Raw genomic sequence first — 144,179 nt, forward strand, 5'->3', positions numbered from 1 at the left:
TTTGTCCTTTGCAATATTAAGGGTCCTCCCAAACATAGCCTTTTCTGCAGACTCATGTGACAATCTAGAATTATCTTTTTTCTTCTCAGGCACTCCTTCCCATGGAAAGCAAGACTCCTGCATATCAGAGTGGGGTCCTCAACACATTTGGTTGCCCCAGAGGCTATAATTCTTCTATATTCTATATGAGTGTTCCCCTGTTGAAGTATAATTACATTCCCCTTTTCTGTTTCCTGAGAAGGAAGAGTGTGTTAACAGTCAGAAGCAGGGACTTGGAACTGCTCCTGTTTTATTTTAATCACCAAATCACTCAAAGGAAAATTCGCCAGTAATCAAAAATAAAACAAAGGGAAAATGAATATTGATCATTCTGACCTGCAAGTAACAACAATAAAGAGGCTGGATGTAGTGGCTCACGCCTGTGATCTGAGCAATTTGGGAGGCCAAGGCAGGAGGATTCCTTGAGCTCCGGAGTTGGAGGCCAGCCCGGGCAACATAGTGAGACCTCATCTCTACCAAAAAACAAAACCAAAAAAATTTTAAAAATTAGTGGACATGGTGGCATGTGCCTGTGGTCCCAGCTACTCAGGAGGCTGAGGTCAGGGGATTGCTTGAGCCTGGGAGATGGAGGCTAAAGTGAGTCAGGATCACACCACTGCCCTCCAGAGTGGGTGATAGGGCAAGACCCTATCTCTAAAAAAAGAAAAGAAAAACAATACAGAGAAACTGGTGCTGCCCTTATTCCACTATAAAACTCTCTCTAGGCATTGATTTGCCTTTACGCATTTTCCAACCATTATTTGGGCCTTCGGGAAAAAGATCAAAGTTTTGAGGTTTCCCCCAGAAGGGATGATGAATGTTCATTGACTCATCCACAGTGTCTCTTGTTCCCTGTCTGAACCCAAAAGGAGGCATATAGGAGACCACTTCTTGGAAAGAGGTTAGAGTCTGTGGTGGTAGAATTACAAGATAAAAGGTCCACGGAGGGGTCAAACCACCAAAGTTGACCTCAGCTCTATGTTTTAACCAACTGTGCCAAATTCTGACCAGCTCCCTGGTCAGTGGAGGGGCTGACCTCCACTCCCCACACATCCTAACACATGTTTCCTCAGAGTGCCCTGAACTGACCAAACAGAACTTCCAAACTTAGAAACGGCCAGTAGCCTGTAGGCAGCAGACTCAGAATTTCTTCAACTTTGACCACAACTGTGAGTCAGTGGATAAAACTGAGTCTTTGTCAAGTATCCCTGAAATACTAACTCAGGAATTCAGCAAGGTCTCTAAAACGGATGGCACAGAATATTAGGTTCAGGTTTCCAAAAAACCCATTACTACCTGATTGCTTTTGTTTAGCATGGGAACATATATACATATACCTGTGTGAATATGTATTGTTGACCTGGAAATTGTAATTAGAAGATTTCGAATCTCGCTTTCTTGTCATACTAACCTCTGGTGAAGAGTCTTCAGCTTTGCCCATGCAACTGATCAAAGCTGGAACACCTTAACACACATCTCAAAAGAATTCAGTTCTTCTTTTTAAGTACTGCTAACTTGGGCTCATGTCTAACTTGGATGAAATGAGTAGGATGCTATTGACAGTATTTCCTTAAATTATATTTCTCATTATTCCTGTTAATTATGATATTAACAATATACTCATTAGTTGACAAGATGCGATGGTCCCTATGTACTTTTACTTAGAGAATTACAGAATTTTATGTGAAGAAATTCTCTAGCCTTCATGCTCCTGTTTTCTTGGCAACATTCTCCACTACTGTCTTTCACCCTTGAATGCTGCTCTTCCAGAGGCCATCTGTAGCAGGTATTGCTAGTGCCCCAGCACATCACCTCAGCGCACCTTGTATTTCAATCACAGCCGAGACCAGACTCACTTTGAGCTGATAGTGTCTCACATTAGCTGCTGGGTGCCCCAACTGTGTCTACATCTGCCTAAGACCGTCTCCCAAACTGCTTACTATGCAAGTGTAGCCCAGAAGTAAACCGTCCGTCTGTGGGCTTCGAGGCAGTGTGGCAGTCTACCTCCCCTCAGGGGGTTGATTCCGGGAGGCTTCCTGCAAGATTCTCAGAGGTCTCTGGATAATGCATGCTAACAGTGGCTTCTCTTTTTTTCCTGCCTTATTCCCCCTGTCCCCTCTTTTTCATTACTTGAGGTCACCTCCCAAATAAGTGGCGTTTGCATTCAAGCCCTTATCTCAGGCTCTAACTTTGAGGGAACCCAAACTAAAATACATTCTATTCAATTGTGGTCAGTAAGCATGTGGACTTTGGACATATACTTCCTGACACTAGCTCTGTGACCTTGGGCAAGTTTCTTAAATCTCTCTGTGTCTTGGTTTTTTTCATCTATAAAATGGGGATAATAATAGTATCTACATTAATATAGCAGCCATTGTTTCAGAACTTTTCCTTATGGTGAGGTGAAATCTGTCATCCTGTAAATTTCATCCTTTGGACAGAAATGGCCAACAGCTTCAGGTCACAGCAGCTCAGCTGCTTGAGATGAGGAAATGAGTTACCATTTACTGGGGTTTCCTAAATCACTTGGTAAGTCATTTCCTCTGGGCCTGGCTTTGGCTTGGTACTAAGACCATCGGAAACAAGAAATTCTTCTCTTAGAGCTTTGGTGCAAAGAATGGTGATGGGGCAAATAGATTATTTTAATAACACCTCTACATGAATGGCAGTTAACTGTTTTAAAAATACTAATAAATATGCTATTTAATGCAATAATTTTCACCTTTTCAATTCTTTTCTTTTTAGATGCAGCATTATACCTATCATCAGAATATAATATCTAACCTCCTGACAACCTGAGTTTATTACGGTAAATGTTCTACTGAGAACACCTGCTTCCCTTTGATACGGAGCCTAACACTATGTTTAGATTTAATTTGCAAGTATAGAAAGTAAGTTTCAAGGAAGTGATGAAAATCAGAGACTGAAAGACCACAATGGGTGTTTGTTTGGGTCACTGAGTGGCAGATGATGTGCGTGAGAAGGAATACAGGGAAAATATAGGAAATTGAAATTTTAGGCTCCTGTGAGCCCTTCCCATACTTACCCAACCCTCACTTTGTCAAACCTCTTTACTGCAAGTATGGTCCATGGGCCAGCAGTATCAACAACACCATGGAGCTCAATTACCATTTACACTTTTAATATTTATCCATAGCAAGAAATAGGGCTCTAGCACATTTTTTATCTCATTTTTATTATGGTATAAGATACATACCATGTATCATTTTAATCGTTTTAAGTGTACATTTCAGTGGCATTATAGGCATTCACATTATGTAACCATCACCGCTCAAAGTAGAACTTTGAGAACTTTTCAATTCCCCTAAACAGAAACTCTGTATCCACTAAAAAGTAACTCCCTATTATTCCATTTTTCTAGCCCCTGGTAACCTCTATTTTACTTTCCGTCTTAGCTTATTCGTTCTTAATTGCTATACTGCATGTCTTCAATAAATACTACACATATTATCTATTCCTCTATTGGGCTAAGATACTGTATTTGTTTTCTATTACTGCCAGATCAAATTATCACAACCTTAGTGGCTTAAACAGCACAAATTTATTATCTTGCAGCTCTGTAGTTCCAAAGTCCAACACAGGTCTCACTAGGCTAAAATCAAGGGATTGGCATGGCTACATTTCTTTCTGGAGGTGCTAGGAAAAAATCCTTTTTATTTTTGTCTTTTCCAACTTCTAGAGATTATTCTCATTCCTCGGCCTGTGCTCCCCTTCCTCCATCTTCAAAGGCAACAGCATGACAGCTCCCTGACTCTACTTCCATCATCAGATCTTTTTCTCTGACCCTCCCCTTTTGCTTTCTTTGTTCACTTTTAAGTTGGATAATTGTGGTTACATTGGGCTGACTCAGATAATCTTCCTATTTTAAGGTCAGCTGATTTGGTAAGCTTCATTCCCCCAGCAGCGGTATCTCCTCTTTGTCATGTAACATAACACATTCACAGGTTCTGGGGATAAAAATATGGACTTCTTTGGGGAAAGCCATTATTTTGCCTATCACACTTACTAAAACAATATTGCAGTTGATATCCATATATATACATCTTTCTATTGGTGCTCTCATGTGAGAGCTCTCTGGGCAATACATCTACAGTAGAATTTTATTTTCCTCCTTTACTCTTTGAGGTCTTTTTGGAGTCAGATTTGTCTTTATTTTGGATACAACCCTTGCTGAGACTGACCCTAAGGGAGCCCAGCTTTGTTCAGGTTGCATACGAATGGAGGAGTTGGCCTCTGCCTGCAAGGCCTGGCCCTTGTATATACTCCCTCACAAGTTCATAGTTTGAAAGCTTTAAGATCTATAGTGATGACTAAGAGAAAGGCGAGAAAGCACTGCAAAAGTCCAGGGAGGAGTTAGAAGCAGTGATGTCTACGCTATGTGCTAAAAGAAGAGCTGTCTCTGGGATAAGGGAAATTAGAACCATCACTACAGGGAGGAGAGTTGGCTGGAGGGCAAGGAGGTGGCCCTGATGGCTGGCTCAAAATAAGCCTGGAGGTGTTCAAGCCCAGGACGTGTGTCATGTGTGTGTGTGTGTGTGTGTGTGTGTGTGTGTGTGTGTGTATAAGTCATGTACAATAGACCAGGTGCAGCCAGAATGCCTTCCCTTTGGAGTTGATGTATAACAAAGATGCTGCTTTTGATGAAAATATTTCTGAAATTATATTAAAACCAAAAGCACATTCTTTCGACTATCATCAGAGCAGGGAAATCACCTTTTGAGAAAAGGTTTATTTTGAAGATAACCAAAGGTAATTACAAGTCAAGTCTCATAAAAGAAACTACCAACTGAATCACAACATTTCTGGTCAAAAAAGGAAGAAAACTGATTTTCTTACATGACTGTAGAGCAAAGTGTCCACCTATCCTTGCCACCCAGTCTGGGTTTTTTATGATTATCCCAATGTAATTTAATAATAACACACACTGTTTTTCTCAAAATGCCCCAATGTGCGTGATACATTATTGTACACTATCCTGATGGCAATTTTGCAAAAGAGGCAACAAATTTACAAGCAATGATAGGATTTTGGCATTAGTGCTCAAGTTGCTAATGTGACTGCTTTTAAGAACACATTGATATAAATGTACAAGTTCTGATATGTTTGCTTTCAAAAATACTCAAATAAACCACCCTCTATACTTTCCTTGGCTTTATTATAAATTCAGGAACACATAGCAGGCAATAGAGTTGTGATATGACCATGACTGGCAGCAAATCACTCTCCTTCCCTTTTAGACACTGTCAGAATGAGTTTTTATGACTTTCCTCCTGCAGATTGTCCTTGATATTATTTACTGTAACTAGGATTTATCTCAATAATAATGCGAGGAGAAAATGAAGGAGCTTGTGTAGTATAACATATTCTGGGTCCTATAGTCCCACAGGAATGGCCTTGACTAGGGGCGTGGTTTTCTTTTGGAGGCCAGTATAAATCAGAAGTTGTGGGTTGAACCATGACACTGTCATGAGAAAGTTGTGAGGAGAAAGCGTGAGAACTATTGCTCTAATGTGGGCAGATTATTCTTGCACAATGCCAATCACTTAATTCCGTACACACTCTATCTTCCTTCTTATATTGAGGAAAGATATGCTGGCATCATTTATAAATATGATCTTAGTCATTATCATAATATGCTTTCCCAAAAGCCAGAGAGGGCAAAAATACTTTGTGGGGACTTGTGAATATTGATATAACATCATAAAATTGTATTAGAAACATGAAGACATAATAATGACACTTCAGACTATATTAAGCTAAAGAATGTAAATAGACAATGTTTCAAATAGAAACCCTTCTGATATCAAAAATAATAACTTTGCAATAGGCTGTATATCTGAGGGTTCTGTCAATAAAGAATATCAGAATAGAATCACCAACCATAGTGATAAAACACAGAATCAAAATTAAACAGTTTCAACTGTTTTTATTGAACTCTTTCCTCCCAAGGAGGTCAACATAATAAAGATGTTTGATTATCTTCCCAAGCTGGGCTGTCTTTGAGAAGGTAGCATAGGCAAGACTGGGTCAAAAGAGAGGTGGGGAAATCAACAACTGATAAACAAGCATTTCCTTTTTTAATTTAACTTTTATTTTTAGTTCAGGGGTACATGTGCAGGTTTGTTATATAGGTAAACTCATGACATGGGGGTTTGCTGTACAGATTATTTCATCATCCAGGTGTTAAGCCTAGTACCCATTAGTTATTTTTCCTAATCCCCTCCCTCCTCCCACCCTCCACCCTCTGAAAGGTCCCAATGTGTGTTGTTCCTCTCTGTGTATCCACGTGTTCTCGTCATTTAGCTCCCACTCATAAGTGAGAACATGTGGTATTTGGTTTTCTGTTCTCACATTAGTTTGCTAAGAATAATGGCCTCCAGCTCCACCCATATTCCTACAAAAGACATGATCTCATTCATTTTTGATGGCTGCAGAGTATTCCATGATGCATATGTACCATATTTTCTTTATCAAATCTGCCATTGATGGACATTTAGGTTGATTCCATGTGTTTGCCATTGTGGATAGTGCTGCAATGAACATACACGCGCAATGTCTTTATGATAAAATTATTTATATTCCTTTGGGTATATACCTAATAATGGGATTACTGGGTCAAATGGTAATTCTGTTTTTAGGTCTTTGAGGAATCCTCATGTTGTTTTCCACGAAGGTTGAACTAATTTACATTCCCACCAACAGTGTGGAAGCAGTTGAACAAATATTTCTTGCATGACTACCATGTGCAGGGCACAGCAAAGTGGTTGAACATATGGGCATTATATCTCCCAGCTCCACCACTTACTACACTCAAACGACCGAATTACCTTGCTCTGTCCTAGCCTCCCAACTTAACGTGGGACTAATGACAAGACCTTCTTCATAGGTTTGTTGTGAGAATTAATCCATATAAAGCATTTACAAAGCAAGTGGCATAGAGCAAGCACCCAAATACTATAGATAGGAGGAAACGATATATTTGCAGATAAGAACACAACTGTCCAAGTCAGGTAGCATATCATAAATATGAATGGTAACTGGCAAATTACAGGAGGAAAGATCACAGTGAATTAAAGGCAGTGGGGTTTGTCCAGAGTCTTAACATAGAGGGAGGAGGAGAGGTGCTTGTTAAGAGCATTTCAGGAAGGCCAGGATGCAAGTGTCTCATGTTCATATGAGAAGGGGATGCAATAAACGAGCCCTTCTGGCTGAAGCATTGGGTTCATGCAGGAGAGAAGTGGGAGAGAGGTGGTAGAGGTGGTTTGGGGTTAGTTCGTGATAAGCTTAGATTTTAGCCTCTTCTGGTTTTTAGGACAAGCTCGTGGATTGGTGTAAGTTGTGCCATTGGAAGCAGACTGGGCAGGGACCCGCCAGCCTAGAGGAAAGATGACCTAGACCATGAGGATCAACTGTACTGAGGCTTTTGCACTGCAACAGAGGTCAAGTATGGGGGTCTGGACTAGTGGGAGGCAGCCAGAAGAGAAAGTCTCCTGGGGATTCAGCCTGATATGAGAGGACTCTGCTCAACTTGTGCTAACTGATCCCAAGGGACCTTCTGGTGTGCAGGGAAGGACAGAGACCGAGGTCCAGCTTGGGTTACTAGAAAGGAGAGGTCTTAAAATGACTAGTGCTTGCACTTACTTTTTTCTATTGAACAAGAATATTCTCAGAGTGACACTACTTATTCATCACAAAACAATATCTGGTACCTACTTGTGCTGGAGACATTCAGAAGAAATTAAAAAAAAAAACAAAAAACAAAAAACATTATCTAAGGTCCCTAAGGATCTCAAAATCAAGATGAGGGGAAGGGAGAGGCAGTGTTTGGGAAGAGGCATTTGTTCAGAAGGCCAAGTATGTGGCCTCCCGTTGTTAAGTAAGTTTCCAGTGAATAATGTGGATAAAGTATGCTACTGGAAGGCCAAAAGAGATTCCTATAGGCTGCAGTGGTTATAGGAGCCTGATTTGGTTATTTGTTTTATTATAAATTAAGATGTTTTTATTTTTAGAGAGAAAAACTCCTGTAGTTGGTTAAAGTGGAGACCAAATAACAAAAATAAAATTTAAAAATGTTATTTATATTTTTGGCTCGTATGCACATTAGACTTGAATGTGCAAAGAGATTTAAGAATAATTAACATTCCTTGAACACTTATTTAGTGTCCGGTACTATGGTACGCTATTTACATATCAGCTTATTTAATCCTTACAAGCTGTTAATTAGGTACACTATATTATCTTCATTTTACAAATGGGGAAAGAGAGGCTTGGAAAGAGGCTGTTTTATTTCTCAAAACATTGGCTTTGCTGGAAGCATTATTACTGTCCCATGACCAGACTCTGACCCGTCATTTCTTTTGTTTTTGTTGCCATTTCCACCACCCTTTTGAGACTGATAGCCTTGTGTTTAGATAGCTTCAACTGCTGGGATCCTTACACTCCCACTGAAAGGGAGCTCAGAGGCACTCAGTGCAGATTCAGTAATGGGTGTCTCACACCATCATAATTGTCCCAGATTTGATCTACGTGTATTGTTTCAGCATTTCTATCAGCCACTGCTGCTAGGACATCCTGCATTGCCCCCAGTCCTGGCCACCTGTTTTGCCAGGGAACACCTGTGTGGTGGTCAGGAAGCCGACTGCCTGTAGAAGTTGATGAGGCATTTCTGCCTGGATCTGGTGCCTTCCTCCACTCCTTGATCATTGTCAAAAGGTCTTGCAGCTCTTTATAACTCAATCACTTCCAGCTCTTCATCTTACTAGCTGTGTGATCTGGCTAAGTTGTTTAACCCTCTAACCATCAATTTCCTTACTTATAAAATCAGAATAATAATAGTACCTACCTTGTAGGGCTGTGAAATTAAGTGAGTCATGTTAAAGCACTTAGAATAATGCCTGGCATATAGTAAGTGCTCAATCAATGTTTATTTATTATTGTTTCCAGAACTTCTCAAGTGTTCATTGGAAATATTGGGCACTAGAGTCAAGCCACAGATTAAAAATAATAATTATATATAAGAACAAATTGTAACATGGTTATAGAACAAGACTGACAAGGGATTTTTTTTTTTTTTTTTTTTTTTTGAGACAGAGTCTTGCTCTGTCTCCCAGGCTGGAGTGCAGTGGTACGTTCTCAGCTCACTGCAGCCTCTGCCTCCGGAGTTCAAGTAATTCTCGTGCCTCAGCCTCCCAATTAGCTGGGATTACAGGCGTGTACCACCACGCCTGGCTAATTTTTGTATTTGTAGTAGAGATGGGGTTTCACCATGTTAGCCAGGCTGGTCTCAAACTCCTGACCTCAAGTCATCCTCCTGCCTCAGCCTCCCAAAGTGCTGGGATTACAGGCATAAGCTACCACACCTGGTAAGTGACTATTTTACAAGTAAACTACCATGTTATCATTAAGCAATAACTTTAGTTTTTTGTTTTTTTTATCACATAGGAAGTAAAGCAAAAGGGAGGACTGACAGGGTTTTAGAGAGAAAGCACATCACTCCATTATTTGCATGTGAGTAAAATTGTCAGAAGTGTTGATCAAAGTGAAGTCTGAGGACCACTTGCTTGGGCACTTTAAAAAATGTAAATGCCTGAATCCTACTGATTCAGAAGCCCTGGGAATTGATTTCTTCTTTTTCTTCTTCTTTCTTCTTTGTCCTTTCTCCTTCTCCTTCTTCTTCTTCTTCCTATTCCTCTTCCTCCTCCTCTTGCTCCTCTTCTTCCTCTTCCTCCTCTTCCTCTTTCTTCTTCTGCTCTTCCTCCTCCTCTTCCTCCTTCTCCTCTTCCTCCTCCTCCTCTTCTTCTTCCTCTTCTGTCATCCATTTCTGCTTCTTCTGCTGCTGCTGCTTCCACTTCCTCTTCCTCTTTCTCTCCTCCTTCTTCTTCCTCTTCCTCTTCCATCCTTCCTTCCTTCCTTGGCTTCTTCTTGAATAAGTACGCTAAGTGATTGTTAGGCACATGAAAGTTTGATTTGCATCCATCCAAGGATTGAAAAAGAGCATCCCACTAGGGTCAAAGTGGACTTGCAGCTAGACAAAAGCAGGCCTGCATGTTGAGATTTGATAAGACAATCCCAACTCCTAGGCCTTCAGGACGTCAATTGACCAGAGAGATAATAATGAGCTGGCTTTGTACGACATTTAAATTGAGTAAAGAACATTTGCCAGGCCGGGCGCGGTGGCTCACGCTTGTAATCCCAGCACTTTGGGAGGCCGAGGCGGGCGGATCACGAGGTCAGGAGATCGAGACCACGGTGAAACCCCGTCTCTACTAAAAATACAAAAAAATTAGCCGGGCGTGGTGGCGGGCGCCTGTAGTCCCAGCTACTCGGAGAGGCTGAGGCAGGAGAATGGCGTGAACCCGAGAGGCGGAGCTTGCAGTGAGCCGAGAGTGCGCCACTGCACTCCAGCCTGGGTGACAGAGCGAGACTCCGTCTCAAAAAAAAAAAAAAAAGAACATTTGTCATTTTAGGATCAACCTTGCCTGATATCAACTCTGTAGAGCACCTGGTGATCAAAGGGCATAGGGTTGACCAGCAGCAGAGTAAAAATGGCAAAGCCCACTTTCATCTCAAAACTCCCTCCCTTAATAACAAGGATTACAAAAATCAGCATCACTTTCTTTCTCATGACACTAGAAGCCAAATAAAACCCTGAAACATGAGATATGGAGACAAAAAGCAAACGGAAGATTGCTGAATGACTTAGCTAAACAGTACAAGAAAAAAACTAGGAATCTGTAGAGGAAGAACTGAATTAAATAAACTCATCTGTGGGACGCTAGAAAGGCATCAAAATTGGTAACATCACGTATTGTAAAATATAGGAGGAGACTGGAGGCAGGGGATACTGGAAAAAAAATGGGATAGGGTGTGGTTAAAAGCTACATAAAAACTACTTAAACACCTGAGTTCCACCCCCATCCTGCAGTTAGAAAAATATACTTCTGGAGAAACAAATTACCTTCCCATCTCTTTTGTCAGGAAACTCTTGGATGATGCACTGACCAAAACAGGGAATAACCTAACAGAGAGGAAGACAGGGATTTTAGGAAACAAGATCACACAGGAAGGAGGTGAAGGGAAATCCCAGGATGATGGCAAAGGGAAGTCCCCAAACAACAGCTGTGCAGCAAGAATAAAGAACAGTCAGAGGACCTATTGAGCCCAGAGGTCAAGGCTGCAGTGAGCCAAGGTCATGCCACTACACTGCAGCCTGGGCAACAGAGTAAGACCCTGTCTCAAAACAGAAAAGGACCTATCAGCCCCAAGTGGAGCAGAACAGAGGGTTCTTGGAGGAATGTCCTTAGAAAAAGATATTAAAACACAGTTATCTGATGAGTTTGAAGATGTAAAAAGTTCTACTGAAAGCCATTGTACACAGAGATAGGAAGACATGCTATAGATTAAAAAAAATAACCTAAGCAAATCAAAATTAGGTAACAAAAGTCTAGGAAAAACAAAAGCTTATAGATGGGAAATGTAGACAGTATACATCACCTAACTTAGAAATGAGACATCATCGAAAATAATAAAAACACTGATTATGAATTTAACAAAAATTCGTGGTGATAATTATAGTGAAGGATATGAGATCTAAAATGCTCATTTACCATAATAAGAATTAAATAGATTATGCCAAGATTATAAGCCAAGATATATTAGTATATGAATATTGTTTAGGACTAGAGTGGTACATACCAAAGATACACCTCAGAAAACTGAAAGTAGCTGCCTCTGAAGAGTGGGACAGTGAAGGGTGTGTGCGTGTGTGTATGTGTGTGTGCACTTGGAATCTATAGTTTTATTATAAACTTTCTTGAAGGAGAATATCATAATACCATGTCTTTTTTTTTCTTTTTTTTTTTTTTTTGGTAGAGACTTGTTCGCACTTTTTTGTCCAGGCTAGAGTGCAGTGGCTATTCGCAGATGTGATCTTAGTGTACTACAACCTAGAACTCCTGGGCTCAAATGATCCTTCCACCTCAGCCTCTCGAGTAGCTAGAACCACAGGTGTGTGCTGCCACACCCAAGAAAAACTGCTAGGGTTGAAATTCTAATGCCACTGCTTACTAACTTAGTAACTTGGTGACCTTAAGAAAGTTACTGATGCTCTCTGTGTGCCTCAGTCAGTTTTAACATCAATATAGTGGGGATGATGCAGATAGTACTCAACTCATGGGGTGTGCTGAGAATTAACTGAGACTATCCTTGTAAAACATTTAGTTCGGTGTCTGGCACATAGGAAGCATTTGATGCATCTTATCCATTATCATTTCACTTTTTAAATTATGTTCATGTATTACTTTGACAAGAAAAAAATGTAATTTACAAAAAAGCAGGGCTAGGAACAGTGGCTTATGCCTGTAATCCCAGCACTTTAGGAGGCCAAGGCAGGAGGATCACTTGAACCTAGGAGTTTGAGACCAGCCTAGGCAACATAGGAAGACCCCATCTCTACAAAAAAGTAAAAAATTCGTCAAGCATGGTGGTATATGCCTGCAATCCCAGCTACTTGGGAGGCTGAGGCAGGAGGATCACTTGAGCCAGGAGGTCAATCAAGACTTCAGTAAGCCATGATCACACCACTGCACTCCAGCCTGGGCAACAGAGCAAGACTCTGTCTCAAAAAAAGAAAGAAAGGGAAGGAAGGGAAGGGAGGGGAGGAAAGAAAAGAAAGAGACAGGGAGGAAGGAAGGAAGGAAAGAAGGAAGGAAGGAAGGGAGGAAGGGAGGAAGGAGGGAGAGCAAGCAAGCAGGTAGGGCAAAGAGAGATCTCTGACAAGGGAGCTTTCGGGAGGCTAATTACACCAACCCCAAAGCTGCATTCCAGTTCACCATGCCTAGAAAAGACACTAAATGAGTTGTGGTTCCCGTGAAGTAAGAGGGAGGGAACAAGGGTGTGTGTGTGTGTGTGTGTGTGTGTGTGTGTGTGTGAGAGAGAGAGAGAGAGAGAGAGAGAATGAAGCTTCCAGATTAATGTTGCTATTAAAAAAAGGTTTGTTTCAATAATATTGTCATTAGCTTTCCTGTGTTCAGATATGCAGAAATAGTCCCCCTTCTAGTCCTGTTTCTTTGAAGGTGGGCAAGAGGACAGCCTGTGGATTTCTCCTGATGAATTGTTCAGCTCTTGGCATGGTCCTCTTAGTGTCTTTGTGGTGAGAGTGTGTGGATTTACAGGCCTGAGGATGATGAGGCTTCCTGCAGCCCTGTCATCTCTCTATTTATCTAGATAAGGAAAACGACAAGTTGGGATTGGAGATACACGGAGCTCACTCAGTTGTTTTCCTGAGTGTTGTCAAATCAAAATAGCTAATTGGTACCTTTTCCAGCTCACTCTAGGTGCAGTTGGCTGAAAAACAGTCATAATATCTGATACAGCTGGAACTTGATTGTGTTTCTCCTGGAGAAGGCTGTCTGTAGGGCTCCTATTAGCAGCACATAACATCTGCTGACTTGTTCTGCTCTGAAGCTTTTCAGGCCAGCACCTCTCTACTCTAGGCTGTCCTCCTGGGGACCCACTGAATTCGAGGTGTCTGGCATAGAGCTTCTCTTACTTACTGCCCCCTCAGAAGGTGTTCGTTGATGTCCCTGAAATGCCACTCCCTCCACAAAACTGTACCCAGCACCGACCACTGGAGATTAGTTCCTTACTTCTTCTTATCTGGACTTGGGACTTTGAGGTCCTCCTCCCTCCTTCTCCACCCCAGCTATTCACTTAGCCTGGCTCCCTGCCCTTTGTGCACTTATCCATGACCTAAATGGGTGAATTCTTTCCTGTCTATTCACGATTGGATGTTTATTTTAGGCTCAGTGACCTATCTTGTCCATGTTTTAAATTGTGAACGCCCAAGGGTTAAGGGTTGCATTTCTTCGCAATTCTCTTGTTGCAGTGTTTAGATACAGCAATACCATGTTTTGAATGTTTATATATTTCCAAAATTCACGTTGAAACCTAATCCCCACTGTGGTAGTATTAAGAGGTGCAGCTTTTAGGAGGTGATTAGGTCATAGGGTCTACACTTGTGAATGGGATTAGTGATCTTATAAGAGAGGCTTGAGGAAGCCTGTTTTCCCCTTCTGTCAAGTGAGGACACGTAGAAGGAGGGATAGATCACCGGACACTGACTCTGCTGGTGCCTCATTCTTGGACGTCCCAGTTTCCAGAATTGTGAGTAATAAATGTATCGTGTTTATAAGTTATCTGATCTAGGTGTTTTGTTATAGCAGCCCTAAGAAACTAAGACAAACATGTAGGCGTTTCTGCAGCTGCTTTCATAAGCGAGGAAGAAGTGAAGGATTCTAAAGCCCCAATAGTGTTTGGAAAAGTAGGAGAAATATCTGGATTTGGACCTGGGAATGAGAAGGTCAAGTTCAGGGACCAAGCAGCATTTTGCAGTGCATTCCTTCAAAGACTGGAGTCTGTGTGGAGAGTCACTCGTTAAATAAGGAGTCCAGGGCTGCTGAACTCCTTGGGAGGATGAGCGAGGTTCACTTGCTGACCTTTGGTGAGTCACTTATACTGTGGTCTTTTGATTTCCTTATTTTAAAATGACAAGAATAATAGTTTTACAGGGGTGAGAGAAGACTGAGGAATGCTTCAGAGAGCCTCCAAGAATTGAGAGTTTAAACCTCAATACTATAGTGTCACTTTGGTAAGCGTGACTGAGAGGGGGAAAGAAGAGGTGATTAACTTTAAGGTCATCAGAGGTGGGCTGGCATTTATTGGTTCAGTCTGGAACCTGGAACACCAAGCCACAGGGAAAGTCAGAGAGCAGATAAGTCAAAGCTTCCGTCAGCCATTGAAAGCCAGAGGCAGGAGCACAGCTTGAGGCATCGTTCCATGTCAAAGAAAATGGCAAACATGCCCATGCACACTCACCACCTTCGGGGGCATGGAAAGCAGCTTTCTGATTACTCTTATAGTTTTCTATTTCTGCTGCAACCAATTAGAACCATACAAGTGTATCACCTTAACGTCTGAAGGGCAGAAGTCCAAGATGGTTCTTATGAGCTAAACGCAAGGTGTTAGTAGAGCAGCATTCTGCTGGGAGGCTCACAGGGAGAATGTGTCCTTGTTTTCTCAAGCTCCTTAAGGCCTCCTGTACCCCTTGGCTTGTGGCCCTACCGCTCATCACTCTACCCTCTGCTTTTGTCCTCATATCTCCTGACTATTGTCCTCCTATTTCTTACATGGTCTCTTGTGATTACATTCCCCCCAGCCACCAAATATCCAGGATATTCTTTCCATGTAAAGATCCTTAATCACATCCAAAAAGCTCTTACCAAAAAAAAGGATGATATTCAGAGGTTCTAGGGATTATGACTGTGGACATCTTTTTGGGGGGGGTCATTATGCAGCCTGCTACGACTACCCAGTGAACTTCATGCTGTTTGTTAAGGGCTTTGTTTTAGTGCTAAAGCCACGACCTGCATATAAATACAAAATAAACATATCACAGATTTAGTTTAACTCATTAAGGAACAGTTAAAATGATACAGCTGTTTCAAAGGAAAATTGAAAATTCCCACAGATCTAAAGACTTTCAGGAATGCTGAAAGAATTTGCAGACGGATGTACATTGGTCAATGTGGGACACTAATTGAGTACATCACACAATTCGCATTTTTATGAACAAAATAGTTGGCATTACTATCATCAGTACTCTACAATTTACAGAGCTGTGGTTTCATTGAAAAACAGATAACCCAGCCTGCGATCCCAGACTCCAGTCATCGTTTTTGCCCCTTTCAGTCTTTTGAAATGTTTCCTGATACCTTCTACAACAAATAACTTCCCTTTGATCCTCAGAGCCCCTCCTTTGTAGCCTTCCACCTCAGAACAGTTTCCACCCTTAACCACCTGCCTTCTCTCCACCCCCACATCACTAGGTAGCTACTTCATTGATATTCATTTACAATGATCAGGTAACAACTTAAAATGCATATACTCCTGGGTGGCTGTAAAAGCAGGAATCAAAGCTTTGTAAACTGAGTGCGATAAAGCTGAATGTGTAGGCGGCAGTTTTTACTCCCCTTAGAATCACCTGGGAACTTTTTGGAACCTGCCAATGCCGGAATGCAATTCTAGATCACTTCTGAAGGTCTCCCCAGATAAGTCTCACGTGAATTCCTATGCGAATCACTGCTGTGGACCTTGCTCCTGAGAGCGAGGTCAAGAGACTGGAGCATGCACAACACCTGGAGCTTGATAGAGCTATCAGGTCCCAGGACCCACCTAGACTTTCTCAATTGAATCTTGAAGATTAACAAGATCTGAGGTGCCTTGTATACATGTGAAAGTTTGAGGAGCACTGGGCCTTTCAGGTGGTCTTTCAGGAAGGCACTAGGCTTTCAGGTGGAACAGTGCTTCTCAAACTTTGGCTAAGCATCAGAATCACCTGGATGGCTTGGTAGAATTTCAGATTCGGTAGGTCTCAGTACACTCCAAGAATTTGACTTTCTTACGAGTTCCCAGGAAACCACACTTTGAGAACCACTGGTGAAGAACATTAGAGAGTGAGAATTTTGAGAAAGAGTCAGTTCTTTCAGGGCCAACTACACCATACTGCTGGCTTATCCATTCCACTGAGCTGGTTGGTCCTCTAAGAAAACAACTGGACTGACACACCCAAAACTCTTCAGCACCATCCTAAAAATAGTTGCTTTTAGCCAGACAGGGAGATTGTCTTGAGAGCAAGAATGTGCAGATGCATCTGAGGGCAGAATCAAGTTGGCTGTCCCTCTAAAATCCCTCAGGATCCCTCACTCTTTGGAAGGCTTTCCTGGGAGCAAAAAGGGTTGGGCCAGACCCCTATTAACTTCATTAGGGATGGCACCAGGTGCAAGAGGCTGAAGAAGAGAGTTGGACCCAGTGAGTAAGACATAGGGTTTATGCAGGGGAACTTACAGAGCAATCCAGTGGTGGTGGGCTGGATAGGAGAACCACCGCCACCTGCAGAAAGCATGCAGTTGAGGCTGGGCACATTGGCTTATGCCTGTAACCCCAGCGTTTTAGGAGGTCAAGGCAGGAAGATTGATTGAGGCCAGGAGTATGAGACCACCCTGGGCAACCTAGCAAAACCTCGTATCTAAAAAATAAAAATCAAAAATTAGCCAGGTGTGATGGCACACACCTGTAGTTTCAGCTACTCAAAGGCTGAGGCAAGAGGATTGCTTGAGCCCAGGCGTTTGAGGCTACAGTTAGCTATGATCATGGCACTACACTCCAGCCTGGGTGACAGAGAAAGACTAACTCTAAGATAAATAATTTTAAAAAAGAAAGCATTCAGTTTATATGGCGTTTTCACTTAGCACCATCCCCTAACAACTTTCACCTGACAATCTTCATTTAACCCAAAACACAGGGCCTCGATTCTCTGTGAGGCCCACGTTCCATGGGACAAGACAGCTCAGATGTTCTTCAAAGATAAGGAATGACTTTTTGAGTTGGCCACTCCTGTATTCCTTAGCTTGGAACTCCAAACACATTCAGATGCGTCTGCTGTGCAGGGTCATTCTCAGGGTATGCTTAAGTGACTCCTGTCAAGCGTGTCTGCCATACAGCGAGCCAAAGCCTTATTTTTGAGGCTGGAGAGAGTGGGAATGATGTCCACTTATAGGTGGAGTTACTTAGCTTTTTAAAAAATTATTTCTTTCTCCTCCTTCTCTCTTTTTTTTCCCTCCCCTCTCCCTCTCTTTCACTTCTCTTGGAGAGTCCAAGATGAAATCACTCATGGCTGGCATTTAACTCACACCTGTTATCCTGAGGCAACTTCTTTGAACAGTTCACTGATCCATACTCCCTCCCTGGGATAACAGCAGGGGAGGGTTTTATTCACATCACGTTATGGATGTGGCATCTGAGGCTAGCCTACCTGCCAAAGTTACTTAGCCAGTTGGTGCTAAGACGTGGTCACTACCCACAAACACCCCTGGGGCTTTTCAACAAAAAGTCATGGGTTCAGGCTGGCTTGCTTCAGCTGTCCTCCTGGGAGAAAATGCTACTGAGGTAAGTCGAAGTGGGCAAGCCTAGGGTGGGGCTTGCAGTCGGGGATGCTGGAATAATGGAGGTTCCAGCATCCTTTCTTCCAGGCAGGTGCCCACAGCCGCACCCGGAGGCAGTAGAGTAGGCCTGTAGAAGGGGGTGTGGCTAAGGTTGAAAGACAGCAATGGGGAAATCCCAAGGCCTAAGGGCCTGCCCCAGCCCTTTGCCTGCTTTGAAGGGAGTGCTGGTGATAGGTGGGTAGCCCGAAGAGCTCACTGACCCTGCAGTCTCTGTTTCCTTCATGTTTGCCTTGTTGTCAAAGAGCTGACCTAGGACTGCTTTCTCTGAGGGCTTGGGAAGGTAAAGGCTTTCTTCCAGCTGTGCAGGAGAATTCAATGTAACACGTTGGTCTAGCTCTCCTTTTCCTTTTTTCATCTCGCTCATTCTGTCCGCCCACCTTCTCCTACTTGTTGGCTGCTTTCTCCTATCCTCCCCTAAAAATGGCTTGACTCTTCTCCCTTTGGCCTGATCCAGCCATCTGGTAATATCACATGGCCAGCTCAACTTTTGATGAGGGCTTCATTTTTTAGTGACAGAAGCCCTTGTAAGGCAGTATGGTGTGGTTTGCTCTGAAAGAACTGATACGTCTTCAAAACTTTCTCATGGGCTGGGCGCGGTGGCTCACACTTGTAACCCGAGCACTTTGGGAGGCCGAGGCAGGAGGATCACTTGAGGTCAGGGGTTCAAGACCAGCCTGGCCAACACAGTGAAACCCTTTCTCTACTAAAAATACAAAAATTAGCTGGGTGTGGTGGTAGGTGCCTGTAATCCCAGCTACTCGGGAGGCTGAGGCAGGAGAATAGCTTGAACCCAGGAGGTGGAGGTTGCAGTGAACTGAGATTTCGCCATTGTATTTGAGCCTGGGCAAAAAGAGTGAAATTTTGTCTCAAAACAAACAAAAAAAAACACCTCTCTCCTGTTTCCTCATGTTCTACACCAGAGGTTCTCAGCATGTAGTTTCCTGGGAACTTATTAGAAAGTCAGATTCTTGGACTCTGAGATCTACCAAACCTTAAACTCTGAGGGTGGGACTCATCAATCTATAGCAAGCCATCTGGGTGACTCTGATGCTTGGCCAAAGTTTGAGAACGGCTGTTCCCCCTGAAAGACTAATGCCCTCCTAAAAGACCACCTTCCCTTATGGTAAATATTTGCTACTCTCTAGGAAGTTTTCTTTGTGACTGTTCTTATGGATGGCTAACATTTACTGGGAGTTTTCTGGCGTCAGGCTCTTTACATATTTTTTTCTCATTTAATCCTTCTAACACCTCAACACACTATTGTACCCATTTTATAGATGAAGAAACTGAGTCACAGAGGGGTTATGTAAAAATGTGTAGTATGTGTTACTCCAGAATACTGTAGCTAATCTTCGTGCCAGACCCCTATTGACTTCAGTAGGGATGGCATCATGTTCAAGAGGCTGAAGAAGAGACCTGGAGCCAGTGAACAAGATATAAGATTGTGGGACTTATGTACAGAGTGGTGCAGTGGCAGTGGGCTGGACAGGAGAACCACTACCCTTTGTAAAAAGCATGCAGTTTATATAGCATTTTCACTTAGCACCCTCACCCTAGCAAACTCCACCTGATAACCTTCACTGGACCTAAAACAAAGAGCCTCAATCCCCTGTATGGCCTGCATTCCATGGGATGGGCTGGAGGTTCAGATGTTCTTCCTAGACAAGGAATGAATCTCTGGGTTGGCCACTCCTAGATTCCTTAGGCTTAGAACTCCAAACACACATTCTTCTTGACTATAGGGCCATTCTTGAGGTAGGCTTACATTAAGTTATTGGTCAGATGCATCTGCCATACACTGATTTCCATTAAGGAGAGACCAAGGGCAGGTTACTCCAAACCCCTGATGCAGTCAGTCTTCAAACTGAGCTTTAGGTAGAGGGACAGCAGAAGGGGAAGTGTTCTGAGTTGTGTGTTAGCAAGGTGAGTAGGTTACAGGTGAGGCCATGTGATGTGTGGAAGCTATAATCCTGCTTTGTCATCAACCATAGGTGCTTCTTTTGACCCTTTAGTCCTGGGTTTCTTAATCTGTAAAATGCAATGGTTGAGCTATATCACTAAGAACTTTTCCAACTGTGACAGCTTGTAATTATCCAAAGGCAATGTGCATTAGATAAGTGGAAGCCCCATTTGACCCTAGGTATTTGCTCCACTCCTGTGTGTGAATATGAAACGAAACCTGCCTATTGGAAAAGTGGACCAGTTGGGGATTTGACTTGGTATTGGCCAGCAGGCTTTGGCTGGACATTCCCCACCATAATGGCAGATCTCAACTGCAGAAAGGTGGCCAGAAGTTTGCTATCACCTATATGCCCAACTTATTTCCTGTTTTATTTTCCTGAAGAAAGGGGTTGCTTAAAGCACTTATGTCTATGGTCCTTTCCCTGATATGGTCTGTGCTGAGTAAACATGGTCAAAATGTAAAGCCTGGAGAGCTGCCCTCTAAGCAGAGAATTTAAAGTGTGAACATAATTTAGTGGCCACATAATATTTCTTATCTCCTGAAACCAGAGATCTTCTGGAAGTGGAGGGTAGTGTTCAAAGAAAGCTATGATGGGGAAAGGATAGGAGGAGAAGTTATGGAAAGTGTGGGAGTTTCTTTTCTATCCAAAACTCCAAATGCCTGGGAAGGTCTTGAACCATGTGAGAGTGACACACCACAAATGTAACCATGGGCTGAGGCCAAGCATCTAGAGTAGTCATCTTCCCCTAGTTATTTCAAAACCTCCTTTGGAGAGAAACAAAGACGATCAGAAGAAGACTATATCTTTGATCCCAGTGAGGGGCTAGAGATCCAAGCTGGTGTCAACTTGAATAAAACTCAGTCTATTAAGCTAGTGATCTGTTCTCTGGGGCAGGGAATTAAATGAGGACTCTGTCATTTTCCTTATGCCCCACTGGTACAGCAGAGGGCCACAGTAGAAAGCATTCCAAACTAGAAATCGGGTAACTAGGGCACTTGGCCAGACCCCAACATGTATTAGCAATACGATCTTGACCATGTTGTTTTGTCTCTCTGATCCAGTGTGCTCTCATCAGTGCAGTGTAGATTGTTACACTGATTCTTTCTACTTCATATTAGGCAGTGATGAGGATCAACTGACGTAATGAATACTGAGCATATTAGTGGCTTAAAATAACAAATGTGTCATCTCACATAGGTTCATTAGGTCAGAAATTTGAGGGCAGTTTAGCTGAGTGCTTTAGTTTGAGAACTCTCATGAGGTTGCAGTCAAGATGATTTCCAGGGCTGTCATCTGAAGGCTTGACTGGGGCTGGAAGATCCACTTATAAGATGGTGCACTCATGTGGCAGGTAGATGCTAGCTTTTGGCAAAAGGTCTCAGTCCTTTACCATGTGGACCTCTCCATAGAGCTGCTTTAGTGTTCTCACGACTTATAGTAGGCTTCCCTCAGCAGGCCTTCCCTTGGCCATGTAAGTCGGTCCCTTACAGTACATAGGAACATGAATACCAGAAATCGGAATATTAGGAGCCATCTTAGAGGCCATTTGATAAGCTGCTACTGCAGGTGTCATTAGATTTATTGTTCTGAGAATGTTGCTGTAAGTTGGAACTACTGTCTTAGGAAAAGACTTTGGCTAACATTCAGGCTGTTTGTCAGCCCAGTATCTCTTTCTGTTCTCTGAATATGGGACTCCACAATGCCTTTTTCCAAAGGCCATTTGGAAGAGCAGGATGAGCGCAGGTAATAGGCGTGAGGAGGCAAGGAAATGCTGTGAATACTTAGTGAGTTAAGATTTAGCAAAGAAGCTCAGAAAAGCTTCAAGTGCACTAAGGCAGCAGCTTCATGGCCAGCCCTCAGTGTGCTTGTTATAAGACAGAAGTAGTTAAAGTCAATAGTTTAAAATTTCCACCTCAGCAGAACTGTAATCAGTCTTGCCAATGAAAAGCAAATATAAGCCTGATTTCTTGTGCCTTTTCCACTCAGCCTCTGTAAGGGGGTCAGCCATCATAGAAACTGATATAAAAGGTGGCCAAAACAAAAGGTGTTGGGCCCAGCAACCTCCTTTCTACACATTCATTGTATTTTTTTTCTGCAGTGGGGAAATACAATGAAGTCACGATGCAATCTCTCACAGGTTTTCTCAATATATTTTCACAACTCAAAGGTTGTGTCTCAGTCAAAACTTTATCAAATAAAGTGTCAAAAGAATGTTCCTTATATTTCTAGGATATGTATTTTGTACTTAATTAAATTTTGCAGATATTTATACAATACCAACAATGTGCCCCAGAACTCTGAGGTAATGGTGAGAATCAGAGGGGTACAATGAAGAGTCTATTGGGGTGATAAAGCATTAAAGAAAAAGAACTGAAAAATACGATGGCAGATACTATTGACAGTCTGGCCCAGAGGCATTCAGTACCTTCCCCCTGTCCACTTCCCAGTATAGATGCAGAAGAAGTGAGCTATTTGCTTTCCTGGCCTCACTGGAAGCTAGAGGTGACTACATAACCCAGTCCGGGTCAGTGAGGTGTAGAGTCAGCTGGAGGCAGTTCAGAAAGTTTCCTTTCCCTTATAAAAGAGAAAGGTGTGAAAGGAGAGCTCACTGGCGCTGTTCCTTTTCCCTCCTGCCTGAATACAGATGTGATGGCTGGAGTGGGGCAGTCACCTTGTGGTCATGAAACAATAAACATTTTGCTGAAAATCCCATACACAGAGCAAAACCTAAAAGAAACCACAGTCTTGCATGGCGTTGCTGTACTACCAAACCAATTCCAGCAACTGTCTACCTCCAGACTTTTAGTAATAGTCATTTAAGCCACTTTTAGGTGGCTTTTTTCATATTTGCCGATTATTCCTGTTGAAGACTAAGGCCAAATGAGAGTGTTAGAGAGTAAATGCCCTGAAAGATCAGTGAGGTCAATTCAGTAAGAGCTGGGGAGGTGTGGAAAGGCTTGGTTGGTAGAATTGAGGTCAATGGGGAGTGCTTGAATAGATGGAAATGTAGCAGATGGGATGAAGAATAGCATTCCAGAGTGGGCGCACCAAGAATTTATCACTGAATCCATAACTCTAACGACAAGGTTGTCGCAGGTCCCTGATCCCTAAGATGTGACACATGGCTAGGCCATTTTGTATAATTTGGGGCAGCACAACATGATGTGTCACAGCAAGGGCTCTTGCACTAGGTAGACACTAGGCACAAACCAGCTGCATAACTTTGAGCTTGCTGCATAACCTACTTAAGCTTCAGCTTCCTCATCTTTAAGTTGAGGGCAATAAAAATTAAACAAGGTGACATATGCAAAGTGCTTAGTATATAGTAAGCATTTACTAGCCTGAGAGGTAATTATTACTATCATTATTGTGATCAGATATTATTATATCCATCTTTATATGCCACCATAGGGATGCCTGCTTAACTCTAGAATCCAATTGTTACATCTATCAGAAGGGAATGTCATCTCTCAAAGCTGTATTACCTGTTAAGGAGGATCCTTGAGAAAGTTTCTTTGAAACCGGTTTGCCTGGCGTGTGTAAATAACTTACAGCATTTTGTTATTTTTAAGCCCTTTAAGTAGATTTTTGAGCTAAAAATCACTATGATCTCCTTATCCCCCCACCCCCAGCAGAAGATACAAGAATTATGTAAGGCAAGAAGATAAAAACTTTAAACAATGACCTTTAGATTCAGTGAAGGGTTCAGGGTTGCCATTGTCTGGAGTAAACTGGCTTGGACTTTGGCAAGTTCTAAAGAAGTTTGGACTTCAAGGACACTACGGAAAACTCAAGGGCAGGAAACTGTCCTTTTTGGTAAGACCATTTTGTCTTGTGCTGCCTCTATCATCAGCAAACGATGGGGGCTAGAAGGGAAGGTTGAGGTAGGACAAAGATAGAGTGTCAAGAAGAAACCTGGAAGGTACCATCTGAATGTGCTCTTGAACACTTAAATTTCCCCACAGTAACCCAGTTACTGGTTCTTCAGGTAACTGATTGGATCTCTGAGGCTGCACATGTGTGTGCACAAACACACACACACACACCTCCACACCTTTCTTCCTGCTGCAGTCTGGTTGCCTTTCAAAATCTTTTCCCTCACTTATTTATGGTATCTCATCAAAGACTTTCTGACACTCCCAATTAAAGTTGTCCTGTGCTTTCTTAGACATTTGCTTTTAACTTTTCAAATTCTGTGATTGTTCCATGATCGCTGAGGAAAAACATACATTCAAAAAAATTAACCATGTAATTTTATTAACTAAACCCAATAGACTTCCAGAATTGTCATAAATATACTCTATAAGATATAGATGTATACACACGTTGAACAAAATGGGAAAATTTTTCATTGTTTAAAAATATATTTTGAATATATACATACAGGTTTATTTACATGCCAATTAATAGGATATGAATGTGTAACTTTTTAATTGCTGATGGTTTCCTTCTGACTTACACTATAGCATTATTTATTCAATAAGTGATTTAGATTAATTTCAGTATTAAATGTACCAATAAGCATCATTGCTTCTAAATATTTACACACTTGCCTAATTATTCATTCTCTCTCCCAGCCCTCAGGATTATTGGAACAATTTGAACTTTTAAATCCATCCTAGTTTTTTAAATCTTAATTTTTCTTTACATATATTCTCATTCAATAATTTGTCTTTCATTATTTTTCATAAATATGTTAACTGTTATTTGGATATTGGTTCTGTTACTGCTATTATTGTTCTCTACCATTTTTAAAAGACAACTTCCTTATACTTGAGTTCGTTTTATTTGCTTTTCATTTGGCTGGAGGATTTTTAGTTTTTTTTTTTTCTCTGAAAAGACAAAAGTGGTCACTCTTTGGCACTATGTCTTAAATTTTTGTTGCCTGCAAACATAAACAATTATTTGGCTTATATAGCTGTTGTCACAATCTTTTTTCGGTCATTAAGTGCTATGAAGGAAAGTCATTATTAACCTTTTTTTTAAGTTTTAAATAAGAGATGGAGTCTTGCTCTGTTGCCCAGGCTAGACTTGAAATCCTGGGCTCAAGTGATCCACCCACCTGGGCCTCCCAAGTAGCTGGGACTATAGGCATGTGCCACACTGCACTTGGCTTAAAACAATTTTTTGTAGTAGTAGCCTGTTTTTGTTTGGTTAATTATAAATTTTTCTTCTTGAACCCTAAGAAAAGTTACCAAGCAATTTGAGTCTTACTATTTTAGGCTACTCAGTGGGTCCTTGATATGTGTAGGCTCAATCCTTATTTAACTCAAGAAAATTTTCTTCTATCAGTTATTTGATTAGTACTTCTCAACCTGCCCTGTTGTCTCCTGAATTCCTATTGTGCATGTATTAGATCTTTTCCATCTATTCTCTAGGTCAACTCTTTACTTATCATGGTCATCTCTTTTTTCTTGCTGTCTGTATTTTGAGAGGATATCTTGAATTGTAAATTCTATTTTACTAATTTGTCTCTGTAGCATCCAATTTGTTTTTTACTGATAACCCTCCATTTTTAAGTTTGCTAATAGTATTTCATGTGATAACAGTTAGACCTGAGCTCAAAACATTTTTCCTATTAACAAATATAAGTTTCTCAAGTTTCAGAGACATTGATTTGATTTTTCCCCTCTTTTTCCTAGAGTCAATTTGTTTTGTATGGGAGACATTTGCTCCAACCCTTCTTCTTAATTACTAAAACATTTCATATGCCCTGTGATTGTCTGTAAAGCTTCTGCAGCAGGAAGGAGGTTACTGTGTGACTAAGTAATGAGAATCCATATGAATTTTGCCTGAGATTATACAGGTCTCTGTTCAAATCCTTTAATCCCAGATAGTGGAGAGGGGTGAGGAGTTACATGTATGTTTTTAATAAATTAAAGTTTTTAATTTTAAAATATTTAAACTCTAAAAGGTTTGATTTTTCTAGACTAGATAGGAAACGATTTTTCTGTGAAGGTGATAAGGGAGAAATTGCACCAAATTTTTTTGTGTGTTTACTGTGATAGACCTAAATGCCAGGACATAGTCTGCTTCTCCTAACTGATTTTGTTAGGAACCTGGTATGGGGCTACTTCTGCTTTTCTTGGCAACCATCTTTCCAAGCAGAAGCCGGATGTGAGGTCACAGCCAATTGGTGTACATTGGCATCCAATGCATCTCCCAAAGCATCCTTAAACTTAAGATTTTGCCTCTTCCAACTGCCAGGGTGTGCTGGAGCCAACTCATACCAAACCCTGAGAGCCGATGGCTACATTTTTCGGGCATTTTGTGAGCTGGCTGTTATACACAGCTGTTATTAAACATTAAATGATACAAGCTTAATATCACATAAATTATAATCACATTAAATCATTAAGTCATTAAAAATTATTAAAAATCATAAACTTACAATCAAATACTAAAAACTCATCACTTCCTAACTGTTTTACTTTCTTATCAATACTCTTGAGATTACTTTTCATTGATTGCATCTGGACGATGGCAATACTACATACTGGTGTGCTACTATGCAACTCCTCCCAACTCTGTGTTCAGTGACATGCAGAAGAGCTAATGATTGAAGGTTTTCCGGCGTACCCTTGCTGGCTCACCTTTAGTCCTAGCCTCAATTTCTCTAAACTAGGGAGATGTGGGAGAATACACTGTGCAGTTCTGCTAAGGATTTACAGCCACTTGCCAGAGACACTTTCCCTTATATATTATAGGCTGGTTAAAATTTCTTTTTTTTTTTTTTTTTTTTTTTTTTTTTTTTTTTTTTTTTTGAGACGGAGTCTTGCTCTGTCTCCCAGGCGGGAGTGCAATGGCGTGATCTCGGCTCACTGCAAGCTCCGCCTCCCGGGTTCACGCCATTCTCCTGCCTCAGCCTCCCGAGTAGCTGGGAATACAGGCGCCTGCCAACACGTCCGGCTAATTTTTTGTATTTTTAGTAGAGATGGGGTTTCACTGTGTTAGCCAGGATGGTCTCGATCTCCTGACCTCGTGATCCGCCCGCCTCGGCCTCCCAAAGTGCTGGGATTACAGGCTTGAGCCACCGCGCCCGGCCAAAATTTCTTTCATTCTACTGTGATTACGGACTTTTGCAGAAATTCCTCAAAAGTTCCATATATTGATGACAACCCTTCTCCTTGAGAAAAAGCCAGAAAACTTGAACTTCCAGTTTTATGAGGTGTTACTAAAATGTATCATTGGAATGTATCTTTGAGAGATAAAATTTTAAAAGTAGTAAAATGAACTAGAACTAGGATCTTCTATGGGGAAAATGATGAATGAAACATAGTGCCGCATGAAGTTGGGCTCTAGATCAGATGAAGCTGATGTCTGGATAAGAGAGTGAAGTGTCCAGTCCCCCACAGCTTTGAGACTTGGCACTGCCTGAGGTGTCACAAGGACTTCCCGAAGAGAGATTCACCACTGAGCTGCTGCTGGCCTGGAACAGTCTAGCAAATAAGCAGCGGCCCTGATTTTGTTGGCCTTTCCTTCTGTAGAACTTGCAGGGCAGCTTTCTCCGGCATGCTGAAGTGGGTGCAGCCCAAACAGTGCTAGGAAACAGGCAGGATGCACCTCGAGCAAAGTTCTGGAGCCAATGTCACAGAACCTCCTGTCTAGAACAATATTCTGCTTCTGCCACAGACTGAATAAGAAAGCACCATATGGAGAATACATCTGAAGGACCATTTCTAATCGAACATTGTGTAAGAGGCACTACCACTTACAGAGATCCCTTTGACAGATTCCTCTCAAGTGTCAGGGCAAGAGGATCGTTCAGTTCACACTGAACTGTCAAGTTCCTTCTCCCAGAGCACTGGAACTATGAAAGCATTGTGCGCACCCCCCCTTTTTTTTTTTTTTTTTTTTTCGCCTGGCTAATAGGAAGCTTTGTTTTCCTTCAATTATTGAAACTTTCCTTAGAGACTATTTGTTTTTATTTTCAATAACATCTCCCTTCCTTTCTTCCTTCACTACTTGTTTTGTGTCTATTTCACGGCTTTACTTTTTTGTCATACTTGTATTTAATGTTATACAACGTATATTAATATATACAATGTATTTAATGTTATAAATACATTGAATGTATTTAATGTTATAAATACATTGAATGTATTTAATGCTATAAATACATTGAATGTATTTAATGTTATAAATACATTGAATGTATTTAATGTTATAAATACATTGAATGTATTTAATGTTATAAATACATTCAATGTATTTAATGTTATAAATACATTGAATGTATTTGTTACATGGTATTTCAGAATAATAGAACAGCCAGCCACACATAAATCAGTGATTTTTAGTCCATTGGATGATGAGTAAATCAATGCTGTGTGCCTAAGAGCCAGTAAAACGTAAATACTTCCTGGAAGTAGGTACAGATATGAATAAATATAAATATCTTATCTAAAATATCTTAAAAGTTATAGATTTTGGGTGATTTACCATGTGTCCAGCCAGCCCTATCCTAAAAACGGCAGGAAATCAAAAGCGATAGTTTTGGGGAATCTAATCTTGATAGGCAAGACTTACAACCATATTTATTGCCTTCCATTTATTAAATGCCCGCCATGTTGCGGGTGCATTCTGTACATCTTATTCAATGCTCACCCCTAGAGACTCCAATAAGTCAGGTTTTCTATTAGTGGATACCCAGGTGATCCTAGTGTTCAGCTAGGGTTGAGAATTTCTCATCTAAAATAAAAGGAAAAGGTACAGTTGCATGCAGATCACGTCTGATGTGCCAAGGCTAAGAGCCAAGTGAGCCCTGGCATCTGTCCCTGGACAGGGAGAAAAGCGGCTTGCCTGAAGCTGAGGTGTGTGATGTCGGCTGTCTGAACCACCTGCAGCATGGGAACTGCAGATGGGAACATTCAACTCTAGAGAACTTATAATGGAGATAATGCCTTTGACAGTATTGAAAAACCAAACATGTCACCTGAAAAGTGATTATATTAAAGAAGTACAATGGTCTAGCCTCAATAGAACCCGCTTCCATGAAGGCTGGTGGGAGGAGCAACCACCAGGAGTACATGGGTCTGTTTTACTAGAGTAGGAAACATTTGAAATGTCAACTCCTCTCTGAAGCTTGGCCTAGCTGCTCACGCAGGCCTGCTTGAGACTTAGTGTTCATTACTCTCTGTATCTCATGAAAGAGGGCAGTTGTTTGAGTTTGCTTTCACCAGCAGACTGTAATCTTTGATTTCACCTGTCTTATCACTGGACCTTCAGAGGGAAATACAGTGTCCAGCAAATAGTAGGTGCTCAATAAAGCTTTGAATGAATCAGTACATTAGACATCTCATTGGATGTCTTATCCTTGCAGTTCCAAAGAAACAGATCATCACCACTGTCAACAAAACTATTTTAAATAGTTTTAAACATGGCATTGGGCCTCTGTTAGAGGACAGTAAATATGACATAAAGTGACTAGCACATCGTCTCCATTGTGATGAAGTTATCTATATTTTTTGATTTTTGAGGGCTTGGACTATAAATCACTGAGCTCTGAAATGAGAGCTCCATAAATAAATTGGTTCCAGTGAGTTAGTCTTACAACGTATGGTATATTTCACAGTCAAAACTATAATTCTAATGAGCGGTCTTGGTGATGAATAGAACTCCCTGGTAACTTTCTTCCTAATGTGATCAGTGGTGGTAGTTAGAGGTTGACTGTCCTGTTCTCATATTATAGGCCAAACCTTTACACCTGTCAAGACAGGTATAGATTTAGAATATTTTATTTAACAAGTTAAGCCTGAGGTTATGCTTCAGACTGTTATGATTGAGTGCTACAGAGAGAAGGGAATTTCTCATTTCCTTCTGGAAAGCAAAATGCAGATTAGCATGTTGGTGATTACTCATTTATCCTCCACACCCTCCCTCCCCCAAAGCATCTCAGCGGTTTTCTGTTGAGTTGATTTATGACAGCAATACCAAACTGGAGGTTACAAAGTGCTATCTTTTGAGAAGATAATCTGAAGTTTGGATAGTGAATAATCAATTCTGTCTATTTAAGATATTGCAACTGATTTTTATTTTTAAATAGACCTTTTAAGGGACAAGTTCGGGGGGAAAAAAGGTTTTTGAAATTGACTGACACTCTATCAGGTCTTAACAGACTCTACTTCCCTGTCTCCCACCATGCCCCAGAGGGTTTGGTAGGCCACAGTCTCTTAGCACTTCATGCTTTAGGTAGATGGGCAGAGTGTCATTTCCAAATACACCCTCTCCACACTGTCAAGAACTTGGCTGCCAATTTAGATTCACCTCAAGTGTCACGTTGAAGATGCCAGCAAGCAAAGTATACCCCAATGCTAGGCATGCCTTCACTTGTCCATAGTGACTGGCAACGTAAAGAACCACTAGTTGTGGGTTAAAATTGGTGGTCAAGTTGTAAACGGAGAATTGGGGGACTGGGAACCTTCATTTGGCTCACTTAATCACAGCATATGCTCTAGAAGGAGTCCCAGAGGCCCATACCTTTATCTCACAGATAAGGAGTTGGAGGCCTGGAAGGTGCCTTGAATTGGCCCACTTCCCACAGCTGGTTAAAGACAGATAAAAAGACCAGGCTGGGTCTCCTAAACTGCAAATCAATCTATTTTCTTTTTTCTATGGCCTATACTATGAACATAAATTATAAAGTAACATATCACTCATTAATGGTAATGGTTTTTAGTTAAAATGCTAGAAGTACTATTTCAGTAAGCAGGTGATCTAAAGTCATGATCTTCAAACTTTAGTGTACATTAAAATCACTCAGAGAGCTTATTGAAACAGATTGCTGGGCTCCAGTGTCAGAGTTAGTAGGTCAGGGGTAGGGCCTGTGAATTTGTACTTCTAACAGGCTTCCAAGTGATGCTGATGTGAATGCTGTTAGTCTGGGAACCACACTTTGGGAACCACTGGTTTAAAGCAAGCCCAGGCTATTTCCTGTGATTCATCATTGACCACCTGTGCACTGTCTACTAATTGAAAGCCACATGGTTACCTCCCCAGCAAAAAGTTACCAGTGGGCTTTTTTTTTTTTTTTTCATTCTCTTGTGCATTTTCCATTGAAAGGCTATTACATTACAGCATAGGGGCAAAGAGCTCCGGCTTGAGAAACCTATGCGTTCAACTCTGTTCTCAGACGCTGCATGATCTTGAGCAAGTCATTTCACATCTGTGCTTGTTTTCTCATCTAAAGAATGGGAATATAATCATCTTACCCAGATAATTGTGGAAAGAGTAAAACAAAGAGTTTAACAGATAGTAATCACTTGATATGTCAGAGACCAGTGTGTGTATGTGGGGGGGAATTACCCTAGCTCTTAATGGAATAATTGAATGATAATCACTTGGGTGAGGGAAGGGTTCAGAAACCAAATGGGGGTGGTGAGGGAAACCAGATGTTTGGCAACAGCATAAAGCTGCAACCACTTCTTGGGCTAGAGTAAAAATAGGAGTAGGTAATGTTTCCAGAGCCTTCTCCTGAGAGCTAGGGCAGAGGGGGTTTGCTCAGACCTGAAAATGAGGGTCTATCTGGCAGGAGCTGGAGCCAGGGAAGAGACACCTAGAAGCCCCAGGACAAGAGATCCAGCGAATATAGTTCTCTGTGATACCAAACAGAGCAGGGGGAAAGCAGAACATCAGTCTTGGAGCTACTGCCATACTCAAAAAATATTAGTCATTGTTGCCCTGAGTAATTATTCGTACGTCCCTCTCTACTACTAGACTATGTCTTCAGGTCTAGACCCTCACTGTACCTACATGTAAACACCATATACATGCAAAGTGGTATGGCCTTAAGTCCACTTTGCAATAAAAACAAATGGGAAAGTTATCTACAGTAAGACTTGTGTAACTTGACTAGGTGATACAATGTAAAATCTGCATTGAGGTGTAACTTAGCCCCATGTCATCCCTGCGCTGTGAGTGTTCAAAATATGCAGACTGCACAACAGCGACAAAACTGGACACTTGGTTCTTAGAGGATGATTCTCAAGGTTTGGGGATGAATGCGGAGGAGGCGAGAATTGAGGGATGATGGGCATTCTAGTTTTCCTATAGTGAGAACATGCCTTGAAAGGACATCACCTAGAGGTATTTCCTCATTTAAGATGGTGAAATTGGCCGGGCGCGGTGGCTCATGCCTGTAATCCCAGCACTTTGAGAGGCCGAGGCGAGCGGATCACGAGGTCAGGAGATCGAGACCATCCTGGCTAACACGGTGAAACCCCGTCTCTACTAAAAATACAAAAAATTAGCTGGACATGGTGGCGGGCACCTGTAGACCCAGCTACTCGGGAGGCTGAGGCAGGAGAATGGCGTGAACCCAGGAGGCGGAGCTTGCAGTGAGCCGAGATAGTGCCACTGCACTCCAGCCTGGGTGACAGAGCGGGACTCCGAGTCCATCTCAAAAAAAGTGAAATTATGAACGACAGCTCATATGTATTACGTGTGACCACTCAATGTCCTTCTCAACTTTACAAAAATGAGATACTGTGATAACAATCAAAAGGGGGTGGGTGGGAGACAATAGAAACAGCAGCAACATTTATAAGCCAAAAGGCAGCTGTTTTAGAAAGATTTCTCAGGTGATAAGTGAAATTTCAGCCCAAAACTTAAGTTTCAAAACAACCTTTATTCTGTTTGAAGATCTAATACAATGCATTAAAGCAACTTAAAACAAGACATAGCTCCACTGAATCTATAACTTGAACGAAATGTCAAGGAGGCACACTACCCCCACCCCCCACCCCAGTTGCCTTGTGAAGGCAAAATTACAACTGACCGTGACATCCTCCCTCTCGTCAAAAGACCAACTGTATTTTAACAATGTCATATAAACAGATTTGTAAAAACATTGAACAGATTGTAGCTTTAAAAAATACACAGGTATAAATGAATTTTTTTTGTTTTTTTTTTTATATATATATATATATAGCAGCATCCTGGGCAGCTAATGCTATCTCATGGTGACAAGTTTCATGTTAAGTCAGATAGTCTTTCCAATTGACTCAATTCTATTTCCTCCCCACCCATAATACCAGTATTTTATAGAACTAGCTTTTTAAAAAATAAGAATTTGGCATTTTGGAACTTTGTCCCACGTGAGACATTGTGCTTTAAACTGCCCCTCTCGAAAAATGACCCTAAACTCAAACAGATCTCAGGGTCTGCATTTCAACTAACTTGGACACCATGCATAGCAAAAGCACAGTTGTTAAAACCAGCAGAATTTTTCTTCCAAAGGAACATCAGTAGGACTTCCCAAACATGTTACTAGTTCATAACCAGCTATATGACAAAGCAATTGGTTCCCCACAGTGACAGCTCACATAAACACATTTTGACTCGACACACTGAAAACAAAGATTTCCAAGCTGAGCAAGTCATCAGACCAGCTCCCTAAAAGAAGTAACTTTTAAAAACACAAAAAAGCCAAAGAAATATGAACTTCTCACTTCACTCACAAACAATTTTCACCTTTGTAAGACAAAACAAAGCAACCTCAAAGGGAAAAAATCCCATACACATAAATAAGAATTGTACTAGACGTTCGCTTGTTATGTACTTTAACTCACCTACTGTGGATCTGTTTTGGCTGAAAGGTGTACTGGAAACACAGTCCATGCACATATACATATATACATATATCAAAGGCCATGAAGTTATCAGATGTTGCAAACACATGCTTTTTGCCTTTTCGCGTGGTTATGATCTCTCGTGTGTGTAATGTGAGGTCCCAATGCTCCCACTTCTATGCCCAATCACAGCCTCACTGCAGCGTAGCTTCTGGCTTTATCTTTAGGATGCTACACTGGGTGGGAAAAACTGATGCATGGATAAAATCACATATCAGGAGTGCCTCTGCTGTATCTATTCATATTCAGCCGTTCAGACAATATTGTTAGGAGGACTGTCTGATGAAATCCAAAGTGACCGGCTAGCAAAATATCTAAAAAGACAAATGTGGTGGGCAAGCTACACTACAATCAAAAAGGCATTGGGCAGAATAGGCCTGGTGTAACTCAGTCATATGGAATGATGAATCCTACTTTGCTGTTCAATGAAAAGGTCTATTGCACTTATGTTTGTGAGATGCAAAAAATAAGGCAACTGCCTAAATACCGTATCATCTTGCAAAGAATGTTGAAGCACAAAAATTCACAAAACTGTAGCTTTTAATGAAAATATTCAATCTCAGATCTTATATTTTAGAAATAAAAATTTGTATGTAATAATAGCATACATGTGCTACCAAAAAAAATACCCACAAACCTAGTTTAAAAACTATTAACTAATTAACTGTTAGACTTGTGTGTGATCTAGAAGGATATCACAATAACTTTAAAGCAGAGACAGACTAAAACCAGGGAAATCGTCAGTTGTCTGGCGATGAGAGGGAGATGGTCAGATCAGTAAAGTCAAGTTTGAGGGCTAACAGTCTTGCTGTAAGACTGACTTTTGCTTAAATGTGAGTAGCTTCATGTAAAGAGGAAAAATAATACATTCTACAGATGATTCACTCAGCTGCAAGACTGATTCTTTCAAAAGGAACAACATTAAAAAACAAAGTAACAGAAAACCCTCACCCTAGTACTTAAACAGAAATATAGCTGTGGGTAAATCTAATATGGAGAAAAAGCAATTTGAAATTGTAAGATTTCATTTAGTCTTTTAGGGTAGTGACCATATTATGGTTGCTAATGAGTCTTTATTCCTCCCAACACATGTACAGTTCCTACTGAACATACCAGCTTTTGCGTATCTAAATCAGGAAGAGAGAGAGACCTCTCACTCCTGCCCTAAACGGGCAACATGATGCTAACGCTTCCTTTTCCCCCCGTAGTGAAGCACATACAATGATTAGAATGAATGAGAAGGACTGCCACTTGGATTCCTGCAATGGCCATGACTTCAGCGAGCTCCACACAGTCCAGAGCAGTGAGTACGATTGTGTCTATTTGCTTTATGTTCTAAACCGAATGGAAAGCTAGGAGTAACCAACATCCCACCAAAAGTGTTTTTCAGATCATACTTTTTTTTCCTAAAATGAGTGAGTATTTGCTGGTCATGATGGATAGTCTAATGTGACACAGATTATCCCTTTAAACCAGTGTTCTAAACAAAGGTGAGCACTGTTCCAGGAACCCAAAAACAAACTTGGCACTTCCTTCCTAAGAACTGAAATACCTGACCAGTCACACTGTATTAGAGTTACAGTAGGTTTGTAATTGTCATTAATTGATAACAACTAGCAAATCAAAGTGAGAGAAGACTGAAGTAGAAGAAGCAACTTCACTTTGCAGTTATTCACTTCTCTGTAAATCATGAGAAAGTGCATATAACCTTGCCTCCCCCTCCCACCACCCCACCTGATACATCCCTTCACTACGTTCCCCCTCCCTAGATTCAAGAAGTTCACAATTCTTTATGAAATAAACATTGCCAGGTACCGTATTTTAAGAGTCTTATAACAACATTGTTGGACTCAGCAATACTTTGTCATATTCATATATCTTCTTTTTCATTTCTTTTTTTTATTGAATAAAGCAGCTTTGAAGCTTATCAGGCACTGCCCAACAAAACAGTCCAAAAAAAATCTGTTATGAACTTTTTAACCTTGGGCTAACAGCCAAGTACTCTGTACAAGAAAAACTGTAAAATATTTCATAGTTTTAATTCTGAAGCCATTTTTTTTTACTGGCATCCTGTACATTTACTTTTAAAAAAGGATAACAAAAATGAATATTAACAAAAATCCAGGACAACAATATTTTCAAGCAACAAAAACTGGGGTGGGGAGGCTTATTCTGAAGGTACATTTAAAACTGAAATAACAACTTAATGAAAATTAAGAATTGCATAGCGCTGTGAATTTAGCCTTCAGCAAAACAAAACAGAAGCTATTTGGTATTGACACAAATCCATCTATTTGATAGTTAGTCATCCAATATTATGTACATAGTTTATATACTGAATGTCATTTAAGTCCTGTTTTCCAAACTCCATTTTTCTGTTGCTGGGTTTTTGTTTTTTGACAAGTTAAACACTTTCTGGCACTTTCTATGACAGAATTTCTTCTGAACATACATGAACTGACATTCTCCCAAAGCGTCCCTTGTGAGCGGACATGCCTTTCTGCTGCATATCGTTCGTTCATTTGTTAGAAAATGAAATAATCCACAGTGCGATGTGTCTGGGTCCACCGTGCACAGCAACATCCAGGCTAAACCAGACTGGACCGAACCTTCTCAGGCCAGGGTTCTTCTGCCCCTCTCTCCTCCGCTCTCCAGAGTCCCAACTTTCAGCTGGTAAAGCTTCAGAAAGCATTAACAAGCACCATGGTTAAAGGCCTCTTTGTCCCTGCACGCAGAGATTTTTGCATTTCTTTTTCTCTTTGTGTTGTATGTGGTTGTGGCTTTAAATTAAACCAAAGAAAAAAAGAAAAAGAAGGGATAAGCACTCCAGCTTAGAAACGTGTGGTCATCATACAGCCCTAGGCTGCATGTCTTCCCCTACTTCTTTTTGGTGAAAGAAAGCTCTAGTCCCATCCGAAGACAGATGGCTTCGTTTCTGCAGCTCAATTCACAGATCAGACTGGAGAGGAGCCCTTTGCTTTCCAGAGGCCTCAGGGTGGCTGAACTTCAGGAGAAGGATCAGAGAGGAAGCGCTTCATCGCCTCTGCTGTGCATATACTGGGTAGGCTAGTGTGACATTGAGGGAGTCGTTGTGCTGCACGAGGGAGGTGTGTTGGTAATGTAGCACCAGTTCTTTCAGAGAGCTGTACAAGTTATAGGGCTCGGCAAAGCCATAGCCAGTCGCTGTTTTGTTTATGACACAATGCTTTACTTCGCCGTCCACCCTAGAGAGGAGAGAAGAAAAACTGTCTTTTGAGCTTGTCCAAGACAATTCACAACTCTACAGGGCATCTTTAATAAAAAGCATTATTGTGCAGTCTCAACTTGGGAAAAGGGTCCTAAGTCACAGTAGACACTTCGCCGAGTGCCTTGGGTAGGTAACCCAGCTTCACTGACTGACTTTATTTTCATCTTTAAAATTGGTTTAAAGGGAAGACAATAGTAAAATGTATGTAATACAGTTACTTTGAGAAATGAAATGAGATCATGCACGCAATAAGCTAGATAGAATGCCTGACATGCAGTAAGCATGCAACAAATGGTAGCTTCCACTCATGATGAGGACAACTATCTGCAGTGCTCCATGACTAGCAGTGTTACTATTACTCCCATTACGATTATTCATAGGATTCCTTCTTTCTGGCTGTCCTTGAGGTGTCTGCACAACTCTCCATCTCTGCCTTCTTTGCCGTAGGAATATTTCTCTCATTAAATGAAAGGTGATCATGGAGTGTAACATACTTTTAGAACCATTCCCTACTAGAGGACATTAATTTCTCGGAAATGGTGATGTCAGTGATCCAGTGTGGGTGTACCTATCTCAAGGATAATGATCAGAATCCTTTCTCTTTTTTCACCTGTTCCTGATGAGTATTTTTCCTACGGGTGATGTTCTCACATAAATTACCTCAGATTCTAACTACAGGAGCCTTGAGAAGCAAAAAAGGCAGGCACTGCCACTTCCATTTTAAAGATGAGAAAAAAAAGACTTAGCGACTTCTCATGATTAATTAGCACTGAATGGGAATCCAAACCTAGCCTTCCAACTAAACAGTAGGTATCTATTAGACTGCATTAACATACACTTCTGGCTAGACTTTAAAATGGTATTACACCTGCTTTGGTTTCTCTTCTACATTATTTATTCAAGACTAAAACTATTTCAAATCTTTGCCCCTAAAACTCAATGAATGAATGAATGAAACATCTCTTCATGAGATGTTGTAAAGTAAAGTTTGCTGGAGATACATACACTACAGAGCAGGCGTAGCAGCCCTGTTTACTGCTCTCCCGGACAAGAAAAGTGCCATCTCGCTTCCCTCGCAACAGGTTTTCAGCTTTGTTTCGGTTGCTGCTTCCAACATTCCACGTCTTCTCATCATGATGGGGCAAATCTTCATCATCTTCCACAAGTGAATATTGGCTAGGCAGGCAGGACAGAAAGCTTCTACATGAAGAGTGCAGGAGCCATCAGCCTGCCTTGCTGTCTTCCCTAGGCATAGCCCCCTCACTTCCCTCCTGGCCCCTACTAAGCCAGTCAGACTGGCCATCCCATGCCTGCCTCTGCCTGACCTGAGTTTTCCTCTCCTGGTATTCAGCCTCCAGTGCAACCTCCCAGGACAAAGAGTTAGCAATCAACTGTACTATTTCTGTTTTCTATTTCTGTTTTCAAGCAACCACACTCAGGTACCTGGGCAGAGTGGAAGGTATTAAAACAATCTTGTTTATCCAGTTTAGATCAGGAAATTGACTAGGCAGATTGCCAGTTTTTGAGTAATTCAAACAAAGTAGATACTTAGGCTTTAAAATATATTAAGCATAATTATTTTTTCTCTGACTGTTCCAAAAATATTTTGGGATTTTTCAGATGTTCAGGGACATCATTATGGACACAGAGTTGTTTCACAGCATTATGAGTAAAAATAAATCCTAGTCCTCCTTAGCTAAGCTTTCTTTTTTTAAAATTCTGGATAATGGCACTGAGTTTATACAAGATGTTCCAAACTCAGTAAAATTCCTCACTTGTTCTAAAAACAAAGCAAGTCATGCATTTTCCTAAAATGAGAAAAATCTTCTGCTATCACCATCTTTAGTAACTACTTACTCTTCAGTGTTTTCATTGCCCAACCACTCGTTCAACTTCTTTTGCCGAACACCTTTTTGAGTCAACCACCTGAAAAACAGTTTTGAAAAGAGAACGCATTAACTGATCCTGAATTGTAGCAATCACCAATTATCATGTATAGGATTCCATTTCAAATACTTACATCAAGTATTGGTCTCTCGTCTTTCTCAGCTGGATAAGGTCTGGTTTAATGCTGTTCATACGTTTGTCAATTTCTCGATACTCAGCTGCCTGCTTCTTCAAGTCTTCTTCCAATCTTCTTCTACTGTCAATAATTTCACTGATTCGAGACTTCAGCTTATCATAATTATGCATAATCCTGCAGGCAAAAGAAATGTATTTGTTATTATCTGGGTACATCAGGAACGGTCTCCAAAGTTTATGAAAAGTTTCACTATGGTTTCCCAGCAGTTTTCCTTAGGTAAAGCGTGGCTTCTCTTCCTGTCATTTTTAAATCATTCAAAGCACAGAAAGCGAGATCATCTTTCTTTAAACGGTTTTAGAGGATTTGGGTTATCTCTAGCATAAGAACAAGGGAAACACCAACCTTTGTATTTCTTTCTCATTGCCTTCACGTTTAAACTTTTCTATGTATTCTTTGCTGTACCGCTCTTGGGTCTGGCACTGTTCTTCAAATATTTTTATGGTCTCATTAAATGCTTCAATAGCTGTCCTTTTCATTTGGATTTCCTGCAACATAATTTTAAAAAGATAATGTCATAGAACATTTCATAGAACAATTTCTTACTGTAAGACACTACCAGAACATTTGATCTGTATTATTAGCAGAGTGGGACTCAAATTCATAAAACCCATTAAAATAGTGTCCCAGAAACAAGTATTTCCTCTGGAGAATTTTCTCAATCTATGAAAAATGATTGCTTGGCAATTTCCTATATTTTTTATCTTCTTAAAAGCTATTGTAGTTTATAGCATCCCTGTTGTTTTCTATTCCCTCTGGCATTCCCAGATGCATGAGTGACCAGTGAAGAATAAGGGTCTAGAAAAACACAGCAGTATATAGCCCTTCCTTTTCATGGCAGGATATATATTAATGTCTAAATCTCCATGTCAGGGATTAGACAAGTCTGTGAAACTCCCAGTTATTACTAACTTCCAATCTAAACAGGATCCTTCTATCACAAATTAAATCAACTTGAAACTCAGTGACTGCTTCCGTTATCATGTGAACTTAATTTATTATTCTGATACTTAAAATTTTTGGTTTAAAGGTTTAGAGATATTATGCTAGAATAATCAACAATGATTCACAAATAAATGATCTCACCCTCACTTCATTCATAAAAACTCAACCTTTTAGATTCTTTTTTCCATGTTAGTCTTTAATAGTTTAGAACTTAGTTTTTAAATCTGATTTTCATAGAAAACTCACCTGGGATGTACGGGTATATTCCTCATATAATCTATCATATTCTCGACTTTTTTCTTGAAACTGAGTGTTATATTCATGTAATTTTTTCCCTACAGCTTCAATATTATCTTCTTTGACAACTTGATCCTAGAAAGATTAAAATAAATTCAATGAATAAGGTATTTAATCAAATAACAATTGTTTAACAAAATAGCTGACATGGAAACTCTTTAAAATTGCAATTATGTAATTACAAGTGTCAAGTTTTTTAGACTTGATTACATGTAATTCATCTGCTCCAAATGTTTTCTAAGTATTAAAAGTATCTTGTCTAAACATCGTAACTGGATAATTCATTCAGTTTTTATTACCTGTTGGTATTTGGATACTGGATAAAGTAATTTCACATCCAATTTGGGATTATACTGAGCTAGAGATTCATTCCGGTAGTGGTTTATTAACTCAACCACAGAATTGAAGGTTAATGGGTCAGAGAAGCCATATTTCCCATCTCGATGAAATATTTTGATTAATTTGTTATTTCCCCCTTTCCTGTAAAAACAATATAAAAATAAAGGTATTAACATTTTGGAATAAGGAAATATGTTTTAATATCAGCCCAAAACTCTAATTTCAGCCATATTCCCCGGCTTACCTTAGTGTAAGAGTATAATCACCATGCATTTTAGTAGACGCGTCTCGTACCAAAAAGGTCCCATCTGCTGTATCTCGAAGTTTTTCATTCACTTCTTCCCTGAAATGAAAACACAAAACAATGCTCACCTTAAGGTTTAGTGACCACAGATTTATATTTTTTAAAATAGGCTATTTTTTAGAGCAGTTTTAGGTTCACAGCAAAATCAAGTGGAAAGTACGGTGAGTGCCCATATTCCTCCTGCCCACACAGATTTAAATTAATGAATTGCATTTTCAGAGCTTACTAATAAGAGCTAATAATTTGTTTAAATAGAAACGTTAGCAATTACAGTCTCATCACAAACAGGTGCATATCACTTTCACTATTGGTGTATCTGTGGTACTAAGTTTTTATTTTTTCAACCAAACAAACATCACAATCTCTCTGACAAATGAGCACAGAAACTCGTGATCTCAAAAAGGTTTCTCCAACCTTACTCCCCCTTCCCAAAGCTAACATAAAATGGCATTGTTTTCTTATTGTCTTTAAGGCAAGAATTCTTAGAGTTGTGCTTAATAGATAGAGTGCCTTCACACTCTGTTCTTAGGCAGTGCCACTGCACTCTGGCGCTTCACTGACATCTCTGTCAATAATGAAACTTCCCGGGTATTTAATTTCCTGTGGCATCCAGCACCCACAGTTCTCCAGCGCTCAGTGACTTTTTCTGGTCGTCTTTGGAGGAGAACCAACTATGCTTCATGCTTATGTTGGATGATATCCTAAAAATGGAACTTAGCAAGCTGGTGCTTTTCTTTCTTTTAATCTAAAACTCTCCGTATCTAGTGAAAACGAAGTTTCTGTATCCTTACCTCGAGATATCTCCCCAGTACCATTCAGCATCTTGTAAGGACATATTGTTATTCATACCGTTGTTGGCTACAGTAGTGGGTTTTGGTGGCTTAGGAGGCAGTGCTGCAGATGAAAAAGAAAAAGTTGTTCGCAATCCCAACTACATTAGAACTAAATTTCTTTAGATGAATACTTTTACTCTAAAAAAAATAAAAAATTAGAGTAACTGAAATATACAGCATTAGTTCATAATTCCATGCAATATGGAAGACAATTTTCTTAAAAAAAAAAAAAATCTTTCAGAGCATGGCTCAAAAAGAAATGAAACTGAAAAGGAGAAAAGAGAGAGAGCCTTAGAAACTAACAAATAAATTGGGCTGGCCATGTGAATAAATTTCAAAGTAAATCCAGAGCCATGACGTTCTGTACTTCTAGATTCTAGTTATATTAAAGTTTCATGCCTGGTCAAATCCATCTAAAGAAAGAAACTACGAACATATGAGTAGCAGGAATAACATGAGTTGGCTTTAATTTCCTCTTATTTAATTATGAAACACAAATTTGGTCCCCGTCCTCCACAAACACTGTTGCAGTAATAAAAAGGCTCATCTGCAGCAGTATGTTTTAAGAGGAACAACTGGCTTTCTCTAATCTTAGTATTCCAAGCACTGTTCTGCCAAAAGCCACTTTAAGAAACTCTCATCTGTGCCCTAAATCTCTTTAATATTTATGTAAATATTCTGTTGGATAAATGGTACTCTATATACCAGGTCTGATTAAAAATGATATCCCCCTTCCTCAATGTCAAATCAGTATTCATATATACCAATTGGTGACAGATAAAAGACTGCAATATTCCTGAATATCTTAAATGGGGGCAGGGGGAGAGCTAACATTGGAATAAAACAACTTAGGAAACAAAATAAATCTAGGATTTTTAGGTAAATTCTGTCATAAGTTTTAAAGCACTGTTACTATTTTAACTTACGCAAAAAATGATTTCAGGTATCTGCCAAGAATATTAAAGCACTGTTACTATTTTAACTTACACAAAAAATGATTTCAGGTATCTACCAAGAATATTTTACCAAGACTAACAATAATGGAAAGTCAACTTCTTTTTTCATTATAATACCTTCATATAAGAGAGAGCAAGCAAAGTCTCAACATCTAGAGAACTGAGTTGTAATCACTGCTACATTTTACATGCTTTCTAAAGTACCAAGTGTTATCACTGCAAAGTGCCACACTGTTCTCATCCACTGGCAACAGAGAAAAGCAGCACAAAGGGTGCATCATTTTAATTACAGGGACAATATCCCACAACATAACTCACCCAGGGAAGGAACTCGATTAACAAAAGACACCAGTGAAAAACTGGAGTTCAATTCATATCCATTCAAGTAAGAATAAGCATTTACCACACACAGCCTGAGCTGCTTGCTTCCACAGACAGTCAAACAATCTGTTTAATTTTTAAGCCATGAGCAAACTAATTTTTATCAATGTAATAAAAACAGAAATCTAAAAAGGATCTTTTACAGTAGCTTTCAAAAAATTAAAAAGCCACAAAATTAACTAACTCTCTACAATAATACCGCAGTATTACCTGGTGGGTCCATTTCTATATAAAACATCAAGTCTGTGCCACAATTTATATCTGTCTTGGCATATTCTAAATCCAGGTCTTCCATATTCCAAACAGTATTGTACATTTGTGCAAGAGTTTCCTTGGCTGAGCTCAGTTATAAGAAAAGAGTCCGGCTTTCTTTGTAATGGTGTCTTGGAATTCATTTTAAAACCTATAAGGGGCTGCACTGAAACCTATTACATCACACGCCCCAGCCAATCAAGTCAGAAAAATGTCACCAGACCACTCCTGCTTCATCAGTTCTCTTCCATACCAGCCTTAACATAATGCCAACCTCACTGAGAAGCTACATTTAATAGAACTGCAATATATACACGTTCATCCTTTCAAAAAGGTGTTTAATTTGACTGTTCTCCAGCAGCGAGTTTTCCAATTCCTTGTTTATTACTCCTTGCAGCATGGTACGCTCTGCTGTTGGCAGGTTGACAAAAGCTGATATGCTGCAGCTCCGAGCTTTTCTCCCCACTTAGTGCATCTGGGTTTATAGATAGCCCAGTCATTCCTTGGTTTAAAAATCTTACAAAGGCATTAAAAGGGTATACTTAAGCTATATTTTATAGTCCTTAGATATCTCTCATGAATAAGAGAAGCAGTATAGACTACTCCTGGTATTTTAGTCCTCCATAATTCACTGAAAGCCCAGAATTCAAACACTGTCACCAATGTACCACATTAGAAAGGACAGTTGAAAGAAAATGTATAGATAAAATGTCCTCCTCTACCAAACATTCCAAAGTTAAAACTAGACTTTATAGACTAACAATGAAAATTCTGAATACGAATGCAGACGCCTATTAGCAGAAATAATAAACGTAATTGTCAACATTATTAATGAGAATTTTAATGTGACTGCCTAAAAAAACTGGGCAAAGAAAATGCTTTTTCCAAAAAGAGGCTATAGATCAGAATGCAGAGTAGAGGGAGATTTATCTTTGCAAAATATTTCACTGATGAACCCATCTTCACTACTAATACTGCTTGAACGGGAAGATGATGTAATCACTTTTTTTTTTTTTTTTTTTTTTCTTTTTCCCCTCTATCTCAAACGCCTCACTCCGGGACAAATATTCCTTCTTAGCACTACTTAACATAAATAAATCAATTTTGGTTCTTCAAAGTCATTTTGCATATAATCCTGTCACCATTATAGGAGCCTACTGTACATTCTCATTGTGAACCAATCTCTCTTTACATTCACAATATTAGGATGGCGGGGGGGGAGGGGCCCTTCCCCATGTAAATGTGGCTCATTTAAAAAACTACAGTGGGTCTCTGTGATCTATGTACACATGTATGTCACATATTTGTGTGACCATTTGAAAAACACAGAAACCCTTGAGACTTTCTGTAAAATTTGGGATCATAAAATATATTAAAAAGCAGACCAAAGGCAAGGCATTCTGTTCTCTGACGTCCCGTCTAGTTTAATTCATTTTCCCATTATTGGGAAAAGCAGGCTCACCTTGTCTCTTCCCACCCTGTCCCACTTTTCTATTTGCCTAAGTTTACCTGAACTCAAATTCAAATAAAAATGGTAAAAGTGCCTGTATGCCCTCAGATAAGATTCAGAAAAACATTCTTTTTTAGTTTAATTAAAATGTCGACCCTCCCCCAAAGCAAGGAGACAAGTTCTCCGAGCAGCTGCGGCCGGTGTAACAGCCCAGAGTGCCCGTCTGTGCATTTGGGAACCGTCGGTGCAAACCAGTCTGGCTGTTGGATCTCCTGTGGCAAACTAACCCAGGGAGAAGACAGGTGATTTTCCCATGGTCTCTCCAAGCCCTGGCCTGGCACCAACTTCCAACCAAGCACGTTGTAATTAGTACCTTCTTACTGAACTTCCAACCTAAACCCTATCTTTCCCAGCCACTGTCCCCCTCGAGGACAGGGGGAGTGTCTCCCCTAATCTCCCATCTGTCCTCCCCAGGCAGCGCTTACAGGGGCGCCCGCACACACACGTACTCCAAGACAAACTACAGAAAGGCACCGCTCACTCAGATAAACCACAGGGAAGGAACAGAGAAGTGCACAAATTCAAGGCAACTTACTTTGCAGGTTATGCATTTCAACGGTTTCCCTTTGAAATGCCTGTATCCGACAATGAAAAAAAAAAAAAAAATCCCCAAAGCTGTTCTTCCACCAAGTGGGCCAAGCCCCCGCACCTCCCCCCAGCCTGTTCCCGGCAGGCAGTGCTCGTGTCCGGCGCCGAGAGTGCGCGCAGGAGCGGGGGCGCAGCCAGGACCCTCCGGGCGTGCACAGTGGCCCAGCTCTGCTCGGCTCGGCTCGGCTGGTCCCTCCGCCCCACGCCCCGCCCGGCAGTGCGTCCGGGCCACCGCCGCTCACTGCCGGCTCCTCATTGAGAAGCCAACTGGATTTCGCTACTGTATCGGGGAGGAAAGGAGCCCAGGCGCTTGCACGTCTCCCTTAGATAAAGATCGCAGCTTCATGATTAACTTGGGCAGGTTCAAATATTTGCTGATCTAGGGATTTCGGGAGGGGGAAGGGAGCCCAAGTCAAAGTTGTCATCGGCTGACAAGTGGCCAATGCAAGACCAACTTGCTCATTTTCGCCTGGGAAATGAGAAGGCCATTGTGAGGGGACCTAAAATAGTCTCACTGGCTGCTGAGCGCGCTGGCTGGCTCGCGGGGCTCAAGTAGCCGACAGTGAAGCGAGGCACTATGCACAGCCAAACACAGGAAGTGGCTGAGCTAGTCAGCAAAAAATAGAATCAAAGCCTCACTTGTAAAGGCCTGAACCTCTTGGAACAACCCAGAACACAGTGCCTCGCTCGTGTCCACCTCTTGCACCTCCTCCCACACACCAGCACAGACAGCCCCGCAGGTGTAACAGGAAAGCCCTTGTGAGCAACTCGGGCAGGGAGCAGATTACAAAAATGTTCAATAGTAAGTAGTAGGAGGGCATCCTCGGACGAATATTAAACCCCACACCACATGCACACTATACTCCATGATCATGTGACGATTCAGAAAAAAACAACACTGCGCCTATTTTTATGAGGTCGATTGCAACTCGCATTTAAATGGCCATACGACCTGCTAATTAAAAGGTGTCTCTGCATTAGGTTTATGTGCTAGCTAATGGGGTAAAGGATAGAAGGGCAGAGAAGGGTATACCTTTCTAGCGGATGTTTGCCCTTTATTTGAGAAGGTGGCAATGGACCAGACTTGGGATTATTGACTACTCTTTAATTAAAATTTGATCTAAGAAAATTTTCAGTTGCATGAGCATAGACAGCTTTAAGATTATCCAGGGAAATCACCAAACTTTAAACTAGCAAGTAATTTAGAGATCACTTCAATCAATTCCTTCATGCCATAGAGGGGAAAACAAAATCTGACCCAGGGAGGTGAAGTGGTTTGCAGAAGATTATAGCCCTAAGACTAGAACCCAATCTTCTGATGGTTTCGCATGTCCTTCTCTACCCATTGTCCCTGCTCCTCACTTCCCTTTGCTAGAGAAAGTAAAAAAAATGGACAAAACTGAAGTTAATCTTTTAAGCCACATGCAAAAAATTTCACACCCCCAGCAAAACTCTGTTTTTTTCTGTTTTCTATTTTTAGCTTGCTTAAATTAAAACAAAACATTTCATTCCCTTTGAAGACATAGGTTCTTTCAATAATACCCTCATACTCTGCATGGGAAAGTGATCCAGTGGTCACATAAAGTCCACACAGGCCAACAGCAGGAACTAGCTAGCTTCAGGGTTACTTGAAATATCTGGCAAGTGCTGTAAACCCTCAACGAAAGTGATTTCACAAACTTTCCTTTCGTGCAACTGATATAATATTGAAAAACTTTCCCAATGGAAATAACAGTCTATAAGTGAATCTGCCATCTGATCAGAGGGACATATGGTTAGTTCAGAGAATACCCTTGCATCCTGAGCTACATCATCTTGCCCTACTTTTAAAAATAGCCTTTCTAAAGCTAGAAACATTGGAAACATCAGTCTCCTAAGCATACCTGTCTGGATTCACATGATGTTTCATGTTAAAACCTTCTAAGATTAAAATGCTCTGTTAAGTCCACCAGTATATTTTCTGTTTCAGAAGAAAATAAGCCACTGGAAAGCAGTACCCTCTCAACGTATAGAAAGAAAGTCTTGAAATAGATTGGAAAAACTTTGCCTTTCAACAAATTTCTCACAATATGTACAATCATCTACCAGAGAGGTCCTATTATATTAGGAAAGTGTGAGCTGAATCTTTTTCCCGTTGAATTTTAGTGTTTAAAAACTGATCTGCAAGACACATGTTCTTTATTAGCTTAAAAAGGGAGCCCTCTGCTGGTAGAACTGAATCAGTAATTCCTGCTTTGGGAGAAAACCATCAACTTTCTGTATATTTCGTATGTCCAAATTTGACACAAACTAATGCACATAACTGTATTACTGTCACTTGATCTATATGACTCACTAACTAATTAGTAAATCAAAAGTACAGTTTTCACGAAGCTGCTAGTGTTTTAGGAAAACTTTTATTTTAATGTCAGCATTTCTCTGGGACCTTGAAGGCCTAGACACACTGGAAAACTAACTGTACCTTCTGGATTCTTTAAAACAATATGTATCATTTTCCCTTTCCTCAAAGTTTCGTAAAACTCATTTCAGAGGCAAATATAGCCCACTGTTTCACTTCTCAGCAGATATAGTCAGGAAAATGTCTCTTGATCCTTAAACTGTTCAAAAGTTACAAACTGAATACTATATTTCATATGTAAAAGTCACCATCAAGTGGCAAATGTTGCACAAGCAGCTTTCAACCTAGAAAACTTCTTCTTTTTCTGGACATCATTTATGAACAAAGACCATGAAAAAAAGAATAGACAACAAAAATTAACCAAAATCTTCATCTAAGGGTAAAATGGATACCTCTCTTCATAATTTTAACTTAAGACAACTTAGAACAGAGGGCCTTTTAGGGTAATTCAAATTATTTGCTCCATATCCACTGGTCTTAATTGATGTTGTGCTAACGAAAACATCCATTTAAGTATATAAATAAGCCCAGGTTTACATATGTATAAAATCTGACACATTCCACCAGGTTTCTGAAAAGGCATCCCCACTGCTTAGCAGAATAAAGAAGTCCCCCCCCGCAATTCTCCCTCAGATCTTTGTCCCTTGAGACAAAGAGACATCTGCACTGTGAAAACAAAAGTAAAACTGACTGTATACCCCTCCTAAACACAAACATACCAAAATACCTGTGTCTCTCAGAGCACAAATAAAACTATTGTTTGACAAAACCTAGTGTGGCTTGCCTGTTTAGTTCTACGCATCTAAAAACACGTAATTTTTCAAAGTTTCATTTTTCACCTTTGAAGCAACCCTCTAATGTCAGACCACATTTTAAACCAATAAAAACTAAATCAGAGACAAGTAAAGCTCTTTGAATGTCATTTCCCTCTACCTTAGTGCTTGCCTTTAGTCTGGGTTGAGAACCAAGCCCAGAGCATTTAAAACAAGACTTAATGAATCAGGCTCTTTAGGATGAATGTTTTACAATGTGCCAGTGGTTAAAAATTAACTTTGACAGGTGTAGAAGGGCAAGGGGGAGAAAGAGTCATTTATTTTCCACTCTGGGCTTTGAGGGTGCAATATTAGACTTCAATTATACATTAATATTTCTGAATATATCCATGAAATCTGAAATATGTAAAAACACTTATAATGGGTTTCATTCAAAGGCACCCTGTGTTAAATAGACTTATTTTTACCTTGGTTTGCCTACAGAAATCTACTTTACCTGCCTAAGCATTAATTGGGTAAAGATAACACAATGATTCAAGAAAACTTGTCGCTTGGCTTTAAATTTTTTTTTTTTTTTTTTTTTTTATTATACTTTAGGGTTTTAGGGTACATGTGCACAATGTGCAGGTTTGTTACATATGTATCCATGTGCCATGTTGATTTCCTGTACCCATTAATTCGTCATTTAGCATTAGGTGTATCTCCTAATGCTGTCCCTCCCCCCTCCCTCCACCCCACAACAGTCCCCGGAGCGTGATGTTCCCCTTCCTGTGTCCATGAGTTCTCACTGTTCAATTCCCACCTATGAGTGAGAACATGCGGTGTTTGGTTTTTTGTCCTTGCGATAGTTTACTGAGAATGATGTTTTCCAGATGAAACTGGCTTTAAATATTTTTAAGACTTTTTAGTAACAAAATAGAACAGCAAACTATCGACAAAGTCCAGAGAGCTTACTGTGTTGCCCTACCTTTTCCAAATCTTAGCTTCCCTCTGTAAATGAGGAGAATCCTTATTTCCCAGGATTGCTGGACGTATTAGATGTGTTGATGTATGACTATCCTTTGAAAGTTGGAAGTTTATCAAAGATTAAATTTAGGTAATTATTATGCTGTACCTAGTCCTCTGCTAGGAAGAGCTCAAAAGGAGAAAAAGCCTTTACCCCTGCCCTTTAGAAATGTAATTAAGTAGATTAATAAGAAAAACTGTAGACAGTTAAACCTAAGATGACAGGAAGCTGAAAGGCATAAACATATTGAATAGGTCGACTTAACTTGCATATAAAACAGGGGAAGGACCTACTTGAGTGCAGATAAAGTGGATGGCACTGCTTGGGGCAGCAACATATGGTTGCATATTTCGTGCACTGTGCAAAGGCACCTAGGCAAGATGGAGGAGTGGTGATGAAATCTAGGCTGCTCCATTCACCAAGCCACATATAGAGGAAGGGCTTCATACAAAGGCACCTTCCTCCCTCCAAGCAGTGTACCCACATCAGGGTGGCAACTTCCCAAGTGTCTCTTTTAGCCCCTACAGGCTCCTAGAGGCCGTAGCTCTGCTGGCTGGGAACATGGCGTCAGTAAGGCAAAGGCCTGACAGGATTCACACAACTAATGAGGAATGGGTGGACTGAATGAATTAGACCTGCTGAATGAAGACAGCTCCCATAAGGCCTCAAAAGCTAGAGTTGATGCGATAGATAGCAGAGAAATTATCAGTTCATTAAATCTCATACCAACCCCAGGAGAGAGGCATTAACCCAGTTCCACAGTCTGGAAAACAATTTGGAAAAGCAGAGTTACTCAAAAGAGTCGAGATTCCAATCCAGATCTATTTGAGTCAGAAGCCCACTGTTTTTTCCTTGATTGGACACTAAAAGCAGCCTCATTGCTCATGAAGTTTCCAAAAACCCAGGCAGCAGGGTATGGCAGATAGAATGGGCTGGAGTGTAGGAGGCGGCTCCTGGGCAGACCCGGTTTGGTCCCATACTGGCCGGGTAGCACAGAGCGAACCTCTATCTGTGGGCCTCGGTTTCCTCATGTCCAAATTGGTAAAGCTGGACAATGCTTTCAACTCTAAAATGATGTTTTTGTGATACTATCACTTAAAATATGTACTGCTTTTATAAAATACCAAGCCATTATTTTGTACTGTGTAATTTATTTTGAATAAGTCTTTAAACTCCATGCATCAAAATGCTATTTCTCCTTTGCCTATTCAAATTCTACCTATTCTTCAAGACACATTTCAAGCCCTATTTCTTCTATCAGCCTTTTCTGTCTACTCCATTACCCTAGAAAGTCACCAGCTGCATTTCTAAAGTTCTTTTTGTACTTAGAGTATGTGCACGCCCACCTAGCATTTAATTAGATACTATGTGCTAATGGGTCTTATTTGAACTGATACTTTGCCTCAAACATCATAAGCTTTGTCATTTCAAGTTCTATCTGGTAATAATTAGAAATGCTGTCTATCTGCCCTGTAACAGAGTCTTGCCTTTGTCTCCCTTAAATATCATTCAGGTACACATTTGTGTTCACGATGTTACTGTAAACGGCCATTCTCTGGAGATGTAAGGTGCTGTACTTTCAAAGTTCTGTCTGGTACTAGCACATGCTGTGGCAATGCTGAAGGACTCTAAGAAATTATTGCATTTTTTAAACCAGGCCTAAGAATCATTTCTTCAACCCAGGCTGCCATAGCAGTCATTTGCACTGGAGCCATTCCTGAATACAAAGATGTTCTGGATGGGGACGTTTTGTTCCTGGAGTGGGCAGTACAATGTATGCACACATGAGAGATACTAAAACAGCCATTTAATCCCAAAGGTCCTATACAAATTACACAAACTTCCTGGGAAAACGGCTCAAACTAGGGTTTAAAACCGACTTGGATTTAATTTTTTTAAGAGGCCACATAAATACTTTGATCTAGCAAATGTTCAAGGCTTTGTCATTCTTTAGCAGAGCTGATGGAACTAATCCTCCTTTGAAACAGGCGCACCAATTGCTCAGCAGAGAAATGTAGGGTCCTTTGACATATCAAACAGCTTTCCGGGTGGCATAATGAAAATAGTGCGGATACCCATTTTTACTTTGGTGGAATTAGGATGAAACTAACAAAGACGTTTAACTAGTTTACACCAGTCAGGCTAATCAAGCTCTACCACTGATTCTACTATACCTTGTGTAGTAGAAATTCTCCAAAATTCCATGTGATAAATTCATTTGTGGGTATCTGTCAAACCCTGTCTGGCTTTGGCTTCCATGTGTCTCCTCTCTCTAGAGGAGTGGCCGCTGAAAAGATCAGGAATACCCACTAGCCCTTCACTGAGAGCAGGGTCCAGCTCTCCCTAGTCTCTAACATAAACCTAACTTAAGTGCCATGTGCCACACCCCTACCCCTATTCTTTTCCACTAAGTCCAAAGGCAGCCTCTGAACACCAGTGCAGAGCTCCCAAATCCATTCACAGTGACCTGTGTACTCACACGAGATGAAGCCTTTTGGCCAACTCCTGGACTGAAGTCCTAGTCCCTACCTGTTGACAGTCTTCTTTGACGTAGTTTACCTGGAATTCTGGGCACCCCTGTTAAAACATCCTGCTTGCTGTGATTTGGAACATCCCATGCTTGCCTCATCTACTAAACCTGATACCTCTCTCTCACCTTTGGTACATTTGGGGCCTGTCCACATAAACCTTTCCCAATACCCGCATCTTCAGTGTTTACCTACCCCATCCTCTATCCTACCCCCTGCAGGTGGGTTTTGAGTCTAGGCCCTGGCCTCTCTTAGGCTGCCCCATCCAGATGCAAGTAACCAAGCCTGGCTGTACAATACCCAGTTAAGAAAAAGCACAACTTAACTCTCCAATGCATGAAGATGAAACTGAGTCCCCATGCCTGCTCATACAGAGATAAATATGGTAATCTGCATATATTACCTATAATAAATATATTCATGGAGTTTCATTTTAAGTTCCAGGCATAAATTAAGACTACAAGCAACACCTTTTACTGGTCCTGAAACTTCACACGTATAGGACCCTAGTCACTATTCTAAATGACCAGCGTCGATTAGCTAACTTTTAACTGGTATATAGCAAAATGAGGTTGTTTAGACTTTCCACAGTAGAAGAAAAATACATCCATTTAAATTAAATGCATTGCTGACATGGTCTACATTTCCTGCTTTGTTAAATGGCTAACTGAACAGCAGCCTGCTTTCAAAGAAGTGTCTGGTTTGCTCGAACTTGCTGCAGTGAACGCTCTGGTTTCATACTGCTTGCATTATTGAAAATGTTTATTTTGACAGGCATTTCTCAGCATAGTCACTTCCAAAAAACACATTCTAAAATACTTTAAATTATATAGTAATTATAAATCCCCTACTTTGTAAGCATTAGAAAGAAAAACAAAAATGTCAACAACTAAAATGAACTCCATAAATTTCCTTCAACAACCTGAAGCATAAATGTTGAAGGGTACAGGGAACTCTCCAAACTCTCACCTAAAACCAAGATGATTTAAAATCCGCAAATGTTGAAACTCGGGTAATAATTAACATATACACTACCACTCAGCTATTTTTTCTTTAAATCACAAGGTAACATATTACTACCAATTGTAATTCCATAAGAAGCTGTGTTACTTCAAAGGAGGTTTATAGCCCCCATTTTTTAAGGCTCTAAAAAATGAACAATGAGAGAATGTTAAATGTTCAAAAAGCATTACCTGGTGCAGGCTGTCGTTCATTCCATTCAGTTGAGATTAAAATTTCTATAACTTTTATGAGGTTTTCAGTATTATCAGAGCTGTAAGAAAGAGAGTTTATTAGAAACCTTTTCCCTAAAAGCAAACTCATTTTCATTTATATGCACTCAAGTGAATGTGTGTGGTAGCATCTGCACATGCATCTCTGGAGTAGTATATTTAGAATACGTTTTCATCACCAATCCATTTAGGACCACCCTCATCACCCCAAAATACATGTTTGTCTCCTTTCACTTACCTGGCTGCTGAGAATCTGAAAAGCATAGGGCTGAAAATTTCAGAGAGTACTCTTGCATTCAACAGATTTTTGCTGGAGGTCTGAGAGAGCTTGAAGAAATGTTTTAACAAATACTGAAGCGTAAGCCAATACTGATGAGGTATGCTAGGCGACCTAATAAGCTTCTTCAATAGCTGAATATATTCTTCGGAGCTTTGTACTTCTACAAGTTTAAAAAAAAAAAAAAAAGAGAGAGAAATGAGTAAGAGACTACTTCCAGGTATCAGTGAATAAACACCTAGAAAAGTTCTGCTCTTTCTTCAAGCTATAGGAGTCATTTAAGAAGTTGTTGGGAGAAGCACACAGGACATTTGTCCTTCTCATTAGAAAATGCATTATGAGAAAGTAGAAATCTCAGGTCAAATGGAAATGCACGAAGCTCAGTGTATAAAAAAACCACAAGCTGTTCAGGGTGTGCTGGCAGCAACTTAGCCAGTATTGAGCAGCTTCAAGTGTGATTGGCTAACTCAGAGGAGCATCAGATAAGTATCACAGGTTTTAACTTTGAAGGTTACGAACCACAGTTTCCTGTCCCCAAAGCACTTAACTGAACCTTAGCTCCTAAAACTGACAGCCCTCTTCCCTCAACTCATTCTGTTATGGCCACTCAGGGAAGACGACAGGAACATCCCCTATCACTGGATTCTAGTCCCAGTTCCTTGAATCTGACACTAGTACTTGGAAGACCGTGTCCTTCATTGACGTACAAACTTTGTTAAGACGAATAGGTTAACAATGAGCCATTTCTGATTCTGACATGCAGACGGGCTTCCCAAGCAAATGAGAATCTGGGTCTTCTCTTGGATGCTTGGGTGGAGGAGGAAATTTCAGGTGGTATTGTTGGCGGAGGGACAGGTTACTACTACTATTTTCTAACCACTATCTCTATATATGCAAGACATATACAAGCACCTCTACATCTCCATGTGTGTTCAGTGAGGTTCCCAGAAGAGAAAAAACAAACCTTGAGCTAAAGAAATCATTTCACTGTAAACGGCTGCTGGAATGACAGGATTTGGTAAGTCCAGGAGATAGCGTTTGAAAGCGTCGGCCAAAACGTGCACGTCGATCATTTCCAAGTCCACAGAGGCTGCATCTAGGAAACAATTTAAGAAATATTTCAGACATTTATTTTATAGAATACATCAGTTGGGCTAATTTTCTGAACAATTTGACTCACGTGTGACAAAAAAAAAGGAAGCAATATGAGGATAAATATAAGACACAAAGTATTCGTTAGCCGTACTTCTTATAGGAGTTGTTCCGGGCATTTGGGGTAGAACAATTTTTCCTGTGGAGGTCTGTCCGACATACTGCAAGCACTTAGGATGCCTGACCCCCTGCCCATGATGCCAGGAGCAGACCTCCACACTTTGGGGCAACAAAAAATAATGCCTTTGGTATGGGCTGAATTGGGCTGCGTCTTCAGTGGTTACCTCCCCCATCCTCTGTCCCACCCCTCTAAGCCCAAACTCCTAGTGCCTCAGAAAGTGACTGCATGTAAGTTAAAATGAGGCCATTAGAGTGGACTCTAATCCAATCTAACTGATATCCTTCTAGGAGGGGAAATGAGGACACAGAGAGACACACTAGGGATGCACAGGCACAGAGGAAAAACGCTGTGAGGATGCAGTGAGCAGGTGACCACCTACAAGCCAAGGACAGAAGCCTCAGGAGAAACCAAACATGCTTTTATCTCGGACTTCTAGCCTCCAGAACCACGAGAAGTAAGTTTCTGCTTTTTGAGATGGAGTCTCACTCTGCTGCCCAGGCTGGAGTGCATCTCTAGTGTGATCTCGGCTCACTGCAACCTTCACCTCCCGGGTTCAAGCGATTCTCCTGCCTCAGCCTCTTGAGTAGGTGGGATTACAGGCACGTACCACCACGCCTGGCTAATTTTTGTATTTTTAGTAGAGACGGGGTTTCATCATGTTGGTCAGGCTGGTCTCAAACTCCTGACCTCGTGATCCACCCTCCTCGGCCTCCGAAAGTGCTGGGATTATAGGCGTGAGCCACTGTGCCCAGCCAAGTTTCTGCATTTTAAGCCACACAGTCTGTGGTAACTTGTTACAACTGCCTGAGAAAACGAATACAGAACCCAAACATTTCCTAACATCCTCTGAGGGTGGTTCTGCCCTGACTGAAAAGGGTTCTAACTAGGAATGGTTAGTCATATAGTAAATGTTTCCTAAAACCTCAACAGGAAAAATTTAAAAATGCATATTCCCAGATTTCCTAAGACTTGAGTTGATATGTCTCAGAATTCATGTAAATGTCACCAACAGAGTGAAGGATTCAACAGTAAGATACTACAGACTTTTAGCAACCAATCTCAAGAATATCCATGAAAATAATTTGAACTTTTTTAGAATGTTTCTCCCTAATTCTGGCTGAGTATTACTAATCTAACCTGTGGACAATCTCAGAAAATAAGATGAGCATTCCTGTCCAGTAAATCCCTCAGCTAGGAAACAGGTCACGCGATCCAGTAACGGAGGTAAAACTCATCAAAATCACCCTCCAGGCACTCACTATGCATGGCACTGTAAGTACTTGGGTTGGAAAAAGACACAATGCCCAGCAGAAAAAAGGGATGCTGGAAACAAAGATCTGGGGGCAGGAGTGACCATGGGCCTCTAGAAAAGGAGAGGACTTTGGCTGCTGCTGAAGGATGTACACTAGCAATGCGAAGGATAACTTGAAAGTAATCTGGGGACTTGTGTACTCAGTGCAGCAAAGGTGGGCTGACGGGCAAGACACTACATTTGTAACAGCTTTACTAATGACAGTGTTAAGAATAAACTGGAAAGGCGTGCTGCTAGAAGTACAACTACCAGTTTCAGTTCTCTGAATCAAGGTGATGGGGGTCTGAATTCTAATGCGGTTAGAAATGTTCAAAATATTATTGAGACCTCATATTACTCAGTGATTGACTGCACTGGGCTGTGGCCTAGGAGAGAATGAGGAAGTATGAAAGTTTACTGCAAAGCGTTTGAGTATAAATGAGTGGGAGAAGGTAGTATCCTAGATAATCTTGAATGAAGTATGACAGTACAAATCATTCTAGGCTGAGCCTAAGACTACAAAAGTTCCTTGGACATATCATCATAAACCAAACTTGCCCCACTAAATAGGCTGACGTTCTGAAAGTGAGTCACACAACCACACAGCTCTAAGAAAAGTCAGTCTGGAATAGGATATGGATAGGTCAACTTGAGGAAAAGAATTATTAAATTTAAAAGGTGAAGAGGCGAAGCGTTAAATCACTTAAATGTCCTACAAACAACTAACCAGAGACATATAACATGTTTAACAAGTGTGGGAGGGGCAATACCATTGTAGTAGATCCTTTGCATAAAGGATCTACATTGAAGGTAATGCAATTGTGAGCATAATTAAATACCGTCAAATAAAATTGTGTGTGTGTCGCTACAGGAATTCTCTATGGTCACCACTCTTGGCCGTGCTTCTGGTTTCCCATACACTTTGCCCCATGTGTTTCATCTAATGTCTCTTTGCCCGGAAAATTAATATTACCAAATTTGCTTATCCTAAAATATGTGATAAAACATTTGGTAATGCAATATAAACGTTAAGATAATAAATATGCATACATCCCTCCCTCAGGCAGGGTTTCCCTCTGTGCTTCTGCAGTGCTAATGAGCCATCCCTCTATTAAGACACTTCCCAAGGAGTATAATCATCATGTGGGATTATGTGTCTCCCTACTAGACCGAGGTACGTCAAGGGCAGGGACTGTGGCTGTCACCTGCTCTTCTCGCATCCCTCAGTGTCCAGCACATACAACGTGTTAAATGTTTGTGGATTGAACTAGAAGGCTCTTAGAGTGAAGTTAATTCGTCAAAGCCCTTCTCTAACACATGAAGTATATCAAAAGAACTTTTATAGTATATGAATAAAATTATCCTATGAGGTCTTTGGGTAACCTTACCTTATGTCAAATTCTACTAGAGCTAGTGACAAAGTCCATTCTATTTATCTGACTTCTGCTCTCTAAGAATCCTTTTCTGCATTGAAACTGGCCTAACGTGCTCTTCCATTAGCTATTCACACCTGTCATGCGATGACTTTTGAAGAGCTACGTAATCTTTAGGTCTGGGTTGGAGCAGTTTGCATTCTCTCCTACCTCACTTTTCACTGAGTCTACTCATGACAGGTACCCAGTAAACTCTCCAACCCTTCACTCCTCCCTCCCTCCCCCTGGAATGGAGTCCCCTCTTCCTTAGGTCTCTCCCTAGGTTAGTGGTTCCCAGTGGGAGTGGGATCCTGCCCTCTACTATGAGCCATCTGGCAATGTCTGGAGACATTTCCGATTGTCACAACTGGGGGAGAATGCTGCTGGCACCTCATGGGTAGAGGTCAGGGATGTGGCTAAGCATCCCACAATGCACGGGACAGGCTCCTGCTCTTCCAGCAAAGAATTGTCCAGCCTAAAATGTCAATAGTACCAAGGCTAAGAAAGCCTGAATTAGGTTAAATGAAACCAAAAACTGTCAGGTGAAAATCTGAATCATTAAAACTCTCATGAGACAAAGAAAAAATTCATTTTAGGGCAAAACTAAAAAAGAGAAAAAAATCAAGGACTTTTGGAGTCAGAAAAATTAGCCACTCAGCCACTGGAAAATGTGAAAGCAATTATTTACCTGAGGGTCAGCTTTCTTTTCTGGTGAGTTAAATTTACTAGGACATACATCACAAGGTTAATGTGTGGATGAACTAGCATAACAGATGCTAATAAAAGTGGGCTATTGTCTGCCATGTCTGTCCTTTTCAAACACTGGTAATTCATAAGGTTAGTTAAAAGCCATAATTTTTTTTTTTTAGGTGTAAGTGACTATTTTGGAGCTTCCTCCAGGATATTATACAATATTTTTATGTATTGAAAAATCTTTGAGTTGGAAACAGATCTGGCAGATCCACTCCCAAGTTTGGACATCATTTATTTATTTATATTTTTTTTGGGGGGGGGCACAAATTTCACTTTTTTAGCACAGACTCCAAATGAAACCAGTTTTCTGTGTGCTTTGATCTCACTGGGGAAGGAAATCTGTTGGTCAAAATGTACCGTTGACGTGAATCTTTGTTGACTCTATCTCACGAGTGGTGTGAAGAGTCTTTTTTTTTAAATAACTAAACTGCATCATTTTGTGTTGATCACATTATAAACCTAACCACTGTTTCTCAAATAACTTCCACTTCATCAGGCTCTGATGTCTAAACTCTTCCTGTGACTAAACGTGTTCATAATTTGACCAATTTTCTGACCCAAGCATGTGTCTTCATTTCAATTGGCTAAGGACAAAATTCAGCGTTTCCTTAATGCCCTGATAAAGCTGTCAGAAATACCGAAAAACAAGCCTTTTCACCTTGAGTGTTCTGCATGTTAACTTCTAATGACCTGCTCTGTGGGAAGTGCAGGAGGCAGAGCAGCAAAGAGGATATGCTCTGTTCCCATGCAACTGATTTCCATGTACAAAGGAAAAATGAAGTTAAACTTTTTTTTAACTTTTAAAACATCTGGTCAGAACATTTCAAGTGTAAGAATTTACTGATACTGATAAAGGTCTAGTCTCCTCCTTTTCTCCAAAAAAACCTCTTTTCTAAAAGTCTCAGAAGTTGCCTCATTTTGAAACTGCCTCACGCTTCAAATTCTCATTTACTATCATGTGGGCATTCTTTGGACAATTATACCTCTGAAGGAGTCTGAAACTGGGTTTCACTCTTTTTGGCTTAAACACCTAAGTTCAGTTAAAATGATGTGAGGCAGTACATAATTTTTTTAAGTGTTATGAGGGAATGAAGGATCTTGAGAGATTTATAAGAAGATGACTTGCTGGAATGCTGGCAAGTAAATTGATTTGTAGTTTTTCCTCTATGCCAAAGGAGGGAGTGGGTGTTTGGGGTACTAAAGCCCTCTGGGCTGAATTAATTAGTGTTATTTAACAAACTGTCCTCAATTCTTCCCAATTCCACATCCAGTGACACCATGTTGGTTAGCCTGAAATAAGCCCCGGTGGGAATATTCATGCCACAAACCAGGGCCTTTTTCTTCCTAGAGAGTTGGTTTATCAGCACACCACTGAACATAACAATATCATGATGTTACTTAATGTACTCAACACAAAAAAAAGCAAGAAAGAAGGCAAGCCAGAAAGAAAGGGAAAGGGAAAAGGAAAATGGAAGGGAAAGGTAATAAAAGAAAAAGGATGTCAGAAAAGACATTTCTTAAGTGACATAGGCTTAAAAAACTTTTTTAATTGATTCAGATGAATTAGATGTAGCCAAATTCAGGGTCAAGGAAAGATGGTAGATACACAGAGCGAGAGAAACACCAAGATGTGGTTTCTCTCCTCTGCAGGGCCCAGGGCCTGATGGCTATGATGATGACCAACATGCCTGCAGGGAGGTGTGCACACACTTGCAGCCCAACTCAGGAGAAAAATTTCAAAGGTTTGCACTGTTAGCATAACAGGGCAGGGAGAACTGTGCATGATTTGAGTTCCCTTTAAATTTAGAACATTGCATAGATTAAATTCAATTTTGTGTGTGTGCATTACCTGAAACAGAAAGCCAAGACCTGTCTTTCCCATTTGCATTTCTAGCTCTGTGACACTCACCACAATCAAGAAGCTGTCGTAATTCTGCCAGGTTGCTGGAGCTCTGTGTTCTGTATAGAGTTGAACATTCCAGACCTAGGACACAAAACAGACCACAGACCATGTATGCAAAACACAGCTCTCTGGAGAACCTGTGAGCCTGCTGCCAGAGACATTCCAGTTTCCATCCAGTATCTGTTCTAGATGTGTACCAAATATTCTTGGAAGTCAACTCCTACTATTAATCTTATCTGGCATGTCGATAATTTTGGCAAAACCATCTGGCCTCTAAGAAGAAAGTTAATCATATTTATTAAATTATGAAGAATTTAATAGTTTCCATATGGAAACTACATGATAATCTAGAGTTAGAAATTATAGACCGAGACATTTTTCCCAGTACTTAGCCCCGAACAGTTTGAGTGTCCAGCCGAGTATCTGGACATGGCTGATAGTAGGAAATTTACTTAATGAATGCACAAGAGACAAATAATAACAGCCATGAAATAAGGGTAGAACAAAGGAACTGATGCCCTCTAGCAGTCTGGTTACCTTTCTTTTCAATGGCTTCCAGGAGCTTGATAAGAAGAGGCGGGGCAATGTCAGGAGGGGCAAACTGCTCTGCAAGATCCGGGAGAGTCAAAGCTGCAAACAACAAAATCCCACCATTGTATGTAATTTGGATAGTTGAATGCATTAGACCACAATGAAGGACGTACAAAATAATTTAATTACATCTGAACTTTGCAAACTCAGGCCCGAGTAAGAAGAACCCCTGCTCTGGGCTTTTGCACTTTCCACGCCAAAGTGATATGCCCACTGCTTCTCACCTAGGGTCTACTCAGAGTAATGCTCCAGGATTTCCTGCTAAATGGCCTTTCCCCTAGGTCCACCCTCCCCAGGGCAAACCCCCCTGTCTAGGTACACCCCTGGGACCCAAAGTTGGGGGGAGTGGCAGGATGGATGGGAGTTTGGACGTGCAGGGAGAAGCCAGGGATGAACCAGGATCCAGCTCTCCCCATAATACCACGCTCTAGGGCAGAACTCTCAGGAGCCCAAGAACCTGAATTCAGATCCCTCCTCCTGGTCATTAGGAAGAAATAACTGCCCAGAAAGGATGGGACAGATTTTATTGAACAGTTTGTTGACATGATTTATAACAAAAATACTTAGGCACGGGCCTTACTTGGGCCTCTTTTTGCATTCTTGCCCCAAGCCTCACAAATGGCCAGGTATGGGCTGAGTCTCAGATCCAGAAGCCAATATGAACGATCACTGCCCACTTAATATCAAATTAAATTTCTGTGTAATTTTGTCAAAGCCTTTATTTGTTTATATATTTTTTGGTCAGTTAGTAGTTTTTAAAATGTGGTGTTTTCATAAACTTTTTCCATGCATTTTAACCATTTGCAATGATACCAAAAAATCTAACTGGATGACACTCATAAATAACATTCTTCAACATTACATTGATAACCTTATTCTCAGTCCCAAAAAAATAAATAAAACCATTGTAAGCAAAAAAATTCTCAAATTATGCCAGAAGAGGGAGCTAAATATATTCATCTTAAATTTGTGAAACTGCAAAATAAAGGTAAATTAAAGTCATTATGAAAATATAAGTACAACCTGTTTATTAGCCTCATGGCTTGCAGTCTTTTCTAGGAATAATTTATATAATCTGAGAAAGACTAAATATTTGCAATTTTGTTTCTGTGAGATTTTACCAGTATAGCTCTTTATTAGAAGCCATATACTATGGTAAACAAATTTCCTTTTGCTTTTTTGAGACAGGGTCTCGCTCTGTCACCCAGGCTGGAGTGTAATGGCATGATCATGGCTCGTTGCAGCCTCAACTTCCTGAGTTCATGTGATCCTCTCACCCCAGCCTCCTGAGTAGCTGCGACTACAGTGCACAGCATCACTCCCAGCTAATTTTTTGTATATTTTCAGTAGAGACGGGGTTTTGCCATATTGCCCAGGCTGGTCTCGAACTCCTGGACTCAAGCAATCCGCCCACCTCAATCTCTCAAAATGCTGGGATTACAGGTGTGAGCCACTGCACCTGGCCAACAAATTTTTAATTAAGCCTGTATTTCAAGTACTAAAAGTCAACATACAACAAATTCATGTTACAAAAGTAATGTAATTAAATTTTGATCTCCGAGAAGTATGATTAAGTCGTTTTGCAAAAACATTCTTTCAGATTGCAGTATGCAATGTGCAGTACATAGATGGATGCATGATCTTTCCACCTAATTCTATTAGCCACTGCAAATACCCAGGATAAAAAGAGAAGAGCTATATTATGAGGGAAAATCCTACAGTAGCACTATTAGAGCTTGCTATGATGATGGAAATGCTCTACAGCTGTGCTCTCCAATAAAGCAATAACTAGCCACGTGGCTATTGAGTAAAATGCAGCCATTCCAGGTGAAGAACTGAATTTTTTATTTTAACTGATTTAAATGGAAACAACCATATGTGGCTAGTGCCCACAGAATTAGAGAGTATAGTCTTACTTGCCTGCACAAGGGCAAATTTTGTCAATGGCAGATGAAAGATTCCCGAGTCAGCTTTGTGGTAGAGACCCCACTACTCTAAAGCTATCCCTGAAGACAAGGCATCTTAACATAGAGCTAACCAATATTTGAACTCAAAGCCCTGCAATGTTTACCACTCAATTTCTTGAGTGACTTTGTCCTACTGCAACATCACTGTAACACATCTTAGGTTTCATAAAAGCACAAACGGCCAGCCATTAACTTTCCAGTCACTGTACAGAGGGTTGGGTGGGAACTTCACCTCTCTCCAGTGTCTCCCACACCTGCCGGAGCTAAGCACCACCTGGAGAACGTGCTGGAAATACTGATTCCCAGGTACCACCCTAAATCTTCAGAATCAGAACATCCAGGAATGGGCTAGTAATCTGTTTGGGGTTAGAAATAAGCTTCAGGACGTACTCTTTTGATAAGAAAATTCATGTGGGTGATCCTATGAAAAAATCCAGCAATGACATCGCTCAAATCTCTATATGTTAAAATGTAAATATATCTGAAAAGCACTTCAAATGCAAACGTCTTAAAGGTTTCATAGTCCAATTAAAAGCATAAAATTTTAAAGGAAAGATTATAAAATGAAAGAGCACACCATTTCATTTCCTCTGATAAATTATAAACCAATTCCCTTTGCCTTAATATCAACTCCCAAAAGTATCCTCTGTCACAAACACCTTCTACACTGAATACAATGAAATATCATCCTATCAGCATATATAATAGAAGGGAAATATAAAGGTAGAGAAATGATGTAGAAAAGTGTTATTAATTAAGATCCATTATTGTGTCATTCCTTAGGCCTCTCAAAGTAACAAGACTTAGCACACCCCAAATCTCAAAAAGCTAAAGATTAAATAGTAAATACATATCCATGCAACTCTCATGCAACCAATATGCCAATTCCTCTTCCCCTTTTCTCATAAATTACACAGGCATTTTTTTTAATTAAAAAAAACTATAATGTTGGCTCTGAAAATGGAATTACTTAATAAAGGTTTGTCTCATTCCAGAGTCTTATCAACACAATCATTTCTGCAGGCAAATATGAAAGTTAAATTAAATGCTAATTAAAGATTTCATCTAATTGTGATTGAAATATGCACCCAAAAGTTGTTATATTGCTGGGCTGGCAAATGCTCCATACAAAAGGGTTTCCAGCTCTCTCTTTCTTCATTAAGCTTGAAAAATGTTTTTAAAAAAGCAAAACTTCTTTGCTTTCCTTTGTCTTTTCAATGTTTTTTCGGCAAAAACTGTTAGTTTACCTGCAGTATCCTGAGCTACAAAACATTATGTTTTACACATTACTCATTCAGGTGTTGGACGAAGTTTCTGAAAAGCACTGTGCTACACCAAGTCAGGATCTGTGAGAACACTGGAACTTTTCTCAAAATGCACAACAGATTGCTTTAAAAAGAAAAAAAAAAATACACATAGGTACTAGGAAGTGTAAGTACTCTTTTTGTAATGTATTCAGTGACTCCCCATTGAATTTTTAATATTGAAAAAAGCTTTATCGCTCAAATGTATGAATCATCATAGCTGATCAGGATTTTGCAAACGGAGTTTAAAATGGTAAATTTTACAAGGATTTTTTTTTTAAATAGCAATTCAAAGATTTTCTATTCCTTAGTAAAAAATGTCTGTGAGTCAATCCATTTCCTCTTTAAAATATTTAGACACGGGGAATGTGAAAGTTCTACCCAAAAAGCTTTAAAGTGTATATCATCTACTTCCAACTATACGATCAATTACCACTGAAAGTCTAAAAAGTCCTTTAAAACAAAATATTAATTTTTATGACAATCCTGAAATCAACCATGCCTTTAATTTTACTAAATACACAAGGTCAAGAATTACTTTTCCATTAGATTCCACTTTAAGAAATTCCAACAGGAAATGACAATTGCTAGGAATTACCAAATTTGGCAAGTTGTTCTTTGAAAAGTCCACGATAAAGCACCATGTTACAAAGTTTGATAAACCAAAAAATAATAGGACTAAATATAAAAAGAATCAAATATTATCAATTATATAGGGTGGGGTATGGAGCAAACACAAATTAACAGAGCACCATCCTCCAACAGTTTATATATAAATTCTCATTACAGTTCAGCTTTTGATTTTTATACCTGAATAAGTAATGGGTTTTGGTTGTGAAGCTTGCTGTAGCACAGTGTGTAAGTCTGGAGAACCAACTCCACTCTTAAGAATCTGGGCAAATTTGTTGATTCCTTTACTACAACCCAATCTCAGTTTTTCACTAGCTAAATCATTTTTCATGGAAAGAAATCAGTATTGCTTAGAAAGAAAAGGATAAAGATCAGCAGAAAGGTTTAAAAGTGGTGAATCCAAGACATGCATTATTTCAAAAGAAAGGAGGATTCAGCCTTCAATGTTGACCAGAACACCAATGAACTAGGTGTCCCAGGTTGTGGGAAGAATATTTGATGACACATCCGATGCTGCATTTTCCACTGGTTCTAGTTTTCCCCCTTTGCCCTGGTGACAGCCAATCACATGGAATAGAAAAAGAGCCTTCTCTCCAAACTTCAGCCCTTCCCAAACCACTAACATGGACAGGCCTCGACAGTCCTTGGGCACCAGCGGTGTGTGGGAGACAGTGGCATTCTTTGCATTAAGTGGTGCCAACACCGTTATGAAGTGCAAAATGAAACCACCACACAGCTGCACCTTCGGGAGGCATTCACCATAAAAAAAGATATTTTGAAGTTAGTGCCTGGCAGGGCCCAGCGGAAAGTTTAAGCTGAAACACTGGGACTCCAGAGGCTGCCCAAGCCAAATATTTCATTACTGATGGAAGCAGTTTGGAAGTGTGTGAAAAACTGCCACTTACCTCTAAAAATGTAATACAAAGAAAAGAAAGTGCATATGCAAAGTGTGGATCAATATTATATCAAGATGTTAGTCTGTCTGCTAACTGCTGCTGAGTCAAAGCTATTTCTGTCTGAATCTCTCTCAGGACTTCAGGTGAAAAATGTATATTCTGGTGGGCAAATCTAATCCCAATTCTTTTCTTAAATAAACCTTTAAAGCATATTCATACTTTATGCTTGCAATGATTAACACCCTGAACTTTAATCTTATTAAGCTTTATGGGTGATGTTACAACAAATGATGGCCTGTGCTCTTTGACTAGGCAAAAACAAAGCAAAAACTCCAACCATGAGTTCCTTAATTTTGGGACACATCTGTTTAATCAGTAGTAAAAAAGTGATTAGAAGCAGAGCTTTAAAGCCAAGGAGGCTTAGGTTTTAATCCTGGCTTTGCCACTTACTGAATTCAGTAATCTTGGGCAAGTTAATTAACTTGAATCCCATTTATTCATCTGTAAAATGGGAGTAATTATGTGTAGTAATAAGGATTAAATGAATAATATATATATATAAACATGACAGGCATCATGCCCAGTATGTAGAAAGCACAAACTAATAGGTAGTTATTATTGTTAGAATTAGTCATGTAATCTTTATTATTGTTTAGATTATGGAAATACCCGATTGCAATTGCAGGTTTTAAGACCAGAAATTATCATACTTAGACAGACTCTTCTCAATACTTTTCTAAGGAAGCAAGCTGGAAGCATATTTGCATTTTGCCTTTGTCTATATAAACAATACTCAAAATCTTCAGAAGTCAAAACCAAAATATTTTCAATTTATCACACTTTTCCCCAAAAGGACCACAATACTAATATATTTGAGATATTAGACTTCAGTTTTCTGAATGTGAAGACAAAATGAAGTTGGAATGACTGTGTGCTAAATTATATTGAGCGTGGCCGAAACAAGAACTTTTTGCAGGAAGGAGAAAAAAAGTATGCGCAACTGAAAATGAGAGTACAAAGAGTAGATGTGGAAATAAATCTTCAGCCATAACTACATTATTTTCAGAGATAACTAGCACGAGGGAATTAAAAGAGTTGCCAACAGATTTAAACTAGAAGTTTGCAAATCTCCTCAGATACCCTAATTAGTCTTTAATATCGTTAAGTTTATCTTCTCCCATTTATCTCTCCTGCTGCACAGCTAAAAACAAATGAAAGGGATTTGAGATCCTCTGTCCATTCATTTTATTTCTGGACAACAGACTAGTACAGAAAACAAACAGCAGGCAAAGACCTTATTAAACCTAAGCAGACCTAACAGCTTTGTTTCTGACAGCCTTAGCTAAAGCCTCAGAGTTAAGAGGTAACTGAAATGCAAGATTACATTTAATCTTTGACAGGCTAGCCTAATTAATTGTGATCCTTATCACCTAAATTGGAGTTTGATTCTAAGATTACCAATTTACAGTGTATAGCAAATTAAAATGCTAGGCAGGATGTAAATGGCGAAGAAAGGGGCTTCCTCCTCTCCTCACCAGAAAAATAATTTATACCTGAGTCCACAGGATTTTTGAAGCCAGTGATTTATAAGGAAAGTTGGTCTTTCGGTGTGCTAAGAAAGATTTCCTAAGAAGTATGACCTAGAAAACCCAAAAAAGAAAAAAGACAAATCACAGGCCATACCACGCAGTGGGCGGTAGGCTGTTTGCTGAATGATTAGTACTGAACATCAACTAGAAGCCACATTCCCACAGTAAGTATTTTACAGAAATATTTTCATTTATTTTTCATAGCAGTTCAAAGGTGTATAGTCTCTATTATCCCCAATTTAAAGGCAAGGCAACTATTTGGCCAATGTCACAAAGCTCTTAAGTAGTGCCTATGTATTGTTTGGGCTTGTCTTCCCTGCGCCAGAGTATACAAGCGCCAGTCAAGGAAAGAAGCTTATAGTAAGTTTCCCAACACTTCCCGCAAGCCTCCCTTCTTTAAAAGGTATCTGCAATAAGGGTGTTATGAAACACACAGATATCTGATGGTCAATCCCACAAGGGAATAACCTTAATACTTTCTGATTATGTTCAAGTTGAATGATCTTGATAATAGCAGTTTTTGTACTTCCTCCCCAAATAACAAGTTAATATATTCTCTCTCGTTATGAACTACTTTGAAATGCAGATAATTAACACTGTAAATGGAAAAGCAATAGGAGCCCCTATTAATAACCAGAGAAAGGCAGGGGCATTCCAGATGAACCACCCTATCTCTGGCTGAGGGCAAACTTGTGGAGACACTTCTCTCCTACTTACATGTGATGATAAATTTCAGAGTCAAACTTATACAATGTCACGTTAGAGATGCTTAAAAATAATAAAGCAGAGTTGTAAAATGTAACTTGAGAAGCTGCGATGTCACAAGCAATTGAAGGATCCCCTGATTAGTATTAGGAGAGGGCAGGGTGATGGAGAGGAACTGGACGGAAAGATGCTACTGGCAGACTAGAGACCAGAAAGAAGCTTTGGATCCAGGCTGGGACCTCACTGACAGTGCAGAAGCAGGCCACTGGCTGACCAAGGAGAAAGTGAGTGGGAAGAGAAGAGAGGAACTGCCAAAAACACAAGTTTGTCCAGCCAGACCGAACAAGCACTCTTAAGAAAGCCTGGATGGAAATGAGAAAAAAGCAGCACCAGATTCCTTTTAAATAACTACAGAGAGTAGGGGTTTTTTCTCTGACATTTTTAAATATCCTGAAAAGTTGAAAGAATTGTTTAGTGAACGCCCACATTATCTTTCACCTAGATTCTACGATTAGCATTTTATCATATTTGCTTTATTTACATATTTATCTGCCAGCACATTTTTTTTAAAGATGCTTTTTAAAGTCAGATGTGGAAGTCAGTTGCTACGGACTGAATTGTGTCCCTTCCCCCCAGATTCATGTTGACGCCCTGACCCTCAATGTGATAATATTTGGAGATGGGCCTTTGGGAGGCAGCTGAGTTTACAGGAAGTCATGAGGGCAAGTGCTCTCACGATGGGATTAGTGCCTTTATAAGAAGCAGCACCAGAGACCTTTCTCACCACCCTTCCCATGTGAGATCCCAGTGACAAGGCGGCAGCCTGGAGGCTAGGGAGAAGGCCCTCACCAGAACCCAACCACACTGGCACCCTGTGAGAAATAGATTTCTAAATGTCTATGGTGGTACAGACATAAACACCAGTCTGTGGTGTTTTGTTATGGTAACCCTGACCGAACACATCAGTACACTACACCCAAAGAGAGGAATGGAACCTTGTCTAGAAAATGTCAATGTCAAACACAAATTCTGTAAGTATTTAGTAAATAAATACCCTCTGCATGTCAGAATATTCCCAAGGGCAGTAGTTGGAGGCAGTGGTTCCCCAACTTTAATGTACATATTAATAACCTGGTTCAGGAAGTCGGGATGCAGTCTGGGATTCTGCATTTCCAACAGGCTCCCAGGTGATGCCCATGCTGTCGGTCCTCAGACCACAATCACACTTTGAGTAGCAAGGATTGGGGCTGAGCCCACCAGCCACAGAGAGGAAATCCAGACCACTGTGGGAGACAGAATCCCAGCGATGGACCTTCTTACTGATAACTTGTTGCCTACATGCCTGAGTTTCACAGGCTGATCTTACACCAGACCCCAAATGATACTGATGGACTGGAGGGTCTAGCTAGCATATGAAATTCGGTCTGATACCACAAAGAATTAGGTATCAAAAGACAGACTAGCAGCCAGGAGCTCTGCTGCCCTGTGCATTGTGTACTGATGAGTGGAGAGGGACTATGTGAGCCACAACTTGCCCAAGGTCCCAGAGGAAGTTCGAGCCGAGGACCCAGGCCTCCTGATGCCCATGCCAGAGCCTTTCCCACCTCACCACATTCAAGAGGACTTTGCTCTTTGTATTTCCTGTGGGGTGGGAGGAGTTAGGAAGGGACAGAAAATGTTAGGCTGATTACAAATCACTACTACTGCTAATTCCCATGTAGTGAACACTTAGTGTAAGAAAGTCTGCTCAGCGTTTAATCTCATTTAATCTGTACAACGATCTAAGGAATTATCATTGTCCCCATTTTACAGATGAGAAAACTGAGATTAAGAAAAGTTAAACAAGTTACCTAAAGTCATACCAGCAGTAAGAAATAAAGCTAGGATTTTACAGAACAGATGGGACTTCAAAGCCAAGTGTAACCACTCTGTGAATCTAGGTTGCCTTTTTAGGCAGAAAACACTGCATGACGCCATATATGAGGTTAAAAAATCTTTACGTGACACTGATGGACAAGCACTTGGCGACAGTTGCAACCCTTAGTGACAAGAGGTGCGTTTTTTCAACTTGAGCTTGGACTGGCAGGCCAGCTTCTCACCATCACCTCTGCTTTATCAGTATTGAAGCCTTGCCAGCCCACTCAGCCAGGCTAAATATTTTCAAGACAGCATTTATTAAATATTTTCTCATAAAGCTAAACAAAGCACATTCTTCCCCAAGGATGTAATGGGTTTTATCCAGCTAAATATAGCTGGCTAACTTATCACTTTTAGCAAGGTACAAAAGACTCTTCTAGTTAATCATCAGATGGACTGAGGGCCCTGCAAATCACTTTTTAAAAATATATATTTTGTAATGTATATTTGCAAGCATCCCAAAATGAAATCTTAGTAAAATATGCTTAACAAATATATGAAGGGAGTTGAAGCACCCATGATCAAAAAGGGAGAGACAGGGAAAGCAACGACCTGTGTGCGGAATCGCAAAGAAAAATAAAGGCAAGAAAGGCAAGAGGCCTGAAAACATTGTACAGAAAATTCCCTATTAGCTGGTGCAGAAAAAATGCATAAGAAAATAATATTTATTCAGACTTCATTTTACAAGTTTGAAAAGATCACTGATATAAGACTATATATATTAAAAGGTAACAATTTTGAGATAAAAGTAAACACAATCCTTAACAATTGTGGAAGGAATCAGAGTTTAACAAAATGAAGCAATATACTTTCACTACTTCAGACAAAGGTGATTAATTCTGGTGGGCTAATACATCTTCATATCTCACAATAGACTATGATCAGTAGTGAAATGAACAAGAGGCTACTCACCTCTCTGCTAAAGAAATTAACGGGCTTCTTCTGGTTATGGTTTTAGAATTATAATTTTAGATGGGTCAGTTTGGGCAGATGTTGAACCCTATCACTACATTCTCAAAAAAGCTCAGGGTAATAAATAGTACTATAGTTATTTGTGCCAAACCAATGCACTTAAAAAAAAACAACACACAAAACTGTGATATACAGAAGGCGCTACAGATATAGCAGAACTAAAATGTAGAATATATATATATATATATATATATATATATATATATATAAAAATTATAGAAAGAAGCCTGGGCGTGTTCTCAAAAAGATTCTCAGAAATAAGCCAACAGATACAGAGAGGTGATATTTGAGTAATGAGTGAATTCTAATAATTGCTTAAGGGTCAGCAGGGAGAAAGTTATGTCAATATAGACTAGAGCTAACTGGTGAAAGGAAGGGGCAAACTAAAAGCTTCCCTCAGAGGGGGAACTATTCAATCAGTCATTTTAATTAACACTTTAGCTTCCTGATGGAAATACGTTGTTAACAATCTGTAGATTGAACACAGCAAAATGTTGGCTTCCTATAATGAAAGTCCATACAATGTTAATGAAAAAGTAGCAGTGACCCAGGCTGGTGAACGGCCCAGAGGTGAAAGCAATCATTTATCACTGCGGGGTGCTCCTTTCTGCATTATCATCTCAGAGTCGCCTCTTCCTTAACAACCGTAACAACCTATGCTCCACTTCTCTGTTGCACCATTTCTGTCTTCAGCTGAAAGGGAAGTGATAGGGTCTGAACCACGGGAGGGAGTTTGTACATTTTGTTCTATCAGATTAGGCCTCAGTAACTTTATGAATTATAAGCTGTCAACTACTTTTTCATCTGCTATAGAATATGCTTCTTAGAAATTGTGGCTATAAATAAAACAACAGATGTTTTTTTGTTGGCTCTAACAGGAGCTTGAGTAATTTTTTAAAAAGGGCTAGAAGTTAAGCAAATTACCTAAAAGGCTCTTTCAGGTTTCCCCGTTGGTCATCTTTTATGTTAGCCTTCTGAAGACATTCATTTTAGCCCATAAATTACTTTTTGGGGCCATTTAATGTAACCTACTGGAAAAACTAGAAAGGGGTTTTCAATACAATTGCTTTCTTTCTGTGACTTTTTTAAAAAAAAAGAGTATTGATTAAATCCCCTACTTATGATTGTCACTATATCATATAAAAAGCAATTGAAAAGGCACTGTGCACTAGTAGAAAAAAATTAGACAATAGATGAGGCCATATGTTCCAGATTTTTCTGCCAACAACATGTTGGTAACTTTGGGCAAAACATTTAATGTCTCCGGGCCTCACTGTCATAACAGTGAAGTGGTAATGGTTTAACTAGATGTTCTAAAATCATTTCTAGTTCTTAAATTCTGTGTTTTGGAGAAAATGTCAAGGAGATCACATGTCCCAACATAAAATTACTAAATTTACATTTAATCACAAATTACTTAAAAAATAATTCTATATTATCTTTAGCCACTGTGTGTTGAAAATCTGGAGGAAATCACAGGCATCTGGAGAATGACTGGAGTTGGCACCAAGCAAAAATTACTTCAAATATGGAGGGAAGGAAGTTAAATAAATGGGAGAATAGCAACATTTAATTATACTTCACTGGGCTACACTAACTTATAATTTCTAACCCAGGGGATAGGTGGCTTAAAATAGTGTTTTGGTATACATTTTCACTTTGCCAGAATGAACAGTAGAATTCAAAATGACGAAAACATTTCTGTGACTTCTGTATGTGGATCTAACAAAAGACAACTAATTCCATGTTCTTAAATGTATTCCAAAGTTACAACAGCTATAAATCAGAGAATGTAACTTGGCTTCTATAAATCATGGGGTTGTGGGGAGGAGGAGATCATGAAATTGAGAGCAACATGAAGAGAGAGATGTGAACTGTCGCTGCCCTAGTCATTTAGTTTATTTCCTTGAGTCATGATAACAGCCTTGTGAAATACATCAACCTCATTTTGTATGTGGGAAAGAGACTCAAGAGGTTTGGTGACTACACCAAGATCACTTAACTAGTGTTTGGCAGAGCAGATATTACAGCCTCTGTCTGGCTACATCCAAGGGCCTTTGTCTTTCCACTTCATCTTTGATTTTTTTTCTCCTCTTCTCTGAGTTTCAGCATCAAATTGCCAATAAATGCAATTCATTTGGACAGTGTGAGATTTTTAACCAATGCATGCATAGCACTGCTGGGCTCTAAGAGACGGCGGGAGGGGAGAGTCCATGCAAAATTAGCTCATGATCTGCACAGTGAGCACAAACGTCAGGGGGAAAACAGATAAAGGGGCTTAATTAGAAGTCATGATACTTAGAGGAAACTGCTCCATTTCCAAAACCTCTGTGGGTTTATCCATTCCCCTCTGAGAGTCATTTAATTCTTTGGAAAATAATTCTCAAAATTGTGGTATTTCTGATCACACAAGATCAGATATAATATACTAAAAGCTGCCCTTAGTATTTGATGCTTTCATTACCAAGAAGCCAATAATAATCATGGCCAACATACACAACGTACTTAATATGTATCAGACTCTATGCTAAGTTGCTTTACTAAAATTATCTCAGAAAATATAATCTTTCACAACATTATAAGAAAGGTTTTATCATCATTGTCATTGTATAGAGAGGAAAAACAGGTTCAGAAGTGATCTGTCCAGGCTCACACAGCTGGACTACTCAGCACCAGGATTTAACTGATAAGAGATGACCTGGTCTAGAGGACGTAAAGGCAGCTCCCTTCCAAGAGATCCTTTTGTACTAACTGAGTGTCATCCCATGAGGTCCCATAGGGCATATGGTTTCCTTACAAACTGTGCCCCTTTTGGGAGGCAGCTCAGTGCACTGCTTTGGACATTGACTGCCAAGAGCCAGGCAACAAAGTTAGAAAAAGAGAGCCGGGCGCGGTGGCTCACGCCTGTAATCCCAGCACTTTGGGAAGCTGAGGCGGGTGGATCACGAGGTCAGGAGATCGAGACCACGGTGAAACCCCGTCTCTACTAAAAATACAAAAAAAAAAAAAAATTAGCCGGGCGTGGTGGCGGGCGCCTGTAGTCCCAGCTACTCGGAGAGGCTGAGGCAGGAGAATGGCGTGAACCCGGGAGGCGGAGCTTGCAGTGAGCCGAGATTGCGCCACTGCACTCCAGCCTGGGTGACAGAGTGAGACTCCGTCTCAAAAAAAAAAAAAAAAAAAAAGTTAGAAAAAGAGTTCTCTAGCCAAAAAGACCTGGAAAGTAGAGAGTTGAAGAATAGCCACTTTTGATCCATTTCTCTACTTACTGTAATTTTCTTTGTCCAAGATATTCTATGGGATGTTTAGCATATCTGGTCTATGTTTACCAAGTGAGAACATAACCCCTCCCCCCACACCCATGGTGACAACCAAACTTCCTCACTCTTGAAAAATCACAGTAGAAGATAAACTGTTTCCATAGTCATGCCTTCTAGCAGCTGATCATTCATTTTGGAAGAAAAGATGCAGATACACAAAATAGTCAATGAGTAGAGTTTAGATGAGGAATTAAGAGGAAGAATGACTTTCAGTGCTCTGTAAATAGTGGGGTCTCGCTGTAAGCCACACATGTAATTTTACATTTTCTAGTAGCCACATCACAAGCAAAAACAAAAGGTGAAGTTTAATCTTTTATTTAACCCCATATATCCAAAATATAATCAACATATAATCAATATAAAAATTATTAAGCAGATATGTTAGTCTTCATTTCTCTCGTTTTATGCTCACAGCACATCTCAATTTATAGCAGCCACCTTTCAGTGGCTCTGTGTGGCTTTGACCATGTGGCTGGTGGCTCCTACACTGAGCAGCACGGCTCTAGAGGACGGCCTTCAATTTTTCTTTAGGGTGAACTTGGTTACTTAGAGAATGTGTTAGATTTGAATTCACAGGTATGTAGAAAGAAAAAAAGTATCATATTCCTTAGATGCTAAGAGGGTCAAATAAGAGGGTCTTGTGTCCTTTTACTGTTAGCATGTATTAGATAAAAACAGCTTAACTCTATTGGAAGGCATTTAGTAGTCGAAGTTGACAGGGGAGCTGGGGGCACTGATAGTGTTCATTATATACTAAGAACCTGCTAGAATACTAGGAACTTGGCATCCTGGCATTTGTCACAATGCAGGGTGTGGAGTCAGAACATCTTCAGAAATGGCGTGATTAGTAACAGTTTCATCTGATGGCTCTCCATCTGCCACTGGCGTCCCTTAAAATAAGCATCTAAAGTGTCTGTGCACCTCTCATTAGAGGCGGTCTGCTGACTGCAGAAGACAGAAGGTTCAATGATCAGGGAAAGACTGGTATGGTTCGGCTATTAAGTCAGAAAACCTAAGGCCTGCTTAGGTTCACATCTTGACATTACGAGCTGCAATAATTTCATTTATAAAGTTAGTGGTCATTAACATGTCCGATACTGGCTACAAGACAAATGAAAATAAAGAGGGCAGAGGTGGAAATATGTACATAGTATTAGAGGAAGAGGCAGGCACCTTAAGGAGCTGCTTTTCTTCTTGATAAGATGGCTCAGAGATGTATATAACACAGGATCCTCAAATTCAAAATCTCTAATACATCCCTTTTCCAGAACATGCAGTTTAATGAATCCATTCTTACAGAACATGGAACCTATTTTTCAACTGTGTGGACAATATTAAGTGCATTCTGGGCTTCAAACTCCTACTAAAAAGGTAGCATCCCCACGAGCTGTGGAGGATTTTGAAGCAATTTAGCACCTCGTGCTGTCAGATGTTTTCTTACAACAGGTGCCCACAGTGCTTGCTCTTAGTCCTAAAACCTGACTCCAAGTGCATAGACTGTGAAGCTTCAACCCAGCTAATTGACTCTTCTAAAAAAAATCTGTTCACAGCTCAAATATCTGCTTCCACTTTGGATCCCCAAGGGAAAACTATGTCTTCTAAAAAGTCAGGATGCTATTGTTTTCTCTAAGCATAAAATTTGTTTTGGGTATCAGAAACTGGAAGTGGCAAGCAGTTCCCAAACTCAGATTATACGATAACATTATAAATAGCTAAAAGGTACTGAAGCAAAAATTATTATTCAGGAGAGGCAACAAGAAGAGAACACGGAATTATAGGCAAGGGGGTTTCCTTTGGAAATGTTAGTTCCTGGGGAACAGAGGCTATCTACAGTGGATGTCTGAAAAAGGCAATGAGGAGAGGACAGGGAATTAATATTATAGACATGGAATCTTCTTTGGAAATGACAGTTCCTGGATTTTAAAAGTGCTATATATAGTAAATGTTTGAAAATGTTAAACTACTCTGCAAAAATTGTCTAACAAAGGAAGGAAAACATAACTTTCCAGCATAGGAGTAAAAGTATTAGCAGAACATAATAAATTCAAAGTGTAGTACAGCCCATCTCTCCCCACCCCAACTGGCTGTCAAATACATTACTCCCGTGTGGGGCCTGCCTTTGCACAGCCAGCCAGCCAAAGGGGTAAAAAGAACAACATTAAATTGTAATTACCAGCCCTTTGTTCATGGGTTACTCCTCCATGGTTATGTCTGCATTTCCACGTGATTTTTGGTAGACAAGATGGGGTGAAATGTGTGGGTAGGGGGAACTTCATGGCTCTTCCTCTGATTGGAGCAGCTATCAGCCACCTGTTCAGATTGCCTTGCGTTATGTACACTTTTACTTGCTCCTATAATTTAAAATGCTGAAGGGAAAAAAGCAGTAAGATTTTAGGGTAATCTGGGCTTGGCTGGGCCAGGCAGCTCTTGCTTCTGTGGTGCTCCCACCTCAGACTGGACCATGAAAGGTCCTGGGGTCCTGGGTTCCTGGTGGCACATATCACAGTGATGGCTGAGGAGGCCCCATAAAGCATGTCTTCCCTCTCCCTGGAGTGGCCACACCCTGAGAAGCAGGCTCTGTACCACAGGACAAGTACTAATGTACTGCGTCCCCACCACTTGCCAGGTAACCAAGTTAGCTAAAACTGGCCAGGTGAATGTACTAACCTTCTTCAACAGGGCTAGGGCTAGGCCAAACTGAAAAATATGAGGCTTGTCTTCAGCACCTGTTTTTTCTTTCCCAAACTTTTTTTTTTTTTAACCCAGCTTGGCATTATTTTTTGTTCTCCATTATCTAACACTCTTGCTAATTACCCCTCTCAGTCCATGAGACTACATAGTACCTCATGGTCTTTTCTAGTCTTGCCCCACTCAAAAGCTAGTCTCTTAGAGAGGAGTCTATTAAACTCGATCACACTGAAATAACAAAAATGAAATGGAAAAATGACCAATGAAGCTTTATGTGTTACATCACAAAGATATTGCTGATTTTAACAGGGCCTCAAGCCAAATTCTAATTGTAGAATTTCAGGCACAATCTTTCTTGAAAACATAGCTCTTTAGTACTTTGCTATGAATAAATCACTGGAATGGGTCTAATTAAGATCATTAAATACTCCAGTCAATAATGGATTTTGTTGTTTTTATTGCTGGTTTTTTTGTTTTTTTTTTTTTTTTTTTTTTTTTTTTTTGAGGCAGCATCTTGCTCGGTCACGTAGGCTGGAGTGCAGTGATGAGATCACGGCTCACTGTAGCCTCGACTTCCTGTGCTCAAGTGATCCTCCCGCCTCAACCTCCCGAGTAGCTGAAACTACAGACATGTGCCACCATACCCAGCTAATTTTTGTAGAGAAGGAATTTCACCATGTTGTCCAGGCTGGTCTCAAACTCCTGAGCTCAAGCGATCTGCCCGCCTCAGCCTCCCAAAGTGCTGGGATTACAGGCATGAGCCACTGTGCCCAGCATGAACAGTGAATTTTGCACAACTGAGACTAGATGGTCATTCTGGATACCCATGCATGCATACTGTTCGTGCTTCAACAACAATCAACTTCATAAGGTAAGAGAAAAGAAGTATAGCAATAACACCATGAATTTATATAGCACTTTAAAAAATTACAAAATGTTGCCGGGTGCAGTGGCTCACACCTGTAATCCCAGCACTTTGGGAGGCCGAGGCAGGCGGATCACGAGGTCAGGAGATCGAGACCATCCTGGTGAACACGGTGAAACCCCGTCTCTACTAAAAATACAAAAAGATTAGCTGGGCGTGGTGGCGGGCACCAGTAGTCCCAGCTACTCGGAAGGCTGAGGCAGGAGAATGGTGTGAACCCGAGAGGTGGAGCTTGCAGTGAGCCGAGATCACGCCACTGCACTCCAAAGCCTGTACGACACAGCGAGACTCCATCTCAACAAAAGGAAATAAAAAATTACAAAATGTTTATACTTTTTATTGATACTCAAAGAGAAAAGCAGAGTAGGATGGTCAGAATGGAGAAAGACCTAGATTAATAACCACGTTCAGGCTGTTTTCATTAAAGAACAGAAAAACATCTAGTTTAAGGAATCAAGGTTGCTTTGAACTATGCACTATTTTGAATAAACAGATATTTGATGTTAAAGATTTTTGTGAACACGCCCCTGTGAATTCAGCATCCCACTCCTTTTAACCAGGTGCTTCAGTAGAAAGAATAAAACCACACCACAAAGGCAGTCAGTTACCAAGCCTGCAAGGCCCATGGCTCTGTGGTTTTTGAAGATATTATCAGCATTTTAATGTGAAACGTCTTGCACACCCAAAGCCCCAAATAATCACCACTTTTTGGGAATTTGTAATTTTCCAAATGACAAGAACATTTATGACTTTGTACATTATAATCTGTCGATTACAAGAGCTATTAATGACAAGAGAATTCCAGTGCTATAGGGAGCAGCTTTTTCACATTGATAGCCAGTCTGTTTCACTTTCGCCATCTGATTTCCTTCCAAGTTAGAAAAAACAGTGGAGACAATGAAATAGTGAGACTGAGAAGTAAAATGAAACTAGAGCTCAGAAAAGCAAACTTAGTGTTTTCCTCAACTCCCATTATCTTCATAAAATCACTAACTCATTTCCCCCCCAAGCACTATTTTTGGGGGCAGGGCTTCAAATTAATGCAAAGTCTATAAAGGTCATGAAGAAGCAGCTAACAAGTGACATTTGTTTTACCCCACTGCTGAAGCACAGGATGAGGCTGAATCGGAGGCTGACCCAGATAATGATGGTATTGGGATATAGCTTAGTGGAGAATGAATACCTCCAAAGTCTCCCAAGAGCCCTGAATCACCATTTGTTCCTTTACAACACTAACTTCCCTTTATCGGTAAGAGTGGGTTATTTCTTACATCCATGGCATGGAAAAATCTTTATCTGACAAAAATTTTGAGAGGACCAAAAAGTGAGTACTTTGCAAATCAGGGACTGAAACAATTCTCCTTTGGTCATTTTAGAAAATCAGATGCTGCTAAATTTCATCACCTACTTAGAAATCTCAGAAGCTCTAATAAAGCTCTGGAGCAACCCAAAGACAAATGTTCCAGGCCATTCCAGATTCATTTCCCTTGAAGGATCTCTCACCAGTAAGTGCAGCCTCTGAGCAGCAGCTCGTCCATTTGCAGAAAAAAAATTGTGGCCTGACTTGTGTCAACTAGGGACAAAGGCAGGAGAAGAATTTGGAGGTTACTCAGTGGAAAATTTAGGAATAAGAATCTGGAACCTTAAGAAACCTTGATTTAATTTAAGATACTGCTTTGTTTGCACCATAAAAAAAAAGAAAAAAAAGAAAAAGACTGTACTGATGCAATCTACTCCACTGTATAATATAAAATTTTAAGACCTAAAAGAAACACAATTATGGGTATGAACCATAACTAAGCATTTCCAAGAGTGTCTTCCCTTAAATCACATTAAAGTTGTAAAAGTAAGGTACAGCTGGTGACGAGCCACTTATCAGTCCATTCAGGCCAGCTCCAAGATAACAATGACCTTAATATCAAACCAGTATTCCATAACCCTCTCTTTAGAATTCTTGACATGAGGTCACTTTTTATTGAAGGCTTCACTAAAATAAAGTCTTTGTAAAGATACCCTTGGGGTTAGAGGCCTAAGATGAAAATACCTTAACATGATTTCTCCTTTATAGAGAGATTCCAATGTCCCAGCAATGGATCATTCATTCCTTTGGGGGTTTTATTTTTTATTTGTTGGCAAGTTGGAGTAGATGATCCCTCTGGTCCTTTTCACATCTAAAATCCCATGATTCAAAACTCTTTTCAGTAAACTTCCAATTTTCCATACTAATTGATGAAGAGAGAGAACAAGAGAAGGGGCTTGACCGTAGAAAACAATGAAACATCTCAACAGTTTATATGTAAGTTAAGGATGCAGAATCATTCTTTTCTTGGGAATAAGTCTCTCCTGGTTTATCTTTGTATTTGGCGACTGTGCCAGAGAACGGGGAGTTCACAGAGCAATCCTGAGAAGTTTGCTCCAACACTGACTGGTCAACTGATTTATATAACATTTGAGTGTGCAGACTCACATTTACTTGCTGCATTTATGACCAAAGGGCAAACATTTAAAAATCACTCAAGATTCTGGAAAGGTTATAAAATACAAAAAAAAAAAAAAATGGGGTCCACGGGAAAATAAAAAACATGACATTTATTAGCTCTTTCTTGGAGTGTATATACGGGTTTATAGTTCATTGTTTTCAGTCATCCTCTGACTAAATAAGCTTTCCACCTGCTTAGTCAAGTGCTGAGAGAATATGACTACACCAAAGGATGTATGAAGCATGCATTTAATTTATCATAAAGAACTGTAATAAGGCGAATGTGTGCAGCTGGAACTAACTTGTACCAGATTTCGCCAATCCCCAAGCTCATGGTAGATACTTGCAAACACCTCCAGAAGTTCCGGCTGTTTTTAATTAATCGCTCATGTTGGGGGCATCTTGCCTGACTTACTAGAATGTCATTTTATTTAAAATAGGGTTCTGAACCTTAAGAAAAAATAGATCCCTTTATTTTTAAGTCAAATAAATGATCCAAATAGAAATTTAAGTTTGGCTCTTTTAAAGGCAGCAATATTTCACATCGAATGTGCTCCTGAGGCCAGAGGAAATGTTCTTTCCTTTCCTAAAATTTCTAGCCAAGTACTCACAAACCCAGTTTCTTCCCAAGAATATTTGTTTTTTTATTTCTCAGAGCCTAGTTTTAAAAGGCTGGAACCTTTCACAAGTCAGAATAATTCCATTTGCTAGCTGGCTCTTTCTCCAAGTCCAGCTTGAATCCTATGAGACACATAAATCCTTGTCTGAAATGTAGGAGAAGTGTCATGAAACATGCTAGGAAATTGGTAAACCACAGCTCAAAGCATAAATACAAAGATATAAGCGAAATCTACTCTAAAGTAAAACTATGACAAGAAGAAATACCACCATGCATTAATTCTTTCGCTAACAAAAATATTCAAGGAAAAAGTATGTGTGTTATGACAAATCTGGGGAGAAAATAAATATCAACGCAGATAAAAATTAGTATTGCTAGGAGAAGGGACAAGGTAAATAAATGCACACTTGCCCTGAATTACTTAAGCCAGACATAAAGTCAATTTTTCCTGTCAAGTACTGTGTCAGGTGCCATCTGGGAAAAAAAACTGGGAGCATCTGAGAAAGGTGGAATCTGAGGGAGAAAAGGCAGAAAAGGGCATATTTTACAGCTACCATGCCGTATAGCCAATTGCCACTGGATGGCAGCGGGGTTTTACTTAGCAGAGTTGCTAAGAGCATTAGGATTGGTCATTCAATATCTGCCCTACATGTTCGGCCCCAGTAACTCAAGGTTTCAGGGAAATACAAAGTAGCTCCTTCCCACCCCCAGAATTGGAGATCTGTCCTAGAAATTGCAAACCTTTGTTCTGATTATCAGTAAATCCCTTGAAAATTACTAATTTACTATCAGAGTAAATTAAATTGGGAACTAAAATTAGTACTTCTAATAACTTCTAGGATTTTGAAATTCAGAAAGCAAGCACACATGTGCTCACATTTGCACGCACACATCCCTACAGTTTACTATTGCAATATTATCATCTTGAGCCCAGTACAACAAATTGAAACCACATTTTATTCTACTTTTTCTTGTTAACTTGATGGCTTCACCACACTTTTAAATGCTACACACTCCCCTCCCTCTCTCGGCATCTGATCCCTTTTTTTTCTTTTTTTTTTTTTGTAAATTCAGTAATCTCACCAGCAACAAGCTTTGCTTTCAATAAGTCTATCTGCCAACTTAAACAGCATCTCCTAAGGCAACGGAATAATGAAAGACACATGTAGGTACTTGCCTGTCATCAGATGCAAGCTCACGTCTGCCTGAAATTGGGCCTGTAATTCTGCTGATCCTCGGGTTCAGGACAGCATGGCCAAGAGTGGTCTAGAATGCGGCCCTTAGTCTAAACAGCAGATGAAGGATGCAAGGGGCCAACCTTTTTCATCCCTGCTGGGCTCTTGACCAGTCATTGCTCTTTAGTTCAAGGGGGAGATGTGAGGGATTGCTCAAATACTTGGCAGACAGAAAGGTCTTAAGACAGCAAGTAGTGAATTCTGCCTCATTCCTGCTGATGAACTTGAGGCAGTGCTTTCCAAGCCCAAACTCATGATCCAACCGGAACATCTCCAAAAACAGTCACTCCTGCACACAGCCAAGGCTCCACCACCCCCAACCGGGCGAGGGCCCTACACAACTCCTGATCTGAGCCCCTCCTCAGATGACATGACAGAGTTTGCTCCTTTCCCTCTCATAATGCAGTCAACTGTGTGCCTTCCTTTGTGGAAATACAAACATTTTGTTTAAAAACTTGCAAAGTCTGAAGAATGGAAAAGTGTGAAAAGGCTGAAAAACTTGAAAGAAAGGAGTTGTAGTTCTGTCCATAAAAAAAGCTTCCTACTTTTTTGCAGCTGGGGCTACCATCAGAATCAGTGGCTGATTCATCCAGGCCTACAGGAATCCCCTCTTTCCACCCCGCCCCCACCACCTACACTGACTTGAGCACCCTTTTATGCCCTTCCTGTGTTAGTAAATGGCTTACAAACGTCCAGTGCCCTTAGTTCTGCCAAACAAGTAAAAACTTCAAGGGCTGTGAGGGCTCACAAAGGCATACTCATTATAAAAATTATTATTTTTTAAAAAAAGGAACCTAACAGGGTACACTGAAAAACTAACTCATCAACACAGTTTACATCATCCACCTTCTGAACTGGCAGCCTAAAAGTCATCTCAAGCACAGGGCTACCAGAGATGTGCTGCAAAGTGTTTTTTTAAGAGGTTTCCACCAGACATTATTAAATTACTATTTTAAAATTAAATCTAGGATCCAGGAATTTTATCTTCCATAATAACAAGGGTGAGAGTAACTAATATAACCACTGTATCCTCCACCTTGAAGAATCTCTTCAGATAGTTGAAGTAGGATCCTTATCAGAAAGCGGTAGCAGTAACCCATTGTGTGCTGAATGGTTTTTATCCTATCTGGAAATCAATCATTTCCCTCCCTTTCCTTCTCCCTTGGGGAGTCACAAAACAGGCACGGAGCACCAGATTAACTTTCCTATGTTCACAAAAGGAAAACATACACACTCTCTTGATTTAAAATAATCTTCTTAAGGATATGAATTAGGCTTCCTTGAGCTCAGTACTGCTGGTAAGCAGGTTCTGAAGTCTCATAACTAATCTAAAGAACTCCAAGAGCACCAATTCAAGCTCCTCAAGTAGTGTTGGTTTTAGAAACTTAGGGCTGAGGACACATAGGCCTGCTAACAAAGCAAGGGCTCTTCTCGCAGGGCTGAATGCTAATAATAGGAAGTCTCCAACTTCCATGTGGATTGTGTTTCCAAAGCTCATTTGTAAGCTGGCTGTGCAAAATCCAGAACACATTTTCCCCAAAAATACATTATAAATGGTGGTTAGGTCCTGAGATTAGATCCCCGAAGTCTATTTCACTCAAGTGATTTTGCATGACTACATTGGCGATGACTGCAAACGGGCATGTTTCGGTGACATAAAGGGTAATATAAGCTTCAGTAAACAAACATGGAAAACTACTCACTTATTATAGCTTCTATTATATGTCTAAGTCTATCAAGGCCAATGGAAATAATCTAATCCCCCCACCCCTTACTTTCATCATTGATGTCAGAGGCAAGGAGCTGATGGAGCTGGGGAAAAGCAAAGGCCTGGAAGGCAGGCAGCAGAAGACGTGTGGCAATGCCAGAGAGCAATGCATGGGTTTCCACTGCCTTCCCATGCTGGGGCCTGTCTCTAGAACCCCACGTCCTGTGGCAGGCACCCACTCCCTGCTCCTGCTCCAACAATCTGAGGAACAGGCAGTGAAGCCTAAGCTCCTTAGACCCCAGAGAGAAAAGAAACATAGTGAGCTGGAGAGGAGCAAAGTGCTAAGGGCGAAGGAAGACACACACCACTGGGTGTTCCCAGCTGTTCCCAAGGTGTGCTGCTCACCCAGCTGGGGGGGGTGGGGGGCACGCTCGCTCATGCTCTCAGCTTCCCTCCATTAAGTTTTTAGCTACCCTCAAGGCAGTGAAAATTTTCTCTTCCCTTTGGTGACCCCAGAATCCAGCCCAACACTTGGCATAGAGTAAGCACATAATAGACGACTGTGAACAGCGGTGGCCAGGGAATTATCTTCAGTTCTTTAGGGGTTCCCAGACGGGTATTCATCCAGTTATTCATTTGCTCACCAAATAGTCTATCAACTGTCTTCTACCTGAAAAACTTCAAATGGCTACTTGATTGAGAAAGTATCTATGTTAACGCCCCCCACCCCACCACAAGCAGTCTCCTTTCAAAGAGTACTTGAAATACCTGGTAATTGGTGTTTATAGACACCTATTAAAATGCAGCTTTATGGGAAGCTAAGTCATTACCATAGTAGCATAGTAATAGAAGCTACTGGGTTAACAGAATTCCTACAATGGCTTGTTGAATTAATCAATGTCATTTAGTGAAAGAAATAGTTTAGTTAAGAAGTCCAATGCCCAATATGATGTTATTTTAAAAAGAAACAATTTAAATACTTCAATGTGTGTTTAACTGCATTTTGTGACAGGACCACTTAGTGCAGGGTAGATAATATGTCCAAGCAGTGTTTTAACAATCCTGTACATCTGGTTTTATGGAAATATAACATAAAAAGACCAAGAAGAGATACCATGATACAGAACTGATGGTTGAGATAGTAAAAATTAAAAAGGGATAAAAGTTGATTGAGTAGAAAAAGCAGAAATAAAAGTTTCACATGCACCTTTCTACTCTTCTTTGGTGGTTCTAGAAACAAAACCAACTGGAACAGGAAAATGACTCTGAATTTTAAATAATGAGTAAGCATATATTCCTTTTCCTAAAGGAAGAGACAAAAATAGAAGAGAAAGAAGGTATCATTACTGGTAAATGGGTAGGTCTTGACAGAAGGAAATTACACAGCCTGATTATAACAATGCATTTCAACCTCCTTACATAAAATGCTCATGTCTTAAATTCCTTGGTGATATTTGTGAAGCTATCTTATTTCCCCTCTATCTCACCTTTTTGAACCATGCTGCAATACTATGTATGAGCCTAATGCTGCCATCCATAGCAGTATGCTGGAAAATGCAAACATGTTCATTTCTTTCAGAAAATCTCTCAGTTTATTATGGCCTCACTCCAACCACTCTTCTGTTTGGTTTTTGCTTTTATTATGCTCTACTCATTTAAATTCATCAATATGTTGCTTTGTAACAGTTTACATTTTTTTGCACACATATATAGGTGTACTACATAAAAATTGAAACAAATAACATATAGGTCTTCCAATTTCCCTTGTATGACCTCTTTCTTTAGTTGTTACAGTGCTTAGTTCCCAGTGGTGGATAAATAATTTTTGCCAAAACAATTGACCAAACATGTCATGCCAACAAAGGGTATCAAATGATTATTTGGGTAGTGCCTCATATAAAAAAACTTAGAATTCCAAATATGACCAGACGTAAAGAAAAAATAAGGACACTATACAAAACAGTATTGGCTTTATTCATAAATGTTAGGATGTCTACCAACACACACAATCACAAATAGGATACTAATCTATGGAAATCTTAATTTTCTCAAGAATTGAAGGGGGTTTAGATACAGAGGACAATGAGGGGAGGTGGATTTAAGATAATATTAAGAATCAAAAACTGCTACACTGGTGTTTTATATTTAAATCTAAGTCATCTTAGTAACTGAATTTATATATCCATCCAAATAGTGGGATAAACACCATTAAAAAGAACATTTTTGGCCAGGCATGGTGGCTCATGCCTGTAATCCCAGCACTCTGGGAGGCCGAGGCAGATGGGTCACTCTTGAGGTCACGAGTTCAAGACCAGTCTGGTCAACATGGCAAAACCCCATCTCTACTAAAAATACAAAAATTAGCTGGGCTTAGTGGCATGTGCCGGTGGTCCCAGCTGAGGCAGGAGAATTGCTTGAACCCAGGAGGCAGAGGTTGCAGTGAATCGAGATACTGCCACTGCACTCCAGCCTGGGCAACAGAGCAAGACCCTGTCAAAAAAAAAAAAAAAAAAAAAAAATCCCAGTATGGAAATACTTGAGAATTTTCAAAACAAAAACCTTTTTTTGTTTCGTCAAATGCACCTTAAGGACATTCAATGACTCTGGGGAAATGATGCCGTTTAGGGCAGTCATCTTTGTATGGTGCCCATGATCTGGAAAAACAGGCCCTGGCACCAAAGGCCAGTGTCATCACTGGCCTGTCCCATTTCAGTTGGGCAGGAAATAATGGATTTCAGAGGCTGGAATGAAGGAAAGCCGAAACTAACAACAAAGCTAGAAAATATTTTTCAGCCTGTAGTCCCAGCTACACCAGAGGCTGAGGTAGGAGGATCACTTGACCCCAAGATGTCAAGGCTACAATGAGCCATGTTCATGCCATTATACTCCAGCCTGGGTGACAGAGCAAGACTCTGTCTCGAGAAAGAAAAAAAAAGGCCATGTGCAGTAGCTCACACCTATAATCTTAGCACTTTAGGAGGCTGAGGCAGACAGATCACTTGAGACCAGCCTAGGCAACATGGTGAAACCCCATCTCTAAAGAAAAATTAGCCAGGCATGGTGGCGCATGCCTATAGTCCCAGCTACTCAGGAGGCTGAGGCAGGAGGATCAACTGAGCACAGGAGGTTCAGAATGCAGTGAGCTGTGGTGGAAAGAAAGGCAGAAAGACAGAAAGAAAGAAAAAGGAAAAATGTTTTCAAAATCAATCAAGCCTCTAAAATGTGTCCAATTAAAATCCACTTACTCATTAAAATGGAATTCTATCTCAAAAAATATAATTTTAAGAGAGACCATGAGAGCAGCATACCTCCTCTACTCAAAAAACTATTATGACTTAGAGATGAGCCATGATAAATTCAAAGCACAGGGAAAAGTTCCTTATCAAATCACATATTTCCAAGTCCTTTACCCAAGAGCACTATTGAAAGAATTCTATTTCGATCACGCTACTACCTACCTGTAGGAACGGCAAACACCTTTTAGTTTTAGTTCTTCCTTTTTAACAATAGGTGGCAATCTTTATTGCTAAGACAATTTAGGCAAAGGATTCAGCTTCAGAAAGACTGCCTTTCCTCTCTCAAGGCTCAGCATTTTTCTCTCTTACTAATGAGCTATTTGACAGTTAGTAATCATAAAACCAAAATATTTGTTATTTATTAAGCTACTGCAATTTTGGATTTGTAAAGGAAAAAGAAGTCCCAGAAATCTTTTAAAAAGATACACATCGTGGTGGCAGGCGCCTGTAGTCCCAGCTACTCGGGAGGCTGAGGCAGGAGAAGGGCGTGAACCCGGGAGGCAGAGGTTCCAGTGAGCTGAGATCGCACCACTGCACTCCAGCCTGGGCGACAGCGAGACTCCATCTTAAAAAAAAAAAAAAAAAGACACACATGGCCGGGCGCAGTGACTCACGCCTGTAATGCCAGCACTTTGGAAGGCTGAAGCGGATGGATCGTTTGAGGCCAGGCGTTCCAGACCAGCCTGGCCAACATGGTGAAACCCTGTCTCTACTAAAAATACAAAAATTAGCTGGGCGTGGTAGCCGGCACCGGTAATCTCAGCTACCTGGGGGGCTGAGGCAGGAGAATCGCTTGAGCCTGGGAGGCAGAAGTTGCAGTGAGCCGAGATCGCACCACTGCACTGCAGCCTGGGCGACGAGTGAAACTCTGTCTCAAAAAAAAAAAAAAAAAAGATACACACCAAATGGACAAAGCAAAAGAGACTCTGCAGGGGAGGGGATGGCTAGGCACGGTTTTGACATAAAGTATAGAATACACCCATACGGCATACTAAAGACTTTGGAATGGCTCACAACCAACTTTTACAAGTAATGAAGATATATAATGTAAAAAGAATACAGGTGTTCACCAGAAAACATCCTTCAAGGGACAAGACTTATAAATGCAATGGAAACTCTGTCTCAAGAAACAAAACTTTATTCCAGTGGTCTCTTTGGGGAAACATGTACACAGCTGTTCAGCAAATTCACTGTCACCTTCATTGCAACTGAAGAGAATACTCAAGTATGCGTCTTAGAAAGAATTGGTCAGTCCATGCTTACTAACTTACGTAATTCTGCAATAATCTAACTTCATTTCTTCTTTGGACAGCCTCAAAAAAGGTGAAGAAGAGTTCATTACTACTCTCCATAAAACACTGCTTCATATAATTTTCAACTGTTTAACTTGGTCCTTGGTCTTTATTTTCCGTGGCTAAACAATTTCAATTCCTTTCATTTTCATCAGGTTTAAATGCATCGCTTAAGTCTAAAAAGTAATTTTTTTCATGTTTGTCCCAAATGTATTTTTTAATTTTTATTTTTGAGTGCCTCACTGAAATCCTTGGCTTGATAGAGGTCATCAATTCTATTTTACAGATGAGAAAACCAAGGTTAAGTATGTCACCGTCTTTAGGTCACACAAAACATTAGTCACAGCAATTAGGATTAACGGTTAGCCAAGGGCATTGTTCAGAACTCTGAGACGTCCAGCCTGTTTGCAAGTGCTCCACGTAAGCAAGAACAATGAATGGAAAAGAACAAAAGTACAGTGCTGCGTTGGTGATTCTATAACATCAGTAACAAACTCTTTCTCCTATATATCTCCCACATGCTCATAAGGCCCCAAACAGCATATTCAAAACTCAACCAGCTTTTTAAAAAAAAAAAAAAGCATTTGTCTACATTCTTAAACTTTCCAAGATGTACAACCACTGCTAAATATATTCACGTATAACGCAATAAAGAATTATAAAATATAATGAAGATTTGCTGATATACTTATGTAGTTCAAATTTTTCCTCCAACTAGGAGGCTCTTTAGATTAGAAAATAAGAGATAGCTAACGAGACCCATCATATATTCTACACTGCATTCTTTTCCAATGTTGAAATCTATTTCGTCCTTTTGAAGTCAGCAGCTGAGTCTCACAGAATCAACCCAAAGCAGAGTGACTTGGATGCCTGACTTAATCTGGCAATTAACTGTACGAGTCCCTTTACCCCTCTGTTTTGCCCCTCAATAACAGAAGAATTATTCCTTGTGCCAAGGGAGGCAGAGAGGTTGATAAAACTGCATGCTACTTTGGATTTCTTAGAAATTGTCCATAAAACTCATGGAACATGTTATGAGATGGAATATCATAGATGATGTTCAGTTAAAGATATGGTTTCTTAACATCTAGTCCCACAGGGTCACATTAGATCTGAGAAGTTCAAACAAGTGCATTTTTCTAAAATACATGTTGCCTTATAACTATCATTCCAAAACGGAAGAAAACTTCAAATTAATAAGGGATATAACCAGTTAATTATTCAGTGAACAGCAGCATTCATACATTCAGCACGAATTACAATGTGGTTACAGCTAAAACTCATTTTTTTTTTTTTTTTTGAGGTCCAGAGCAGAAGTTCAATAGGCAAAAGAAAGAGAAAAGCTCTCTGAAGCAGAGGGGGGTCCCGGAGAAATGGGCGGCCCTAAAACTCATCTTCATACCCACAGAAATTTTATTTATTACTTGATATAAAATAAGCAGTTAAAGTTTTCACAAGGACCATTGAGTGAACTTAATGTTTCTAATTCAAATACCCATAAATAAATCCCAAAGTCTTTAATTATGACCCATTTAGCCAAGAGACTTTCAACACATGCTTTTTGCTAAATCTCACTGGGGAAAAAAAAAAAGGAATTTTCTGTCACTCAAGTCCTGTACCTATGCAAATACGCTCCATACAACTGTTTTCTGCATCCAATTATTTTTTCTTCTACCTAACTGGGGGGAAAAAATCAAGTTAAATTATTTCAATTTAAAAAGGTTTTTATATATAAATAAAAAGTCACCAAAGATGGCTGGTTAACAGAATTTTGGTTTGCCCTGGATAAACATATATTGCTGCTTATATCCATCTGCAATTTAATCTTAGTAGAAAATATAATTAATGTGGCCATAGAACACTCCAAATTAAGGCTTTAATTTAAACTACAGCTGTTTAATCGTCTCATTGTAAGAGAAAAGAATACCTAACACTTGATTCTAGAAGAGCAGGAAGTAAACAAGAGTGAAGAGAGGAAACTGAAATTACTCAATTATCCATGAAGCTTAAGGAACCATTTTACATAGTCCAATTAAGTAGCCCCTCATCACTCTCATTCATTTAATCGTTCCATGGCAGACTATTCAGAATCTGCATCCCAAAGGTAACTTGTTTCTGCCCGTGATCCACCAAAATTAACTGAGCAGCTGCTTTATGCTGAAGCCCTGGGCTGGGAGCTAGTCTTGATGGTACAGTAGCTTCTTCAGGTTAACAAATTGAACTGTCACTAAAGGAAAAGAAAGGCTGCAATGGATATACTTGTTTGCAGTTGGTTTACACATTTTCTCCAGTGACCATTCTGGGAAAGAAAGAAAGGTGCAACTATTAGCACAAATTTGGTAGAACAGGACTTTCTAACTCCGCCCTTTAATTCACTGCAACTTCCCTTGAAGAATTTTCTAGGTTATGACCTCCATAGATGGTTCTTCCCAGGGCTGAATTTTCTCTGAGGAAAATCCTCTCATCTAGTTAGAGTTCATAGGAGAGGACATATTTTTTTAAAACAGGAAACAGAACATCAAAACTTTTCAAAGTTTTATGTGTCTAATCAAATCTTTTCTTAATCAAAATTATACTTTAACAGTCAGAGACCCTAATAGATTTTACATGTTCAAAAACTAACAATTCTTCTGATACCAAGAACAGAAATACAGGTTATGTTTCACATAATACAGAAGCAAAGGGCTCAAAATGGGCCTTACTCTTTCATCGTAGCCTTTTGTAAAAATTGCGACAGTGGACCAGTGGGATTTCTGGCAGGAAAGAAGTCCCATCAGAGGCTGGCTTTTTTTTTTTTTTTTTTAAGGCCTTGCTTATGCAGAAAATTCTTGCTTTTTCCATTATGTGGTGTCTGGGAGAGGGTGGGAAGAGGAAGGCTTCTTTCTATACTTGTAGAACACTGTAATTTAAAATGAGTCATGCAAAACACAGATGAAAATTTTAACCTCTGAGATGGGGGTCAGCAAATCTTATTCCCGCTTAGATCCAGTTTTCTCTGGCCAACTTGACTAAATACAAACCAGGGGCTTTCCCTGGATAGTCACGCTCCAACTTACCCAGACACTGAGGGCCAAGTTCAAAAGAAGGCAAGCTCAAGAAGGAGGCCTCTAGAATTAAGAAATCCTTGGCCATGGCTCAGTTCATAGACAGGCCTTGGGCTATCCCGTTCAACCCAGCACACCTCCCATTTCACAGGTGTGAATTTCCACCTCCCATCACAGCTCTTGGGGATACCCTAACTCCTTAGATGGGTAGAATGATCTGTCCTGGTGGCAAGCCATATCACAGTAGCTGACAGTCTCCTGGGTCCAGCCTGGGAAAGCATTTGAGTTCCTATCTACCCATGGAAGACCTCTCTTCCGGGGCCTGCTGCCTTGCCTCACTGGAAGTCGTGCTTCCAATAAAATCATTAAAGCCATGTTGATGATATAATGGAATCACCCAGCAACTAGGACTTTTCTTTTGGCTTCATACATTATGACTATGGTGTGAAGCTTGGCCACCGTGTATTCTCTGACCAAGATTCAACTTGAGGCCACATGAAAAACTTCAGACACTTGATCCATGTTCTAGCCCCAAGACCTCTAAGTCAGAGCTGTTTCTTTCCTCTACGCAAAGATTAACTTTTTGCCTAACCCATCAATTAAAACACAGACATTTTTCTAGGTTGGAATTGCCTTAAGGAGTACAACTCCATATTCTCAAACTAACAATATTCAAATAGCACAATACTTTTGCCTAAATGGAATGAAGGCATTGCTTTAACCTGTGATACTTCATATTATTCCCTTTTTATTTCAAGTAAACTTTGAAAGAAGTTGATGCATCTTGTCCAAATGTGTGTGCAAATTGTCACAAATAAGTCTCTGATTTGATACGTGCTTTAGTACATGATTTTGACAGAAATGAGATATTGGCCAATCAAGCATTTTTAATATCTATGATTCTTGAATTAGTTTGAAGGTAACTGGTGTATGGGTAAAGATCACAGAAATGTGAGATTGTATTTAAAAGTCTACAATTTACAGGCAACTACTTGCTAAGATTTAGTTAATACCACTAGAGGTTCCTTTCCTCCTGCAACTCGTCTTGAGGGTGGTACAGTGTGGTGCTGGGAAGCACCCATCCTGAAGTGAGAGAGGCTGCATGCAAAGACCAGCTCTTTACCAGCTACTAGTGTTGGACTCTGGGCAAGTTTCTTTTTCTTTCTAAGCCTCAACCTGCAAATAGGACTAAGTGAACTAAGTGAGATTAGGTAGGTAGAGCACACAGCACACAGTGCTTGGAACAAAGCAAATGCTTAATGCTTGCCTGCAATTGGGTTAGTAAGGAGTCACATTAAAGAAATTTCAAATTTTTCATCTCAGAGGTAAAACATTTCATCTTGCATGTGTTTAAGAAAAGGAAAATGTAGCATCTCGATGTAATGAACTAAAAACAGTAATGTAAAAAAAAAAAATTGTAAACACCACCTTTTCAGCAAATCAAAAATGCAGGTAATTATTCAACTACATGCCCAAAGTAACAAAATTAATCGAACATGCACTGGGGTTTTACTAAAAATATTAAGTATCAACTCTTCTTTTTAACCCTTATAAACAAAAGATTTTTTTCCTCTCATTTTAGGAGGCTTTAATTACTATTAACTAGTAGTCACCAGTATTATTAATAGTTACTATAACTATTAACCCCCACCAGGACCATTTCCTTCTCTTAGGAAATTATACATTAAATGTGAGACAATATAATGTGAAGATTACTAACTACAATTGCTAAGTTATAATTTAAAACATTTCAATATGTGAACTAAACAGCATTTGGTGCTGGTGAAAGATGGTCCGTTAGGAGTCCACTGAATCAAGAGACTCATCATTATCTAAGCAAAACCCTCACTAGAAAATAGAATGAGTGGGGTTGCCTGGGAAGCGGAGAGTGACAGTGGTTTTGTATTTTGGAAAAAGATCACCGTGAAACTCACCCCATCCTTCTCTTCTAGAATATATGAAAGGCAACTGGTATCACAGCTAGACTATAACAAAACCAGGAAGGAAAGAAGAAAGGAAGGAAGGGAAAAATATTTTCACTGTTAAAGAACATAATTACCCAAAATATTAAAGGGATGTAACAACTAGGTTGGAATTTACCGAAAGCAGTTACGTAGATAAAAAACAGTTACAGTGACAATTCACTTATTTGGGGTAGGCAAAGAGGTCTCGGAGTCTGCTGCACAGACTCAGGTTCCTGGCAAAGAAAACAAGAGTAAACATTTTTTTGCATCTTGTCAAAGTTGTCCTCAGTGAGGGCCAAAGTTAGATGATTCCAATCACAGAAGGGCTGGAGAGATGTGGTCTGACAAGAACTGGAGTTTCAGTTAAACAACTGTGAATTTTATGCTCCAATATGTTTAAACTTCCTCTAAATGTTAAAGCTGATCAGGTTTCTCAAGTTTCCCCTAAGGGGAAGATTAGACCACAAGTGACAGTTACAATATAACTGTACATGTAATGCCAATCCAAACAATGAAGGCTAGTGAAGTAGCAAGTTAGAGCTGGCTTTCAATCCTTTCTCTAAAGCTGCTTTTAGTAAAAAAGTACACTCAATTATAAAGGCAGATTTGTACAGTGTACCCAATGATGGCTTTTCTGTATGATGGTTTAAATGTAACATTTACTATATATCATATACAAATACATATTATATACAAATATATATTTATACATAAACATTTATATGTAAGTAATACATATAAAAGTTGAATATTATATAAATCTATAATGTTATCTACAACATTAAGAAGCACAAGCCGAGTGAGGGCTACACTGAAGGTTAAAATTTTAGCCAGTTAAGAGTCACAGGTTCCAACATGCAGAAGGAATGAACTGCCCTTTAAAAGTAATCACCTCTTTCCAGCCTGTGGTTCTGATGAGGTTCTTTTGCTGTAAGGAATAGTAACTCACACATCTGCTTTATTCTTTTCAGTTGTTCTTGGGTCTGTTTCCTGAGAGGAAAAATCTGCTTGTTTAACTCACTTTGTCATATCAGACCGCATCATACGTCACTGGCAAGCCAGGGAGTCATCTGCCTTTGGCTCCGGGGTGCCTTGTGGCTCCTCGGAAGTCAGCAGCATCAAGCAGTGTGAACATTAACCCCCACCGCCCCTTTCGCTGTATTGCACAGTTGCTTAAGAGCATTGGGTCAACATTCGGACTGTTTGGGGTCAAATCCCAGCTCCTCCACTAGCTGTGTGACCTTGGGCCATCATCTAACTAAACTTGTTTATCTTTAAAACAGGTATAATGGCCGGGCGCGGTGGCTCAAGCCTGTAATCCCAGCACTTTGGGAGGCCGAGGCGGGCGGATCACAAGGTCAGGAGATCGAGACCATCCTGGCTAACACGGTGAAACCCCGTCTCTACTAAAAATACAAAAAAATTAGCCGGGCGTGTTGGCGGGCGCCTGTAGTCCCAGCTACTCGGGAGGCTGAGGCAGGAGAATGGCATGAACCCGGGAGGCGGAGCTTACAGTGAGCCGAGATCGCGCCACTGCACTCCAGCCTGGGCAACAGAGCGAGACTCTGTCTCAAAAAAAAAAAAAAAAAAAAAAAAAAAAAGACAGGTATAATAAGGCCAGTGTCATAGAGTTCTTAGGAAAAGTAACAAGTCAATGGAATAAAAGGTTAGTGCAGTACCTGAAAAATAATGTGTGTGTTGAACACACAAATATATGTATATGGTCAATTTTATATGTATGTATGTATGTGTATATATGTACATACATATGTTTATGTCTGTATTTCTTTAAAGTATTCATATATAGTAAACATTTGCCCTGCAAAATTTTTATTCTTTCTTTGTTGCCTATCTTTTGGAATATATATTTCTAGGTGTTTAGTAGAAGATACATACTTTATAGTTTTATTATTTTGATAATTAGTTAAGTTAACCAAAATGAATTATGTTTAAATTTACACCTTTTTTTTTTTTGAGACGGAGTCTCGCTCTGTCGCCCAGGCTGGAGTGCAGTGGCGCAATCTCAGCTCACTGCAAGCTCCGCCTCCCGGGTTCACGCCACTCTCCTGCCTCAGCCTCTCCGAGTAGCTGGGACTACAGGCGCCCGCCACCACGCCCGGCTAATTTTTTGTATTTTTAGTAGAGACGGGGTTTCACCGTGTTAGCCAGGATGGTCTCGATCTCCTGACCTCGTGACCCACCCGCCTCGGCCTCCCAAAGTGCTGGGAATACAGGCGTGAGCCACAGCGCCGGGCCCAAATTTACACCTTTTTAAATTATAAAGCTTAACAATAAAAAGGCAACCTTTAGGTCCTCCCACGTGAACAAGAGGTTTAGTGTATCTTTCCTGAGCTCCTGCTTATCAGCGAATGCCTCTCAATTGCCTTTCCACATAAAATAAAAGGAGGAAGCTCAGTAAGTTCTTAAGTCACCATCTTTTTGCCTCAAAACTCTACTAAAATCAATGCACTATTTTTTTGGCATTTATTGCTAGAAAGGAGAAGAAAAACAACTTTGTTCCCTGGTAGCTAATATCTTGCCAGATATTTTGGCAAGGTACTTTAACATTATTCTTAAAAAGAAATGTCCAAACATATTTTTCATTGATTTCACATGAAAAATACGGCAACACTTTCAAATCTGCACACGTGCATGAAAACTTATTGTAATGATGTTGTTCTGTTTCACTTGATGTGGTTTCCTGTTTATCAACGCTTGTAATTCTCCTGTTAGATATTCTCTCTATATATCTTCTCCCTCATTTTATGTTTTTATCCTTTGGATTCCAAAGAGCTTTATCTTGTTTCTCCTTCACAACATAGTCTTTATTTTCAGCTCATTACCCCCTTATACATGAATTTTAATATGCTATTACATTTTTAACTTAGTCTTCTTTTTTATTGTTTCACTCCGATTTCATCCCATCTTACTGTCTTTTCATCTCATAACTGCCTACTTTCTGTCCCTTTCATGAGGGACAGAAATAAATCATAATACTAAGCGGAAATACTAGAACAGAAATAAATTATAATCAATCAGTTCTGGAGGTCTACTCTTCTTTCAGATGTCCAATATGATCTCCCTTTTTCTTTTATAGATGGACATGGTTCAGTAGGCTCGGTTAGGTTTTTCCTGTTTATCACTAAACAAGGAAAGATCTACCCATGGCTGGTGACTGCTCTGAGCCAAGGGATCCACTTGGGTGCTAGTTAGTTGGCAGGCTGAGATGAACAGGCCAATTCCAAAGTGGTTTTCATTTCAACATGGTTTTGGGTTAGCCTGAGAGAAAAATCTCCTGTGTTCACAGCCTGGCTTTCTGATGCTCTGAGCGATGGAGAGCCTGTAATACTCAAAACCCTCAGTGAACACAGGTCTAACTCTACCCCACCTTCAGCACTTTATTTTCATGGATCAGGATTCTCAGGATATAACAGTAATAGCCCCTAACTTACCATTCCAGCTCTCTCTGGTTATTTTCTAAGTTGTGACCTCCTACTGATAAGAAAGGCTCTGTCGGAGAGGACAAGGAAGAGGGGGGAAGAGCATTCCTGAGGACAGTTCCCTGGGCCCTTTCTGAATTATGGACAGAGTTAGGGAAGAGATGGGTCTGTCCTGCTACTTTTAGGTAGTCAAAGCTTATCCTATATTTTTGAACCCTGGTTCTGTTGAGTTTATAGTAGGCATTTCTTCCCACTAATTCTAGTTCTATGTGTTACGAATAATTTTTTTTTCTTCCTCTCTTAGGAATTGTACTGAGAAGAGGCTCTCTCAGAGACTCTCAAGAAGCTGTGTCAGGACTACCAGTCAGAGGCCTTTTTAACTCAGAAAACATTTAAAGTTTTTTTTTGTTGTTGTTGTTTCAATGGGAAAATAAGTAAATAAGCAAAAATAAACACATTCGAGAAGTTCTGCTGGCACTCACTACCTTTGAGAGACTATCTCTGGGCAATGTCACACTGTCCTGTTAGACAACTGAAAATAAAATTCACCTGTGCCTTTCCCTTACCCCCTCAATCACCCCTCTGCCCTTGGAATTCAGATAACAGAAACACAAATGTTATAAATTTGGCAGTGGCCAACTTTCCTGAGAAATACGGTTTGGCATTCAAAGGAATTTGGCAATTTGTACTCAGTCTTTTTAAATGGCATTTACTGCTAACCTTGACATAATTCAGGTACGAGACTTCAGATTCATCTGAGTCAACTTCAGGTTTCTTGTTTTTATGGACTTCAAGCAGCTTCTATCCACAGACCAAAACACACAATTCTTATGCTGGATACCCTCAAGTTTTTGGCTTTTAAGCAAGTAATAACTCCAGTTTGTGCTCCATTTTAATCAAAATGATATAATTATGAGTCTGAAATAAGAAAACTTGAAACTCAGGGAAACATTTAAAGCAGACATTTAACTTCTTCAAAAACAAGAGAAATGAAGGTAAATCTATTTATCAAGGTTATAAAACTTTTGAGTTATCTGATCATGGTGTATTTCTTCCTGAGAAAAACTGCATTTACATGCACATACCGAAAACTTTGTCTTAGCTTCACGGCCTTATCCGTCTCTTTGTAATTCAATCCTTTCAAATATTTACCAGACATAAGAAAATGCTGTAAGTCACATATAAATTGGAGGTATATTTCTGGAGTTGCATGAATGTAACAGCTAGTGAAACTTAACAGATAAAGCAGACATAATTGAAGACCACTCAAACAGCAGAATTCAGTTACCGATCACTTCACAAGGGACTGCTTAAGGAGATCCTCGTGACTGCCTGCCTTGCCCAAAATGTTCTTGAATCTTGTCAATGCGCCATCACTATGAAGTCCCCTTTCTTTTTAAATATTTACACAATCACATGAACTTCAGTTTTTAAATCTCAAAAACGGTTATAGGGCCAGGTGTGGTGGCTCATGCCTGTAATCCCAGCACTTTGGGAGGCTGAGGCGGGCGGATCACGAGGTCAAGAGATCGAGACCATCCTGGCTAACACAGTGAAACCCCGTCTCTACTAAAAATACAAAAAATTAGCCGGGCATGGTGGCAGGCGCCTGTAGTCCCAGCTACTCGGGAGGCTGAGACAGGAGAGTGGCGTGAACCCGGGAGGCGGAGCTTGCAGTGAGCTGAGATCGCGCCACTGCTCTCCAGCCTGGGCGACAGAGCGAGACTCCATCTCAAAAAAAAAAGAAAAACGGTTACAATACGCCATCTTTGCAGGGTGGTTGTGAGTGTCAAATGAAAAATGTCTATGAAATGCCTGGCAGGGCCGGCCTGGGGGCTCGCGCTGGTCATCCCACCAGTTTAGAAGGCCGAGGTGGGTGGATCACCTGAGGTTAGGAGTTCGAGATCAGCCTGACCAATATGGTGAAACCCTGTCTCTACTACAAATACAAAAATTAGCCGGGTGTGGCAGCATGTGCCTGTAGTCCCAGCTACTTGGGAGGCTGCGGCTGGAGAACTGCTTGAACCCAGGAGGCAGAGGTTGCAGTCAGCCGAGATTGAGCCACTGCACTCCAGCCTGGGCAACAGAGCAAGACTCAAAAAAAAAAAAAAAAAAATGCCTGGCAGAATAATTAGCAAAGAGTAAGTTTGCAAATGTTTAAGGTTCATTTTGAAGAAGACATTTTCAATAGTTAAACAGACCCACAGGGAAGTGTGAGACAAAAACTATAATATGTACTTTGATATACTCTAACCTAATTCATTATATCTCATTCCTTGGTACTCCATAGATATTCCTTATTATTTAGCAATAAAATCATCTTGTTCTAACTTCTTCAAATACTTCTGAATCAAAAATAAACTTACTTTTTGCTACCCGAAAGAACATGGTAAGATTTAATTAACAATGTGTAAAATGATTTGAAATTATGCATTAATGATGCCACAAATATTCAGCTATGTTTCTATAGTTGGGACACAAGAATGCAAAAAAAAAATTCAAATGAACTGTTTACTGATCAACAATTCTTAAGCATTGAAAATTATTTATTTATTTATTTAGAGATAGGCTCACTCTGTTGCCCAGGCTGAAGTGCAGTGGCACAATCTTGGCTCACTGCAACCTCTGCCTCCCAGTTTCAAGCAATTCTCCTGCCTCAGCCTCCCTAGTAGCTGGGATTACAGGCATGCACCATCACACCCAGCTAATTTTTGTGTTTTTAGTAGAGATAGGGTTTCACCATGTTGGCCATGCTGGTTTTGATCTCCTGACCTCAAGTGATCTGCCCACCTTGGCCTCCCAAAATGCTGGGATTACAGGAGTGAGCCACTGCACCTGGCCTCAAAAATTATTTTTTTAAATAGAATAAAAATAAAGCCATCAGTGTTTAAGATTAACAATAGCTAGAAAGTTAACATATTATATCTAATATCATAAAAATTAATCTTATTACACCCTTGAGTAGTTCTGAAAACTGCATTCTACCAAAAACCAGTAGCAGGCTAGAACCAGTGCTTGCTGTGGCACTGGTCCCATGTGCCGAGTCTGAGAGCATTATGTCAATTTTCTTCTTTGGGAGAAAGCTTGGAAGATGGCAGTGACAGTCCCAGACAGTCACTCTGACTTCACAACGCAGCCTTGTCTAATGCCTATGCTAATATGTTACCTCTTAGGTAGATTTAGAGGGGTCTGAATAAACAAATGCTATAACCATCGCTCTCTACTTACCTTGGAAAATTTAACAAATATGTATGAAACAAATCTGTAGGAACTCTGAGCACAGATCATGTCAACGAGTTTAGCTCTACTGCACAGATACCGTTCAAAGGAGGCAGTAAGTCTCAAACCAGTTTAGATACCAGCAATTGCTAACTGCCAACCAACAGAGGTAGAGCCTAAATATTCACACTGGTGAAACATGTCTTAAAACCATACACCACGTGCATTTGCAAAAACTTGACACCAGGTGGGCACTTTCATAAGCAATAATCCCATACAATCCATGGACCGGTCTCCAATCAGATCGTGCAATGAGGTCATGTAAGTACATCTTTCCAACCATCCTAGGTTGTTTCTCTGCGTAAATCCTCTCACTATATTCCCTTATTCTCATATACAGGACTTCTAGGTTGCATTATTGGGGAAACACTACTAGCGAGAACCAATTTTTCTGGGTCTTATTTCTCCAACAATTCTTCTGATTAGGAAGAGAAGGATTAAAACATAAACTGCCAAAACTCAAAAGAGACAGCATTTAGCTTTTCATCTTACAATTAGAGAACACTGGAACTAGAAGGTTAAGGAATTTATAGAAAGCAAAGCAATGTGGAATTTCTGATTCAAATAATATATCACAGATTTATATTTCATTTATGTCTATATTCTTTAAGATCTTGGATATCAGATTTGATCATCAAATTACGTCTCCTGCAATACGCTATAATAAATTCACAGTTATAACTTCAATATGAATCAAACTGTGACAGGACAGAATAATCTATAGGTATTACATAATCTACCGAGAATAGATAGATAGATAGATGAATACAAATACATCGCAAACACCTCCAAGCAAGAAACAGTCCAGAGAGGGTATTCCTGAAAATCACAGCCATGCCTTAGGTGGTATAAAGCCATTGGGAGAAAGTTCTGCATACATAATTAAACAAAGATTTGCAGCTGATTTGTTTTGTTTTTAATTGCAAGGATATATTTTAACAATGTATACACTGTGTTATCCATTACATAACAATGTATACCATGTTTTGTTTTTAATTCAAAGTTATATTTTAACAATGTTTCTACTACAATAATTCCATGTACTGTTTGTATACTGCACGGAATTTTCATAGTAAAAATAAATTACATAAATTGGTAAGAAGGAATAACACATTTATAAAGTAGTCTGATATTCTGTTAAACAACTTGACATTTTAGGTACACTATACCCAAGTAATTGAAATAAAGCCCATTTCTAGTTCGCTTTGTCCCCCTCCATGTGTCCTCCTCTACTGAAAGCCTAAGGACTGCTTTGATATCGAATGCTGTAAACTCAAGACCTCAAAACATTCAGATATAATCCATCATGCAATTATGCTTCTCATTTCAAGCTATCACACCATGTTATTTTCTCCTATCTGAGTCTTCAGACCAGTGCTACATCCTTCCCCATGGAAATCTGTTAGCAACAAAGATACACATATATGCAAGAACCAGCTGTACTGCTAACATCTGTTTGGTTTTTACTAATCAAAACATGGATATGTAAATGATGTCATATTTGGCACTCTTATTTGCCATAGGTAAAAAATTCTCCCCTTTTTGGGTGCTACTTAGCAGATGTAAGTCAGCATTTGTTGTTGAATTTCAGAATGTCTAATTTTTTTTCTAACTCAGAGAAGAAATTCTTACTAATCAGAATGTATCTTGTTGTAGACAAAGATGCATTCACCTAGAAACCAGAGAAGACTGACATCAAATTTATCAAAGAATCTATTGACAAGTTAAAAGTAGGGAGTTCCATATTTATAACAAAGAAAATTGTATTAGAATATCAACATTAACTTAGTTGCCAGAAAACAAAATATGCTCCCTCTAGTTAAATAACTCCTATTTGAATCAGAGGTGTGTGAAGGCTTTACTTAGGGTGTACATATAAGGACACTGGACCCTTTTCCCGTTTTTGAAAAAAAGAACACAGAAAGAAGTGTATAGAACACAACTCTTAACAAAAGCATCTGAACAAACATTTCACTTAAATAAGAAAATATAACTTGCCTGCCATAACCCTGTGATTCTAAACGACAGAGGCAGAAATGGACACCTGGCAGAAAGCTTCTTCTCAAATACTGTCTTATTCTGCAACCCTGGACTTAACTGTCACCGCAGCTCTAGGAGAGAAGTTCAAGTGATTCCCTTCAAATAACAGACTAGGGGAAGGAGGGAGAAATGCCTTCCTCTCCTCTCTGGGTAAGAAAGCCTCCCTACTCACAGGCCCCTCAGAGCGTGCCTGTGAATTCCTAAAGTGGCCAGGCCAGCTCAGGGTCAGAACCCTCCTGCTAAAAAGCAATAAAAGCGAGAATCCTGTCTCTTTTTGTCGATTTCATTTTCAAAAAACCACGGATACACAAATTGTTAATTAGGGCTACTTTCCTTTCTCTTATACATTTTTAGGGAAACAAAATTAACAGAAAAAATGTTTTTAAAAAATCAAGAATGTATTGAGAATATAAATACTCATGAGAGGGTAAACTGTGTTGCAGTAAGTAATTTAATATGCAAATGACATATTCTGTGACCCTAAGTGGTTAGGCTAATCTGATTTTATTCAAAATAATTAGCACGTTTGTTTTTTCCAGACACACTCTTTAATCAATTATATTTCAGTAGAAATATATTTCATTTCCTACTGAAACACAGAGGGCAAACACTTAAATTTTCATGCCTGGGTAAAATCTCCATAATGTCTTGATGAACTTATCTCGTTGGTCAGAAGTTAGAGACAGAGCTCAAAGGCCCTTATCTTCTAAGATCCTGTAACTGACCCAACTTTCTCGCAGAAAACAGAGTGGTCGATAGATGCGGAATGAGCAGTCAGCACCATAAATTGGGTGGTTTTCCCCATCACTCGGGCTTAACAAGACAAACTTCGAAGTTCACAGCAAAGGCTTATTTAAGTAGGAAGGAAGGTGAAGAATATTACGAGAAAGTATATTCTAAAAGAAAACAGAATTCATAAAGGCAGGAATTTGTGAAGCAAAGCAAATTACTTGCACAAGCACTATTTGCCTCAAGGAGACAGCGTAGGTTATGACCAACGGGCTCAGCAGAGGTGTGTAATTTGGGATCCGGTCACTATTTTCTGTGACCTCTGTACAGTGTAGTCAATGTTTGTGATTTATTGCAGCCCTGCTTTCTGGACAGGGAACAACAACCATGAAGGGACACTCAAATGCTGAATGTGAAAAATGTAACAATAACATGCCTTGGGAAACCACGAAAACTGACACCAATGGCAGCCTTTTTCTTTCTGTTTAAAAGGGATTTTGATCAAAATTTAACATAAGCCATGCCAAATGCATGCTTCATGTCTTAGGTTTGAAACCAGCTGAAATCCACTGTCAGAGTCTGCAGGAGGAGCCAGGGAGGGTTGTGTAGGTCAGGATAGAGGTGGGTATGCAGTAAGTAATCTCTTGTGTTAGCAGGTTTCAATGCGCTACACAAACTAACATGGGCACAGACTGTCCACCCGTCTAAATATTCTGCATTAGCATGACTTTAATTAAAGGATCTCAAAGTATGAGTTAAAACCACTGTCTTGAGAAATAGCCCCACTGGATGGCTTATACATGACAGAGGAATATATTTTTATTCCCCTATCCCTATATGCCCACTTTCAATCAACTCATTTCGTTGTGTACAAGAGAAAATAGAGGACCCTGGCTGAATGGGGTTGTGTGTAGCGGGATGGGATGCCAGGATCTAAGCAAGCTAAAGCAGAAAGAGCCATAAGATTGCCTTTCAATAGCTGCCTCACCCAAGGGCATGTAACACCCACCTTGCACACCCAGCACACTCTTTATCCAAACAAAACATGGAAGAGGTTCTCTCCAAAGAACATAACATAGGGCTCTACTGGCTTGTAGAAAAATAAAATAAAATGTCATCCTCATATTGGCAATTTTAGCCCCCATGCAAAGGGAAGGAGATAAAAGGGTAGGAGAAAGGGCACAGAATTTGCCCTGAGGATACTCGCTGACCATGACAGACCCTCTACTCACTTGGCTTAAGTGACTGAAGGCACTATCAGCTTAATGCACTTTCCCACCAGCAGAACTACCTGTCCCAGGCCCTGGGAAGAAAATAAAGAGTTCTCGAGACATATCAGGCAATGGTTAAGGCCAAGGCAGGACGCCTCAGATGTGGAGGATGTGGATAACAAATAAGCTGTTATTTTCTAAAACAAGATGGGCCATTAAGCTTTGTATGACTGCACATGACATTCAGAGCACGTGGTCAATTTCAAAAGCAATGCAGAAAGTGAAATAGCTGGATGATGAGCTGCAGCAGCACATGTTTACCATCATGTTGGGAAACTACCACACTGTCCTAGGTACTTAGGATAATGGGGGACCACCAACATCTCTCCCCTTATGGAGCTTAAAAATCTAACAGAGGGAACAGTCAATGAACAATAAACGTAATAAGTAAACAGTATCATGAGTTAAGTAATCAATGATTTGCAAAAGCAGAGAGGTAGGTCCCAGCATAGAATAGCGTGAGTAGAGCCAGACCCCATGAGAAGAAAGATTTGAGCAGAGAAGTGAGAGTGGGTCAGTCAGGCAGATGTCTAGGGGAAGAGCTGTCCTAGCAGAGGAGAAAAAGCACAGCTCCAAAGGTGGAAGAGAGGCATGAGAGAGCATCTCAGGGCATGATGGCTCTTGAGCCTTGATTTCATCTTTTATCTTTGCTTTCTAGCACAAAATAAGGACTCAGACCATGCTTATTGAATGTATTTAAGTCCAAAAACATCCAAGATTATCCAATTAAAACAATTCATTCAATCTATATGCCAGGGCTTCCTAAAAAACTGCATGCAAAATGTATTGGAAGAAAGTACAGTGCTGTATATAAGATTTCCTAATGGGTTTTTGACTCTTTCTCTCAAAAAGTTAAATGTCACAGCTTTATTTCCAAGAACATACAAGCAAAGTGGAAAAGTAAGACTCTATCGTACAGGGAGGAATCTCTCACAGAATGTACTTTTGGCCAGAGTCTAATGACAATTTCCTTTTAAAAAACAGAGAGGGTAGCAAGGCTCAGCAGGACACAGACACACAATTACCATGCAGGCTGTCCTCTCACCCTCTATCTACCCTGCTGCCCATTAACGAGGGTGCCAAGTCCACAAAACAAAACTGCATGTGGTTCCTAGACCTGGGGCGGGGGGTTGGTGAGGAATAACCTTCTAAATGCAATAAACACAGCATAACATGAAAAACTGGCTAAGTCAGGTGGAGGTGGAGGGTGTTAAAAGGAAAAAAAAGAAAAGAACTAAAGAATTCAATTACAGTAAGAAGAGAACAGAACTATCATTTCTTGCCTTCACACAATTTGTCACTGCAAAAGCTTTTCAAAGAAATACAAACGGAGGCAAAAGAAACCAGTCTCACAGGTTCTAACATATAAAATTTGTCCTTGTAACTGCTTTCCATATCAATTCAACATGCAACTCATAGGAACTATTGAATTCTCACTTCATAGGAATATTTAAATGAGAATACAAGACCAACATTTCTAGAAAATTGAATGTTTAGTATTATACTCCCCACATGACCCCCCCCACACGCTCTTTTCAACCTTTCAGTTATTCCTAATTTCTCATTTATATTCAGGCTCTAATACTTTTATGCACATTATCATGGGTCTCTCTCTTGAATTCTGCTAAAAATTTTCATTTCACTCCATCTTTCCATGTATTAAAGAAAAATGAAAAAGCTGCTAAAAATCTCAATTGTCATCACATTACATGAGAAAGCAAGCATTATAAAATAGTTTAGGATATAAAAAGAGAAAATGACTCTTCCTATAAGGAAAGACTTGCTTTTCTGTACACCAGAGCCAAAGAAACTTACACCTGATAGCAATTATCAAATGCAAATTTTGTTTAGAAACTGCTTTTATAAAATTGTTTTGTAACTAACCTTGACAAGGTGCCCTTATTCCACCTTTTAAATAATCTTCTCTAATTCAACTGAGATATTTTTATGATTCTGTAAAGCTCTATATTCTCGGAAAAATTGAAATCTCTTTTCCTTTGGAATTAGGCTACTGAAGAAAGTATTTTTAACTTAAAAAAATAAAAGGTGAAAATATGTAACTTGGTGGAGAAAAACAATTACGTATGTATCTTCAATCTGCTAAGTGCTGCAATGGTTGACAAAATCACTTCTGTATGTGCAGAGAGTCATGGTTTTTTGATTGATCTGCAAAGAAAAATTAACTTTGGCTTTTGAACAATACTATAAAAGATATTATTTTAACATTATAAAGTATAACATTTATGAAATAAGTATCCCTTTCGGGCTGGGTATGGGAAAGAAAAGGGCTTCCCTTCAGGTATCATTAATAAATTCCTTGACTTTAACACAATATTCCCAATCTATTATTACTCAATACTGAAAGGCAGCTCTTACCCTTGCATTGTTTCTCTGTTCTCATTGTCTTATTCACTTGTGTTAGAATAAGGCAACATTAAAGAAGGTATAATAGCTTACTAGTGGTATCAGAATCTCTTCCAGAAATATCCTGTGATGCCAGTCAGGTCTCCTCAATATATAACTACTGCAGTTAGGCCCACCCATCTTAAACCATTCCTTCCCATTCCCTTCTTAGACCCTAAGAAAGAAGACTACACAAGAGAAAAAAGAAAAATGCGTGTGGTTTACTAGTGAGGAAACTGGTATTTGACAAAGCTGATAACAGCAAAGTTGAGCATAAGGCTTGTCTCTGTGTGAAACGGAACAGAAGATAAACCTTAAAGACACAGCTGTGCCTGAAGCGCAAGTATGGACCATCTCCAATAAGCAATAAGTGGTTTTTGAATGAAGGTGGTTTCCATTTAAGAAAAGTATTCAGTGAATTTTTCTTCCCCCTCATGAAGGCGAACCAGACTATAGGCATTAATGCTACAAATGACACTACCCACAAAGGAAGTGAAATCCCTTTACTTTTATACTAACTATAGGATTGGGTTTCAGCTTTGGCCACAGCGATCCTAGAGAGGAAACCAAGAGGTAGATACCATGTTATAAAAACAATGGTTTCTTCTCAGCCGAGTTTTGTAGTCATTTTATTACTCTCTACATTTTTCCATACAAATCATGTTAAATATATTAGATTTACCCTCCACTTTCCCAAAATTATTATTAGATATACACAGGTTGAGTATTCCTTATCTGAAATGCTTGGAACCAGAAGTGTTGTAGATTTCATGTTGTTCTGGATTTTGGAATATTTGCATTATACCCCTTGACCACTCTTAATCTGAAAATCTGAATTCTGAAATGCTCTAATGACAATTTCCTTTGGGTGTCAAAAAATTTTGGACTTTTCAGCATTTTAGATTTCACATTTTCAGACTAGGAATACTCCACCTATAATAACGATTACAAAAATAAGAAATATAGTAGATGTTTAATTCAATGACAACTATAATAATAGTGTTCAAAGACACTCACTAAACAGGTTCTCAGATACCGTGTCCCTATTTTTATAACAACTTCCAACCCCACAAACACAAATTTCTAGTTGTGTAATGATTGACCAAGCTTTTACGCACCACACACCAATTCAGGTGCAGTTGCCAAGGTAACTTCTGCCCAGAACATAACAACTCAACCCAAACTTAAGACTTTTCCTTAAAAAGAAAAAGGGAGTCATTAAGCAACCACTTATCAATACTGACCTTGTTGTTCAACATCTGCTTCAGTTTTCGAAGAACCTGGTGCAACAGGAAGAGGCCGAGGTGGCCGGGGCTTTGGTGTGGGAGGCGAGATTTTTTTCCTTCCAATATATTCTACATAAGTTCCCGGAAAGTCCCCCCTTTCCCCTGTGGTTTCATTATAGCCATTTAACCAGCCAATTTCTTCAGGCCTGGCTTCCTGTCCATCACTGAATCCAAGAGCTACTAAGGACCCTTTATTCACAGTCAATATGTCACCCAAGTGCAAGTCAATATCTTCTTCTCTTTCCTTTTTATAATCATACAGCGCTCTATACTGGTACCCCTCAGCACTCATATTTGCAAATCTGCTACCATGCAACAGTTGAGCCTGGTTGTACAGAGCAGTCTGATTTTACGTTTTTATGAAAAGTGAATTCAGAGAGTGTGTTAGAATTCCTATTATGTGTCCAGCAGAGGACAAAGGACCACTCTCCAAAGGTTTAAGAGGAGAGGTGACTGGCCATACGGCTGTCCATCTGTCCTCCATCAATGGTGTGACCAAAGACAGGGCTCCACTTCCTCTGCGTGCCACAGTCCTCTCACTGGCTTCCTTTTCAGCAACTTGTCAACACTTTGAATCCAGGCTGACTCTCACAGCGAGGCCCAATCCTTTCTGACACTTTTGTCACACTGTCCATCTGTCGTCTGATTGTACCGTGGCACTCCACACACGAGCTTCACCTAGGAATGAAAAAAACGAGACTTAAGAATGAACAGCACACTTTGCCATCTGTGTTAATTGGAATTTCTACTTCCATTCAACAAGTACTTAATCGATTTGGCAGACAGACACAGGCCAGTGTGCTATTGCTTGACACAACAGAGATTAGTAAGGCAGTCCCTGCCTTCTAAGAACACTGGGCGGGGGCAGAGGGGAGGAGTGTCAGCATGAGGCAATGTCTCAGCGATAAGACTGGTACACAAACAGCCACAACACTAGTACATGTCATAAGAGAGGCAGAAACTAAACACTACAGGGTTCAAACGAGGGGGAAAGTACACTAACTGCAGGAATCTGAAGACAGAATGGAATGTGTGGTGGGATGCTAGTTACAGAAGTGACTAAGAAAATGTCATATTCTGAGAAGAGCCAGAACAGGCAGTCCAATCCGTCTGAAGCCAAAGAGGGAGCAGTGGGATTGGGGTTAGAGATTTAGGCAGGGGCTGTAGGACATCACGCATGCCCATGCTGAGTTTGTGAGCAATTCAGCCCCCAATCTGGAACACTGAAAGGGCTTGGTGAAAAGTGAGCAATAGGATCACAGCTGCACTTGAGGAATATCAATCTAACCACAATGTGTGAGAAAAGTGCGTTGCAGAGGTCTGGCCAAGAGGTAGTGAGGACACAAACCAGGGTGGCAGCAGCAGGTGTGGAAAGGGGAGGAGTGAAATAAACACTGCAGAGAAAGAACATGTGGGATGTGGCAAATGCTTAAATGTGCGGCGAGAACAAGAGGAGCAAAGGGCGCCTGATCCTGCATTAACGAGAGTTTGTAGCACTATCAGGCAAAGAGAAGCCAGGTGACCTGATGGGCTGACGGTGATTCTGGGCACCCTTGTGCAAGTGTGTCAGTGGCTGATGAAACCCTGGGCTGTGATTCAGAAGAAGAAACATGCTAGGGATTTGGCAATCAGCCACAATTAGGCAAGGCTGAATTCAATGGAATGGAAGAGCTCACAAGGACAAATGAAGAGTTAAAAAAAAAAAAAAAATGATCCAAGGGCCAAATAGTGAAGTTCAACGTATGTGAGGAGGGAAAGTCAAGGTTTAGAGACAACGTCCCAAAAACAAGGAAGAAGAGTTAAAGTAGGAAAATGTGATCCCTAAGACTAAATCCTACAAAGGCATCCAGACAGGAGAGACTGAGTCAAGGCTAAATAATTTGGGGCTTCGCCTATGATGGAATCATCACGCAGATGCCAGTCCAGCAGTGAGGACAGTAACAACATCTTAAGGAGTTAAAAAATATCAGAGAGGAAGTAGCAATGGTTGCTGCAGACCACTCTATAAAGAGAGCTTGATGGAGGAAATGGGAAATGGAAATGTTTTTCTTTTTTTGTTCTTAAACATAGTGGAGGCAAGGGTATTAGAGAGTTACTAAGTCAGAGTAGATGGCTGAGAACGGCATGTACACATATACACTTTGTACTCCAGGCATTTCTCAATGTTATCTTTATTATAAAGAGTAAAAGCCACCCAAAGGTTTCAGTTAAGCTGGCTGCACAATAAAGCAATAAAAACAATAGCCACACAATTTCAGTGGGCTATATCAAAGAGAGCTTTTATAAATTTTAAAGAGTGGAACACTTTAGAAGTTTAATATTACAGGCACTCGTCAGTGGAGGCATCTTAAGAAGCAAAATCTAATCATAGATTAATTGTTATGTTGGCATTCAGAAGTGTAAAGTATTCAACTTTACACGGTTAAAGCCTCTTAGCTGTAATACAATAACACACTTAGGAGAGTTACATATTAAAAGAAGCAAAAACAAACACTGGAAGTCTTTGTGGAGCAAGAATATTAATTGGGGATAGTACTCTACTTTGCATTTCAGTTGTCGGAGAAAAAAAATCAAAGCAACCAATAGAGCATATCAGAAAAATAGGCTATATTATTTGTTTAAAGAAAGACTTTCCTTTTGAAAGATCCAGAATCAAATTGAATATTCACAGCATAAATTCACATGAAAATGCAGAATTAGCAAATCTCATTTTTAGTACTAATGTACTCTGTACAAAAGAGACAGAAACCTCTAAAGAACACGAACATCTACATATCCCTAAATGCTTAGAAACCAGGCAATATGCCTAAGAATAATTTAATTCCTCCAAATCTGCCTTGAAATTTTTGTTAGCTTTTCCTGGCAATGTATGTCTTTTAGGGGGAAGAAAAAATCCTCAACCAGTAGGCTGGGTAGATCTTTATGCCAGCTGCTTCCTAACACTTCCTCTATTCCAGCCACCCAGTGGGCCAGTTTGGTGGGATTCTTAATAGAATGGGAAGTATAATGAACAAACTCTTTCCCGTCTTCAATCCTCCAGGAACCATCAAGCAAGCCCCTGCTCACAGCTTACCTCTGAAGCTGTTCCTTGCCAGGGGGCTCCGTATTAAGAAAAGGCTCCAGGACTTGTCAAGGTTTTACAAACCTAAAGGCTGTGCTTGAGTCTGCCTGAGGCTAAATTTGTGCAAAGGGAAATAGAAACCTAAGGAACATGATGACTTTTAGAGGCTAGACACCAGAGAGGCAATCCTTGTCTGAAGTAACAGAGAACTAAAGGTCTCTACAAATTCTGTCTCCCTTGCTACCTGTAAGAAGAACCTTACTTTGTGGGTAAGAAGAACCCTGTGCAGAACTCTGGGTCCTCATCTGATAAAAAGAACCACAAATCTTCTATGACTCTAGGATGGTAAATAGAACACACCATTTCTGTCTTCTGAGACTCCGAAGCAAGGCCAGGAAGATGGATACAAACAAGGCATCCATCCGTTGATGCAGATGTTAATTCAAGGCCAGCCATTGGTCAGTGTCAATTAAGTGGTCTGAGGGCAATGTTGTAAAAAAAAAAAAGGAAAGCAGTCAAGTCATTGGGGTGGGGACTGGACCGCATGGTGATAAGATGTAGAGAGCCCTTAGCTAGACAGAGAAGGCAGCCACCCCTACTCTTTTGCACATTGTGCACTTTCTCCGGACTGCCATGTCCATTTTTTTTTTTTTTTTTTTTTTTTTATATTTGAGAAGGAGTCTCGCTCTTTTGCCCAGGCCGGAGTGCAGTGGCGCTATCTTGGCTCACTGCAAGCTCCGCCTCCTGGGTTGACGCCATTCTCCTGCCTCAGCCTCCCAAGTAGCTGGGACTACAGGCGCCCGCCACCACGCCCGGCTAATTTTTTGTATTTTTAGTAGAGACGGGGTTTCACCGTGTTAGCCAGGATGGTCTCGATCTCCTGACCTCGTGATCCGCCCGCCTCGGCCTCCCAAAGTGCTGGGATCACAGGCGTGAGCCACCGCGCCCGGCCTGCCATGTCCATTTTGATGTCTGTCATTCTTGAGGACTGAATGGGTTAATACACATAAAACTCCAGTTAAGTACTGGATGATGATGATGATGATGATGATTGAGTTTGTACACATATAGCTCCCAATTAGTATTAGATGATATGATGATGCTGACTATATATAGCCATATATATAGTCATATATGTATATGTGTGTGTGTGTGTGTAGATATAACTATATAAAAACAGGTACTATCAGCAGTCTCACTTAACATACAACAGAGTATCTCTGTCACGATAATACTCAGCAATTGCGAAGAGGAACTAGAATTCAGATCCAGGCAGTCTGGCTCCATAAGTCCCATTTTTAACACCTCTAGCATCTACTGCCTGAACTCAACTTGCTTTGGTGTCGATGATACAGGTTCCTGGCCTGCACAAGCTGATCACTCCAATTAACCTTAACTGTCTGTCTGCCTCTTTAACTCTCTCAGACAGCGGCTTTACTGATAGTGTCTGTGGCTCTTTCACACTACCTGCACACACAAAAAAGCTATTTTAACTCGGCAGTTCCATCAACTCCAAAACCCAGCATCTCAGCCATGCAAATTTTGTTCCAAAGAGACTTCATTAAAATGTGTCCCTGCCAAAGAAGTCCATAAACTAGTGAATAAAAGAATACTGGGCACACCACTTCTGGAAAGCTGCCCACTTCTGGAATCCTGCCTATTTCTGCTCTATGAGCTTAGCTTCTGCCACCTGTATCCTTCTTAGCACCTCTGCCTCCTGCCACTATCCCTGGCCCCTCCACTGAACAATTTCCAATAACTCAGCTCCTCCTTGGGGGGATATGGCACTGCCACAATGACTGTCACATCTAGAAGACTGGGAAGTTCTCTTTTCTCTCATCCTCAAATTCCTCACAGTACTGCGGAAGACCCAGCAGCCTAAGGTATTTGGCAATAGCTGTGTAACCACCCCCCCTACCGAGATCGACCGGGAGCCTAAACTATCCAAATCAACAGGATTTTTCCTCAGATTCACTCTATCATGCCTCCATTCTCTTTCGCTACATATATCTGCCTACTAAACTATTTTCACCCAGTTCTGACATGATTATTCACATAGCAAAGGCTTTTTATATGTAGATAACATTATCTACAATGTAATATTTTCAAATAACCAAGGCAGTTTTGTGATATAGGCTCCAAGCTAGTGCATGCATAAGTTATTGTAACAAAGGGTATAAAGGAATCCTACGAACAAGTAAACTAACTTACTCTTATATAACATCACATGCAACAGTTCAAAATTTTGTTTAAGGAATTTCTCTCCAGTCTTTCAATCCTTCTAATGACTGCCTGCAATCCCATTAATCAGAAGCACATTTTCTGTCCTTGCTAAGATACAGAGCAATTCTCTTTCTATTCCCCAAAATAAAATTGTTTCTGATGTTTGACAAATAGCAATCCACAGCTACTTAATGTACAACTGCTGTAAAGTAGATTTTCTGTGTAACCCTCTAACCTATAGGCATTTTGGTGAAGAGCCAAACAAAAAAGCCCTCTCTGACTTCGTTGAGTTACTCCATTCCCCATTTAGAAATGACAAGAATTTGGAAAACTTGATGGAGAGTCCAGAATACAGGATATTTTTAAATCACATTAAATTAATCAAGAATATATCCAAGTCATGTGATTCTATCTCCCAATGAAATTAGCAGTTTGGCATTGGATGGCAGCACGAAAAGGGTCTTCAACCAAGGCAGGAGGGTATGGAAGGGTTCCTGGGCCCACAGCCCATATCTCTCTACATTCCATCTTTTTAACTTCAGTGTGCTAGCTCAGAGTCTAGGTCAAGCTCCTCACCTAAATTAATATAGTCTTTAAAAAAAATCATTATTTAAAAATGGTTTACTTTCCAAATCATGGTGTCCCAGAAATCATGAAAATCAAGATGAACAAAATTAAAATATCCTAGTGTCTTAGTCCATTTTGTGTTGTTATAATGGAATTCCTGAGACTGGGTAATTTATAAACAACAGAAGTATATTTGGTTCTGGAGGCTGGAAAGTCCAAGAGCACAGCACTGGCATCTGGTGAAGGCCTTCAGCCTATGTCCTCTTGCAAGGGCAAGACAGCAAGATGGGGCCAAACTCGAGTTCATAACAAGCCCATTCCCAAGATAACTAATCTACTCTTGCCATAATGACATTAATCCATTCAAGAGAGCACAGCCTCCTATTAGGCCCCACCTCCCAACACAGTTGCATTAGGGATTACATTTCCGACATGTAAACTCTGGGGGACACATTCAACCCATAGCACCTAGTAAACATAATACATTGCCTTCAATTTGAAGTGATGAATTTAGGGTGAATTTTATGGTATGTGGATTTTATATCAATTAAAATAAAATGAAAATAATGGGCTCAGATTAACCCCAAATAATAGACATCAAATTCATTTTTAAACCAACCAACTAAATAGAATGTGCTGCACACTGCCATGCTCAGGACTGGGTGTGTGGTGTGGGCAAATAGGCTGTATAGGCTGTAATTCTCACCTACAAGCCCTTTTGGTGTTGTCTGTGGGGCGAAGGAGAAGAGAACAGGTAGCACAAGCCCAGGTAACACAACAAGGAGACAGGGCTCTTCAGAAAGCAGCCAACATGAGGGGAAGGTACTGCAGGAGACACAGAGGAATGACCCTGGCCCAGGTGACGGCAACGCTTAGGCACGCAGTAGCCATTACGCGGAGGCTGGGAGAAAGGGTGATGTAGCTTCTGGGACCTGAGGGACAGATCCTATCACCCAGAAAAGGCCATGAGGCTGACCATTCCAGTTCTCTGCATCATCACAATGAAGAGGACCTGAGGGGGCACGAATGAGAGGACTGAAGGGGATGATTTCAAGTCTGTCTTCTTTTGAAAAAAAGATGCTATTCTGTAAACTTCTTGGCAAGGTTAGTATGAACACCGAGCTTCAGATTCAAGCAGCTGCCCCAATCAGATTGTGCCTAAATATGTAACCTCAGGAAAGTTACTTAAACCTCTCTGTGGCACAGTTTTATCATCTGTGAGACAGATATAAGCAAATCTACACCCCACAGAGTCATTATTAGGATTAACAAAATGACATATATAAAGCACTTAGCTCCATACTTGATAATAGGAGCTTAGGATAATTAATGCCAACATAGTACTCACTATGTGCCAGGCACATAGTTCTCAGAGTTGTACATATATCAACTCATTTAACCATTACAACCACTGTAAGTACAACAATTATCCCTATTTTACAGATGAGAAAACAAGCAGATAAAAGTTAAGTATTTTGCCTCAAGTTACATAGCTAGTAAATTGCAACTATTATATTACTATTATTTCTATTAGTATTGAACGTCACCTACTGCCATTTATACAATTCAGATTGAACAGAGGAACAAACATTTGTGAGGAATTTTCTTCTGCATTGCCTCTTAACTCTGCAAACAGTTCTAAGTGAATCCTGAATCTAGCTAAAATAAAACTTCCGCTGTCTTAAACCCCTTTTGGAGTAAATAGATAAAGCCTGAGTGTGGACTTTGCCCATGTAGTTCTCTCCTTACCTGAGGCAGAGGATGGCTCTACAGACGTCAGGACAAAGGAGGCCTGGGAGAGGCCAAGGGATGTGTACATGTGTGTGTGCATCCCCAGAATTTAGAGATGAGTAGCTATGTCCTCATGGTACAGCCCTTGATCCTGGGGCACAACCCCAGGCTGGGACACTGGGACATCCAGGGAGGAAGACAACAGGCAAGGAATGGCTGGTCCAGATGCCTTGGCTTTATTAACTCACTACACCCACTGGTGGAGTCTCCTCACACTTTGGCCAGACTCCTGTGGCTTCAATACTCTCTTGGATGATCATTAACCTGACAACTATTTTGACTACAGATGCCTGTGGATATGTATTTGATTTACTTTAAGGAAAACAATGCTAGCAGAATAAAATCTACAAAGATGTTTCTACAGTAGACATTTTTTCCGGTAATGCTATACTACAAGCACTCTAGCCTTTCAAATAAATAAACACCTAACACCTAGGGGATAAATAAAGGCCAAACAGACAAGTTTATAAGTAACTATATAGTCTATTTTTTCAGCTCATGTGGCTTAATGTACATGAAATGGTCGTTAATTGCCACTCTTTTAAGCAAGTAACTCCATACAAGTATTGGCAGAATCATGGCAAGTAATCACATTAGGGCATTAGGGTGTATGTAAAGGAGGCACGGGAAAATGCAGTAAATGATATGAATACTTTGAAAGTTAATTACAATCTAGGTTTTTGATAAAAAGCTGTGATATAATTTATATTCTGCTTTCTAAAGTAAAAACTAACTTGATAATTCCTTCCACTGAGAACTAACTTTCTAGTCTTCCAGGGCTTCATTAAAATGCTTCATTCTCTTGCCTTCACCTGCAAACCCTGTGCCCTGCAAGAGGGAGAGTTGGAGGAGCTCATATGAAACATACAATATCTTCTGCATTGTGTATGCCTTGACGTGACAGAATTCTAAAACCCAACACAAACATTATCTCAACTGGCTACATTCTACTTGAGCATAAAAATCAATTATTTTTCAGCCTGCTCATTCACTATCTCTTTATTCAATAAAACATGTATTTTGCAAATCACAAAATGCAAACACAATAAAAGCTGAACTAGAATTGTTCCTATTTTAATGATCATGTGAACAATCTTTCAGAGTGGATGCCTTTTTACAATACTCCCCTGAACGACCTAAGAAAAAAAAAGGAAATTTCAATCAACGTATCAACCTAAAAATTACATGACATTCATGGAAAAATGTAAAGAAATGGCCAACACTTTTAACAGTACAAAAGTTGGGTTAGTTTGAGTAGGTTTGCATTTACAATTCAAAGTCCTTCAAAAATCACTTTAGGTGAAACTGACATTACCAGAAGATAAACGCATACCACCATCATCACTGTCTATAATCAAAATATGTATTCCTATAACTTACTGTTTCACTTCTGTTTCCCAAAACCAACTTTATTCTGTGAGGATTTCCTGCGCTTAGTATATTTAAACTCAAGAAATCGCTAAAGAAAAAACATTTAATAAATGGGAAACAAAATGCTTTTTACACTGACTACACAGCATCATGGATATGAAGAGACTCACTGATATCATCATTTTTAAAAAGCGGATAAAACATCAAATAGCAGTGTGTACACTGCAGAGTTCTGTTATGCAACTAAGCACAGGTCCCAAGTCAAGATGAAAGTTAAAAGTAAATGCACATTACACTTTGCAAGCCAGTATCAGATACATTAAACTTTCTCCCAATCATAAAAATCTATACACTTCTCTGGAAAAAGTAATATGACTATCTAGTACCTACCTGCATATAAAAGCTGAAGGGGCAAGCAGTGACAATTCCCAGCAGTTCTGCAAGGCAGGGAGCCTCCTCCACTGGTCTTTCCAACTTAAACCTTAACTCTGAACCAACATTTCTTCCCAAACTTTAGCCGCAGGCGCGCGAGCGCATGCACACACACACACACACCCCCACACACGCCCCACACATTACTCTTATTTGCTTTATACTGGTCAAAAACACTTGCTTCCCAAAGTTTAATCAACTTTTGCACCTAAGAAAACTATTATCTGCTTTCTTCTCAACGGTTTTTCAAGAACAGTGTAATGTGTCAAAAAGTTATATAGCTAGTGAGTTGCTTTTTCTTCCTTTTTCAGTGTTAAAAGATACTTGTGGCCTTCTGTGCAGAAGTCACCAAATTCCTAGTAATGCAAACTGTGACGATCTAATACTCTAATAGCCTGCTTAAGAAATGAACCTGTCTGCCCACTCCAACCCTTCCTAGCTAATATCTAACCATCTTTAAGGTTGCCAAAACGTAACAGAACTAATGAAGCATTAAAATATAACTCCACATCAAGCCTTGACCAATAAGTTCTGTGAATATCCCTCCTGATTACTAAAACTTGAGCCTCATCACACCAAAATGACAATCTTATGTTGCATTCAAAACCCGGAACTGCTTTATCCATTGGTACTTCGCACTGGCTGACAAAGAGGAAAAGAACAGGAAAAAAAAAAAAAAAAAAAAAACCTAAAATCATGAAGCCCCCAAATAAAGAGCAGACTCACACTCGGACACCAACAGCGCTGCAGCTCAAGGGATTAACGGTGGAAGTGAGACCTTTCCGATATTAATAGCGCCCCAGTAAACAGACGAATTCCCCCAAACCCAGTTGACACACATTCTGCATTCAACATGTAACAGCCATTCTGCATATACCCTTGCATTTCAGGCTCCAATTCTGGTTACCAAAGTGTATTTCTGTACAGGAGTCCCTGGCCAGAGGTTTTCTGTTCTCTTTGTCCTGTGATATGAGGGGCAGTTTCTGAGCTTAGGTTAGAGCTCACTAGTGTTAGAGCTGTGGTTTCCAGAGAATTGCCCACGATATTTTAGCTCCGGGTTGCACGCTCCCTGGCTCTCCTCAGCCGGCTCCATATTGCTGGGCAGGTCCCTCTCGTCTCGCCCCACGTTTCAAAAAGCTGGATTTCCGGGCGGTTCCAAGACCCCACTAAACATGCCTCCAACAACCTGCCCAAGCTTGGCTGGCACTAGGCGCCGAGTTAGGGCCCCAGCGACCAACCGCCCCGAGGCGCACTTCCCCCACCCCGGAAGAGGAGGGCGGCAAACTTCGGAAGGCGGGGGTTAGGGGACGAGCTCCGGGGACCACCGCCGCCTCGCCCGCCCCGGGAAGGGCCCGGGCAGCGACCCTGGCTGCAGCTGGAGGGCCACGGGGGAAGGGAGCGCTCCTTCCCGCAACACGAAGGCAGCGGCCAGGACGCTCTCCTCCGGTGAGGGGCCCCGGAAAACTGCAGCAAGGCGACAGCGGGGACCCTCGGAAGTGTGCGGTGACGGAGGATGGGAGGAAGCCGGAGCTCGTCGGCAACTCCGGGGGCAAATGCCACCGGCGGCGTGCAGGACCAGCTCGCAGGAGGATGGGGGAAACGGGAGTCAGGATGGCCGGGATCTCGCAGGACGCCGGCCGCGCGCGGGGGGAGAGCTGCCCGACGGCCAGGAGATGCCGGAGGTGGCCAGCCCGCGTCCCCCCGGCGGGGCTCTGCAGAAGGAGAAGCGGCTGCCAGTGACAGGAAGAGAGCCGCGGCAGCCCTGCACACATGCACCGCCTCCCCCGCCCGAGCACACACACCCGGGGCCGCTGCTGCCTACCTCCCCCGCCCGCCGGCTTCCTTCCTCTGCGGGGCCCGCGCTGCAGCGGTGGCCTCCTGCCCGCTCGGTTCCGACGCGCCTCCAGCCCGGCTGCGACCCGCCGCCCGTGCCCGATCCGTGCTTGCCGTCTCCGACAGCTAGTCAGCCGCCCTCGCCGCTGCCGCTGCTTCCTCTAACTCCGCTCCAGCTGCTCGCGACTCCTCTCCGTGAGCCCGCAACTCCAGCGCCCGGCGCTGGCCCCGCCTCCGGCCCAGCCCCGCGCGCCCCGCCCCCGAGACCACACCAATCAGAGCCCGCGGCTCCGCCCCTTTCCGCCCGCACCGCTCCGGCCTCCGAGCCGGCGGCGGGCGGTGGGGGAGCGAGCTCCGGCCTGGCGGACCCTTCCTGCCACCGCCCTCGCCTTCCGCCCCCAGCCGCGGGGATGCCCCGGGCGGCCGTGCCGCGCGCTGCCTCCGCTGCGGAGTGCTCTGGCTCTGCGCGTCCCGGGCCCGCCCGGCTGCTGGGCGTCTCCCAGCGCAGAGGCGGAGGGGTTCGGGGAGGTCGAAGACAAGTTCAGACCTCCCTGGAGGCTGGCTGCGTCTCTAATCCGAGTGTCTTGCAGCCAACCCCAGGCTTTTTCGAGCCACTAGCGCCCCAGCAGAGTGGCTGGGGTGGGGAGGACTCGGATTCGAGAGCTCGCCAAAGCGGAGAGGCCATGCAATTCCTGGTCTCGCCAGCACGGCCTTCCGAGTGGGCGGAAAACCCGCGGCAACCGCCTGGCGCTCCGGGGGTGAAGGAGGGGTGAAAGGGTGAACCGGAGGGACGGGCGCCCGCAGCCTGCCGCTGGCTAACTCCGGCAGCCTGGCACCGCCGCCTCCGGGAGCCAGGCGGACCCGCGAGAAGGGAAGAGAGTTTTCTGAGGGCGTACGCTGGCTGATGCCTTCCAGTCCTGAGATGACAGAGCAAATGGAGGTCACTCAGGCAGACCACCGGCCCCTCGGCGTTCGCGGGGGCGGGGTTGTCGGGGGGGAGGGGGGAAGCTCAGGTGAATTACATTGCCCCTTAAAGGTGTTAGTTTTGAAATGCAGATTCTTCAATAATTACCTAAGTTGCTCCAGAAAAATTTGATGTTGGTTCAAACCTTCCACTGATGGTAAGATGGAATGCCAGCACCCCGTGTGCCACTCTTTCATATTAAAACATGTGAGACTCTGCTTCCTAAAAGCTCTTTCCAGATTCTCCTTTCTGCAGCTTAAAGCTCTGCACCCGCCCACCCTGTTTGCCTAAAGCCCTTTTATAGTTCCCTCCCAGTTTTGCAAGAAAACTCTTCTTTTAAAAACAAACACAAAACCTAAGCCCTTGGCCTCTGTAAAACGTTAAATTTGGTGGTTTATTCTTCTGGGCGTTGGAAGTAGAGGGAAGAACGTCCTAAAATTCATCGCTTATCCTTAAAAAATATCATTTTTAAAGGTGACTCACCTAACAGAAAAGTAAGCTCCACTTTAGGCTATTCAGACACTCGTGTTTCTATTATTCCAAAATGTTTCTTGAAGAGGCGACACAAAAACAGGCAACTACCCACATCATGTTTAACAATACACTTTATCTAAAAGCAAATATGAAATTTACCAAGATACCTTCTTCACACCTACTGTGTGAAACGAAGGACTTCATGCATTCTCTGTCTGTAAATGCAATGATGTACCTTGCCTTGCAGTAGAATTACTTTGATCCAATCCAATAAGCTGAGATGAAACTGCTGTGACCTTCCCAGTATTTCGTTTAGGTTCCGCTCTGAACCAACTCTAACAGTGAAAACCTTGCCAGTTATCTCCTTCTTCTGGAGATAGCTGGAAAGAGTCTTATGCACTATTACAGTGGGATTCTGTTCACCCGCAAACCTTAAAACAATAAAATTCCCAAATGCACCTCCTCATTTAGACACAGTCTTTAGTAATTTATTTCCAGCGTACGTTGTATTTCCTTTACGTTTTTTCATCATAGTCTAAAGAGTGTCCCAAGGGAAGAAAATAAGGCTCTCTTTTCACATACTGAATAAATTCAGTATTTCATTTGTTTTAAACTGATATCTCCCCATATCACTAGTATTAGCATTTTTATTTATTTTCACCTTCAATTGATTTCTATGAAACAAAAGCAAAGGCAACAAAACAGCAGTATTCAAGCTTTTTAAAAAATAATCTTTTTATTTAATAAAATCTAGTCTAGAATCCCCAAATACAACTATAAGGTAAGAAGTCATGTAACAAGGCCAAGAGGCCCATTGCACCACGTCCCTTCCTTCTGTCTAGAACCTCTGGTTCCTTGGACTAGAAACATCTGCATCTCCTGAGAATTTGTTGGAAATTTAAATTGTCCTCACTGAATCAGGAATGCTGAGGCTGGAGCCTAGCAATCTGTGTTTTAATAAGCTCTCCAAGTGATCTGATGCATGCTATGGTTTCAGAACTATTACTCTAGGGCTTCTGGAAACACTGATTGAAAACCTCTGCAATAAAATACTCACATAAGTACCCAAACACCATGGTTCAATCAGTAATGGCCAAACTGTTGGCCGGCAGGTAGTGACACCAGCAAGGAGCTCAAAATAGCAGAAGATGTACAATTTGCAACAAAAGGAGTGATACAGGGGTGTCACATACAAGGCATAAGAAGTCAAGGACCCCCCAATGTCAAGAAAGCCTGAGTAGCCACAGGCTGAGAAAGAATTCTCCCTAAAGTATGGTAGGATACTCTCATTTGGCATCATCATTCCAGCTACATCAATATTGTGAGTGCTAGAATTAGCTTTCATTAGACTTGAAACCTAAGAATGTATCTTAGAGTTCAAAGCCAATGTGAAATACAAATGGCTTAGACCCTTACTTCTCAAGTGAGGCCCATAGACCAGCAGTTTTGGCATTATGAAAGAGCTTGTTAGAAAGGCAGAAGCGCAGGCCCTATCCCAGGCATACTTAATCACAATCTGCATTTTAACAAGATTTTCAGGTGATTCCTATGCAAGTTAAACTTTGAGAAGCCCTATCTTAGACAGGGGTTCTCAGTTTTCTCTACACATTGCAAATACCTGAGGAGCTTATAAAAATCTCAATACCTGGTCTGCACCCCAGATGGATTACATCATAATCTCTGGGGTGAAATGCAGGCATTAGTAACTTTGAAAGCTCCTCACATTATTCCAATGGGAAGCCAGGTTTTAGGAACCACTGCTTTGGAGGAGCCACTTAAGAAAGGCTGGCCGGGCGCGGTGGCTCACGCCTGTAATCCCAGCACTTTGGGAGGCCGAGGGGGGCGGATCACGAGGTCAGGAGATCAAGACCATCCTGGCTAACACGGTGAAACCCCGTCTCTACTAAAAACACAAAAAATTAGCCGGGCGTGTTGGCGGGCGCCTGTACTCCCAGCTACTCGGGAGGCTGAGGCAGGAGAATGGCGTGAACCCAGGAGGTAGAGGTTGCGGTGAGCCGAGATCGCGCCACTGCACTCCAGCCTGGGGGACAGAGAAAGACTCCGTCTCAAAAAATAAAAAAAAAGAAAGGCGCGATTAGGAAAGCCCTCTGGGTATAGTAGAGTACAAATGGCTGGTCTTAAAGGGGGCAGCTGAACTAGAGTTTAGCTAATTGTTACCACACAGGAATGTGAGCCCAAATTTTCCAATTTTCCTAGAGAAGCTGGAAATCCAGATTTTTATGGACAATTTTCCAATTATTGAATGCCGGCAATGAATTCAACATTTTTTGAAATACAGGTTAGGCCACATTCGTGTGATTTTTTGAAATGTGCGTTAGGTTAGTGTGATGTTATGATGCTGCACATCATAAAATAAAGTGGGCCGGGCGCGGTGGCTCACGCTTGTAATCCCAGCACTTTGGGAGGCCGAGGCGGGTGGATCACGAGGTCTGGAGATCGAGACCATGGTGAAACCCCGTCTCTACTAAAAATACAAAAAATTAGCCGGGCGCGGTGGCGGGCACCTGTAGTCCCAGCTACTCGGAGAGGCTGAGGCAGGAGAATGGCGTGAACCGGGGAGGCGGAGCTTGCAGTGAGCCGAGACTGCACCACTGCACTCCAGCCTGGGCAACAGAGCGAGACTCCGTCTCAAAAAAAAAATAAAATAAAAAATAAAAAAAATAAAATAAAATAAAATAAAATAAAGTGGGAAAAAAAAATTCACCCAAGAAGAGTACTGGCTTCTTGGAATGTAAGCCTCATGATCTAAAGAGTCAAGTGTTTTAAATGTTCTGTTCTCTAACAGAACCAAACACTGTGGGCATTCAATGACTGGGACTTGGTAACGGGTGAGTTATCAATGCTTGCAACCCTGGGGCAAAACACTATGGTCTTCTATGCAATATTTTTATTTTCTCTTTCTCCTGCCTACTAACTGATGTGTTGGGGATGGGAAAGTGGAAAGAATCTTTGCATTACTTAGATTAAAATCTGCACCTATTGTGAGTTATGCAGGTTAATTACATATTAAGAGAAACATGAAAAAATTACTGACTGGAATACTTACTACCTGATATGGTTTGGCTGTGTCCCCATCTTTAGTTGTAGCTCCTATAATTCCTTCATGTTGTGAGAGAAGCCTGGTGGGAGATAATTGAATCATGAGGGCAGTTTCCCCCATACTGTTCTCATGGTAGTAAGTCTCACAAGATCTGATGGTTTTATAAAGGGTTTCCCCTTTCACTTAGCACTCACTCTCTCTTTGCCTGCCACCATCTAAGATGTGCCTTTCTCCTTCTGCCATGATTGTGAGGCCTCCCCAGCCACATGGAACTCTAAGTCCATTAAACATCTTTTCCTTTATAAATTACCCAGTCTTAGGTATGTCTTTATCAGCAGCATGAAAACAGACTCATACAGTAAATTATTAGAGCAGCAGTGGGGTGCTGCTGTAAAGATACCTGAAAATGTGGAAGTGACTTTGAAACTGGGTAACAGGCAGAGGCTGGAACAGCTTGGAGGGCTCAGAGGAAGACAGGAAAATGTGGGAAAGTTTGGAACTTTCTAGAGACTTGTTGAATGGCTTTGACAAAAATGCTGATAGTGATATTAACAATAAGGTCCAGGTTGAGGTGGTCTCAGATGTAGATAAGGAACTTGATAACTAGAGTAAAGATGACTCTTGCTATGTTTTAGCAAAGAGACTGGTGGCGTTTTGGCCCTGCCCTAGAGATTTGTGGAACTTCGAATTTGAGGGAGATGATTTAGGGTACCTGACAGAAGAAATGTTTAAGCAGCAAACCATTCAAGAGGTGACTTGGGTGCTGTTAAAAGCATTCAGTTTTAAAAGGGAAATACAGCATAAAAGTTCAGAAAATTTGCAACCTGATGTGATAGAAAAGAAAAACCCATTTTCAGAGGAGACATTCAAGCTGGCTGCAGAAATTTGCGTAAGTAACAAGGCACTAAATGTTAATCACCAAGATAATGGGGAAAATGTCTCTAGGGCCTGCCAGTGACCTTTTCCACAGCTGCTCCAACCGTGGCTAAATGGGGCCAAGGTACAGCTTGGGTTGTGGCTTTATAGGGTGCAAGCCCCAAGCCATGACAACTTCCACATGGTTGGGCCTGTAGGTGCACAGAAGTCAAGAATTGAGGTTTGGAAACCTCTGCCCAGATTTCAGAGGATATATGGAAAGGCCTGGATGTCAAGGCAGAAGTTTGCTGCAGGGGTGGGGCTCTCATGAAGAACCTCTACTAAGGCATTGCAGAAGGGAAATGTGGGATTGGAGCCCCCACACAGAGTTCCTACTGGGGCACCACCTAGTGGAGCTGTGAGAAGAGGGCCACTGTCCTCCAGACCCTAGAATGGTAGATCCACTGACAGCTTGCACCATGCACCTGGAAAAGCCACAGACACTCAATGCCAGCCCATGAAATCAGCCGGGAGGGAGGCTGTACCCTTCAAAGCCACAAGGATGGAGCTACCCAAGACCATGGGAGCCCACCTCTTGTATCTGCATGACCTGTATGTGAGACATGGAGTCAAAGGAGATCATTTTGGAGCTTTAAGATTTGACTGCCCTGGTGGATTTCAGACTTGCGTGGGGCCTTAAGCTCCTTTGCTTTGACCAATTTCTCCCATTTGGTATGGGTGTATTTATCCAATGTCTGTACTCCCATTATAATCTAGGAAGTAACTAACTTGCTTTTGATTTTACAGGCTTATAGGCAGAAGGGACTGGCCTTCTCTCAGATGAGTCTTTGGACTGTGGACTTTTGAGTTAATACTGAAATGAGTTAAGACTTTGGGGTACTGTTGGGAAGGCACTCTTGGTTTTGAAATGTGAGGACATAAGATTTGGGAAGGGCCAGGGGTGGAATGATATGGTTTGGCTGTGTCCCCACGCAAATCTCATCTTGAATTATAGCTTCCATAATTCCCACATGTTGTGGGAGGGGCCCAGTGGGAGGTAATTACATCATGGAGGTGGTTTCCCCCGTACTGTTCTCGTGGTAGTGAATAAATCTCACAAGATTTGACGGTTTTATAAGGGGTTTCCCCTTTCGCTTGGCTCTCATTCTACCTTTACCTGGCACCATGTAAGATGTGCTTTTCACCTTCTGCAATGATTGCGAGGCCTCCCCAACCGTGTGGAACTCTGAGACCATTAAGCCTCTTTTCCTTTATAAATTACCCAGTCTTGGGTACATCCTTATTGGCAGCATGAAAATGAACTAATATACTACCAGAGTAAGAATTCAGAAGACCAACAGTACTATAGTTCCCATTCTGTTGTTTCTGACTTTTACAAGCTGTTATTCATGTTGAAGCATTAGAAGGAGAGGGAACTTTAATGTATCCCAGAGAGCAAGTCAGATTATAATCACCTGTACTCAAAGGTCTCTGATCATAACGTATGCTCTAGGGATTCTTCTCTCTTTTAGCTCTTCAGTCCTCATACTTCAGGAATAAGACTCTGAAAATAAGTCAACCAGTATAGAATGGAAGGAAATGAGCCACCTGAGTTATAGTTTCAGATCAATTTTACTCAATATCTGATCCCAAAATCACCTGCAAAAAAAAAAAAAAAAAACTCACCTTAAAAAAATTAAAATACAATTATCCCAGTTCAGTTGATAAAATGTGAAATGTAGAAGCAGATTTCTGTGCTATTTTCTTGAAAGCAAGAGCAAATTTTTATTTTTGTATAAAATACAGCAGCTAACAGACTTCCTGGTACATCATGGGCACTCAGTAAGGGAGAAAGGTCTGAAGGGTGAAAGGAAACTTGACACCAGTTTCTTACATTTGTGGCAGTTGAAACAATAGAATGCAAATGCTGTCTAGATTATCCTTCTGAGGGTCTGTAAGTCAGAGCCAGATCTGGAAACAGATAAACAGGACCACCCATTATGCCAATCTGTAAGTGGTGCCAAAACATCTGTGAGCAAGAAACAACTGCAAAATGTATCTTGACCCTTATATCCTACCATATAAAAAATTAACTTAAAATGGATCATAGACCTAAATTTGAGCTAACACAATACTTCAAAAAATTTAAAAAAAAAAAAAGGTTTGGAAAAGATTTCTTAAATATCAGGACCAAAAAAGCTTGAACTTAAGAAAAAACAAAATCAGTGAATTGGCCTTTCATTAAAATTGAGAATTTTGATCTTCAAAAGACACTGTCATGACAATGAAAAGCCCTATCTTGGGAGAAAATGTTTTCTTGTTTTGAAACAGAGTCTCACTCTGTCACCCAGGCTGGAATGCAGTGGCACGATCTTGGCTCACTGCAACCTCTGCCTCCCAGGTTCAAGCAGTCTTCCTGCCTCAGCCTCCCAAGTAGCTGGGACTATAGGCACACACTACCATGCCTGGCTAATTTTTGTATTTTTAGTAGAGACAAGGTTTCACCATGTTGGCCAGGCTGGTCTCAAACTCTTGACCGCATGATCTGCCTACTTCAGCCTCCCAAAGTGCTGGGATTACAGGCATGAGCTACCACGCCCGGTGGGAGAAAATATTTTCAAAATACATATGCAACAAAGAACTTGTATTTAGAATACATTAAGAACTCTTACAACTTAATTAAAAAAAAAAAAAAGACAGTTTTTTTTAAATTGGCAAAACACTTGCACAACATTTTATGAAAGAAGGTATATAGGGCTGGGTATGGTGGCTCATGCCTGTAATCCCAGCACTTTGGGAACACAAGGTGGGCAGATTGCTTGAGCCTTGGAGTTTAGGACCAACCTGGCCAACATGCAAAACCCTGTCTCTACACAAAATACAATAATTAGCTGAGAATGGTGGCATGTGGCTGTGGTCCGCACTACTTAGGAGCCTGAGGTAAGAGCATTGCTTGAGGGAGGCAGAGGCTACAGTGAGCTGAGATCTTGCCATTGCACTCCAGGGCCAGGGGAACAAAACAAAGCAAATAATCAAACAAACACAGTGTCTCAAGCCTATAATCCTAGAACTTTGGGAGGCAGAGTCTGGAGGATTGCTTGAGGCCAGGAGTTCAACACCAGCCTAGGCAACATAGCAAGATCCTGTGTCTCCAAAAAATAAAATAAATTTAAGAATTAGCTGCCAGGCACGGTGGCTCACGCCTGTAATCCCAGCACTTTGGGAGGCCGAGAAGGGCAGATCACGAGGTCAGGAGATTGAGACCATCCTGGCTAACACGGTGAAACCCCGTCTCTAGTAAAAATACAAAAAATTAGCCAGGCGTGGTGATGGGCACCTGTAGTCCTAGCTACTCGGGAGGCTGAGGCAGGAGAATGGCATGAACCTGGGAGGCGGAGCTTGCAGTGAGCCGAGATTGCACCACTGCACTCCAGCCTGGGTGACAGAGCGAGACTCCATCTCAAAAAAAAAAAAAATAAAGAAAAGAAAGAATTAGCTGAGTGTGGTGGTATGCACCTGTAATCCTAGCTACTTGGGAGGCTGAGGCAGGAGGATTGCTTCAGCCCAGGAGTTCAAGACTGCAGTGAGCTAGGATTCAGCTACTGCACTCCAACATAGGCCATAGACTGAGACCCTGTCTCTGAAAAAAGAAAAGAAGATATATGGATGGCAACCAAGTTCATGTATAGAAGCTCAACATCTTTAGTCATTAGGGAAATGCAAATTAAAATCATAATGAGAGGGGACTCAAATAGATACTTGTAAGCCAATGTTCACAGCAGCAGTACTCAACAACAGACAAAAGCTGAAAACAATCCAAGTATTTATTAACGTGAATGGATAAACAAAGTGTGGTGTATCCATACAAAGGAATATTATTCAGCCATAAAAAGGAAGAAAGTTGTTACACATGCTACAACATGGATACACTTTGAACATATTATGCTAAATGAAATAAACCAGTCATAAAAGGACAGATATTGTTTGAGTCTTCTTATGTGAAATATCTAGAATAGATGAATTCACAGAGACAGAAAATAGAGATTATGGGATTGGGTGAGTGGGAATGGGAACTTATTGCTTAATGGGTACAGTTTCTGTTTGAGATGAACAATTTTGGAATAGATAGTGGTGATGTTTAACAGCATTGTAAATGTAATTAATACCACTACATTGTACACTTAAAATGGTTAAAATGACAAATTTTATCTTATATATTTTAACTCAATAAAAATTTAAAAAATTAAGGGCCAAATATATATAAAGGGAATGTATTAGCCTATTTTCACACTGCTATAAAGATAATACCGGAGACTGGGTAATTTACAAAGGAAAGATGTTTAATTGACTCACAGTTCCACATGGCTAGGGAGGCCTCACCTCAGGAAACTCACAATCACGGTGGAAGGTGAAGGAGAGCAAGGCACATCTTCAAAAGGCAGCGAGAGAGAGAGAGAGAGAGCATAAATGAAGGGGAAGTGCCACACTTTTAAACCACCAGATCTAGTGAGAACTCTCTCACTATCATGAGAACAGCATGAGAGAAACTTCCTCCATGAACCCATCCCTTCCCATCAGGTCCCTTTCTCAACATTCGGGGATTACAATTTGAGATGAGATTTGGGTGGGGGATACAGACCCAAACCATATTAGGGACATTATTTTGTATTCTCTAGGTACCTAATAAATACTTTCTGAATTAAAAAAGAAAACACAGTGAAATATGACCACATATCCATTAGAATGGCTAAAATTATAAAGGTTGATAATACCAAGTGTTACCAAGGATATGGAACAGGTGCAACTCTATAACTCTGGTGATGGTAATGTAAAATGATATAATCAACAAAACAGTTTCGCCGTTTATTTAAAAGTTGAACATACATCCACTGTAAGATCCAGTGATTCCACTTCTGTGTATTTGCCCAAGAAAAATAAAAACGTGTCCATACAAAATTCTGTGGATGAATATTCATGGGAATTTTATTTTTAGTAGCCCCAAACGGTAAATAACCCAAATGTCCATTAACAGGTGAAAGAATAAACAAATTATGGTATTCCCATACAGTGGAATACTACTTGGCAAAAAACAAAACAAAACAAAACAAACAAAACACCAAACTTTTTTTTTTTTTTTTTTTTTTTTGCAAAGCTAGCAGAGGTTTCATTTTGGACCAAAAAAAAAAAAAGCAATTGAATTGTTTTGTTGCTGGAGGCATGGGCAAGGGGGGTGCCCCAGGGAGTAAACTCCCCTAGGTGGGCTTAGGGATACGGCTGAGCCTCAGGTGGGTCTCGTGTTCCCTGTGCTCCCTTGCACAGTGGCCTTTCTCATGGGCTCTGGGGCAGCTGCAGGAAGGATAGGCTGGGAGGGGCTGCTGTGGCTGCTCACTTGAGCAGGACGTCAGAGGACTTGGACACCAGCTTCCCATCATGGGTCTCGATCTTCTTCACAAACACAGCCCTGAAAACCCCAAACTATTGATACACACAACATGGATGAATATCAAAATTATGATGTTAATACAAAGAAACAAGACAAGAAAAAGAGTATAACTTGGTTTTATTTTTTATAAAATTCTAGAAAATCCAAACTAATCCGTCACAGAAAGCAGTCCAGTGGGTTTCTGATGCCTTGCTGGGATGAGGCAGGAGTGAAAAGATGGTTGAATTATAAAGGGCACGCAGAGACTTTTGGGGGTGAAGACTATAGTTTCCTGAGTATTTGCATATGTCAAAACTCATTAAATTGTACACTTCAAATATGTGTAGTTTATTATATATCAATTATATCTCAATGAAGTCATAAGAAAAATAGAAAACTATAAGGCTCTTCTTCCTCATGATGTTCTAATTTCATCAAGTCAGAAAATTATTAGGAAATACTGATTTTGTTAAGTACAATGAGAATTTTCTAATATCTGCCAGAAAGTTGTCATAAGAAATACTCAAATCAACAAGGTTTGTCTTGTGACTGATGCTCCCTTTCATATGATGCTCTTGTCCAGTGCACAGCCAGTGCCTCCATGAACAGCAGCCTGAAATCATGTTCACAGAACCCCCTTCCCAATACTAGGAAAACCTGGAAGCAGAATTATTCATTGATAAGTTGTTTTTAAAGAGCATAGATTGAGAGTAAATGATGGTGGAGAGTCTTGAGGGAAATTTCATCTTGGCTTTGGAAAACCCTATTGAAGTGTCCCAGTCACCCAATCGAGTCCATCTTCCTAGTGAGCAGAATATTTCATCTGCCATCCCAGGAACCTTCTCCCCTGGACTGCCTGATAAACATGAACTCACTCTTATTCTCTGGCTTCCTTTTGTGTAGGTTCTACACAGCCACTCCATTAGATTACAACTGTGTTACAACACTTACAGTACACTTAGCGTTCAGCTTCTTCAGTTAATATAATATTCTAGTCCCACCTCTTAGAGACTAAAACTTAATAATCACTATGTTCAGATTTGGGAGATACCAGATTTTCTCCACCATTTAAAGACTGTCAGACTGATTCATCATGTGTTCATTGTTGTATTGATTTCTTTTTCAGAAGGTCACTTTTTCCAAAGTTTTGGACCTACCTTTCTCCAACAAAGCAACTCTCTTAGATCCATAAGGAATGTGTTAGTTGAACTAAAGATGCAATTCTGAAACATTCTACTATGCTTATCTGAAAATGAGCTTGTGTTTGAAAAGTGACAAGGAGCGTAAACATGGTGAAGAGCAAGCTAATAAATTATATTTCTTGGAGATTCAACTAATAGGAAATTTAGCCCATGGTTGATTATATTCCACACCCAAGCCTTGAGCACTGGCACAAATGATCAGGGTGCTGTTACAACTGTCTGGGTAAAAGGATTTGCTTGAGTATGTTCATGTTGGCACTGCTGGCATAAAAATTAAGGGCAAAGTCACACTGATAGATAATGAGCCCTTTATCAAGGAAACTGTGTTGGACAATCTCACTGCTCAGAAAGAATTTTTCAAAAGAAACCCCGGCCTTTGTTCCCTCCACTGGAGGAGACCCAGAGATGTCAGTGCTGCCGACAGAACCTGGCCCCTAGCATTCAGACAAGCTCACAGAATAAAGGAGACACATTCCCATCAGCCTCCCCAGTCTAGCTCCTATCATACAGACTTTTCTCTGAATCCTGCTAAGCTGTGTGCAGAGAAAACACTTTAGATCAGGCAAGGCTCTATTCTGACAATACTGATTTTTTTTAAAAGGGTTCGAATTTTTTATTTAAACACTTAAACTCGTTGTTGGTAGATGCATCATAGTGTTAACAAGGATTTCCTTTCTGTTATAAATAGAAAGCAACAACTTTCTATTTGGAAGAATGACTTTGGAAAGAGTGACTATGGATAATTTAGGATGTTTTAGAAGTTATTAGATTCTTTAAATACTATTGTGTTTGAAAAAGGTAGCTTATGTTTTCTGCTTTAAGAAGGGAACCATGCTTACGATGGTTGTATTAAATTTTAAGTTTAAAGAGGGTTTTTACGGGTTGGTTGCTGTGGCTCATGCCTGCAATCCCAGCACTTTGGGAGGCTGAGGTGGGCATATTGCTTGAGTTCAGGAGTTCGAGACCAGTCTGGGAACATGGTAAAACCCCATCTCTACCAAAACTACAAAAAATTAGCTGGGCATGGTGGCATGCACCTGTGGTTCCAGCTACTTGGGAGGCTGAGGTGGGAGGATCGCTTGAGCATAGGAGGCAGAGGTTGCATTGAGCCAAGATTGCACCTCTTCACTCCAGCCTGGATGACAGAGTGAAACCCCATCTCAAAAAAGAAAAAAAAGAAAGAAAGAGGGCTTTTACATGAATTGTTTTATTTGATGCACCAGCCCTGGGTGGTAAGCAGATCACGTATCATGATTTTCATTCTGTAGATGAAGAGAAAGACTTGGGGAAACTCCATGATTTGGCCTAGGTTCCATAGGCGGGAAGCAACAGAACCAAATCTCCCCTTGGGTCTTCTGACTCTTAGAGCAGCACGTGCTGCCTCACTGTCTGATGATTCTTCCATTTGGGTTAATGTGCTCCTTATTCTAAATCCATGTTGTGTCACTTCCAGGCAACTTTCAGTATAACTTCTGTAATTATTAACTGATCTATCATTACCACAAACCTAGGATAAATTTTGAAAGGGCCCAAAAATGCTCTGGGATAATTAATACATAGAGTTTCAGACCTCTGGGATCACCTAATCTCTCTACTTCAGGAATATTGAACTATAGAATTGGCAAGTGCTACATACATCTAGTTTAACTGTTTTTCAGATAAGAAAACCAAGATATCCAGGGAAGCTAGATAATTATCTCTATAATACAAAGTTAGTTAATGCTTCAAGTCACAGAGCTAGTTAGTGGCAGAACCATGACAAGAACCTAAGTCTAAATCCAGGTCCATGGTATACACCTGTAGTCCCAGCTACTTGGGAGGCTGAAGCAGGAGGATGGCTCGAGGCTAGGAGTTCAAGGCTGCAGTGAGCTATGATTGTACCACTGCACTCTAGCCTGACAGAGTGAGACCCTGTCTCTGAAAAAAATATATATACTAAACTAAAAAATAAATCCAGGGCCTGGCATGGTGGCTCATGCCTGTAATCGCAGCACTTTGGGAGGCCGAGGCAGGCAATCACAAGGTCAGGAGTTCGAGACCAGCCTGACCAATATGCTGAAACCCTGTCTCTACTAAAAATACAAAAAAATTAGCCGGGCGTGGTGATGCATGCCTGTAATCCCAGCTACTCAGGAGGCTAAGGCAGGAGAACTGCTTGAACCTGGGAGGCATAGGTTGCACTGAGCCGAGATTGCGTCACTGCACTCCAGCCTAGGTGACAGAGCAAGACTCTGTCTCAAAAAAATAAATAAATACATAAATCCAGGCCTCATTGTTCTAGCTCATGGCCTCACTGTTATCATTGCAGTTTAGCTAGTGCCTGGGAAATACTTGCCAAATATGCCAGGCACCATTGACTTATTGAAGAAAAGATTTATGACTTATATACATGATTACAGGACTATCAACAATACTGTTGTAAAAGATTAATAATCTTGTACAAAATTTGGGCACCATGCCACATGAAAAACAGGAGGAACCAGGCAGGTTGATGTTGCAATCCAAGGCAAAACTCACTTAAACCTGAAATGCTATAAAATACTCTATCACATAATTTTACCATACAGCTGTGGCAGAGGAGTTGGCAATTACTGCTCTTTTTTCAGTCACTGAATTTGGAGGGAAAAGAGAATACACATCTGTTCCTAAGCCCTTTACCTGTCCAGGAATGTTTGCACACACCATCATTTCCACCACCATCACCACTTCCATTCTCCAATCCATATTGGGTCCCATTAAAATGACATCTTAATATTTCCCTAATTCCCATACCAATTTCCATGTAATACTATAAACCTAGTATTACTACATACTAAATAGCCAAAACCAGCCGGGCTCACACTTGTAATCCTGGCAGTTTGGGAGGCCGAGGTGGGTGGATCACCTGAGGTCAGGAGTTTGAGACCAGCCTGGCCAACATGGTGAAACCCTGTCTCTATTAAAAATAAAAAATTAGCCAGGCATGGTGGTGGGTGCCTATAATCCCAGCTACTCGGGAGATTGAGGCAGGAGAATCGCTTGAACCTAGTGGGGGTGGAGGCTGCAGTGAGCCGAGATCGCGCCACTTCACACCAGCCTGGGTGAAAGAGTGAAACTCCATCTCAAAAAATGATAATAACAATAACAATAATAAATAAATAAATATCGAAAACCTAGCGTTCTCCCTAACACGAGGCTCGGTATTTTGGCAAAGGTGACTTCGCCAAGGTTTTCTTTTTCATACTTTCTTCAGAAACTTCTTGGCTTATTAACAAGTTACCTTGCAGAAGGCTGCAAGATCATTTGGCTTCAGAGTCAAAGTAACACCATGCAAGTGGCCGCTAGAGTCAATAGTTTGAGGGGGGCCAAGTTTGTGTGTTTTTGCTCTGGTAAAAAGATTTGACAATATCTATGATTACAGGTAGAAAGTTCATGAATACAGGAGTGCTTTATACATAGTAATTCATTTAGTCCCCACAAACAACCTATGAGGTAGGTGTTTTACAGATAAGAAAATTGTGGCACAAAGAGACTAGTAAGCAGGTAGAACTGAGCTTTAAACTCAAGCAAATCGGTTCTAGACAGCATCCCCTAAACCAGGGGTCTGTAAACTACACTCTGCAGGCCAACTCTGGCCCACCGCCTGTCTTTTAAATGACTTTTGAAGTTGTCTGTGGCTGCTTTCCTGCTACCATGGCAGAACTGAGTAATTGCAACAAAAACTGTATGACCCACAAAGCCTAAAATATTTACTATCTGGTTTTTTACAGAAAAAGTTTGCTGACACTTGCAGTAAATTATACTGGAAAATAATAGGCACTGTCCTTCTCCCACTTTAAAAAATATAAATGCAGAGCAGGTGTGGTGGCTCATGCCTGTAACCCCAGCACGTTGGGAGGCTGAGGCGGGTGGATCACCTGAGTCAAGAGTTCAAGACCAGCCTGAACAACGTGGCAAAACCCCATCTCTACTAAAAATACAAAAATTTGCTAGGTACAGTGATGGATGACACTGAATGAGAGGTACAGGCCAGGTCTAGGACTCAATTCTGCAACCCACAGATCTGTTATGTTTCAGTTTCAAGTTTCAGTTAGTACCATGGCAGGGATTTGTCAAAAATGAGTTAGGAGCAAAACTGGAAAGAATGATAGGTACCATCCAGCGGATGAAGAACGAAGTTAAAGTTAAGTACAGAGGGGCCAAAAGGAAGAAAACAGGGACTGTGCTGATAACTGGGGCACAACAGCCCCCAAGACAAACTATATCTGCTTCACAGCTTCGTCAAGGGCCAGCCCTGGCAGGGCCACTCAAGCCTGCTTGGACTCCTAGTCTCTGACTTCTGTTTGCACTGATGTGCGTTGCCTACTGGACACTTAAGAATGGATTATTTTATAAATGTCATTAGCCATATATATGTTCAGTCCTAACTAGATTATAAATTCCTTGAGGGAAAGTCCGTAAGTCATGACCACATGGGGTATAGTCTGTTTCTCTTTCCTGCAGGAGAAGGCTATACACTGGGAAGTCAGAAGGGAAGTGTTGGCCTGATTATTTCCTTACATTTTTCAATGTCCTTCCACAAGAAGGCTCATAAGAGATCTTTATTTGTGATCATTTTCATCACCAGTAATGTGCATAGCCCTTATTTCATCTTAGAGCTTCAAAAGAATACATACTGAGACCAGCTTCTTTATGACTTGTCATAAAGGAACAAAGTACATATTTTCCCAAATGCAATTGAAATTTCAACTCCTGCTATTTCTTTTAGAGCTTTGGAGAGTCTTAGCGTTAATCAAATGAAAATGAAAAGAACTAGAATTTGTTATATAATTTTCCATCTACAGAAATGCAAATGATATTTAAAATTAGGATAATTTCAGAACTAGTGCATTGCTTTGTTGAAAGAATCAGTTCAAACATCATAGTTCATATCATAGACAAATGCAAATCTCTTGGCATACATCATTATCAAATATAAAATTTTTAAAATTTTGGAAATTTCAGGTGCCTTAATAATAATTAAAAAAAAAACCCACTAGTTCAGGGAGATGAAATGTTTTGCATAACTATCAGCCTTTTTAGGATTGTCTTCAGTTAGGTCTTGAGGATCACATATGTTAATTTACTCAGTTGGGATGTAATGGCAAACTTGCGTGTTTTGCTCAGCCCCTGCTCTTTTGGGTCTTGCAAATCAAGTCCTAAAGGAATCCCCTCAGACTATCAAGGGGGTTGTCCATTTTGGCCACAGTTCAGTAACGTATATGAATCAAAGTGGGATAGTCACAGCTTTTTCCCCAGCTCCGACCTCCTGGCTACAGTGGATTGGTCTGGAGAAGGACAGCTAGTCTACTTGAGTTTCTACCCCAGGATTTTAGATTTTGTACTGAAAGAGTTAAGATTGTTTCCCTCTGATGTCTGAGCTCTAGGGCTTAAACCTCAGGAGCTGTCACTTGTCACATTTTTGTTCATGTTAAGAAGAAAAGTGATGGGAGCCAGTTTCTGAGAACAGAGAAAGAAAAACAAAGGAGATGCACAAGAGAACAAGAGCTGGGGAGAGGGAATCGTGAAGTCATGAGTTCATGATTCTAGCTTCTCCTTAACTCTAGCTACAGATTTATTCTTGTATTCCGTAAGATACCTTTATATTCTTATAATAATGTTATTTTTGTTTAAGCTCATTGGAGTGTGGTTTCTGTTACTTGGCATTAAATATCTTAAGAAATACATAATAGACCGGGCACAGTGGCTCACGCCTGTAATCCCAGCACTTTGGGAGACTGAGGTGGATGGATCACCTGGGGTCAGGCATTCAAGACCAGCCTGGCCAACATGGTGAAACCCTGTCTCCACTAAAAATACAAAAAATTAGCTGGAGGTGGTGGCAGGTGCCTGTAATTCCAGCTACTCGGGAGGCTGAGGCAGGAGAATTGCTTGAACCCAGGAGACAGAGGTTGTCGCACTGAGCCGAGATAACACCACTGCACTCCAGCCCAGGTGACAGAGTAAGACTCTGTCTCCAAAAAAAAAAAAAAAGATACATAATATTAAAAATTTTAAAGAGAAGATGAAACAAATAGTTTTGCTAAGAAAGTAGTTATAATTTATGAGAAGTTTATTTCTTTATCAATAAGCTTCTTCAAGTTACAATCGAGGGCTGATTAAGTAAGCCAATGACATGGACTTAACATATTCAATAGTTCAAGATTGAGTGAGTTCAAAGGTATTTTTATTGTTGCTTTTGTGGTTATTGTTGCTGTTGTTTGTTTTAATGAACAATCCATAGCAAGGACGGGTAAATGAAGTAGGGATGACCTACAGAAAAGAGAGGTAAAGAACATGCAGGACAAAACGAAAGCAAACCTCACATGCCCAAATGAAAATGCACCCTCACTCTAAACATTTCTGGTTCTGGTCCTTGTCCCTATATCAACAAGTGGCACAATTATCCATGTTACCGTGTGAGCAGAACCCTGGTAGTCATTCGCTCTCTTTTTTCCCGCTATAGAATCCATCATTTCATCATTCTGCCAGTCTCAGTGGTTTAACCAACTAAAAATCTTGTAAATATACGTATGTTTTTCATCTCCATTGATGCTACCCTAATCCACACCTGCACCATTTATCGATAGTAGTCGCTGGCTAGGCTCAGTGGCTCAAGTCTATAATCCCAGCACTTTGGGAGGCCAAGGCGGGTGGATAACCTGAGGTCAGGAGTTTGAGACCAGCCTGGCCAACATAGCGAAACCCTATCTCTACTAAAAATGTGAAAACTAGCTGGGCGTGGTGGCAGGTGCCTGTAATCCCAGCTACTTGGGAGGCTGGGGCAGGAGAATCACTTGAACCAAGGAGGCAGAGGTTGCAGTGAGCCGAGATCACGAGATTGCACTCCAGACTGGATGACAAGAGGGAAACTCCATCTCAAAAAAATAATAAAAAAAAAATAGTTGTCACTGAATTGGTCTCCTTTTTGAACTCTGAATCACTAGCATTGCTAACTCCATGGTTCTAGCCAGAGGATGCTTTTTGAAATGTAAATCTGGAGATGGCTTCCAACTCCCTCTAAAGATTCATGGCCTACATATTATCTTCAAACATTTTAGTGACTTCCCATTGCTATAGGTCAATGATTCTCACCCTTGTTTTCATGATAAAATCACCTGAAAGCTTTAAAAAAAAAACTTATGCCTGGTTCTCACTTCCAGAAATTTGGAATTGATGGTTCTGGAATGGGATCCTTTAATCAGTATTTTAAAATGCTTCGTAGGTGGTTCTGACATGTAGCCGAAGTTGAAAATAACTGCTCTAGGCATACAGGCCAGAATCCGGATCACAGGCTTACACAATCTTGCCCCCACTTACTTCTCTTCGCTCGTCACATATCACACCCCCATCCTCTGTTCTGCAGCCATGCTGGTCTTCTTTCGGTTCCTCAAAATCACCACACTCCTTCCTGCTGCTGACTGGGCTTCTGAGCATGTTCTTCCTGTGGAGCACATCCCTGCTTCTTCCGATCTCAGCTCTGCACCACTTCCTTAGGGAAGCCTTCCTTGACCTCCCTGATTAGGTCAATTCTGGGTCCTGGGGTCATCAAACTCTGCACCTTTCCCTTGTGGCATTTGTCACAGTATAGTTGGATATTTATATGTAACTCTTTGAATAATGTTTGTCTTCCCCATTAAACTGTAAACTCCATGAGGGCAGGGACCATGTTGCCTTTGCTCGCCACTGTTATCTCTGCTCTCTAGTCTACACTGGGAATGAAGGAGACTCTCTCTATGTGTTGAGTGATCAAGTGAGCAGTTCATGAGGGGGAGGGTAATGATTACTGAGGGTATTACTGAGGGTAGCCCAGCTGGTTGTGGAATGAAAATTCAGCACCGGCCAGGCATGGTAGCTCACACCTGTAATCACAGCACTTTGGGAGGCCAAGGCAGGTGGATCACCTGAGGTCAGGAGTTAGGGAACAGGCTGGTAAACGTGGAGAAACCCCGTCTTTCCTAAAAATACAAAGATTACCCAGGCGTGGTGGCCTGTGCCTGTAATCCCAGCTACTCAGGAGGCTGAGGCAGGAGAATCACTTGAACCTGGTGGGGGCGGAGGCTGCAGTGAGCCGAGATCGTGCGACTTTACTCCAGCCTGGGTGAAAGAGTGAAACTCGGTAAAAAAAAAAAAAAAAAAAAAAATTCAGCACCAAGATGTTTATTACAAAACCAACAAAAATGTTAAAGGGAAACCCAAGTCTTGAGTGGAATGGACAGTACGAAACTCTAAGGAACATGTGGTTGATGGTTAGGGGAGAGGGTGGAAAAAGGCACTGGAGAACGGAAGATCTGGAGGAGAGGCCTCTGACCCAACTGGATCTGGTTTTCCATTTATCCCCTGTAGTATTCTACCTGAGACGCAAGGGGTATGGCCTGAAAGCAGAAAGGAACCTTTGCCTAGTATTCCCATAGGACTTGGCAGTGCAAGGCAGCACCTCTATGGGATCACTGGGCCAGGCTGTGTGTTTGTTTGGGTGACAGAGAGAGGACTCACCCAACAAAGAAACACCTAGTTTGGTAGTTAGCCTTGGAACCACACTCCGTACTTTCAAATCAAAGTGACCTTAGGACAAGTTACTTATGTTCTCTATGTCTCTGTTTTCAAATTCTAGCATGGGAAAATAACAGTACCTACCTCACTGCATGTCTAAAGATTATATGGATATAGTCTCTTTGGCGTAGCAATTAAAATTTTAATGAATTCTGTCTAAAACAAGCACAAAGATCCTTCTTCAACCATTGTTTTTATAGTTTTATTTCTACTCTAAGAACTCTGCCACGTTTTCCATTTTTGCTTCTGTGTTGGTAGAGCTGCAGTTGGAGCCCGGGTAATTGCATGCTATTAACCTCAACAGCACACAGCCTCCACCATGCAAGCCAAACTTGCTACCATCCATGAGTAAAGGCTACTGGTTTCTGAATAAGACCAAAGTGAAGCACATTTATGATTCTTGAATTTCATATAAATCATAATTGTGCGGATGATTTGCCTTCGAGCTGCAAACACCAAAATGTGATTGATGTCTGAGAATGTCTGTGAAGCTTTGCTGTAACTCCAAGCCCTGTAATACCTTCGATGACAAGTCTGTTAATTCGTGAAGTGAAGATGGAGAGCTCGCACCAGGATTCCTTCCTAGGATGGTCACAGAATCAATAATGTTACATAGAACATCCTCCCTTTGGTTTCATGTTATGAGTGTACATTGTATTCCATACAGGGATAGGGATAAGGGATTATGGGGCAGGGATAAAGGGGGCATCCCATTTATTTGCATGCCCCAAAATGAAATGGTCTGAGCAAAGAGTAAAACCTAAGGAGAACTGGATACACCATACATATTTGCTAAAACAGCATTAACCAGAAAATCATTTCTATTACAAACACACAAATTCTATGAAATTTCAGTTTGACTAGTGCTCAACGGGAAAGGAGTGTGATAGTTAACTTTATATGTTGACTTGACTGACCATGGGGTGCCCAGGTATTTGGCCAAAGATTATTCTGGGTGTTTCTATGAGGGTTCTTTTGGATGAGATTAACATTTGAATCAGTTGACTCAGTAAAGTAGATTGCCCTCCTTAACGTGGACGGGCCTCATCCAGTCAGTTGAAGGCTGAATACAGCAAGAAGGCTGGTGCTACTACCATATGTAAGAGGGAATTTCCTTCTGGCTGACTACCTAGAGTTAGAAGATTAGTTTTTTTTCCCCACTGCATTCAGGTTCTAACAGAAACATTGGCTCTTTCTAGGTCTTCAGCCTGCCAGCATTTAGATTAGACACACCATCAGCTCTCCTGGTTCTCAGGCTTTAGACTCAGACTGGAACTATACCATCAGGTATCCTGGATCTCCAGCTTGCTCACTGCAGCTCTTGCAATGTGCCAGCTTTCATAATCACATGAGTCAATTCCTTAAAATAACTCTCTTGCCCCCTACACACACACACCACACACACACCCTATTGGTTCTGTTTCTCTGGAGAACCCTGACTAATACAAAGAGCTTAGAAGGTTTTTCTGCCTTAGTAAATACGGGAGGTCAAATGTTATTGAACTTTTTTGTTTGGTAATGAAGACTCAGATTATTTTGGAGAAATACTAAACATTGTGAACCTGAGTCATTCCGCATACAATGGTGTTGGGAAAAGAAGCGGAATTAACATGTACTGAGTGCTCACTATAAGCCAGACACTCACACAAACATCAATTCAATGAACTGACTTAAGGAAATGTTGACTGACCTAAGAAATTAGTTCCATATACTAGCTCTATTATTCACCTTTCCTAATAAATATGAAATTTTCTAAATTGAAAAAGTCTTGAATATGGTCCTGATACAAGCTAAGGAAAGAGCCTTTTTAGTTAAGGGAAGCCTGGCAAACTTCAAAGGAGAAGGTGTGATTTCTTTCCTTTTGTTAATCAACTGGGTGATCACTTTAAAAATACTATCCTTCCTGACAAAACTGCATCATTGTGATGCAAAATAGATGACTTGGCATTTTGCACTCCTGACCCCAAAGGGCTGGAACGATATCTGACATCACAGTATGATGGGTCGCCCCCGGAGATACAATGGATCACTGTTACAGGTTTAGGCAGGCTCAGGGACATCTCCATTTCCTCACAGGCTTTTTGTAAATCACAGGAAGCCTTCTAGACTCAGCACTGCCCCAGACATAGAAACTACAAGATCTTATTGCAAGGCATAAAGAAAGGGTCAGGAAGTTAGTTTTTTTGACCTATATCTGAAGAGAGCAACTTGGAGTCCCACAGCCTCCTGGTGAGAACTTTCTGGGTCTTTTCTTTATCTGCCTGATGGAATAAATAGAAAGGTCAGGGAGGAAAAGAATTCTTGCTGAGATCAACAGGTTGGCAGAAGTATCACTTCCTCACCCTCATGTATAAAAATGACCTAACCCCCACAATGTCCCTGCAGTTTTTGATAAAGTCATAACCCCAAATAGTAAGTGAGAAAACAATATTTTGTTATGGACAAGAAACAATGCCTGGAATTGCTTTTGATAGCAAAAACCGCAAATACTTTGCACCAACATAATACAACTAGAGACCATACCTTTATCACTTGGTTAGGTCACTTAACTTCTCTGGGCTTCAGCTATGAAACTGGGGTGGGGTGAGGAGGGCTGGGAGGTACAAGGTAAAGGGTGGGACTACAGGATTTCTGAGACTCCTTTACCTTGGAAAAAAAACCAAAGTTTTCTATTATCTATATATATAGTGGTATTATCAGCATGATAAGCTATCTAACTTATCAAAAGAAAAATTTGGCAGCCACAAAATCCCTCCTTCATGTGGATGGCAGGAGTTCATGGCTTGTCAGCCTTTGGTTCAGTTTAACAAATATTTGGCTGCATTTGCTGTAACACATACCCTGTGCTAGGTTCTGGAAGCACAAAATGAACTCAAAAACTTCTGGAGTCTTTAGCTAAAGAGAATACATGCTGAGCTGTTTGCGAAGAAAAACACAAAAGCACATGTATGGCAGTTTAAAAATGTATCTGCAAATTATTTGATACTCCTCCCATCTAGAGGGGTCCAATCTTAGTGACTCAATAGGAAACAGTTGAATCTTGTAGTGATGCTGTGTGATGTCTGAGACTGGCTGGAAAAACCCCTTGTCTGATTCTCTTGAGCCCTTCTGGAGAAAGTCCTCCACCATGTAGGAAGTCTGATTACCCTGCGACAGCCATGCTAGTGTAGATACCCTTATTAGCCTCTGCCAAGCTCACAGCAGACATGTCAACTGCTGGACCTATGGCAGAGCTGGGCCTCAACTGCTGGACCTATGACAGTTGATCCTTATGTCACTGGAGCCAGAGTCAACATCTGACTGCAACTGCATGACAGAACCCAACAGAGAGCTGCCTGGACTGAGTACTTCCTGAATTCCCAGAAAACCGTGAACAAAATAAAATGAAGGTTTTAAGCTACTGGTTTGGGGGAGTAATTTATTATGTAGTAATTGTTAACCAGTATGGTATCTTCAGTGATATTATTCTTAAGATAACTCATTCAGGCCCTGCGCGGTGACTGACGCCTGTAATCCCAGCACATTGGGAGGCCGATGAAGGCGGATCAGTTGAGGTCAGGAGTTCAAGACCAGCCTGGCCAACACGGTGAAACCCCATCCCTACTAAAAATACAAAAATTAGCCAGGTGTGGTGGCAGGCGTCTTGTAATCCCAGCTACTTGGGAGGCTGAGGCAGAAGAATTGCTTCAACCTGGGAGACAGAGGTTTAAGTGAGCTGAGACCACGCCACTGCACTCCAGCCTGGGAAACAGAGTGAGACCTTGTCTCAAAAAAAAAAAAAGATAAGTCATCTAGAATCAAAGTTAATACAGAAGCATTTATATTTAATTATTTTCCCCAATGGTTATAGACTATGCTCAAGAACAGAAAGATAACAATGGTGTAATTGACCTAAGAACCTCATAAACTGGATCATGCAATGTTTAAAATGACTTTTTTTTTTTAAGTATAACCTTGAAAAGTAGCTTAAGTTTCTTCAAACTAGAAATATATTCATGGAACATGAGTATTCTGAAAAAACAACATTCAATTTAAGAAAAATAAAACCAAGATGACCCTTTAAATAACAGCCACAGTTGTCTTATTTCACATTATCGGTGCTTTTCAGGACAACTGAATTTTTTGTTTTTGTTTGAAAAAAAAAAGTTAGCCTGAGTCTTTATTTACTCTAACCACAGTGAAACACATTCTGGTCTGGTGATCAGAGGAAAAACACAGGAAGATAAGCATAGACTCCTGCCTCCCACCCCTCCAGCCAGATTGTGTGGCACATGCTCATCCCATGTTAAATTCATAGAGATTTTCAACACTATAAGAATTCAAGTACTCTGTTAAATTAAAGGGTGGAGCATGATCCATTTCCCAAGAATAGCAGCTTCATGACTCTATGGACAGAGCACTTGTCTAAAGATGCAGGCTCTAGTCACAGCAGAAAATGTACTCTTAACAGGTGACAATTTAAGGGCCTACCTGAGAA

At 40.7% G+C, this 144,179-nt stretch overlaps 1 protein-coding gene across 8 annotated transcripts; it reads right to left on the bottom strand.

Annotated features, from left to right (window-relative positions):
* Window positions 1–32,688: 32,688 nt before the first annotated feature.
* PIK3R1 (phosphoinositide-3-kinase regulatory subunit 1) lies at window positions 32,689–120,383 on the bottom strand. Of its 8 annotated transcripts, none has more exons than XM_063623174.1 (16): window positions 120,226–120,383; window positions 107,834–108,553; window positions 60,827–60,919; window positions 60,296–60,370; window positions 54,622–54,753; window positions 53,619–53,820; window positions 53,342–53,421; window positions 41,715–41,817; window positions 40,864–40,962; window positions 40,580–40,760; window positions 40,230–40,355; window positions 39,384–39,526; window positions 38,979–39,155; window positions 38,816–38,884; window positions 37,964–38,134; window positions 32,689–36,935 (listed from the first exon to the last, which is right to left on the bottom strand). In XM_063623174.1, the coding sequence occupies exons 2-16, from the start codon at window positions 108,165–108,167 to the stop codon at window positions 36,746–36,748; spliced, it is 2,175 nt and encodes a 724-aa protein (XP_063479244.1). In that variant the 5' UTR covers window positions 108,168–108,553; window positions 120,226–120,383; the 3' UTR covers window positions 32,689–36,745. The 8 variants fall into 8 exon arrangements, with proteins under 8 accessions (XP_063479244.1, XP_055107428.1, XP_055107429.1 ...); XM_055251453.2 differs by lacking the exon at window positions 120,226–120,383 and adding an exon at window positions 119,143–119,371; XM_055251454.2 differs by lacking the exon at window positions 120,226–120,383 and adding an exon at window positions 118,198–119,088.
* Window positions 120,384–144,179: the final 23,796 nt, after the last annotated feature.

Source organism: Symphalangus syndactylus, chromosome 18 (genome assembly GCF_028878055.3).
Source record: "Symphalangus syndactylus isolate Jambi chromosome 18, NHGRI_mSymSyn1-v2.1_pri, whole genome shotgun sequence".
Classification (NCBI taxonomy): Eukaryota; Metazoa; Chordata; class Mammalia; order Primates; family Hylobatidae; genus Symphalangus; species Symphalangus syndactylus.

Coding starts and splice junctions, on each gene's coding strand:
- PIK3R1 (XM_063623174.1), bottom strand. CDS start 108,167: ATGAGTGCTGAGGGGTACCAGTATAGAGCGCTGTATGATTATAAAAAG. Junction 60,371..60,826: donor GGAAGCCATTGAAAAGAAAG/GTAACCAGACTG, acceptor TTTGTGTCCTAG/GTCTGGAATGTTCAACTCTA. Junction 38,885..38,978: donor ACGAGAGACCAATACTTGAT/GTAAGTATTTGA, acceptor ACTGTTTTTCAG/GTGGTTGACTCAAAAAGGTG.